The sequence below is a fragment of the Hermetia illucens genome, chromosome 4 (genome assembly GCF_905115235.1).
Source record: "Hermetia illucens chromosome 4, iHerIll2.2.curated.20191125, whole genome shotgun sequence".
In the NCBI taxonomy this organism is placed as follows: Eukaryota; Metazoa; Arthropoda; class Insecta; order Diptera; family Stratiomyidae; genus Hermetia; species Hermetia illucens.
This window is the reverse complement of record NC_051852.1, coordinates 148302923-148447101: the sequence shown is the minus strand read 5'-3', so window position 1 is coordinate 148447101 and position 144179 is coordinate 148302923. Positions and strand designations below refer to the sequence as shown.

Sequence of the window (144179 nt, the reverse complement as noted above, 5' to 3'; positions counted from 1 at the left end):
TTGGGTGAAGTTCAGAATGGTTTTCCGTGTGACACAATTTTGGTCACTCAAATAGAGAAAAGCTTGTCGGCAGAACACTAGTTACTTGTTCACAATCAAAATTAATTCTACCTATCAATATCATGCCACTTTGACACATTGCACAACTGTTTATGGCTTCCCACATCCCAACGGGAACCAAAGCCAGAGCTTCCTTAAAGATTCATTTTGGATTAATGGTGGTGGGTGTTAATGGAATCATTGAGTGAATGATGCATCAAAATGGTTACATATAATATGTTTCAATTTTCCTTTGCACGGTTGATTATCGGAGAATGAGCGCAATTTACGTTCCCAGAAATCCCGCACTCCACAAAATTATCAGAAGACACATGTGTCAAAAATGTGACCAAGATGCCCGGTTCCAATGAGCCAAATTGGCAAATGTTGAACCTGCAATTAATGTAGTCAGAAAAATTTCTCATGTTGCAATTGCAGCATTACATTCCCATGTTGTAAAGTGCAACTTTGCGTTTTTACATTCGGGAATCTCGCGAAGATATAAAGTAAATTAGTTAGTCTTAAGACCACTCCCGGACAATAAATAGATATTGAAATCAGTCCGTGTTTTATTCAGTTTATACTTTTTGAGTCGCGTTAGGTTCAGACAATTTAACTCGCGTGCTATAATCATAACAGAAAAGAAATGGATAGCCACAGTGACGAATTCGATGAAACCTTAGAAAGGAAAAAGCTAATGTAGTAACTCACGCACTGCGTATCACAAAAATATCATAAACTTTCGAAAACTATTATATTATATACTTGTTCTTTTTCTGTAGCCTTTGTCCCGTTCACAAGCGGGGTCGGCTCGTCGTTGTTTCGGCCTGCCTTTTGGTCGTTTACCATCGACTTCGATGTTCAGACCAATCTTGGTAAGTGAATTCTCGTTTGCACGAATTGCGTAGACATACCATCGAAGACGCCTCTCTCGCAACTTTTCCACGATCGGTGCAACCCCATAACGATCGCGGATATCCTCATTTCGGATGTGATCAAAACGTGTGACGCCACTAGTGCAACGTAACATCTTCGTCTCCATTACCGCAAGACATCGTTCATTGTCTCTTATTGGCTGTCAGACTGTGCGGACGTATTATTTGCGCGCTCCGGGCAACGTGAAATTATTGTCGAAGCTGTAACAGTAGAGAGTCTAGTACCGTTTAACCAGACTCCGATATCTAGTGGAAATTAGTAAAGTCAGTTAATACAGTGAAGTGGCAGCTGGTGAAAAACAATAAACAGTGTTTTATGCCGTTTAGTGAACGATCCGAATTGTAGTGATATCACTCCAAACGATAAATTTAATTCATTAGTAATACGAAACCCAAAAAGACAACTTACCCGACCTCACACAAATAACTTACCCGACCTCACACAAATATTCAAGTTACGTAAACAATAGCAATCAGTCATTAACTGACCTATATTTCCTCATAAGTCACTAGAGTTCACTTTGTATCTACCGCCGAACAAAACACATGAAATAAGACCCACTTGAGTCACAACATGCCATGCATACATCACCCATCTACATAGCTACATGACTATGCATAAGAAATGCATACAGGCATATGACCAGCACGACCCGTATGTTTATAGATTGATAAATTGAAAGAAAGAGAAAGTTATGACGTCACAATCATATATTGTTATGTACAGACCCAATTGGTCAAGAAAATTGCAAGTAAGTAATTAAAGGAATTTGATTGGTTAGTGCATAGAAAATAAGGAATTAACATATGTTAGAATGTAAGTATGAATCGTATAAAAGAACTAGAGCCCCGAGGCTCGACACACTTGATTAGTTGCTTTCCATAAGGATAGATAATTGCTATACAGCGATATCTTTCCTGAGCAATTCCTGTGTCATTTAGACCAACGGCAGACTGCTGCTGATTGTAGCTTCCGCAGATTGTTGCGGAGTTAGGAATCCAAAAAGAAGGTTTTAATTTTTAATAAAAGTTATAATTCTAAAGTAACTTATGTAGCTCTTCTTATTTCACTAATTATAAATTCACGATGTCGACTTCTCATCCCTACAATTGGAGGTTCATCGAGTGCACCGTCATGATAAATTCGCTTTTGCCGACGCATTGAACGCCCGCGGACTCAGCTGACGGCCTGACAGGAGGCTGGTGTAAAACAAGGAACAGAAACAGTCAGGTCACTCTCTATCTGACCGCTGACGCGGCAACATATATTACATTGTCGAAAACTCGATTAATCAAATAAAGTGATTCGGCGTCGAATTATTCCTTGCCTATAGTCCCCTCACCCAGGTCGGCTCGCAAATTTCGAGCCCGCGAGTTATGTATAATATTCCAAATTCCGAACAAATAGGAAATATTCTACAGCAAGTAAATGCAAACGTTGCTGAAATTTCATGAGAAAACTCCAACAATGGAAATCTGCCAGACGCTACGTTGCAGTTTTGCATTTAACGGGTGTATCATATATTTTGGCACTAACTTCAGGCGTTTATTTGATTGCATAAACAAACACACAAATGTAAACCAATGCACTAGTCATACTTAACTGTACTCCTACTGAACTGTCAAACTCAAATTGTGCAGTTAGATCCATTCAAAATGTCGTACAAGCTCGATTTACGGAAATCTGTCGCCAACATGTTTGGCGGACTAAGTTCTAGTGAAATTCTTGAAATGTTCAAAGACAAGCCAATCTCTCGCAGAACAATCTTCCGTGTTCTGAAGGATTGTCGCGATGGTAAAGAGCCCGAAAACAAAAAGCAATGCGGTGGTCCATCCAAATTAGGTGCCAGAACAGTCATAAGTCTGCTATCAAGTGCGAAAAACAAGGTTGGTCAATCAACACGCAAATTGGGACGAAAATTTGGTGTTTCGAAAGATACAGTCCATCGTATTTTGAAGAAAAACAACGTAATTTATCGTAAACGTTGTTCGAGAAGTCTCCTATTAGAGTGTGGTTCGCACCCAAGTCCAGCCAAGTATCCAACTTGGCGCGCTTATCCCTTGGGCGCGATGGAGTCCTGCTTCTTTTATCCCTCGCTGTCAAGTGAGGCTGTGGAGAGAACTAAATTAGGGTCTTACCAAATTGTTTCTGAAGTTCCAGCGAAACAAAGACACAAACACTCTTTTCGGGTTTCTTGAATATTTTATTTACTTTATCACTAACTTTCTACCTTAAACTTAAATAACCGAAAAATCTCCAAACAGAACTTCCGACCCGACCCGACTCCAACGCGTTTGACCTCCCCACGACTAGACTTCCACACGTATGACTCCAACCACGGCTCCACTCCAACACACCTGACTTCTCAACGTTTCCGCGTTGCTGCAGTTTTTTATATGGAAAGTCCATTAGTAGCAACCCGGAACTTAAGTTTGTTGGAAAAAGTCCAATCAAACAAAAACTGCACACACAACAGTCAACCGTTGGCCGAGGTCGTCAGAATATTTTCCATATGTTATGGTGCTGGTGACGACATCGCCCAGTAGCAAGCCGGAACACGGAATCGCTTGCATTTTGCACATTAGCACATGTGCATGTTGTATGTTAGCACATGGGCAAGGTTGCTGTTGTTTATTATGATATGGGATCAGTCAGCAACGTACGCTGACCTTGCAGCAATCACTACCGATGATTGCTGACGCTGTTGATGTTAACTTACAAGATCGATTGATTGTGGGAAATCGCTTAAACATTCTCCCACCCGAGAAAACTTCCTGCTGAGGCGGAGCATTTTGTTGACGGTCATAATAACTTCGGTTGGTCCTGATGATCTGCTTGTGCCAGATGAGTAATCTGTGGTCGTTGAACTTATTACCTATTATTACAAAAGATTTTCTTCTTACGAATTACATTACGAATTACAAGATGTGTACATTTTGCACTTATTTTCTAATGTTACAAAGTTATTTCTTACGGAATATAGTTTTATCTAGTTTACAAAAAAATCTTTACATGATGCTTATTAGTTACGGTAATGATTGCTTTAAAAATTTTTTGTTCATTAATAGCTTCCTTACAGTTTTTTTTTTTTAATGGAAGCTACTTTACAGCGTAACAACAGTTTCTATTTAACTTTCTGTTGATTAGTAACTTCCTTACAAGATTTAGATGGAAGTAACTTTACAAAATATTAATTTAATTGAACTTACTAGTAACTTCCTTACAAATATTTTTTTTTTAAATGGAAGTTACTTTACATTTTTTTCGTAGTTTTTCTTGATGTAAACATCTACATATAGAAAGAAGTTATACGTTTGTATTGAAAAGAGACTTTCATACTTGACAATGTTAGTTTAGTAAACTATTACTACTGTATTTTTTTTTTTTTTTTTTTTGGTTAATCACCCAACAACAATACTAAAATCATGCATGCAGTAAGGATCATGAATCTTAGGACGCGGCATGGGTTTTATTTACATTGCCGTGAAAGCTAATTCATGAACCTTAATTCGTAAATGGAATATATTTACATTGCCGTGAAAAAAAGCTAGATACTTACTTCAACTACCATATTTACAAATCCAATACTACTGCTATATTTACAAATCCAATAAATATATCCAATCCAATACATATATTTTTTTTTTTATACAATTGAAGTGGTGATTCCTTCGCCCCTGGTTTGCTCCCCTGACTCTCGCCTAAAGGAAGCCCGACTTCCTGTCTCTCCACCTCAAGCTCCACGCAACGGTGTTGATCAGTTTAGTCAACGACGAGAACCGGGTGCTAAAATTGATAAAGCCCTTCGATTCCCCATAATCTAAAGAGACGCAACTTATTATTGAATTTTTTATCACAAAGGGAGTGACAGGTAGATCCCCTTGCAAAAAAGGAGGACCTTCAAACCATAGCTTATGGTTTACAAATTTCCGGGGGAGCATTCCTCTTGATGCACAATCAGCCGGGTTTAACTTTGACTGTACATAATGAATTTCGGAAGGAGCGAGAACCTTTCTAATTGATGCGACCCTACGCTTTACAGCCTTATTTTCAATTTCCTTCTGACTTCGGATCCAAGCGAGGGCTACCTCAGAATCAGTGTAGGCTAAGCACTTTAGTGGAATTGCCCCTAAGCTTTTTTTGACATCCCTTAATAATTCGACTAATAATACCACGCTTTCCAGTTCGAGCTTGGGAATGGTACAAAGCCCTTCGGCTTGACCAACCCGGGCCTTCAGAGGGGTAACTCGCCCTCTTGATGCAATAAGACGGACGACGTAACCCCGATGTGTCTTGACTCTGCTATAAATAACGGCAGCGTATCCATCCCCCGAAGCATCACTGAAACCAACTAACTCAGTTACGTGGCTCTCATTACCGTACCCAATCCATCTAGGGATTTGGACCTGATTCAAATCTCCTAATGAAGCAAACACTTTTTCTATTTGTTCTTGGGCAACTCCTGAAATCTCTTCATCCCAGCCATAACCTTCTTGCCACAACTTCTGAATTTCGATTCGTAGCTTCATAATAACGGGCAATAGCCAGCCAATGGGATCAAACAGAGATGCACTCACACTCAGGATGTTTCTTTTAGTGAACATAGTAATTTTTCTTATCTTGATACTATACTGAAAGCAATCCTTTTGAGGATTGTAGTGCAACCCCAGGATCTTTAAGTCACTCTCGGCCTTTTGCAATTCTACAAAGGAATCAATTTGTCGCGATCTATCTATGTTTTCCAAAACTTCGCTATGGTTACTGGTCCACTTCGTTAGAGACATCTTCCCCTTCTCCAATGTTACCGAAATTTTTTTAATAATTTCCTTGGCAGCACCAATGCTTGTTGCCCCATACAACAAGTCATCCATGTAGAAGGCGTTTTTTACTACCCATTTTGTCTCCTCATCGGGTGCGTTGTCCTCGGCTACCTGATGAAGTGTCCTAATCGCCTGCCAAGGAGCGCAATCAATCCCATAGGTCACTGTTTTCAGAAAATACTCCTGAATAGGTTCCTTCGGGTTAGATCTCCATAAGATTCTCAGTCTTAACTGGTCCTCTGGTTTCAGCAAAATCTGGCGATACATTTTAGTAATATCACTGGAGAAGACAAACTCAAATTTCCGACTACGGGTAACAATATCAAAGATGTGGGTTTGTAACTTTGGCCCAGGAAGAATTGCTTGATTAAGACTAACGCCATTCGACGTTGGACTGGAGGCGTTAAAAACATTCCTGAGCTTCGATGTGGTAGCATCCTTGCGAATCACACTCAGGTATGGTATGTAATAAACGTCTCCACTAGTATCACCTCGGAGTTCAGTAGGGACCTCTTCCATATGACCCAAGTCCCGATATTCTGACATGAACTCGTCCGATTTCGTTTTGAGTTCGGCGTTCTTTAACCACCGTTTCTCCTGGCCGAGAAAATACTGAACTGCCTTGTTAAATGAGTTTCCCAACTGAATATCCTCCTGACGCCACGGGGTTGGTACAACATACCGACCGTCTTCAGTTCGATAGTGCTGTGATTGGAATAAATGTTCACATCGCTCTTCATCCAATTCAACCCTATCATTTTTGTCAATGGGCATGTCCCAAAAAGACCTTAGGTTTTGCTCAAGTTCCTCCAAGGAAACATATGAGGCCGTAACTTTAGAAGCAGGCAATGCTGCAGAACCAGATACTACCCACCCAAATCGAGTATTTTGAGCTAAAAATCCTTCCACAACTTCCACTCCTTCCAAAAATAATTGAGGAAGGACATTGGAACCTAGAAGAACCGGAACATGCGAAGCGTGATCTGTAACTGGATCTGCCAGCCTCTTGCCTGGGAACAATGAATTTATTCCCCTAGGTGGACGAGGAAGACCCCCTTTGGTAACTCGCTTGACTACCAGCGCCTTCGTTTCCACGTTTGAGCCATCCTCTAAACTAAGAGTCAACCCGACAATTGAAGACACTCTTCCTGCGGATACTCCTCCCACTCCGGATACTTCCACATTGGTTCTCTTCTTAGTTAGTCGCAGCCTTTGAACTAACTCCTCAGTGATATAACTGCTCTGGCTACCCTGGTCGACCAAGCACCGAACTGAAATTACACTTCCATCCTTTGCCTTTATCTTTATTACAGCTGTGGGCAATATAGTTTCGGAATGGGCAAGTTTTGTAGAGTTTTCTGCGTGATGAGAAATACTCCCTTGCATGTATGACCCGCTCGATCGATCTTTGCCGGGATGCAATACTGTTTCATGCTGCCCATGACAAAGCTCACATTTCAAAAACTTACGCCTTTGACATTCCGTACCATTTTTGTACTTATGGGAGGCACAGAAGACACAGATACCATAATGCCGGAGAAGATCCCCTTTGTCCTTGCTGTTTATTAACCGTGGACATTTTAATACCAGATGATCTTCCATACAAATGTAGCATGGAAACCGCTTTATTTTTCCCCCTTGTGCTTTTGCGGCAAGGGAAATTTCCCTATGCGGTTTTTTTCGACCACCTAAGGTCTCTGCCTTCTTAGCAACGGAATGTTCTTCTGCTTGAACCTTCGCGAGTCCGCCCAACCCCTCCCAATTGGGAGACATAACTATGTATCTATTTTCCAGGAATAGATCAATATCATCAATTGTTACGGGAAGTTTTGGCTGTTTTAGCAATGAGTCAAATTCCCGTCGGGTGGAGACATCCATTTTACGGGTAAGGATAAAAGGTATGAAAGGTACACCTTGATCACAATTGAACCCAGCCTTCCTCAGGTTTTGAACCACTGAGCGCATTGTATCAAGTGCCCTTCCAATGGTACTGGGGTCTTGTAATACTATCTGGGGAAGATCTATGAGGGCCTGGATCTCCTTTTCAACCAGCGCCCGAGGATTACTGTAGCGTCGTTCCAGAAGTTCCCAGGCCTTAGCGTAGTTTTCCCCATGCACTCCTAAGTGCTCTACGACTCTCCTCGCATCACCTTTTAATTTGCTCTGCAGCATCATTAGCCTTTCAGCTCGCCCAATATCAGATCCTTCATAGACTGATTGAAAAATACTACGGAAAGACTCAAAGTGACGAAGATCCCCATCAAACGAAGGAATATCAGGGACTGGTGGACAAGGACGAGGTCTATGACCGCGATTCCAATAAGGAATGCCTTCGGTCTCGGAGCTTCTTAGCCCGAAGCCTCTTGACGGCAACGGTATGTCACCAAAAGGTATGTTCAAGTCATCGCGAACCCTGGGAAACCATTCTCTAGAGAACAAGTTTTCCGGTTGTTTTGTCGCGTCCTCCGACTCCCCTTGAGCTTCATTAAGCTCGACTGAAGGTCCGGGGCGTGGACTTGATGTTACCCTTCCACCTGTGATTTCTATATCGACGGGAGAGCCTTCGGGAATGAGATCGCGATGAACACGCCCAATCAGCTCCTTAGTAGCATTGTAAATACCGATCATAACGGATAGTTTATTTTCTCGGAAATAGACTATGTCCTTAGAAGCGTTTTGGCGAAGAAGTTGGCTGTGGCCGGCGAGGAAATCCCAATAAAGCTGTTGCACTTCTTCCCATGCCGCAGCAAAACGCTCTCGCGTCCTTTTTTCTTGCCGGAGTTTGACTAGGGACTCCCGCACACTTTCAAGTTTTGCGACCCTTTCTTGCTGGGCATCAATAATTGCCTGAATCTCCATTCTGGCTAAATTTAAATATCGCGATAATACCAAGCTCCGCGGCGATAGTAACTTTGCGCCTTTAATCTGGGCGCCGCAACGACAATAATTTTGCGCCCTAAGATTTAGGCGCCGCAACAATAATAATTTTGCGCTCTAAATTTGAGCGCCTCAACGATAATAATTTTGCGCCCTAAGATTTAAGCACCGAATCAATAATTTTGCGCTCTTAAGTTTGAGCGCCGCAACGATAATAATTTTGCACTCTTAATTTGAGTGCCGCAACAACAATAATTTTGCGCCCTTAATTTAGGCGCCGCAACAACAATAATTTTGCGCTCTAAATTTGAGCGCCGCAACAACAACTTTGCGCCCTTAATTTAGGCGCCGCAACAACAACAACTTTGCGCCCTAAAATTTAGGCGCCGCAACAACAATAATTTTGCGCTCCTAATTTGAGCGCCGCAGCAACAATAATTTTGCGCTCTTAATTTGAGCGCCGCAACAACAATAATTTTGCGCCCTTAATTTAGGCGCCGCAACAACAATAATTTTGCGCCCTAAAATTTAGGCGCCGCAACGACAATAATTTTGCGCCCTAAGATTTAGGCGCCGCAACAATAATAATAATTTTGCGCTCCTAATTTGAGCGCCGCAGCAACAATAATTTTGCGCTCTTAATTTGAGCGCCGCAACAACAATAATTTTGCGCTCCTAATTTGAGCGCCGCAGCAACAATAATTTTGCGCTCTTAATTTGAGCGCCGCAACAACAATAACTTTGCGCCCTAAAATTTAGGCGCCGCAACAACAATAATTAGTGATTTCCACTCCGCAATGGCAATACTCTGAACGGGGCACTGAATACGTGGGAAGCGCAACACTGTAAGGATCTATCCTTTGGTCTGAACGCGCCCACGTAACAACAAAATAGTGCACTGAAAACGTAGGAGACGCAACACTACAAGGATCTTTCCTTTGGTCTGAACGTTCCTATGTTGTTCCAGCACAAACAAAGCACCGATAACTTTACCGATGTACTATATGAACCGTTCAGTATTGTCGCGGCGGAACACTAACACGTTTGTAAACTACGCACTTATTAACAACAATTTGCACAAGAAACTTTATAAAAATTCACTGTTTTATAAATTTTAATTTACAAATACTTACTTGAAGGATCCTAATCCGGCTCGACGGACCAATTGTTCGAGAAGTCTCCTATTAGAGTGTGGTTCGCACCCAAGTCCAGCCAAGTATCCAACTTGGCGCGCTTATCCCTTGGGCGCGATGGAGTCCTGCTTCTTTTATCCCTCGCTGTCAAGTGAGGCTGTGGAGAGAACTAAATTAGGGTCTTACCAAATTGTTTCTGAAGTTCCAGCGAAACAAAGACACAAACACTCTTTTCGGGTTTCTTGAATATTTTATTTACTTTATCACTAACTTTCTACCTTAAACTTAAATAACCGAAAAATCTCCAAACAGAACTTCCGACCCGACCCGACTCCAACGCGTTTGACCTCCCCACGACTAGACTTCCACACGTATGACTCCAACCACGGCTCCACTCCAACACACCTGACTTCTCAACGTTTCCGCGTTGCTGCAGTTTTTTATATGGAAAGTCCATTAGTAGCAACCCGGAACTTAAGTTTGTTGGAAAAAGTCCAATCAAACAAAAACTGCACACACAACAGTCAACCGTTGGCCGAGGTCGTCAGAATATTTTCCATATGTTATGGTGCTGGTGACGACATCGCCCAGTAGCAAGCCGGAACACGGAATCGCTTGCATTTTGCACATTAGCACATGTGCATGTTGTATGTTAGCACATGGGCAAGGTTGCTGTTGTTTATTATGATATGGGATCAGTCAGCAACGTACGCTGACCTTGCAGCAATCACTACCGATGATTGCTGACGCTGTTGATGTTAACTTACAAGATCGATTGATTGTGGGAAATCGCTTAAACAACGTCGACGAGCACCAAAATATACACAACAACAACTCGAAAAAATACCAAAATGCTGACGTGCACTTCGTGACAAACACTTTGCGAATGGAAAATCTAAAATTTTGGATGATGAATCGTACTTCACATTCTCGCATCATGAATTGAGGGGCAACGACGGCTTTTATACTGACAACATTGAAGCAACAGCAGATGATGTTAAATATGCCGGCAAATCAAAATCTGAACCAAAGGTGTTGGTGTGGGCAACCATTTCATCCAAGGGTGTTTCAGAGCCTTTGATTCGATCAAACAAATCAGAAGCGATCAATGCTGACATTTATATCGGCCAATGCTTGCCGAAATTGAAGCAATTCATCGAAAAACATCATGGTCGTGACGAAATAATGTTTTGGCCGGACCTTGCAAGCTGTCATTATGCAAAAAAAAACATTGAATTGGCTGACTGAGCAAAATATACCATTTGTGCCGAAAAAAGGACAATTCCCCAAACGTACCTCAGGCACGTCCAATCGAAAAGTTTTGAGCAGTTCTCAAGCGTATGGTCTACGTCGGTGGCTGGGAGGCTCGAAACGAGCAACATTTGATTGGTCGAATCAAGAGAAAGTTGAAGGAAATCGATCCATCGGTCTGCCAAAACCTGATTCGGAACATTCGCTCCACACTACGAAAAATCGAGAACCATGGTCCATTAAGTGTACTGTAAATGTATTTTTCGACGAATCATGAACAGAATAAAGTACGATTAAAAGGATTTTTCAAATCGATTGTTTGTTTTCGAATGACATGCTTTTGAAGTTAGTGCCAAAATACATGATACACCCGTTACCCACCCGCGGAAATTCTTAAAGGCTTAGATTACAAAATGTGCAATTTCAAAATGTATAAAAGTGAACTGATTACATAGATTGCCCCCCAGTCAGTATACTATCAGCGCTCGATCGTGACGGTCGTGCAGTGTGAGAGTTTACAAGTGTGTGAGATTACGGAGCCGAATCGCGATTAGTGCGCGACATCTGGACTGTGAACATTTCAAGTGGAAGAAACTAATAATAAACAAAATCAATTAAATAGAATCTGAAAGTGAAAGTGAGTCAGAAAGACAATGAGTGAGACTGACGCGACCGGGTTCACGAAGGTGACCCGGAAGAAGCGTAGGAAGGCTACGGACAGCCCGACTAGTGAGAATCAGCCGCTAAACTCCGACTCCGACGACGCGTCGGAAGTTACACTCTTCAGCGACTGCGAGTCCGACTCGCAGTCGAGCTCAAACGGGACGATCCGAAGTTCCGTATCCGTCGGCGAGATCCGCGAGTCAGTTGCTCTGCGCAAGCAGAACAAGCTGCTACTGAGGCAACTCAAGAAGCCCGCGAGGAGAACCGGCATCTGGCGACCGTCATCAAGTCGCTGGAAGCTACCATCACCCGAACCTTCGGGACTCCCAGCGCCCTTCCGGCGCCTGCATATATGTGGAATTCCAAGCAATTGCTTGATCTCGTGTTTTCTCAAAACTGAGGATCTAGAATAGCTACATTAACAGCTTCTTTGCACTAAGTCTCGTTTAACTGATTAATCATTTTCTATCTATAAAATAAAGCAAGCAACTGTGATAATGATCCAAGGTAACAATTGAAGTCTGTGAGTCCAGTGAAAGCGGGGTAATCACCGAAAAAGTGTGCATTAAAATTACTAGATGGGCCTTTAGCATATCAGACTATTCGCTTTAATGTGATACTGACATTGTACAATGTCTTGGGATGCAGTAAATTCACACGAAAAAGATAACTTTGATCTACTATAACTTTGTTAATATTGGCAAAATTTCAGAATTTCCATCAAACTAGCCAGTATCATGCCCTTTATCATATCTTATATTAGAGTCTTTTGTATTTTTAGGATAAATTGAAGGCGGGTTTTCAAGTATTTTTTTAAATATAGTAAAATACAATAATTAATTTTTTTTGGAAAGATATCGGAATGGAACGCGTTTTCAGGTCTAGATTTCATGCAGTCCATGGCCATGAGCATACTTTATCTTAAGAGCAAGATGTTTTTCGCATTAAATAGTGTTTGCGTACAAAGTGCACTTTTTTATAAAACAGGGTATTGATTAGCTCATAGCATTATATTTCTTACATGTGCAATCCGATATCATAATTGCTGCAATCCATATGTGTGTAAAAGGTAAATAACTTTTATAATGGAAATCCCACAATATGGTTCAAAATTATGTCAGCACTTTTGTAACATTTCAAGACCCCTTTTCACACATTTCTAGAACTCGCCAGAGGAGTGGAGAGCAGACGGTGAAAGTGTGCCTTGAGTTGGGGGTAGAATGACAGAAGAAAAACAATTGCTGTCATTCTGCGTCCAAGGTTTGCCAAGAAGACCCGTGTGATTTTAGTCGAGCTAATTTTTAATATTTTCTATTTTCATTATTGTGAAGTTTTCTGAAATAAGAAATTAGGTTCAATTACTTTTTTAAGTGATTAAAGATTGTTCAATTAAAGAGGTAGCGTTTGTTGATTGACCGTGATTTTCAAACGAGAATTAATAGAAGTTAGATTAAAACTTCTAAATGGTCATTTCATCTACTTTTGTTGTGGTTAAAATTTTTCTTATTCCCAATTACTAGTGCCGAGGGAAATAGATTCGATGAAGCATAGCTGGAGGATGGAGAATTTCAATGTTCTAGGGAAAACTTCTAAAAGTACAAAACGTGAACTTAACAACACTTTGCAGAATCCGAGAACACAACCTACCGTTGACGATGTCGATTGGTTTCTAGAAAATCGATACATAGTAATGAGCCCAACTGTTAATTATAAAGCGAGTTATGTATCAGATAACGTCTGGCATGGAACAGTATGACGCAAAGAAATGCGACACCATACTCGCAGACGTGAGAAATTATTTGCAGCATTCCACAATTCAATCAGACGCAAACGTGTAGATATACCGGAAAAAAAATCCTTTGAGCGCTTTGATCCCTCACGCTTCATTACTCGAAACAACGTGTCTATTCCGATGCGTGGGTCCGCACCGAAATCGAGTGCCGCGATCAAAGAGGGGAAGATTGACGACGGTTCACTGTCTCAACGATCGTCTCTTCAGCCTCAGATCTGGTATGAGGCACGGCCTCTGAGGTTCCCACCCTACCCCGACATCCTCAGGCCGGTTATTCACTTTGAGGATGTCCCTTAAAAAAAAACAGTTCCGCGGGAGGGAAAAAGGAGGATTTGAAAGGGAGGAAGTCCTCAAACCACCATCACTCTATTCACATTTCATTGTTTATCAAATTTCATAACATTAATCATAACAAAAAAAAAATGAAAATAAAAATAAACAATTGGTAAAATTCAAAGAAGAAAATAATAAAAAAAAAGAATAAATAAAAATAAAAAGAAATTAAAAACAATGACTAACCCAGGTCGTCACTCCGAGCTCGGTTGGCGGCTGGTGTACCAAGTTCTAAAAAAAACCAAAATTTTATCAGGAATATGATTATACTATTTATATGCATATATCAATAACACCTAGTGCAAGTTATGCAGGTAGTAGCTCTCGCCGTTGCGCATGCTCTGTGTCCTTTGATGTTACTAGTGATAATATACACGAAATATTGAATGCATAAAAATCTGATCGCTATTTATGTCACAGGACATCATCAATATCTAACGCCGTAATTTTTACTCTTGTGTAATGTGCTTGTGTACTTTTAGATTTATTCTAATTTATATTTCAAATATTTCCCGTTAGAGCACTAACGAAAGAGTAAAATCCACATCAATATTATTTCTATTAGTTTTCTACTTTCACCTTAATGCAACTTCAAATTAAGCATAAACCTATATTTCTTTCACTCACTTTCTCCTTTCTTTCTTTCTCTTTATAATTTAATCAATTTTTAATATATTATATTTTTTTGTATCGAAACAAAGCACTCCACTTTTCGTGTACAAAGCTACACTTCCTTTGTTTTCCGCTTCGTCTCCTACACTCTAAAAGAAAAGATTCCCTTCTTGCTCTTCCTCCGTTGCTCCTCCAACCTTTCCACTTCCTCTTTTTCTTTTATCCAACTTCTCCAAGTCTTTCACCTTCTTGCTCCTTCAACCTGTCCACTTATTCCCACGCCAAATCGAAATCTCCTTCGTTCTTTGTTCGCGCACTGTTTCCACGCTCACAAAGCAACACTCTCAACGTTCTTTGTTCGCGCACCGCTTCTATTCCCACTACATAGCCTTTCTCGCTCGCTAGGCAATGTTGCGGCAACATGCGCATGCGCCTGCGGATGCGGCAAATCATTCGCCTCTTGTCAAGATCAATTCGCCCGAATGCATTCAATAATGTGCAACCTGCGCGAACAATAAGGCAATTGCGTCGCGCAGCCGCGGTCACTACAGAGTGAAGAGGAAGAAAGGAAAATTATAATACGGAGTCGTTTCAATTTTGCAAGACATTTTGAACCAGTTGAAGTGATGGAGGAAAGGATTGATGCCTTGCAACAATAACTACGAGAACAAGAAGGAGAAGTAGCACAACTATCTGCAGCAGTGCAGCAACTTATGGCAAATAATCAAAATAACCAGAATCGAGATATTCCGACCAACCAGATGGCAGCGGCATTGAAACAAATTTCAGTTCGCAACTCATCATTCGATCCGAGAGAAAACGTCCTGAAAGAATATGAGTAATTTTACTGGCTTAGGCGACGTATCAATAAATGCATTTGTGAGCAGTATCGAATATTATCTAAATACGATCCAAGCTCCAAAATTGCAGAGAATTGCAGCCCGAACTATTTTCTTTGAGAAAATACAGGGTGGAGTCAAGGATGTGATTATAAACTTACCCGAGCCCGACAATTGGGAATTGATAAAATCAACATTGAAGCTGCGATATAAACCGGACATGGAGCCGTCCGAAATCTACAGGAGGATAAGCGGTCTTAAAGTGACCTCCGTAAGTGAATTAGCTGTAGAATTACAAAAAATATAAGGCGGATGAGCTCGCCCTTTATTACAAAAATCATGTATATATTGATCTTCCTAATGTTGAGTCTTTGCTGGCAAATGCAGCAAAAGAAATGACGCAAGACGTCTTATTAGATAAAATAATCGAACTATCGAAATTAGCAGATATAATTACCACGACAAAATTACAGTGATAGACGACGTGGCCAGAACGACAATAGACAGACAAATTACAAATAAAATTACCATTCAGGAAATTACGACAACAACTATAACAATAATCAATATAATAACAAATCTGGGCAATACAATCGAGGAATAACTACAGGAATTTCAAACAAAATTCTGATTCACGTAGACAGCATATTACTACCCCCATTGGAGGTGGATAATGTGGAACAGAGTGACCAAAATGAACCAAAAAAACCTGAAAAAGATTTAAGACAACACCGCTCTAATAAAGAGTCGAGGCAAAATGAACCTGCCGAATCAAACCTGGTGGATATGTGGCGCAGCAGGGTTAACAACATTCGAAATTTATTAATGCGAGCGGATAGATGACGCAGCCCGCGCTCTCCGTGGCTGTTTAGAACTCGCCACGAGAGGGACAAGCCAGCGATGAAAAAGTTCCGTTGATTGGAGACAGAGGAACCGCATGGAAAACAATCGGTCTCTTCTGCTCCATAAATTGAATAAAATTAAATATTCCGCACTAATAGATACAGGCTCTTCGTTTAACATTATAAACGAACAATTGAATAATTTTGAAAAAGTAAAAATCAAATCTCGGTATTTCACTAATGTCACAGACAAGGATTACATTAATTACGAAGTGCATACTTGAGCCCCGGCGGAATTTCAATTACTACCAGGTGCAACTATTAATGTAATGTACTTTTGTCGGTACACTTAATTTGTATATTATTTATTTGTACGATTACGTGATGCTTTAAGAGGTTATATACAGTTAGAATTTTCAAAAAAATTCTCGTTCGTTAAAATTCTATTTGTAATTTGAAAATGAAGGCTTCTAGAGAAATGAGAAAATCTCTTAACATACGTAAGTCGAGACCAAAAAAGCGAAAAAAATGTTTTTAATCCAAAAACAGCCCAAACGGATGAAAGTAGTTTCAGTGCCTCAGCAAAAAAATTTAAAGAACAAGAGGAAATCTCAGTTCCGCGTGATCCGTCTGTTGAGTATCGCATTTTAAATTTTATAACAGTGTTTGCAGCAATTTCTGAATATGTGAAATGTAAGACCTGTGACGGAAATGTGAAGTTTCAAACTGCTTCTAAACGAGGACTTGGTTTTAAAATTGTTTTGCTGTGTGATAAGTGTGCAGATCGTAACATAAATTCGAGTCCTTTTGTCGCGCACTCTTATGAAATAAATCGACGATTTTTATTTGTCATGAGAGTCCTCGGATTAGGGTTAAAAGATGCAGCAAAATTTTGTGGATTAATGAATATGCGGGCTTTTATATCACAGTCCACTTACGATTTAATAATTAATAATATTCACTCTAGTGTACAGCAACCGAAAAACTTTTTCAACATGCGTGTACTGAGGAAAAAAATTTGACTTCCGAACATCAAGGTGATGAACATTCGACAGAATTAACTGTATCTGGCGATGGCACATGGAAAAAACGAGGGTTTACTTCCTTGTACGCTGTGACATCACTGATCGGATACTATTCTGGTAAAATCATTGATATTGTTGTAAAAAGTGCCTACTGCAAACTGTGTGAAACTTGGAAGAAGAAACTCAATTCTGAAGAATACAATGAATGGTATGAAGAACATAGAAATACTTGCACTGCAAATCATTCTGGTTCTTCTGGCAAAATGGAAGTAGATTCAGTCGTTGAAATGTTCCAACGTTCATTGGAGTCATGTACAAAAACTACATCGGAGACGGTGATTCTAAAATGTACTCAGGAATTTTAAAAGATACGGTAATCAAGAAGTTGTGAAAAAAGAATGTATTGGACATGTACAGAAACGAATGGGCACGCGACTCCGAGATTGTGTCAAAAAAAATGTTGAAACAGCTGAAAACAAAATAGGAAAAAAAAAAAATACAAAAAAAACTCTCGGTGGAAAAGGCAAACTTACTGGAAAGATGATCGATAAGTTGACAGTTTATTATGGCTTAGCGATAAGGAGAAATTGTGATTCCATTGAAAAAATGTATAATGCTATATGGGCCACATATTATCATTATTGTTCAACTGACGAAAAACCTCAACACGATAAGTGCCCGGACGGACCAGACTCATGGTGCAGCTGGCAGAGGGCTGCAGCTTCCGATGAATTATCCACTTTCAAATATGATTATCAGCCATTACCAGAAGATGTTGCTGTGGCTATATTACCGATTTTCACAGATCTCAGCAGTAAGAATTTATTAGAAAGATGTGTAGGTTTTAACCAAAAGAACAACGAGAGCTACAATCAAAATTGTTCCGGCTGGTTCGACAACTGTGGAAATCGCTGCATACATAGCTGCCGGCATATTTAATGAAGGAAGGGCATCACTATTATATTATATGAAGGTGTGGCGCGGCAGGATTCGCAGCATTCGAAATTTATTTCGAATGTTGCGAATGCGAACGAATAGATGGCGCGGATCTATCCACTTTGCGGAGCTCGCCACGGGAGTGGAGGACCGGCGAGAAAAGTGTGCCATGAGTTAGGGGCAGAAAAGAAACACATGAAGCGAGACTCTCTTCTGCCTCTAACGAGCAAACAGTCATAGTCACACAAATTATTTAATAAAGTCTAATGGTTAAATCTATCGAGTATTGATTGTATGAATGTAGAATTTGCGAAACGAGAGACTTCGCACAAATAAACACTTCATGCGGCATCCCAATGAAGTCTTGCAAATAGACACCGTATTCGGCAAGACGGCTAATCTCAGGACTTTGCATCGAGTAACTTTTACCCAAATGCATCTCGAGATGATTGCAGACGAGCGCCAATGCTAATGTCGAGGGTACAGCCAAGGTCGTTCGAACGTCACATAGCAAGATTTCAATGGCCATTTCGAGTTCTTCCAGCTTAATGACTTTCTCGAATTGATCAAAGAACAGTCCACCCATTTCCATAGCCAAACGCCTGAATAGGATGTAGATCAAACGTACAAAGTTGAGTGCTGTTACTGGCGGATGACCAAATTGGACACCAAGTTTATTCTCGATGACCCCGGCCATACGTTCCAAATCGCGAGCAGTACAACCAACTTGTGATATTGTTGCTAGATCATCTAAATTGAACGGCTCCAATTGTAGTTGTTTAATGGCCAGATGGAATGATGCAACACTAATGCAGGCCATATGTTTTGGTTTAACTGTCATTCGATTGAGGAATCGATCAACCAAATTGATCGCAGCAAACAATACATCCGACGGCAATTCATACCAAACTTTTAGGCATCGTAGAACATACGCCGAACCGTCTCGTGCTCCAGCTGTTATTTCACGCGGTGATTCTTGCGGTAATATCAAGCAAGTATGATACTTGGATTCCAAAGTGTAAAACTCCTTCAATTTTCCATACAAAACATCGTTAGAGAGTGCGTCAAATTCTGCAGTTTGAGAATTATTCCGTTGTAAGAGTTGTAAACTTGATTGCGGTTGTTGTTGTTGATTTTTCTCCTGATGTTCTTCTTGATATCCACCAGCAGTAGCACCCGGTATCCCAAGCCGACACCCCCCATCGCCGCCTGAAGACGACGACGTTGGACGCTCAGCGTTCGGGCGCCAGATCGCGAGCACGCTCGCGGTCTGCCACCCGAAAAGGGCGATCAGGTAGCAGGTCGTCGGGACAGTCCGCGGACCGAGGGATTTGCTGGTACCACCGCAGACTCGGGGATAAAGCGACAAGATGTACGCTATCGTGTAGATTCGCTCCTACCGCAAAAAACTAGGTCCGCGGGGGGTCTTGGCGACGGCCACCCAGAACGCAGCGCCACGTCGCCTAACTATTTTCGACCCCCTCAGCAGGCGCAGCTACCTCATCGATACTGGTGCGGAGGTTTCGGTTCTTCCCGTACCTCGGCAACATCAACTTTTCCCACAACCGCTCAAACTTGCGGCAGCAAATTCCTCCCGCATAAACACGTACGGGTATAGGCAAGTGGACGTGAGTCTTGGCTTGCGTAGGACGTTTTCGTGGCGTTTCATCCTGGCGGATGTCAGCTTCCCCATACTAGGCGCAGACTTCCTGTGTCACTATGGATTGCTGGTGGACTTGCAAAACAAGTCTCTTATAGATTCTACGACCAACCTTAATTCGTCGGGACAAATGGTATCTCACCCAGGCAATAATCTTTCCGTTCTTTTAGAAGACATTACCGACTCTCGTGTTCGGGCACTTCTCCAAAAGTTCAGCCAGATTACTACCAAGTGTAGTCTCTCCAAACCAGTGAAGCACAATGTGCAGCACCACATTATCACTACTGGTTCTCCGATCTTCTCGAAGGTGCGTCCTCTACCATCCCAGAAACTGGCTATTGCACGGAAAGAGTTTGAACAACTCGTTCAACAGGGTATCTGCAGGCCCTCAAATAGCTGTTGGTCTTCCCCATTGCATATGGTCCCTAAGCCAAACGGCGAATGGCGCCCATGTGGGGATTACAGAAGGCTAAATGCACAGACTGTTCCTGACCGATATCCAATTCCACTCATCCACGACTTTGCGCATCACCTCGCGAATTGCCGCATCTTTTCGACCTTGGACTTAACCAAATCCCAGTAGCTCCTGAAGACATTCCAATTGAGCGGAATTCAAAGGCAATAGGAATCACACTTGGACCCAATGCGCATTCATATGCTGAAAAAGAAGATGAGCAGCGCGTGACTATTTCCGATATCAGAGCGCGTGAGAGCACCCGAGATGGAAGAATGGCTCGCAGACAACATCTGCTCGAGTTATTAGAAGCTGCCGAAGCGACGGAGGGTTTATTATATGGTCCTGGAATAGATGACTCCATGTAATTGTTTAGGATCTGTGGGATCCTAAGTCCCCATCCACTTGATGGTGGACCGGACTAAATGAGGAGCAACTTACTCCCTCGTTTTTTAGTCCATGGATCCCTAGTTTGGAGCGTAGTACCCCAAGCATTAAGAATCGAAAAAATCAAAAATTTGACTGACAGTTTCGTCCAGGGAAGAGGCAACTCATCAGACGCTGCCTCACCTCTTGGACTTGATCCTAAACAACAACCTAGCTTTAGTCTAGCTTAGACTACAACGACTGGCGTTTCCAATATAACTCGCGTTTCGTCCAATATAACTCGCAACCTTGTCGTGTTTTTGCGATGATAAAAGGGAGCGTCTTTCCACCTGTTGGCACTTTCGGTCACGCTGCTCCCAGGGCAGAGGTGAGGCAGCGTCTGATGAGTTGCCTCTGCCCTGGACGAAACCGCCAGTCAAATTTTTGATTTTTTCGACTCCATGTAAGTTGAAAAAAAAATTTTTTCATCTTATGTAAAGTGCTTTTCAAACTTTAAACGCGTTTTTCTCAAAATGGTGTTTTCAAAGTCGGTGACCAACATTATTCAAAAACGGCTAAACCGATTGATCTCAAATTTTGACACAAGCTTCTTAAATATATTTTTTAGTAATTGATCGAAGATTATAACTTACTGATTAAAGCTTTTTTTTTATAAACAATTTAAGGCCGAAATTTTGGCCGAAAATCAATTTTTTTTCTAGAAACCACCATTTTGTCAAAAAAATTTATTTTGCTTATTCCTTCGATTAATTACTAGATTTAGCATTACTTTAACGAAATCTGTTTGATTTTTTAATTTCAGAGATTCCAGTTCAGTGATATAGTGGTCACCGCAAAATGTCTTTTTTGAAAGGAACTCCCGGAGATCAGCTATAGCTCCTGTCCAAATAAATATTTTTACTAGTTTTAAGTCTGAAAATATTGTTAAAAGATACCATAATATATGTTCAAATATTTAGATCAATAAATTTAAAAGGTTTCTCAAAAAACATTCTGGAAAATTCGCTTTTTTTCGGCCTGTTGTTTTCATAACCAATTTGTAATATTACGGTCATATATTGCATATTTAACTTGTGCATTGTTTAGGAATCTGCGTACTCAATTGTACATAATTGTGCCAGGTCAGAAATATTTCCATATTGATTTGTTTACGTTACACTTATAAGTTCCGGGCTCACCTAGAACGGTGTAGAGTTGTATATAAGCATTTGTGATATTAAATAAAGTACACAGTTCAGTTTTACGGTCACGAGGTTGTAATGTTACGAGTGTTCGGGCGCTAAGGATGATCGACTTGATCTCCTATTTCCACTCATAACATTACAAATGGCGCCCAACATTTCCTGGATTCAAGCCTAATTTATTATTTGCAGGTTTCCTGAATCAAGTGGAAGATAGCCTATTCCGGCTCACAACTTCGTTTGGTGGTGTCGGATAGAGAATCAATAGATTCTCAGTATTGTTCCCGGCTAGGCTCCACGTACACTTGCCTTCAGATTTCTAATTTTAGGTTTCACGCCTTTTCCCCGGAAGCAAGTGTTCCTAAACCTCAGTTTCCTTTCCCACCTTGTAACGTAGAGTTTCCTGCCCTATCCTTGGTAGAATACCATAAGAGCTAGTCGTTTGTTGTGTTTGTCTTGAGACTTAACGTCTCGTAGGTGATTGCCTTCCAGAAGCCTCTGGATCTACAGGCCTTTGCGGCTATAAGCTGAAAGATATTGCCGTCCGAGCTTCTGAGAAGTGTCCTTCCCTACCTTTATGTGAAACGGCTATCTCTTCGTTTAAGAATTTGAAGAAAATTAAATATTCTTTCTTCTTCGTAGGGATGAAGTGACGGGTGAGATGGATCCTTGATGGAATACGGAGGTAGTCGGCTATATGCTGTGCCGTTCCGTCCTCAATGATTCATCTTCACTTTGTTCTCTGACTCCAGACGAGGAAGATTGAATTCTCGCGATCCCTTTTTGCTTGTTCTTTTTGATTTAATATTCTGCGACGGGGAGCAGCTCGATTGTTGTCTCTTCCTGGAAAAACACTGTGTGTGGAAGTTTTCTGCACACAGATGAAAAAAATTTATGAGGTTGGGATGGCTTTTTGGTCATCCGTGAGTTCTGCGGGAGTTGAATATAGAGTGATAGTGGTTTGAGGACTTCCTCCCTTTCTAATCCTCTTTTCTTCCCCCCCCCCCCCCCCCCCCCGTTTTATAAGGGACATCCTCAAAGTAATAACTGGCCTGAGGATGTCGAGGTAGGGTGGAAACCTCAGAGGCCGTGCCTCATACCAGATCTGAGGCGGAAGAGACGATCAGTCAGACAGTGAACCGTCGTGGATCTTCCCCTCCTTGATCGCGGCACTCGGGTCCGGAGACTTACGGCTCCACGCGCGCGGTCGAGCCGTTTTTTTTCTTTCCCCTTTTAATTTCCAACTTTAGTTCGCGTTCTGTTTGTCCTTCGATAGGCCGTCGCGAAATTCGTAGTAATGTCGAATTTAAAATCCGGTGCGGACCCACGCATCGGAAAAGGCATGTTGTTTTGAGTAATGAAGCGTGAGGGATCAAAGCGCTCAACCGAGCACTTTGATGGAGCTTCAATCTTTGTGGGCGAACCTTCACGGTCAATTTAGCCAATTTGTTTAGATTTTTGGGATAGCTCTGCCCTCTAGGTCGTTATCGGCCACTAAGGATGATCGACTTGATCTCCTATTTCCACTCATAACATTACAAGGTTTCATTTAGCATCTCATCAGGTCTTCGTGGCACTGAAGTCAGTTTTGTTACCGAAGATATATGTAACAAACAGCTTTATTAGCTCTCACCCCATTTTTCGACTCCCCAATTTTAATAAACCCTTTTCGTTAACCACAGATGTGTTCAACAGAGATTTGGGAAATTTCTGGAAATTGATGAAAGAGATGAAAATGAAGTGGAGTTGTCTGATGAGAAATATGTACTATCAGAACATTAGCTTAGCAACTCAAAATCTTAATAGAAGAAGGAATAGTGATATTAGAGTTTCACCTCTGCGATTTCATTCGACGACAATGGAGTCAAATGCAAGAGGGGAAAGAAGTATTACATTACCTAAGATTTCGTTGCCAGAATTTGATGATGACTTTTCAAAATGGCCATCATTTAGAGATAGTTATGAGTCACTTGTGCATTAAAACGAATTATGGAATCCAGTAGATAAATTTGCTTATCTTCATAGTGTACTGAAGCATTGAAATCAATTAATAATATCAGTGTGACGAACAATAATTATGTTTTGGTCTTGAATACATCACTGGAGAGATTCAACTGTTGTAAAAAATTAATTAACAGAAACTTTACGTCATTATTTGCGTTTCCACGAGTTTATCGAGAGGATTATGCTGAACTGCAAATGTTTGCACATATTTGAATTTGAACCAGACTCGCGCTTCCTTGTGGCGCGATGATCGCCGGAAGGCGCTCGCTACGCCGTGAGTTTACTTAACGCTATGCCAGCTCTCCGAAGCAAAAGGCACTTTTCCTCTCCGTCATACCACCGGCCTAAAGCATTTTTCCGTAGCTGTTAATTTTGTTTTAATAAATTAAGTTTTTTAAGTTTATACCGGTATCTTCCTTGCCTCCAAGCCAACATACATACAGTCCACTATTCCTACCTAACATTTGGTCCTTCGAGCCGGATATTTTGCTTGGAAAATACCGACCGCGAGTGCTCGGAAAGAAAAGTGAAGCGCGCTGCCACGAGACGCGCGTTCCGAGTCACCCGCAGCAGCAGATATCACCATCCCTGCCTACCAAACTGCGCCAAAGGTACCTCCGCAACCGCAGATCTCCATTTCCGACTCCCTAGTGGACGGATTCCTCAAGGTAGTGGCAGCGCACGTCACTCGCACGTTCCTGCAACGGCGATCAGCAGCCACGGAACCATTTTGAAGTCCACGGCACCGCACTGCAAGCCGCCCATTGGCACGACCTGCCAAACCTGACGCACGAGCATCAGCGAGCGCACGCCAGCGTCATCGGGGACCATTCTGAGGCAGCCAAACCAAAATCCCGAGCCACTGGAGAATGGCAGCCGAGCCCAGGGGACGACGTGTCCGGCCAAGCAACCTCAAGTAACACGCCACGCCACGCGTAGGGCCCGCAGCGCCCGCCATCTTATCTATCCGAGCGGCCTCAAGCAACCCGTCGCACCACTCGCAAGGCCCGCAGTCGTCAGCCCCGCAGAACCCGCCATCCTTTCCAGCCGCAGCGAGCGAGACGACACTGGAGGCAACGAGACAGAGAGTGAGAGAGAGCGCGAGCAGCGCAGCCAGGTCAGTCGGATTTCGGTTGATCGGGTGCATTCCGTGTTTTCCATTACCTCTTTTCCCTTTCGCTGTTTTGTGCCAGCATTTATGCTTTGTTTCTTTTTAAGGTTTTGTGTAAACACAAAACCTTATTAAAATCGGTTTACCGTCTGTCTGTCTGTCTGTCCGTCTGTCTGTCTGTCTGTCCGTCACACCCATTTTTCTCGGAAACGGTTACAGCGATTGACACCAAATTTGGTAGAAAGGTGGGAACTGTGAACGCTCACGCATACAGTGAGTTACATCCTCTAACGTCGAATTTAAGGGGGGGTCCCCATACATGCAAAAGGGGGGTGTAATTTTTTTTTTCATCAAATATAGTCATGTGGGGTATCAAATTAAAGGTCTCGGTTAGTACTTTTCAAAAACGGTCTTAGCTTTGACATTTGTCGGAAAGGTGGGGAGTGCGGGGGGTTGAAAGTGACCATTCCTTTACGGGGGCCATTCTCAGAAACTACCAAACCGAAAAATCTGAAAAAAATCAAGAAGCTGCTACTATATGGTGCCTGGGCTCCGAAATACCTTTCACACTGATATCTGCACAAATAAAGTTAATAATAGTATATTACTATAATTTTTAGTAATTAGCTGCAAAACCCCCCTTAAGTTCATGCTAGGACCACGAAATTTCGCAACAATATAGGGTGTAACATAAGGCATGATGCTACCAAGTTTGGTGGAAATCGCACTATTGCTAACAAAGTTATAATACGTCAAAGTTGTCGCTTCTGTGCAAATTCAAGGCTATAAATGTCAATATCATCCGAAAGTGGATATTCTCACATAATATTGTATATGCATATATTACGTGCTACGTACTAAGAAATGCACAAAACCTTTCGTACCTGAAGCGTCCAGCTTCCGGTCTCCCGACTTGTTTTCGTGATATTTTCAGTTTCTTCGTTTGTTGCTAGCCTCTTCATATGTGAAGTGCGCGTTTGCCCGACGTTATTAATACCGACAGTCGATTTATATCCCAACCTTACTCGCGAAAAGGCCTTGCAACCCTGCCGTAAAATACAGTTGTTGTGTTTTGCTTCTGTTTACATCGGGAACGCGCCTTTTATTGAAATTCGAATTCCTTAATTCGATTTTCACCTATTTTTCGCCTCCTACACGCCACTGAACGTGTATTATTGTGAAATTTGCACATTTATTGGTGACATGAATTGCAATGCGCTATCCGCTTTGATATAATTTTAGAAAGTAAGCCATTTTGTGCTAATTTGTACATTTTTGGCATTTTGCGCATTTTTTATCCAGTCCAACCCATCCTGGTATAAATTTCCAATAGTCAGTCTCTTATTGTGCAAACTCATTGACCAGTTTTTTTTTGTGTTTGTTTTTCACCTTAATACTTTTTAATATTTTTTTTGTCTTTCAAAAATGGAACAGCTCAACCGTAAACGTGGTTCAGCGCAGAGAAGAGTCACGCAATTCCGAACATATTTGAGTACGTTCCAACAAAATGTTGATAATAATGTAGAAATTACAGAACAACAAATTATTGAATTAGAGCAGCGTTTTGACAAGATTGGTATCGCTCGTAATGAATTTGAGATTTGTCAGGATGAGATCGAAGATCTTGTTGCTGATGAACTTGTCGAAGAAACCAGCCAAAAACGCGATGAGTTTGAAGCAGTGGGTAAGACTCTTTCGTTAAATTGATTTAACAATTATTAACAGGTTTTCTAACTTTATTTCAGATTCAGATAAAACCAATAATAAAATAGAGAAACAGTACCGTTGGCTTATTAGCTAAGGTATTTGAATGATAATGAGCTTTTCAGCTCTTTCAAAATAAAAAAAAAAATATAAAATATTTATTTATATAGATGAGTCTCCAAGAAGCACTCAAGGATAAAACTGCGGGTCCCAGGCCAATTTGTATTGAGGAGTACCGGGCAAGGAACCTGCAAAAGCCTCCAACGCAACCAGCTGCTTTTGCAGAGGCTAAGGAGAAGCCCCTTCGAGCCGGTCTTCACCATAGAATAAGGCGTGAGCTGGCTGATTTGTACAGAGTCGCAGCCATTGCCGAAAAGGGAAATAAAGTAGAAATTCTAAAGAAAATAAACAAGCTAAAAGAAGAGAGACGATTACATCGATCCCTCCAAAAAAAAAAAAAAAAATGCCCAGCTTGAAAAAAAAAAAGAAATTAATATAGCTTGTTTTATTGCTCTGGATTGTATAGATTATTGTATAGATTAGGAGAAAACAGAAACAAAAATAAAAGAAGCATACAGTAAAATAAAATTTTCTAAAAATGTCTTTCACTTTTAATTTAATTCAGCTTTTACAAAATTCTGTTGCTTTGGGTAAAGAGTTTTGCTTTGAGGTGATGAACACTGTTATTAGTTACTTGGAGAAACAAAAAGTTTCAATAACAGTGCAAGAAAAGAATTCATTTTTCAAGATTCTTCTTGAATGTTCCAAGGAGTTTAAAATAAATCAGGATGACGTAGTTTTCCTTAAATTTTTCAAAATTATAGATGAGTGTGTAAAATTGTCAGATTGTTCAACTATAAGCAATAGTACAAATACACCAGCAGTTTCCACTTCATCGATATCTGTAGCTACTACTGTTACGAATGCGCGTAGTAATAGTGTGGCGCGGCAGGATCTGCAGCATTCGAAATTTATTTCGAATGTTGCGGATGCGGACGGGTAGATGGCGCGGAACTCTCCACTCACGCATTTTAGAACGCACCAAGGGAGTGGAGAATTAGCGGTGGAAAAATGCCGTTGGTTGGGACAGTAAGGACCGCATGGAAATAAGCCGGTCTCTTCTGTTTCCAACCGCGGCGGTGAACACATTAATTTTCTTACCATCTGTTTTGTATCGCCCTTCATAATTAAAGTAAAATTTAAATATTCAGTATACGTTAAAAAAATAAAAATACTTTAAGGAGAAGAAAGTTTTTGAGAAACATCATATCATCGTGTTAAAATAGCAATAATCAAAATTATCAAGTCGGTTCAGGATTAAAAGAAAAACAACACACAAATTTCAAGTAATTTAATGTGATGGGAGTAAAAATGGTTTTCCGACTGAATGAGTTTAAAGATCCCGAGGAAAATATTTTGGAAGGTCTTAGAAATACCTTTAACGAAGTTATAAATGAAATCGTGAAAAATTCTAAGGAGGGTAGTAAAATTTCAATGTATATTTCATTGCCAAACTCGCCGTACGAGAAACCTATATGGTCTAGTTTAAGACCTGTAAGCGAGCTAAATGGCGAACACATTCTATCATTAATATCAAGCATTAATCAGTCAAATTCAACATTTCTTTCCGACGATATTATACAGATTGATGCAAATATCGTCAATTTTCCATTCGGGAAGGATAGAATTAATCCAAAAATGCTAAGTGAAGCTGACGCCCTATTGAAAAAAACTAGCGTTGTAGATGTTGGCAAAGAAGGGGATGTCCATTGTCTTCCGAGAAGTATTTGCTATGTTTTGGATAGTGAAATAGCAAAAAATAGTTTAAGCAAGGCAGCTAAAAAACTTTGTAAACTTGCAAATGTAAATGTGAGTGAAATAAATGGCTGTAGCTTACTAGATCTGTACAAATTTCAAAAGTATCTCAACAATTATTAGATTGTTGTGTTCAATGATATCACTGATCCAAATTCTATACTATTTAAAATTCCATATAATTTTTTTATGACCGAAATAAAAAAAATTTACCTGTATTATTCCGCATTACAAATACTGAAGAATAAAAACCTTCCTGATATGAATAAGTGCTATAGCTATAGAAATGAGCTAATAAAATTTTTAAACACCAAACGACGAGGTAGACATGTTCCAGAGCTAAAAGGCGATTTTCCAGTAGCTAGTAGAGTTTTGAGCAAAAAGGAAAGTCTTCGAGACAATCAGACGCAGACAAGATTGATTTTTAGATTTATCAGTTCGCTTCGAGATCTCGTAGTGAACGGACGTGTTGCGGAGCAATTCAAGTGTTCTAGGAACGGAAAATTAAAAAGTGACAAAAGTGACGGAAGTGTTAAGTGGAGTGCTCTGTAGAGCAATTAAACAATATTATTGAGACACCGTATATTAAAGTATAATTTACATGCGATTGTTTTTTTCTGTTTTCTTTTTGTGAACCGAATTCCTGACATCCACGCAGGACGGGCTTGGGGACAAAATGTCCGCCAAGAGGGCGAAGACAGGGGGCCCGAGCCCCGGAGACGAGAATCGAGCAAATCTGCTCGAGATAATAAAAATGCTGAAGGAGGAGATCGCAGAGCTCCGGGCAGAGCTCAGACCAGAACGTGAAAAACAGCAGGAGAAGGAAAACCTGCAAGCCCATTGAAGTGGACGACATCGTGGGATGTGCGTCTGCTTTCGCCGGAGATGTCTCGGGAGAGCCGACCAACTTAGAAGCCAGCAACATCGTAGCCGGCAACATTGAAGCCAACAACGTTGGAGCCAACAAAACCGTAACGAGCAACATCACCGTTGCAACATCGGAGGATGAAGACCCATTCAACTTCGTCACAAGACGTAAGTCAAAAAGGAGTAAGGTTAGTGCCAAAAGTGTTAAGATTAGTGAAAGTACTCCCCAGGCAAATATTACCCCAACCCCCGCTCAGAAGCCAAAGAAGCAAAAGACACCGGTGATTACCGGATATTCATTAAATGTTCCTGTTCTGCTAAAGTCCCTTAAGACAAAAGGGATAAAGGCAACGTTCAAGAACACGAGGGCGGATAAGACCCTCATTTTCGCCGAATCCATCGAGGATCACGGCATTCGCTCTCATCAAAGAGCAAGGCTTAAACGCCACAACTAGCACCCCTCAATCCCTGAGGACGCAGTCCCTCATTATTCGAGGATTACATCGGGAAACCGATGCTGTAGAAATTCTGGCGGAGCTCAAAGCTGAGCATCCGCAGCTTAAAATCCGGTCTGTAGCCAACTTCCTGACAAATCAGGACAAAGCTCTACATGAGGAGAATCCTTCTCTCCCAATGAAGTCTCAATCGGGACTTTTTATAGTGACCTTCGAGCCCTCTCAAGAGCTCAACGACGCCTTCAAGGTGAAATACATTCTTCACCAGAAGGTTACCTTAGAAAAAATAAGACCGTTGGAACAGATTCAATGTTTCAATTGTCAAAATTTTGGGCACGTTGCTCAACATTGTACAATTGTACATCGGTGTGTTAAATGCACCACAAAACATCCGCGTGGCGACTGCCCACGCCCCTCAACGGAGGTGCCGCAATGCTGCAACTGTGGCAAAGTCGGACATCCCGCCAGCTTCCGCGGTTGCTTAGCATATAAAGATATGCTGGCCCGAAAAGAAGCTGCCAAAGTCCGCAAATCTAAAGAAGCACAGCAGACCAAACAGGCAGTAGCACAACTGTCGCAAAGTTTGGCCAAACCAGGCATATCTTACGCTGAAGCCATGAAACAATCATTGCCCCGCGTGGAACCCTGCACCTCCACCTCCAACAAAGTCTCTCCCAAACCAGCCGGCTGCATTCCGTGAATTGGTTGGAGCCCTCACCTCAGTCAGCACGAATGAACAACGGCAATTCGCTGCCATTAAACTTATTCTTAATGTATGGAGTTAAGTATCGTTACTTTTAACTCCGCGTCCCTTGTATCTCACGCCAAACTTGCCACTGCCCAGGTGTTGATCGACTCTCTGAAAGCAGACATTTATTGCGTTTCGGAGACCCATCTTAAAAGCAGGCATAACGTGAACTTCACCGGATATAATACCATCCGGGACGATAACAACACCGGCTCTGCCCTATTAATCAAAAAAGATTATGAATTCGAGGAAGTCGCCATAGACAACCTGCTAACCTGTTCCGCCGCGGCGGCTTTCATTAAAACGGCTGGCAATAAACGAATTCTCATTGTCTCCGTTTATATTAGGTGCCAATCTAGAAATGAAGAACTGGGCCATGACTTAAAAGTCTTGAGCGATCTCTAGTTGAAATCTAATTACCTTGTCTTTGGAGGCGACTTCAACTCCAGGCACACTCACTGGGGCGACACGGCCATTAACTGTAATGGGAAAACCCTGCTCAAATGGATCCACGACCCTTTCTCGCCTACCAATCTCGTGATGGTCTTGCCGAATTCTCCGTCAAGGCCCAGTAGTCAATCTATATTAGACTACTTCCTTCTATCTATGGAAATGAAGCAAAGCTATCAGGTAATATCATGTGATACCTTACCAGGCATGTCCGACCATTTCGCGGTCAATCTCAAACTGTCCTCACCTCTTTCTCTGAAAAAGAGAGTAATGACCACAATTAGGTCTTTCGCCCACACTCACTGGGATAAATTCAGGGCTGAGTTAGCACCAAAACTCAACTTGAAAGAGCTCTCAAATAATCGCAATCTGTCGGACAAAGAAATCGACGAGGCTATTAACTTGGCGTCTGACGCTATTGACACTGCTACACGCAGAAACTCTAAGCTGATAAAAGTCGATGAGTTTGAATTCAATTCTCTTCCACATGAGATAATGCTCCACTTGAAAGTTAGGCAGATTTGGAGGCGTAATCTTAAGCGCAAATTTCACGAGTACGGGAATAAAATAAATGCGGAATATAAAGCATTACTCTCCCGGATTAACTGTCTCAGTACGCTAATCCGCGGTATGGTGGCGACCTTCCGTAGCAAGGAATTGACCCGCAAACTTGCAGACATTAAGCCTGGAGCTAATATGTTTCAAAATATCAACAGGCTAACGGGGAAATACAAAGCCCGCAACTTTGTTCTAACCCAAAATAAAGTGCGAGTCTGCAGTGATGCTGAGAAAGCAAAAACACTTGGGGAATTCTTCGAGCGACAGCTCAACGCAACACCTCCGAGCAACAGAACGGCTCTCACTAAGACTGTTGATTCAACAGTCAGAGATTTCACTTCTGGGAACTGCTACAGAATCACGTCTTTTTCTGCCCAGAACCCTTCCAACAAGCCTACTGATTCGAGCAAATTTCTGAGTTTATCACAACTCACTGCTATTACTCATAACCTTAACGGTAAAAAGTCAGCAGGCCCAGATGGAATTACGAATTTTGTCTTAAAAAATCTTCCAGTAGCCTCCATTAAGTTCCTGCTTGCGGTTTTTAATAACTGCATTAATAATGGCTACTTCCCATCCACCTGGAAAATAGCCAAAATTATAGCCATTCGCAAAGGAGGTGTCTCTTGTGAACCTGGTAACTTCAGACCCGTTTCACTTCTCTCTAACCTGAGGAAGCTTTTTGAGAGAGCATGGACCGTAGGGCTGGTCCAACACTGCAATCTTAACAACATTATTCCAGACCATCAGTTCGGTTTCCGTGCTAAACACGGAACACAGCACGCCCTGAGCTACCTCCACGATACTGTGGCCAGCAGACTTAACGTCAATAACAAACTCAAGGTAGCTTGCGCTCTGGATTTAGAAAAGGCCCTTGATTCCGTCTGGATAAACGGGCTAATCTATAAACTGATCAAATACGAATTCCCAATCCCGACTATCAGACTTGCCATCAGTTTCTTCGAGGATAGACATTTTTACGTCAGTGTCGGAAATGAAATTTCCAATCTCTTGCCGGTTACTTCTGGGGTGCCACAGGGATCCATTTCTGGTCCTACTTTATACAATATTTTCACTGCTGATGTTCTCTCCCCTGAGGTCGGTACAGAGCTTATTCAGTATGCCGACGACACACTCGTCTACTCCTCTAATTTTCGCCCAGACAAGGCAGTTAGCGATATAGAGGATTACTTGGTTGACCTCTGCTACTACTACCAGAGCTGGGGTATTAAAATTAACTCAACCAAGCCACAAGTCTGTATCTTCAGGAGGAAATCTACATACTCGGGATCTAGATCTATCTACAGGAAGGCTAAACGCCTGAAACTGGAAATCGGGAATACAATAGTAAGAGGGTCGAAATCGATCAAATATCTAGGAATCAATTTCAACGAATTCCTAAGATTTAACGACCATGTTAAACTCGCCATTGGAAAAGCAAATGGTGCATTGCGCAAGATCTACTTTCTTCTTCGCAAAAAAGTGGGTCTAAGCACCAAAACTAAGCTGATCCTATATAAGACTCTCATCAGGCCCATCATATGCTACGGAGCCCCTTCGTGGATCACTTGCTCTTCGAAAGCCATGGATAAATGCATGTCTTTCGAACGCCGTGTATTAAGACATTGCACTGGATTGTCTTACAATTGGTAGACTAAGAAGTGCGGCAGGAACGCCATAGTATACCGGCGAGCAAATATAGACCCCATTAGAGAATATATTCTCAACATTACGGAGCGGTTTTTCAATAAACTTGAAAACCATCCAAACCCAAAAATTAGAAGACTGCATGAGCAGGGCAAAACAATGCCACTAGCGACTTTCCTTAGGCAGTGCCAGATACTGAACTCTGACCTAAAATCAATAATCCTGTCCCTCTTCGATACGCCTTGCCTGGTAGGAGTGCAAAGAGGCTAAGCACTATATGAATATTAAGTGCTATTGTATATAGTAGAATTAAGTATTTATATAAGTAAATTTAAGTAGTAATAAGGTAGATGTAAGTAAAACAAAACCTTCTCGCGTCATTAGTGCGGACGCAGTTTTGAAAATAGGTTAAGTAATGTTTTAATTAAATACAAAGCCAAGGAACGTTGTAAATTACAGTTTGTTTTTACACAATAAAGTTAATTACAGAGAAGGTCGGGTAGGCCAAACAATGTATAGCCACCCATTGTAATAATTCTAAGCTAGCTAAGCTAATTCTAAGCTACTTTTAAGCAAAATGTATCAGATTTAAGACACTAATTAGAAATAAATAAAATGAAATGAAAAAAAAAAACCTTCACGTCTAGATCCTGGTCAATATGAAATATCTTTTCTAGTGAAAAAAACTGCAAGGCAAAGTGAACGTTTGAAAGGTAGAAGGGAGCGAGCCGCTAGTGTATCGGATTTTGATTGGGAAAGGATATAAAGTAATAAAGATGCCCGTCGATATAAAAAGCAATGACTTTTATATTTCCCTCCTAAGTAATAGTTCGTTGCTCTTTTACCCTGATAACACACACGCACGTTTTCGAAATATATTACCAAGATTGTGTAAACTAAACGATACCTGGTGTGTGGGAATCACAGAAGTAGCATTGCCAGTGCAAAAGGTGAGCACAAAAAGATTTCCCGGCGAGTCAATTGAGGAAAGTGGTAAGAAGAGAACAAAACGTGATTTACCAGAAATAACTAAAGCTGATCCTATAGCTTTGCGAATTGTACTGGACTTTGATGACTTTCATGGTTCACTTAACTGGACGCAAAAGCAGCTCAAAGAGATAAGCAATAAAGATGGATCAATTGATTTTACAGCGTTGCTTTATTCTTTTCTAACCAGAATAGATCCTCCTGATCCAAGTAATCGGGGGGTCACCAGAGTAAAAGAGAAAATGTGGAAACGTGTAGAGACTGATTTAACAGATAAAGTCATAGCTGAAGCTTCTTACGAGGCTCTTCTGACTGAATTTACACTAAACATAAAACAATCCGACACTGCTGTATAGAAAGTTATTTTGAAAAGCTATACATATCCCTCTATTGAACACTTCATTGATGTGATTATAGGTCAAATCCAAAGGAAACGAAGAATGTATGACAGTTTAGAATCCATTATTGTTTTAGGTGCAACTTTGCCGCCACCATCCGCTGAATTTCTTAGCAAGATTCCAACTACTGACAGTGCAATATTATTAGAGAAGGTTAAAACAATGGAAAGCGATATTCATCGTATAATGGAAAGGCTCCCGGATGAAAAAACCGCATCATCTGAAAAGATTCATGAAGAATACACCTTAATAATGAATAAAATTAGCAGTCTTAATGAATTAATTGGTGAAGTTAGTGGAAAGCTTGATAAGAAAACCTCTGATTCTGGTAGAGGCTTTAGCAAAGAACTTTCAATGATACTAGATGAAATTCGATATTTGGATAAAAAAGTTGGGGGAATATCGAAGAGTACTTCAAAAAACTGTTTGACAGTGCATTCTTCGCGGCCACGTCACAGGCCCAATATCTTATTAATAAGTTCCGAAAACCGCCTGCCACTACCGTTGCAAATGATTTACTGCCGTCAGCATCACTTTCAAATTCTCCAGCTGTATCAAATTTAACTTCCGATTTCAATGTCCGGCTTCCTATCTTGAGTCTCCCGGAGTTCGATGGTTCCTATGAAAAATGGTCTGCCTTCCATGACACATTTAAAACAATCATACACGAACACAGACAAATTACCGCAATTCAGAAGTTCCAATACCTGCGCAGTGCGCTCACTGGTGACGCGGCACAAGTTGTGCAGGGATTGGAAATTTCTGCAGCAAATTATGATGCAGCCTGGGAGTTGCTGACTAAGCGCTACCAAAACAAGACACTGAACATTCATAATCACATTAAGGGAATTGTGGAACATCCGAAACTAAACAAAGCAAATTTCCAATTGTTGCGTAACCTTTTAAATTCCATCCAGGGCCATTTACGATCTTTGAAGTCTTTGGAGGAAGATTATGAACAATGGGGTAGCTTGCTGATTTATATTATCGCCGACAAATTTGATACGCGAACGCGAACCGAGTGGGAGAAGAAAATTGACTGGAAAAAAATGCCAGCAGTATTTGAGCTTGTCGATTTCATTGAAGAACAGTGGCTTTTTCTAGAGAAGACAGATAAATCACCCAAAGATTCAATTGATCAAAGTCGTTTTCGTCCTTCCAAGCCATTAGCAAGCAAGCCTTATAACACCTTTTCTCATGCCGCCACTGACCAGCCCACTTGTCCAGTGTGTGATGGGAGCCATCCCATATACACTTGCCAGCGCCTGCCAGATATGCCTGTTGAATCTAGAATTGCGGAAATAAAGAAACACAAACGCTGTCTTAATTGTTTCCGTACCGGCCATTTCAGCCCTAATTGCCAGTCTCGACCTTGCCTCAAATGCAAAGAACTCCACCATACCCTTTTACACCGTGAGAAATCTAAGAATCTGCAAATGAGTCAAAGAACCTCCAATAACGTACCATCCTCTTCGGGAAGCCTCTCATCTCCATCGACGGTCACGAATTTTGCAGGGAGTGGCCAAAATACCTCTCATGTATTACCCACCGCTGTCGTGAAAATCTTCGATTGTGGTTTACACATGATTGTGTGGCCTTACTAGACTCAGGTTCACAGTCAAACTTTATGTCCCAAAGAATCTTTCAAAAACTTGACCTTCCTTCCTCTAAAATCGATCTCCGTGTAATCGGTGTGACTGGTTGTAAATCGAATATTTCTGCTTTAGCTCACGCCACAATTGCCTCCAAGCACTCCGATCTCAAGTTCTATTTAGAGTTCCTTGTATCTGAACGTGTCACCTCAATTTTGCCCACTGAGCCTCTTGATCTTAACAAGTTAAACCTGCCCGCCAACATCATCCTCGCTGACCCCCAATTTTATAAGCCTAAAAACATCGACCTCCTGTTCGGTGTTGATATTTTTTTGGGATTTGCTGTGTCCTGAACCTTCCTCATTGCCGTTCTTACACAAAACGAAATTAGGGCATGTAATTTCTGGCCGTGTGCCTAGATATGGGCAACTACATACAGTCCACTATTCTTACCTAACAGCAAAGGTTAGTAACATCTTTGAGTAAAATAGTTCATTCTTTGGCTGTTTTAGATATACCTGTGAATTCTTGGAATGTAATTTTTGTGCACGTAGGAGTCGATAAACTGGATTTGGCGACGAAGAAACATTGGAAAACTCAAACCAAATATGTTGAAGCTCCATCCATCCTCTAGACAATCAATTTTCTGCTGGGACAGTGTCAAATTTTAGAGAATGTTGAACCAACCAATGCGTTCTTTTACCAGTGAAGGCAGTATCAAGAAGTCGTTTAAAAAACCAAATGTGATGATTGTTCAAAATAAGTTTACTATAAAATGCATCAAATGCAATGAATCGGATCATTTAAGTTATAAGTGTCCAGAATTCGTAAAGTATAAAATATAGTATCAAGAATTTAAAAACACGCATTTCATCTTTCAACAGTTGTAAGTGTCAAGTAATAAAATTCGTTTTGAAGGTAATATTTCAGAAACGCTAGGTAATATCCTGTCTTCATCCGGCATACAAAAATAAACTACTCAGAGTTCGAATCTAACAAAAACTTAAAGAGAGTACTGCAGTATTCATGGTTTCGCAGCATGGAGACTATTTCGTTTCGCCTTTGTCTTGCCACCAGCTAACAAAAAGATCAATTGGTTTGTACACAGCATGGCTCCTTTTCCCCTTATCTAGTATCCTCCCTCTCACCGTTAAATTTTCCGAAACCCTCTATTCAAATATTATTATTCAATTATAATACAAAAATTCTCATATATCAAAATAGGTCACTAACTTTTTTTGTTGTTCTTTTACCCATAAATTCAATGACCTAGCCATATACATGCCTAGGCTGTGTATTAGCAAATGCATTTTTGTATCGGTACGTATCGGGCATTAGAAAAAAATTGAAATTTTTTGGGACTTGTTTAAGGATAGAGCCACAGGATTTTCCCTTTTATCTTTGGTAATCATTCTTGTTTTGTGGTGAAGTGTTTAGTAGAAGAGAATTTGGGAGGCAATAATAGCTATAATGAATGAATTCGACATCAATGATCTCAATATTAAAGTAATGCCAATATTCTGAGAACTGCTGCAAACACAGGCGACTCTAAGCAGGCAAGAGTCAGGCGATGACGAGGGACCGTATTAGAAAACATACGTGCATTTGCTAAACGCTCTTGCTCTTGCATCATCACTGGTTTCAGAAGGGACTTAGTACTTATATAATTTGAATCAAATTGAAACGGACTCACCGATTTTGTGATACTAATTCATTCTATGCACGGTTCATGGAAGGGCAAGCTCGTCGAATCTAGTGGGAATATACCGCTCACAGTGACGTCCATAAGAAGCTTCCACTTCGTGTCGTGTCTTTTTGTATCTAAGAATCTGTGGGGAGAGAAGTGCTTGATACAATCTTATTTATAATAGGCGAGAAAATACTCACTTAAAATTCTATGCAAAATAATTTTGCTGTTCTTGTAAGGTGTTCACACAGGTTTTCTTCAATCAATCAATTTTAGTCAAGTACTACGGGTGATGCCAATTAAGAAAGGACCTTAGAAACGCAAAGAGAATATAAATTAAAGAATATTTTAGTATAAATTTGCATAATTCTTCCACGTATATTTGTTTTTAATACTTGAATTTAGTTTATATCTGTACCTTTGTAAAAGAAATGTCAATATCCTAATAAATATACTAATTTTCTGATTATGTTATGTGTTGATTCAAAAATAAAGGTCAATGTCCTAATCTTCCTAAATTTCTAGTTCGCCATTTTTTCCAAGGGACAATGACAAATCACAATAACATAGCAAATCGTGAAACCGGAAGCTGGACGCTTCAGATATGAAAGATTTTATGTTTCCCTAAATGCATAACGATTGCGCTTTAAAAAATTAGATCCCTCTTTTGCAACTGCCTATTTCCGAATACTGTACATATATATACACGTATATAAATTGATCGTACCCGTATTTCCGATTTACTTCGTGCGCAAAAGCATACATATGTACATATATAGTACGCATATTAATTACGGCTGGTTTCATGTACGAATATATCTATCTGAATTAGACACTATCCGCAAACTTCATTAGCATTTAGGTTTACATAAGACCTTAAAAATTCTCATGCTAATGTGTCTTTGGTGTGCAACATAAGTACGTCTGCCGCTCGTCCTTATGTGTCACTGCCATTTCACCGGAAAATGTTCAATTTAGTACACAAATTGTTTTACTCAGGTGTGGGGTGCGCAGTCAAAATGATAACTCAGCGTTATGTTTGGTCGTCTGCTAGGAGAGATTGCAAAACTTGGGTTCAGAGCTACTTGGAGTGTCAAACGAATAAAATCGCATTTCATATGATTTTAGAACCAGAAACTTTTCACCTTCCCTCGAAAAGGTGTGAACTTGTTCACCTGGACATAACAATCATGTCAAGTGCTAAAGGATGCAGATATTTCCTCACTAGTGTGGACTGATTTTCTCGTTGGCCAGAAGCTGTGCCGATGGAAGATCTCTCACACTTTGGAACTCCGCTAAAAACAGACCTGTTTAAGGAATTAAATCAACTGAATGGTACACCCCACCTAGCAGCGACAGCGATGTAGATGTTGCATCGACACCTGAAAGCAGCAATTAAGTGTCAGTCATACTGCCGATGGACAGAAGTGTTACCAACCGTGATGTTGGGGATCCGTTCAGCGTGGAAGGATGATTTACAATCAACCGCAGCTGAAATGGCGTATTGACAACAATCTCGCCCTTTACGAGAATTTTTATCTTGTTCTTCTAGTACATGAAATGCTAAAATGCTAAGACGTTTGTTCTTATCATCAACGTTAAGAACATCGTGGTAGCTATCAACCGACTAAAATCGGCGTATGTTATGCCTGACGTTGACAGTTGGAATGATAGTGAGAAAAAGCCAATTACGATTTTACTAAGTCCAGAACCAGTAGCACAACGAGTTCTAGAGTACAGTATTCGTGCTCGTTCAGCCAGACGAGTAAGGTTTCCAGATTGGCTTCAAGCGGATTTATAGTAACAAAACCACTACAAGAGGGGCGACTGTATCATATGGCGCCAAATATATAACATTGCGGAAAAGCGTAAAATATCTCCTCCATATTTTGGCGAATATTTCTCTTGAATAATCTAATATTACTTATTCGCTTATCACGTGATTTCTTAAAGACGGCAAAAATGTCGAGTCTTTCAGCAGCGACGCGAATACGTTAAAAAAGATGTCAGTTGGGATCCTACTATCGTCCATATTAATGTTAGCAAATTAAGTTTTAATTCATCATGCCAACAAAACCAAAAAATTTACAAAATTTACATCAACCGAAAAGCAAAGAGCAATGGAACCGATGCAAACGGAACAGAAAGCAAAGGCATAGACTCGTCAAACTCCGGACTCTTTGCCAAGGAGAATTGATATGACAAAAAATTTTCACGCTATTGACGTTTTTCTTCCTTTTTTTGCTGACTAACTTCTCACAATGCAATTGTACCGAAGCGAGAACCTTCATCTACGAACCCCTGCCATTCCCATGAAATTGAATCAATCCTGACGCTGCGATCACGATACAACCAGCAGTCATAAAAACACTCCACTCACAAAACCGGATTCCAGACAACGAACCTTCCCCTTCTGTGACGAACGAATTCTTCGGTCAAGTGTTCTGCTGTCCATCGATCAACCGATCTCGGCCCCGTTCATTTTTGATCCCTAGACATGGCCTTGAACTTAGGAGTTCTTGGCGGCTCAGCGACAATAACACCCCATGCCTCGCTCAGAAACAAGAGAACGGCTAGGGCATGCACCCAACAATACGGTGATCCCTTCGCTATGTTGGAACGTTGCGTGCCAAAAATAACAATAAAGTTCCACAATTAGGTACAAACCAATGAGGACAATGTACATTTCCATCGTTCAATATTGGCTTGCACTATTTGAAAATAAAATTTGGAATTGTTCTTGGGGTTAGGGGAACAACCAGTTATTCGGATTTTGTAAAATAAATAAAATTACTAAATTTAAAAGTTACATGTTGAAGTTTGAAGGAAAAATTGGAATGTAGGGATGGGAATTAGGAGAAAACGAAGGAATATTATATAATATTAAAGGCATTCTCCCGTTAGATTGTCGCTGGACAAGGCAAAGAAAATGGTGTCAATGTCGCAAAGCCGCGGCCACTACATATCATTGAAGTTTATTATATTCACAAAGGAAAACGGCTACATTGAGTTTCTTACGCGCTTAAAACACTAAAGTTCCATTGAAAAATCAATCAGAGGGGGTCTACCATCGAATGGACTTAAGAGGTGCATTAATCCCGAAGAGGAGTTCTGCCGGCAAACCTCATGCCTTACAATCCCAGAAAGACCAATCTTTGTCATTGAATGAATTAAAACTACAAGATTGGATGAGTCAGTAATTTCTACTCTCAGCTAATTTCTTATTCTGTAGATATTATAGATTGTAAATGGGTCAGTGTCCGTTACATTGACTACCGGAAAAACTGATGGAAAATGGATTGAAAACTGGAAACACGATAACACTAAATTGCAATATTTAATAATGTTGACTGATTGAACTTAACTTATTACACTAATCTGGAAAAATATTCAAACCTTTCTTTTTCCAAACAAGTTGGACGTTGACCCTCTTTCTACCAAGGTATAGATTTTAAATTTTAGTTAAGCAGCAATTGTACACACCTGCATTTCGTCGATTCTAACTTTTCCATTTTGATTCTTCGATGAATGCTTGCCTTTATTTTGTTAACCGCGAATTGTAGTCGACTTTATAGATCCATCTTCTTTCACTGTATCCTGTTTCACTTTCTTACTGGTTTGAACAAAGAAAAATGCTTAATAATTCTTTAGCCTGCATTGGCATGCTGCGAAGGGCTGATCTGTTCAGTTCAATGAACAAAGGTATCAAACGATATTGGAAAGTTTCGAGGCTCATCAATAAAAGCCGAACACGACAGCTGCTCCCGCACTAAATAGTAATGCTCACTCATTTTTTGCAAGCAAGAACCACTAATGGCGAACAATCTGCACTTGTTTGTTAAGACTGAAGATAATGGATTAAAATTCATATTCTACCAGAGCCAAATAAATAAATCTGTTTGAAAATAATTGTTGATTTATAGGTTTAGAAGAATTTCAAGAGTTAACTATTGTCAACCAAGAGGGCAGAGCTATTCTTTAAATCAAAGAAAATGGCGAAAATTGAATAGATTCACAGAAATAACATGACCCCACAATCATCTGTTGTTATTTCCTTGCAATATAGGTAAGACTTACATTTATTGGCATTTTATGAGTTAGAAGCGGGTCGGCATTACTTCGTAACTGTCTTTCCTGCGTTTAGAACAATGAGGCCTGTTATGAACCTGAGCATGGTTCTCTGAAAAGAACAACTCAACACCACATCATTTTTGCTGCAAACCATATAAGTATATAAAAAGAGCCGATACATCTGACGACTGACTTGTACATATTTCTTCGCACAATAGATAGCCAGCCCTGTCAATGCGCTGCGCTGTGCTGTTCGTAGAAGCTGCTCGTTCCTAAGTGCTTGAATCCTCATTAAAAATTATTAGTTTCTGACTCAACAAATTCAACTTCAAGAGCTAATGTTTGATATTTCTAGATGTTTTCCTATTCATACTCTTTCAACGCAGCATGACGACAAACTTTTTCTTATGGAAGTCCATTATTAACCCCAAAATATAACCACGATCCTTTTGCATAAATCATTCATATAAAAAAAATAATTTACTTAATACTAATAGAAGTCAAAACTGATAAAAACTATAAATACGAATTTCGGTATGAATAAACTAATAACCGAATCAATCATATTTTCCTGAACGCTTAAATCGAATATAACTTATCTTATAACGCATGATATGCATAGTTTAGACGGACTTATACAATCATCATGACAAAAAGCACCGCATTGTACACAAATAACCATTGGATTAAGTGAACAAGCACAACTAGATGATGTATTTTCACTGGCACTAACTATATAATTTTGGTTGTTGGGTTCTATACTTGTGTCGCCGTATGATTGCCCTGTTTGAAGAGAAAATGATAGAAAATTACATAAATTATGAATTTTAACAAAAAATTTTAGTCAACCATAACATTTGAAAAATATTGAGTGTGTGCATAAGTTTTTTTCGGTTTAAGGAGGATCCTTTACACCTTACTAGGCCCGTCGGGTCAAGGGTAGACTATTGAAAGAGACCGCTAAGGTATGAGTTGATCCCTAGCGTCAGTCCTGAATGAACTGTGACATCTTTAACATGGAAGTAGATAATATTCATTTAACGAGTTGTTTTCTGTATAAGTTCAATGCGACGGATGCTTATCGAAATTTGTATACAATTTACGGCGACAATGCTCTTACCGAACGTACGTGAGAGCAGTAATTACAAAGTTTTCGTGATGAATAACGACGGATCTAAAATCAACCGCGTTCCGGAAAGATAATTGAATGGTCGTTATTGGCATTGAAGAAGGGAGTAGATTAACTGTTGCTAAGCTTTCAGAGAATTTTAACGAATACCGGTCAAACACTGGCCTACAAGACAAGACTGATGCGCAATATAGCTCCCTGGGAGCCAATCTATATCTCTGTGGGGTTGATATGCGCCTCTCTAGGGGCCAAGCCTCTGGTTTACCAAGACCGTTAGTGGGTGGTGATAGCCGAGGTAGCCTTATCATGTATTAACCAAACGTTACGGATCTAAACTGAGAAGTTGAAAACACCTCCACCACTCCAGGGTGTTATGCAACTCATGCTCGTTGGATAGTTTGCAGTCGGTGGTAACTAAATGGATTCTTAGTCAGTGATTAAGCTTGACCTTATCGTACTACGGGGACCATGGTAGGACGGACCTTCTAACCCCTATACTCGTGGGAACCAAATAAGTACACAAACTTAAAACACAAAAAAAAAAAAAACAAACAAGCGGAAACACATACCGCACAGAAACTGGTCCATCAGGCAGACGCACACCTCCGCAATACAGAGTACCAGGTGATTACATCAAAGAAGGGAGAAGAATATTGAGCGTCAGGAAGGAGGCAGGCCACAGTACGCTATCTGAAGAGCGATTGGAACGCACCGTCCTTTAAGAAGGATAGACTAAACTCCGATTTCATCGAAAATGATGAGGAAATGATTATCAATGAAGGAGAAGACTATACTTCGTTCAACGTCGGAAGTGCCTCCATAGATTTCACAACCCAGTCCAAATAAGTTGAATTATTAATATTAACATTAGTGTCTGGATAGTTGAGTGGTTAGAGCACAAGGCTGTCGTACGGAAGGTTGCGGTTTAAATTTCACTGGTGGTGGCGAATGAAGTGTTCTAACTCACTTCAAGGCCCTGATCCAATTGGATTGTTGCACCAACGATTTTTGTTATTAATAATAACGTACCCAAAGTATCCTTAAAACACGAGGGCAGATCCTTGTGGAATCAGTCAATGATCACGCTCGTTAGAGAAGACAGGGAAACGTATTCTGCAGATATCATGTTTGAGCTAGAGAGCTGAGATGTACAGTATTACAACTGCTAAAACTGCAAGCCCATTGCCCATAGTATCGCTGTGCTAAAACCAACAAAAGGGAGCTCCGAAAGTGAGGCGGCAGATGGACTGGTAGTTTCCAAATACCGATGATTCAAGAATACAGTAACAAACTCCTGAGAAACCCGCAAAAGACGAAACCTATCGTCTCCAAGCGCAATTGATTTCAAGGGTTCGAATAGAAAAACAAGAATAGATTGTGCAAGGGCTCGGACCTCAAGCAACCTCTGTAAACAGGTAAACAGAAATGGAGTACGAACTGCAGAACCCTTGAGCGCCAGTAGTCACTTACATGTGGCGCAGGCGGATGGTAGTTCCACCAGCATCAAATTGGCGTCGAAGATGTGGATCAAAGTTGAAGTCGGAGATGGTCATCGAACATCTTCTGGACGGTAAAGGGGAACAAGTGGGATTCATCCTCCGCTTTGATTCCTCCCAGGTGGTCTCTGGGTTCCATGTCATAGCATAGTCATTTCATGCGACGAGCTTCCCAGGAAACCGCTCGCTTGCAACTGGTTGCCAAAGGTGCGAATGGATTATGACTAGCTCGACTAATCCTTGTGCCTTCAAAATCCCAGGACTCCAATGGACGACAAGGAGGGAGAACCACAAGTGAACAGCCAACCTTTCCTCCTTCACATAGCTGGAAAAGGCGGATTTTGAAGTACGGCTAGGAGTCAGGAACGCAAAGGTGAAAGCATTCCGACTCGCGAACTCGGACGACGATCTGGATCGAAGCGTCGCCGCTAACGAACTGTTGAAAGAGATGAAGATCGACGGCCCAACGGAACTGACGAACGAACCCCCTACGCAAGCAGATTATGCTAAGAGGAGCGCAGATAAATCTGTAGCACTACAAGTGCGCCTCAACGTCAACGTCGCATTAATCAAGGGGCCCTGGATCGAAGGAGGCCGTATCATCACCAACTTTCTGTTTTCTCAGCTCGAAGAACTATGACGGTTGTGATCCTTGATATCACCCTACTAACCGATAATGGGACTTTCAGCGTGCAGAACTGAAGAGTCTCTGACCAGAGATTTTTCTCAGATCACAGTTAGATAATTTTCAGTCTTTACAATCTCGTTGAAGAGGTCTCGAACCTTTTCAGAGAACTCAGGGGAATCGACGAGAGGAAGTTTGATAAGATTATGAAGAACAAACTCTCCCATGCACAAATTGGCAATTGAAACTACAGATGAACTGGAGCCAGAGCTCGGGATCCTGAAAAAGGCATCTGAAATCGGGCACGAAACTTTCGCCCTGCTAAATACAACAAGAAGGCATTGTCATCGTGGTGGAATGAAGATCTGTCCAGCCCCAGAGAACTGACCAAGGAGGTCAGCCATACAAGAACTGCCTGAAGAGGTACAAATCGGTCATAATAATTGCCAAAAGGCGGATCTAATTGAACTATTGTCAGAACATTGAAAGTTCCAGCAGAGCTGTGAGAATCAGTGAGATTCTGACCAAGGAATATAGGAGTCCATCCTTTCTTAAAATATCGGAACGAATCTTGTAATGAAACCCTGGAGCTACTAATTCAAACGCACTTCTCCATCAGCGAAGAAGATTGTGTATCAGAGCTTTGTTTGGAGGATATGAAGTCCCAGTTGCGTAAGATTATCCAATCCAGTCGGTAATTACTGAGTATAAAATCGGCTGGACAATAAACAGTTTCTCCGCATATAAGTCTTCGGGTCCAGATGATAAAATGCCAGGTATGTTACTCAAACAACATGAAAGAGTTGTGCTCTGGTTTGTCGAGATTTACCGAAGTTGGATTTCTTTCGGGTATGCACCATACTCTTGGAAATGTGCATGCATGGTTTTCATGCCAAAAGCGGGCAGATGCGCCCATGAGTTAAGATCCTAGAGCACGTCCTGGATATTCACTTAAAGACGATTATAGAGAGAACGCCCTTCTCCATATCTCGCACGTGTATCTCAAAGGCAAATCCACAGAAATCGGCCTTTGCAAGGTAATTAGCACGGTTGATCGGTCGATACAATGCAAACAATAGTTGCCTTCCTGGATATAGAGGGGGCATTCAACAACGTTGTTGCCAACGCCATCAAGGAAGCGCTAACCAGAATAAGACTGCAGGGGTATCTTTCGTATTGGATAATATTCACGCTAACAACTAAAATAATTCAATCTCATTTGGGAGCAGGGGTACGCCATCTTTCCGGCGCTGTGGTTCATAATGATGAACAAAATTCTACGCAGATTGGATGTGAGCGGACTGAAGGTGGTGGCGTATGTCGAAGATTTGATGATCCCAAGCGACCATTAAGGCACTTTTACTCAATGGCGACAGTCTGGACGACATGTTCAAAGCCACTCTCCCCTGGGTTTCCGGCCATAGAAAGAAGGGAATGAGCGGGTTGATGCATTGGTAGGGCAGATTTCTTTTCTTGGTAGTTCCTTCGTGGGCGAAATTTACGTTCTACCTGCGACTATCAGGAGGATAATCAACTCCCACAACTTAGCGTCGCTGACTTCAGATGGCGATGGCTCACTACCTGCGCTAAATCAAGGAGGTTTTAGTCCGTCTATAACAAGACCCGATCGCCAAAGGTTTTGTATCAGATGCGTGCAAATGCGGTGGTCTGCACCGAGGCAATGGCCAAAAGGGGATCATGCCGCCAGACTCAGCATACGGGCTGGCTTTGAAGACTGAACTGACTGGGCTGTGCACCCGTTACTAATATCAAAGTAGTCATGCTCTTAGGAGCTTGTGGGACCAGAATATTGCAGCAAATTGTGCTCCTCGGAGCGGCCACTGATACCTACTTACTCACGCGAGACAGTTAGTAGCATCTACTCTATTCTTCGCAAAGGAACCATCACCAGAAATAAGATGACTGATGTCTTGAAAATAAAATTTGACCAAAAGGGAATTTCGTTGATTTAAAGAAACTGAAAAGCCGTATGCACACACTCGCTACATCACAAGCACATACCTTGATTACTCACTGTCCTCCTAACCATACCTGCACCGCCAATCGTTTGTGCTTCTTGCAACGAATTGTGAGAATCAACATCCACTGAAGCAGGTCGACCTCGACCACTTATAGGTACGCCATTCACACCATGGATTTGCTATTGAAACATCAAATGATTAAGTATCATTTTGTCATTATTAATTCGTAACAGTCTTACCTGATTTTGGGCAGGAGGAGCGCTTGAAGCTCTCGGGGCCTGATTATCAGCCGCTCCGACATTTGCTCGATGAATTAGAACATACTGTCCCTGAATAAGCTGCTGCTGTTGTTGGGGTGGGTAAGGCTGATGATGGGTTTGTGATTGACCGGGAATCGCCTGCAATTGTCCGGCATGCTGTTGCATTGTCATTTGAACACCCGAACTATTTCCTACACCTGGTGCACCCGGGGCAGTAGGACTCGATGTGTACACTTGGCGAATGATTGACGTCGGTGAAGGTTGTCTTTGAACGAATTTTCTTTTTGGATAACCTAACCGAGGTCCAACCATCTTATAGGCGGTTCGATTTGGTGGCGGTACAGGGGGTGCCTCCTTTTTCGTGACGCCTTGAACGTTTGTAGTGGTGGTCGTCGAAGACGAATTGCTGGTGGCAGTCGCTAGCATTGAAGGTGGTGGTCGCAATTGTGCCGTGAGTTGATGTCGATTGGGACTGCTTTCAATCACTGCCTGACAAATCTGATAGCTTCGCTCTAAATTTACAGCACCAGGCGGCAATTTGTTCGACGATCTACGCCCTTTACCACTTGGTTGAAGCTTAGGCCTTTGTTGTGCTATCGTGGTAGGAATAATTGATTTGTTTGCTACATTTGGAATAACTTTAAGTGGATGCGTAGATGACAGAGACATATACGCTGCAGGATTCCCTTGGAGTTGTTGCTGCGGCTGCTGAACGTTATTCGTTCCCGGTTTATGAACACTTTTTCCGTGTGGTATTGACTGATGTGGTGGTTCCCTTTGATGGGGAGGCCCTGAAGTTACTTGTACATTATTGTGCTGGGGTTGTTGAAATTGATTACGCAATTGTTGATTATCCAAATATTGCTGCTGAAGTTGCGATTGTTGTTGTTGTAATTGAAAGCTAAACTGTTGTGGGTGATCTGGATTTTGTAGGAACTGTGGATGTTGTTGGTTAATGAAGTGGTGATGATGACTGCCAACTTTATTGTTAGCCATTGCACTTCTCGGATCCTGTAAGGCATGGATTCGATGCGACGGACCTGCATTTGGTAATGGCGGTCGTTGCACCATGAAACTGTTGTGCTGAGTTGTAGTTTTCGAACTGTTCACAACTTCGTTGCTTGAGCTATGATCACTGCTGCTATCATTCGAATTACTTGTTACGGTACTGGTAACCTCCATTTCACTAGCTGCTGATGGCATCTCACCTTCACTTTTTATCTAAAAGAAACCACATTTACAATTTTATCATTGAAAATTGGGAAAAGGAAAATCAGGAACTAAGCTTTGGATAAAGTATCTAAGTAAGTTTTTCAATTGACGACAACAGGTTTGTCGCATTCGCAATAGATCTAATTAGAATACTTACTTCTTGAGTCGATGTTTCATAAATGGTATTATGATAGATCCCGTCCGCATTTCGCATCACATCGTTGTTATCCAACATATTTACGCCTCCACCGTTATTAAAACTGTCCATTTGTAGCTGCTGTTCGTCGCCTGCATTCATTTCTCCACTTACTTCTTCACTTTGTTGATTTGAAAGTTCCATTTTCACTCCGAAATTCCAATCGTGCTGAGAATGTTGAAATATATCTTTCTTGGACATCTGAATATCTGAAGATCCCGATGCCAACGGAACCGAAGTTGCTGATGACGAGGAATTGCTTGTCGATATTGAAACTGACACTGCTGATGAAGCATACGATGAGATGCTGCCCGAGCCGGTTAACTGTTGATGTTGACTTGTGTCCACGTGCTGTAAATTTTCATAACCAGGAGGGATCGCCATATCCATGTTGCTGTTGTTACCCAGTGCCGCTGTGGCTGTCGTTGATGCTGATGTAATCATCGCAGCTAATGAAGGAAAAGGGAAAACTATAAGTTTCACTTTCATTTAATCGTTCTAAGGAAACCCATTAATTTCATTCTTCGTTTATCATTTAGAATTCAAAGAATTAATCATCACTTGTGCAAATATTCACAAGACCCAATTAAAAAGTCATCGTCGTCGTAAAATACTTTGAAATAAACAAAACGTAAACTAACTTTTCTCAATACGCTGAAGAAGGGCTACTAAAACGTAATAAATCGGAGAAATGTTATTCGCAAACGAAAGCAATATTGGATTTCAAAATAAACAATTTAATAAGACATTCAGAACTCTTTAAGTCAGACGGCGCGAGTGAACATGGAAGTTGGTTTGCAAAAAGTAGCAAATGAAGGTGTTGAATTACAAACACACAGAGTTCTTGATAAACGGCCAATTACCCCGGCCCGGATTGGACGGGTCACTAGTTCAAGGAATCTCCTTGAAGACTTATCGTATAACCAGGACATACTTCGGTGCAGCGAGCAGGTAGAAAATTCGTGGACGATCAAGAATAAATTTAGACGTGAAGTGATCGTGTCAGGTAGAGTAATTAAAGAGTTGATTTTTTATAAGCGGTGATATTTGTGGTGAATTTAAAGTAAACACTATAAACTCAAAAATTGATGGTTAGCCCTTGTTATATTGGGGACAAAATAAACAGAGAGTGTTGTAAACTATTTTGTGTTAGCTCTGAATCCGTTTTGACTTATAATAAATGTCTAATAATTATATTGTAGGAGGATAACTGTTTTCACCACGGTAACTTAGATTTTAATTTATAATCATCCAATTCTTTCGATACTAGCATTCCATGAAATTCTTTCGATCTTCTGAGTCTGATACTGTAGGTTGAACTATCTATTCGGACAGCAGCAGGCTGGGTTTTCTGCTACTGATTACGACTCGTAGACAAATGCATTGTCATCTTGTAGGCGTTATTCTTCCCATCGCTTGCACATTGAAAAAAGGTTTCAGGACATCACAACACTGCCTAGACCCATCCGAGTGCATCTTAAGAGTGCAGTTTTGATCGCTAGTATGGTAAACTCTAATTTGTAGGGAGTGGGATAATAGCCATATCTTAATCCTTTGACCTTTCCTAGGATGAAACAATTAAGATGTGTCTCCTTCAACTCTGGTTCAAATAGAAGGGGTATTGAGGTAAGGTTTGCTGGGTCGAAACATAGTCATTAGATGTAGCTACCTCAGTAGTGTTGTGCTTTTAGGTGCCTGGTTTGTTTCATTTGATGGAAGGTTGAGTAGGATAAGAGCGTAGGCTCTAACAATAAAGTCTTAGGAGGAGAGGGTTTTATACAGTGCAGCTAGTACTCTTGTGTGATCAATGAAGATAACATGTTTTAAGTTTACTCACTTGTATAGAATGAATGTTTGATTTTGGGTTCTCTGCGGATAGTTACTTTCTGAATTGGAAATAAGCGCTTTGTGTTTCTTTTGATATTGGAAAAGACTTCAATGTATGGAACCAACAAGCGTACATTTACAGTTGAATCATTGCGCTTTGTTAAGTGTTGTAGGTATTTTTTCGGCTTTTGGAATAAGGAGAAATTCTTACTAGAAGAAGAGGCAATCAAATCATTGACAAATGTGCCTTTTTCGAAAAGAGAACAATCTAGAATAGATGCTTTGTCCATTTCAGTAGGTACTCATTATCGTGGGTGGACGTGGATTACGCTCATCATATATTTGGATCATTGAATAGTTTGGGATCCCTTTTTAGTTTAGTTCAGTTAATTCGGGGGAGCCGCAGCTCCGAGCACAGGCCATTATTAGGCCCATTGTACTATCTCCGTAATTTGCCTATTCAATGGCTTCCCGCCTACGGTGTTCGCAGGCTTTAGCGAATCTGAGAACATCCTCAAGAGGCAGAGAGTGTGCAGATTCTTCATAGAAGAAAACCTTGCCAAGGTGTCTTCGTCTGAGATCTGAGGATGCCGGGCAGCTGCATAAAAAGTGCAGGGCTGTCTCCTCCTCCTCCTCACATTGGCTGCACACAGCCGAAACCACTACAACAATCTTTTCCATATGGTAATTTAAGGGGCAGTGTCCCGTCAAAAGCCCTACTAGGGTTTTCATGTCCCCCTTCTTAAGGGACAACAAAAATGCCGCTCTAGTGGCCCTAGGCTCCTTCACAAGGATTTTCGTTTGCGTTGCGTGAATCCTTGCAATTTCACCCTTCAGAGTAGACTTGACAGTAGATGGTCGGATTCCAAGAGCTGGTTCTGGCCCCACCATTGTGGATCCAGACCCTTGGAGGGCCAGTCTATCAGCCCCCTTATTACCGGCGATGTTAGAGTGCCCCGACACCCACATCAGGAATGTTTCGTTCAGTCGGCCAAGTTTCAGCAGCACCTGATGACAACTCCACACTAACTAGCTTGATATGTTGTTGCCGTTTAGTGCTGATAATGCCGCCCGACTGTCGGAACAGATTCGAATGGTGCGACCCCTCCATTTTTGTCGCAGACATTCTTCTGCCGCCAATGAAATGGAATATATCTCCGCCTGGAATATGGTCGTCATTTTTCCGAGGGGTCGGGCCAGTTCTATAATCGGATTCTCCGAGAACACACCTGCACCCGATCCATCCTCCGTGATTGACCCGTCGGTGAAGCTTAGGTCTGTAATCTGAAAAGATTCATGACCACTTGTCGACCATTCTTCTCTTTCGGTGATTACGACAGCGTATGTCTTTTCAAAGACGAATCTGGAAACCATATGATCGGTCGGCACCAGGGCTACCGGATGTTTTTCAAGGAATTTCCAGATAGACGCATGCCCGTTGGATTGGCCACCTTTCCACGCCCCAATGGTATCGAGCCTATATGCGTCGTTGGCTGCTTTCCGTTTCACCTCCAAGTGAATGGGGGGTAAATTTAGGATAGCTTCAAGTGCCGCAGTCGGCGTAGTACTCATTGCTCCAGTAATACTTAGGCAACCAAGTCTCTGAATCTGCGTTAGCAGCTTCCTGCTGTTAGCAAAGTTCAGTCTTGGCCACCAGACGATGCATGCATACATCAAAATGTCCCCAGGTCTTACCTATCACATTCCTACAGCACCAGAGCAATCTGCAGGATTTCTGGTATTGTTCCTGGATATGATGCTTCCACGTTAACTTGGAGTCGAAATGTACTCCTAAGTATTTGACTGCCAGCTGGATTTCCGCCCCTGCTAAGGTGGGTAGCGTATAGCTGCCCCACCTGACGTTCTTAGTGAATATAACTAGTCCAGTCTTCCTAGCGTTCACCGTGAGTCCATTGCGGAGACACCAGCTGTGGATCCCTTGCTTCCCAGCTCTTCTCGTTTTCTTATTGCTGAGAATTTGGTGCGAACTGTCCAGTTTTCATTTTATGGTATAACGTAGCGTTCGAACTGACATGTCATCCGTGACGCATTCTGATGACAGACCCTAAGTTGCACTTTGGATACACCAACGTACGTTTCGTTTTTAGATTCTATTCAGCCATCGGCGGCAGAAACTTACTGGCCGAGATGCTTGATGATGAGAGTCTACACGTGGAAGAGCTGTGATAAATTAGGTAATGACGTTGAGTGTGGCTCTTAAGCTTGAGGTACAAACGGAAATTTTTCCACGACAGAAGCTCAAACTTATTCTTCTCTATGGCGATGATTTACCTAATTCGCCGGAATTTAAAAATATGTTTATGACATTTCGTGCCTGAGCAGGCTTAGGATATTAATGAGGAAACTGGGCCCCTTGCTGGTGGTCTTTAGTCCAAGGGTGCCAGGAGGTCTGACTCATCTTCAACAACGGTAAAACAGCCCGAAGAAGTTAATTAAAACTGATGTCGCACAGTTTCTCATATATGAGTGGCAACTGAGGAATCATCCGAGACGTTACTGGCTGTGGTTGACAATATTCAGAAGTCCCTCCGCACCTGCGAATGTGTTGAACCTTCCAATCGGCCAATGGGGCATGATGGGCGTACCAATTATGGTAGCGAAGTTGTGGAATACGACATAGAGTTGTTGATGAACTTGGTTACAGTAAAACTACCACAATCTTCCGAGCCAACCAAACAACATCGTCCATAAAAGCACGCAGGAGCACAGAACAGTAGATCTGGACAGGGCTTGGTGGGATCTACCTAGATGAATGTTTTTGGACATATTTAGTGATATATATTGTATACAGAATATATGCATTCGAAATAACCGTCTTTGGCCTTCACGCACGCCTGAAGTCAGACTGACCAATCATCAATAGTTCCACGTACTTCGTCCATTGGAAAGTAGGCCACAGCACGACTCAAAACTGTCTTAAAAGAATCAATGTTAAGGTGTCTTTTGTAGCAAATCATGTTCTCTAAAATTATTCACAATTTGTAATCGAGCAGGTACAAAACAGTATGGCCAGAGGAAATGAATGCTGATAACTGGCTTTGCTGCCAGGTTTGGGTCATTTTAGCTTTATGAGCCGGTACAGAGTCTTGCTGGAAATTCCACGACCGATAAATTTGTATGATGATCTATGAATACGAATATATTCGTATCCGAAAAAGTGAATATTTTGGTATTTACACAAGTGAATACGAATACGGCTGTATTCTCACGTCCGTACGTTCTCCGTACAAACGTATTCGTATTTACGAGTACGAATACGAATTCTGTTGGATAATAGGTTGGAGAAAAAGTAATGTCGTATTTTGTCAATAGATGGCAACATATCTTGTGTTGTACTTATCGCATCGGTTCATACTATACGACGATTTGAGGATGACAATCTGGGCTACAGGTGTCTCTTTGACAGTTTTATGATCGTACGTTTCAGTCTCAAGTTATAGCGCGTCAAAGATGGAGTCAACCAAGGAAGAAATTCGTCATATTTTACATTTTTACTACCTGAGAGGTAAAAATGCAACGAAGGCGGCCAAAAATTTGTAAAGTTTATGGGTCCGATACTGTAACGATCCGCACAGCACAGCGTTCATTCGATCGATTTCGTTCTGGTGTAGTGGATGTCGAAGATACACCCCGTACTGGTAGGCCAATTGTCGTAGAAACCGATAAAATCGTCGAAATCATCCAAGTAGACCGGCATGTGAGCATTCGCTCGATTGGCCAGGAACTGGGTAAGGACCATAAAACCGTTTGGAACCATTTGCAGAAGATTGGATTCCAGAAAAAGCTGGATGTTTGGGTACCACACGAGTTGATGGAAAAAAATTTCTTGGACCGAACCAACGCCTGCGATGCACTGCTGAAACGAAACGAATTCGACCCATTTTTGAAGCGGATAGTGACTGGTGATGAAAAGTATATGGATTGGCGAGCCGGCTTAAACCATCGCCAAGCTCGGATTGACGGCCAGGAAGGTTTTGCTGTGTGTTTGGTGGGATTGGAAGTGGACCTGGCACCAAGTGATTACCATCTCTTCTGGTCCATGCAAAACGCTCTTGGTGCTACTAAGTTGGCCTCAAAAGAGGCTTGCGAAAAGTGGCTGTCTGAGTTTTTTTGCAAATAAGAGGTGGGGGGGGGGGGGGGGGGGGTGGTGGTGGAGATAATGAAGTTACCTTCTAAATGGCAACAAGTTTGCAAACAAAACGGCGCATATTTCACTTAAATTGGATAATTCTAAGTATGTTAAATAAAGCGTTAAAATTCGATCACAAATACGACATTACTTTTTCTCCAACCCAATATTTAGACAATTGGAATCCCTTACTTCCCCGTTCTTTTCGTTTTCTTTTTGTTGCTTGCGAAATATCCAGTTTCTTTCAATCATACCAGGAAACATGGTGTAGATTAAGTTTGCGTTATTCAACCACAGAATTACGATAAATTTAGGAGCGGATGACCTCGTTTCTCCTGGGGAACGCTTGCGTGTGACCTAATGCCTCCGATAAATAATTTAGACGAATTACGAAGATAATTTAGACGAAATCACTGGCTTAACGTCGGCGCCGATTTGCATCCCGATAAAACCAATGATTGATGAATTTTGCGATTGATTTTATAGTTTAACGCGATGTTCGGACTGACATTAAACTCACAGCTCCCCGGGGGGTACTCCATTTTTCGATACGACAGGGACCGGAATGCATCACGTAATTTCACTGATTTCCTAATTGCGATAAAATATATCCTCCGCATCGAACCCGTCTTGTCCTCCTCTGGCCCTCCTTATGACTATCTCGCCGTCCAACTCCATGCCATTCACTCTATCTTGTATATAAGTCCCCTGTGTTTGCCTTTCTCACCTGTACGAAGAATTGTATGACAATTTGTCGGAACTCCTTACTGTCAAACTTCCCTTCTTCCTTTGTGAAGATTTTGAAGTCCCCATGCTCAATGGCCTAGTTGTCCTAACCTTCCCCACTCTCTTCTTTTATCAACCCTTCTTATCCACCGAATTTCAACACCACCCAAAACTCAAAACTGCTTGGGCTGCACTCACGATCTCTTCCTTTCCAACCTCGCCGAACGCCACCTCTCTTTATTTCATTGCATATCCATGCATATGTCAAAATTGATGCGTTCCATTTTAACGTCTATAATTAAAAAAGCGCGTAAGAGATACTTATTGAGCGTAGAGACCGCCCGCGGTAACTTGAAATGGGTTTGGTCCCACACTCGCTATTCCCATAACCTCACCCAATCTCTTCCTTCTTCCACCAATTTCCCTGACACCCACAACCAGCCGGCGACCTTTTCCGTTCTTACTTCTCTTCCGCATTTACTGCCTCGACCACTGAGCCCTCTACGCCTGTTCTATATGCAGACTGCTCCAAATCTTTTAACACCAATGTTGGGCTTGGTTCTTAACCTCTTCCTTTTTAACTGTAAACAACACATTTCCCTCCCTCTGTGAATGATCTTCAACAAAAATCTCGAAGAATGCAACTTTCCCTATATCTTGAAAGAGGCCTTTATCATCACTCTCCTCAAGAGCGGAAACCTTCCTCTAGCTGTGAACTACCGTTCCATTCCTTTTCTCTCCTCCTGCTCCGAAATCCTCGAGAAATATTTCAACGACTGGTTGACCACGTATTCAGTTACCTCACTGTCAAAGAACAGCATGGTTTCCTGAAAAAACGATCTATTGCTTCAGATCTTCCGGTCTACTTTGTTGTTAACTGCTTTAATCCATTATAGGAGGTACACGCTATTTATACTGATATCCCGAAAGCTTTTTGTACCGCTGACCACAATGTCATTATCATCATCAACGGCGCAACAACCGGTATCCGGTCTAGGCCTGCCTTAATAAGGAACTCCAGACATCCCGGTTTTGCGTCCACCAATTCGATATCCCAAAAAGCTGTTTGGCGTCCTGACCCATGCCATCGTTCCATCTCAGGCAGGGTCTGCCTCATCTTCTTTTTCTACCATAGATATTGCCCTTATAGACTTTCCGGGTGGGATCATCCTCATCCATACGGATTAAGTGACCCGCCCAACGAATTGAGCCGGATTTTATCCACATGTTATGGTATCGCTCATAGATTTTGTCGTTATGTAGGCTACGGAATCATCCATTCTCATGTAGGGGACCAAAAATTCTTCGGAGGATTCTTCCCTCGAACACGGCCAAGAGTTCGCAATTCTTCTTGCTAAGAACCCAAGTCTCCGAGGAATACATGAGGACCGGCAAGATCACTGTCTTGTACAGTAAGAGCATTGACCCTATGATAAGTTGTTTCGAGCGGAATATTTTTTGTAAGCTGAAATAGGCTCTGTTGGCAGCCAACAACCGTGCGCGGATTTCATCATCGTAGCTGTTATCGGTTGTGACTTTCGACCCTAGATAGGAGAAATTATCAAGGGTCTCAAAATTGTAGTCTCCTATCCTTATTCTTCCCGTTTAACCAGTGCGGTTTGATGTTGTTGGTTGGTTGGTATTCGGTGCTGACGTTGCCACCATATATTTTGTCTTGCCTTCATTGATGTTCAGCCCAAGATCTCGCGCCGCCTACTCGATCTGGATGAAGGCAGTTTGTACGTCTCGGGTCGTTCTCCCCATGATGTCGACATCGTCAACATAGACCAGTAGTTGGGTGGACTTAAAGAGGATCGTACCCTTCGCATTTACCTCAGCATCACGGATTACTTTCTCGAGAGCCAGGCTAAAGAGGACGCATGTTAGGACATCCGCTTGTCGTAGACCGTTGTTGATATTGAATGGTCTTGAGAGTGATCCTGCTGCTTTTATCTGGCCTCGCACATTGGTCAGGGTCAGCCTGGTCAGTCTTATCAATTTCATTGGGATACCGAATTCTCTCATGGCCGTGTACAGTCTTACCCTGGCTATGCTATCATAGGCGGTTTTAAAGTCGATGGAGAGATGATGCAACTAATGTCCATATTCCAACAGTTTTTCCATCGCTTGCCGCAGAGAGAAAATCTGATCTGTAGCTGATTTGCCTGGAGTGAAGCCTCTTTGATATGGGCTAATGATGTTCTATACGTATGAAGTGCGTATGCGTACGACCTAGCAAGATAGCGGAGAATATCTTATAGATGGTACTCAGCAACGTGATACTTCTATAATTGCTGCACTGTGTGATATCTCCGTTTTTATGTATGAGACAGATAATGTATCGTTGCCAGTCGTCAGGCATTGATTCGCTGTCCCATACGTTGAGCATTAGTTGATGAACCACTTGGTGTAATTGGTCGCTCCCATATTTAACCAATTCGGCTGTAATTCCATCGACTCCTGGCAACTTATGGTTTTTAAGCCGACGAATTGCACGGACCATTTCTTCTATACTTGGTGTTGGCAGTATTTGTCCGTCGTCTTTAGTTGGCGGGACCTCCAACTCGCGTTGTTCTGGTTGTTCAGTAGCTCACCAAAGTATTCAACCCATCGCTCCAATATGCCCATTCTGTCGGAAATCAGATTTCCCTCTTGGTCTCGGCAGGATGAACATCGAGGTGTATAAGGTTTCATCCTGCTGACTTGTTGGTAAAACTTGCGTGCCTGGCGCGGTTGCCCGAGTTCACAGACTAGTTGGTTCTCACAGGCTTCCCATTTCCGTCTGTGAAGTCGCTTCTCTGCTCGACAGAGTTCGTGATAAGTCTCTGCGCGTGACCACGTTCTTTGAGAATGCAACATTACTCGATATGCGGCATTCTTCCGTTCCGTAGCTAGCTTACATTCATCGTCAAACCAGCCGTTCCGACTTTTTTTGCGGCTACGGCCGTATTTATGATAACGTTCTTCAGGTGGTTGTCAAGATTATTTGTTGACGCTTCATCTCCAGGATCTCTGTTGACTGCTGTTATTGCACATGGTCAATTTGGTTGAAAGTGGTCCCGTCTAGAGAGGCCCACGTATGTTTGTGGACCGCTTTCCGCGCAAACCAGGTACTTCACAGAAGGAAATCAATCAAGCTGCAAAAACCACCCCTCCTAGCACCATGCACTGGCTACTCTTCATTTTTGCTTTCGACTGGCTACAATTACGAAAAAAGGAAGAAACCATTTTTGAACGAAACGATCCTAAACGACTCTCAGGTGACAGCCTTCAGAAGGAAAGATTTGAACTATAACTTGGAGAGGAAAATCCGTTTGAAGCCTAGAGCTATTGGCATAATTCTGAAGGTCAATTTACAGCGACTATCATCGCAGCTTTCCCCAATTATGTTACGTACATAGGAACTGATGGTAATCCTACGTCATTGTTTAATTAGCTGAGCTGAAATAGGGCTTTAAGTTAACGTAGAGTTCTCAATTCCTGGTCTACAAAGATCATAGAGCCATATCTTTACAGTGATGGGTCCATGACCTTCTACTTGTGTGTTAACTTATTTTAATTGCTGATGTTTGAACGACGAACTTTGAAAAGAAACTAGCTTCTCTAGGTCATGCTAACAAAAGGCAGATACAACTGAGTTAGATTGAGAAAAAAAAAGAGGATTAGAAAAAATCAATCTTGTCTCACCTTGTTCTGATGACTCCGTATAAATGCCTTCTTCGCTTTTGACAGGTTGTGACGTTGCTTCTATAAAATAAAGGTATCTTAAAAGCTCAACTCGATCATATCAATTGAACAAAAAACCAACCTCCGCTATCTGTGCTGATTTCACCGCCCGATTCCATCACATACTGTTCAGCGTCTTCAAACTTCAAATCGATCGGATCTTCAATGTTTTGCATATTCTGTCCATCATCTATTGCATTATCGTCGGCACTATTATCTCCACTACAATCCACCAACCCTGATGTACTACTATTCGTTTCCTCAGAGCATGTTAACATGTTATTTCCCATTCCTCCAGTTCCGCTACTATTGGTCAAATCGGATACAGTAAAGTTCTCAATATTCTCAGAAGAAGATGATGTAGGGATTTGATGAGATGGTCCTGCTGCAGGTTGAAAATCCATACATTGTGGATTGTTATGAGGGAAATTTGCATGAATATTGAATGCATTTTGTAAAAGGCCGTTGAAATTCGGGAGTTTATACATGTCGGCAAATAGGTTTTCAGTTGCTGTAGGCTCAACAGCCACCTCGGAGAATGGTGCTGCACCAACTTGATTTGCATTGCTACCATTGTTGTGGGTATAATCACTGGGCAGTAGATCATGCGCATCGATTTTATCAATATCATTTGCGCTGTTGTAAAGCATTTGCTCTCCAAGTTCCAGTTTTACCCCTAAATCGCTGTTACTAGTTTTCTCGTCCATTGTATCAGCGTTATCTGTATCAGAATACCGCATGTCTATGAGAAGTTTTTCGTCCTTATAATCGTCACTAGTTGTTGTCGAATTATCATTCACTTGAGGCTGTTGAGCTTCTACACATTCGTTATATTTCAACTGCTTCCTGTCGTTATATTCGGAACTAGTAGAACGCTTTGAGGCTCGCTTATGAAGGCCGGTGAATTCTCCATTCGTCTCCGTTTCCAAAAGATAGTTTTCTGCATCAGCGAACTTCTGTTCAATTGGGTCATCTTCAACAGGAAGATTTTGTATGCTTGGCTCTATTTCATCAATAGCAGTGTTGTCCCCACTACAATCCACCAGTCCAGATGTACTGCTTGTCGTTTCTTCGGAACTCGTCAACATCGAACCAATGCCAACATTATTTGCTCTCAAACTGGATACTATGAAATTATCTACAATGTTTTGCGAAGACACTGGAATTGGGTGAATTTGGTGTTGACTTGAGTTTGGTGGTTCTCCAAGCAACGATGCATCGTGAATATTAAATGCACTTTGCAGAAGGCCGTTGAAGTTATGTAATTTATACATATCCGCAAACAATTGATCGTTGGTCGTTTCCGCTTGCATCTCAGAAGAATATGTCTGAATTTCTGATCCTGGTTGACAAAAGCTGTTTGACACGGATGTCATGACTTCACTCTCCTCCATACTCTGCGAATCTACTTTGCTGTCAATCTCATCACAGAGTTGATCAGCATCCGTAGGAGCTAAATTTCTGGACTTCTCTTCGTTGAAATTCATTTGGTTTGTTTCATGAGTTGCGGATACCGAATCCTGTTCTTTCTTAATTGCGTCAGTTGCGCACGGTTTGACATCACCGATTTGATCCGCATTGCTAGACGGTTCTTCTGAAGCAACATTATGAACTTCGTCCAAAGCCGAATTCTGTACTTTGACCATGTTCGCTTCTTTGTCTAATATCTCTTTCGCTTCTTCACGGCTTACAGGCTGAGGTTCCTCCAGGGTGGTCTCTGACTCCATTTCATGCTCGTTCTTCGTTGCATCCTCCCCGAAACTACATTTTTTGATTTCAATCTTATCTGATTTTTCCTTTTTCATAGTCGGAATTTCCAAAACTTCGCTCTGTTCCGTTGAAGAAACTAAACTTTGCTGGGCACGCGTAACAGCCCCTACAGTTCGGATACGTTTAGGAGAATTAGACGTACTGGGCTGTGAAGATACACTCGTGTCTCCGCATACTGATTTCGCGGGGCTGCTTGAAAGGCTACTCGTAGATGTAGATGGACCAGTCAAGCTAGCTGCTAATGAGGTTGACGCATTTTTATCGGGAAGATTTTCTGACGAGTTGAGTTTCATTGCAGTTTTAATAGAAGGCTTATCCTGTTTGCTACCCCAAATTGGTTCAAAGTGCTTTAGTTTCCATGGATCGAGTTTGCTTTTTTCCTTCTCCGCTTCAGTTTTCAGACGAACTTGATTCTCAGGTGTAAATTCACCTTCAGCCAGTCGTTCCCGCCATTCCAAGCAAGCTCGTGCAAAAAATTCATTGTTCAAACTAGATGGGCTTAACCTTATACACGTCGGATCCGTGGTAGGCGGTGGTCTGTCCACACTAGGCAATAATTGCACTAAATTTTGTTGAAACAAAGGCAGAAGCATGGAGAATGTGTGCTTATTTAATAATGCTCTCAGATTAGTTCCAACTAAAATAGAGTCAGGAGTTTGCAAATCAATTTTTCCGTCTTTTGTCTGTTCAATTTGAGCGGCGGTGGACATTTTCTTATTCGACCGGCGACGAGGTTTCGAACTGAACCCGGGAATAGATGCAAGGACTTCACGCATAGTAGACGCTTGAGCCGCTGAAGAACTGGTTGCTTTCACATGTTTTTCTGGCGATGGCGAGCCTTTGTCACTATTTGATTTTCCTAAAAGACGCGGTGCTTGGCGACGAAGGCAATGTGTATGTTTTACTAATTTTGGAGGGCTCTCCAGTAATCTGGATGAATTTATTGTTAATTCATCCAGTGCCAAAGGGTCATCTTCTATTTCTTCATGTTGAATACTAGGCGGAAACGCTATTGGGTGTTGATCGACGTGATAATGTGACTTTGAAGTTTGGTTTCCTAGTGGATTTTGAGATAATGAATGTTTCTCATTGTTTGTAATACGATCAGAACTTGAAGAGCGATCTTTGAGGGACACATCGCATTCCATGTTTTCTGCACTTCCTGTAAAAAACCAAACATATAGGGTTTTACTTTATTTAAGAGAAAGAAAAGAAAAGAAAGAATAGAAATAGGAAAATGATATCCCTGGAAGTAAATATTATAAATCAGTTTCAAGGAGTGAGAAAAAGCAATTACAATGATTTTTGTCTTGCTGATGTTTCTTAGCATACTCTTTCCCAGATTGCCGTAGATTTATGCAACTAACTATAGCAAAGACGCCTGAAATGGCGATATTTTTTTGCCTGCGTTTGCTACGAGGGTACAAATATTAAGACCGCATTATACGAGTCTTAATCCCCAGACATCCTGTACGGGTGGATGTCAATAGCGTGGAAAGCGTCGAGGATTGTCCCCTTTTCACAATGAGAGAGCTCGAAGAAGCGGTTCTCACTATGAAAAACCAGAAACCGCCAAGTCCTGATGGAAATCCGATGGAAATTTACAAACTAGTGTTCCGCCAACGACCAGACTTGCGCTGATTAGCAAGGGAAAAGGAAACCCAGAGCTGCCATCTGCATACCGACCGCTGTCTATGCTTGACACGGCCGGGAGTGCCCGAGAAGCCCATCACGAGTAGACTCGCTAAAGCGATCCGTGCTGCCGGCGACTTATACGCAAGGGTTCAGATCAGGGAGATCCACTGTGGATGCTGTTATGGAGGTCGTGGATACGGTTAATCGGATAGTGCTCCTCATAGCGCTTGATGTCAGAAATGCATTCAATTCCGCAGGATGGACCATTCCACGTGCCAAGCTGTCTCTTGAAAGAGAATCCTGACCTTGCGTCCCATATCGATCGGAAACTTGACTATAGAGTCAAAATCAGCGGTTAAATACCTTGATTTAATGCACAACTCGAAGGTGAGCTTCTTCGAGTTAATCAAAGCAGCAGCGGACAGGGCTGCAGCTGGAGTATCGGCCTTGAGTTGGCTAATGGCGAATGTTAGGGGTCCTATATTTACTAGGAGACGTCTCCTTATGGGAGCATCGCGGTCGGTTCTGCTCTATGGTGCAGAGGCTGATGCCCTTGACAAATAGGTGCATTGTAAGTGCCTTGCTCAAGTGCAGAGACGGAGAGTTTTGCTAGTGACGTCTGCTTATCGCATTTTTACTTCCATATCCAACGTCTAAGCGGCCATGGAGGTTTTCAGTCTTACCTGTACAGGATTGGGAAGGCGCGATCTCCTGAGTGTGTGTTCTACAATGGAGTGGCGGGCGATGCTGAACACACTTTTTTCTCTTCCCAAAGGCGGGACGGCTTTCGTTGGCAGCTTTATGCAGACCCTGGAGTGAGTTCCAACCAGACAAAATTTTCAGAGAGTTGCAGAAGAGCGCTGACAACTGGAGTCGTGTTGTGCGTTATGTTCGGGTTCTTCTTATTGCGAAGAAGATTGAACTCAACCGGCGGATGGACCGGATGGCAAGGGGTTTCCTGAACTAACAACTCCCTTCCTCCCCTCCCCTCCTGTTGGTGAAAGGGATTTCCTGAGTTGAAGGCTCCCAAAGCCGGGAGAGCGGGAGGGCTAACCCGAAGTAATGTGTCAAACGGTTCCCGGCTTGTTTTCTGATGGCAGGCAGCTGTTTAGTTGGTAGTCCGACAGCGTACTGTTGCGGGAGTCCAACACTCTGTGCGTAAACGCATTAACCTAACCTACTCCCAAAAGCATAACACATGAAAAATGCCTACTGAAACAACACTAAAAAATCTACCAAACCCTATCGCCACCTCCACGTGGTGATTGTTGGAAGTTCTTTCTTAATGAAAAACTGCGGACGGGGAAGGATGAAGGCGAGTCTTCCGCGGCTAAAAACGGGGCAAATTGTACCCACTTGTCCTCCAGATTGGGTGCTGGAAAGGGCTGACAACCCATATAAGAAGCTTCGTATTGAACGGATTCTACAACGACGGCCAATCTGGCAACAGAAACGAACGGTTTACGTATTTTCTCCTGGAACGTGCACTCCCTGTTAACTAGCCGATAACCTGTACAAATATAAGGCTGATATCACAGCGCTACAAGAGATGCACTGGGCAGAGACCACTACGGCATGTATTATAAAGATCATTCAATAAACCATGCTGTTATTTGCTTTGAAAATATTTTGACTAAGCACTCCGCGCTTGGGAGGCAAATTTCGTGACATGAGCTTCATTAACGTTCACGTGCGTTCAGAAGGGACTTAGATTCGCAGTCTGAGAGGAATACCTTCCACGAAGCTTGGGAGAAACCCTTGAAGCCTGCCCAGGTATGATATCAAAATCATACTGGGAGACTTTAACAACCGAGTAGGGACGCAACCCTATTCAGGCGATACGGCGGCCCCCAATTTGGAGGAACGCGGGCACGCGCGAAGACTTATCACGAACTCCAGCGAGCGGAGAAGGGACTTCACATACGGAAAAAGGAAGCCTGGGAGAACCAACAAGTATAGGAGAAACAGTCCATGCAATTCATCGGCTTAAAAATCACAAGTCGTCAGGAGCGGATGGAATTACAGCCGAATTAGTTAAATATGGAGGCGACCAATTACACCAAGTGGTTCATCAACTTGTGCTCAAGATATGGGACAGCAAATCAATGGCTGACGACTGGCAAAGAGGTACGTTGCTCAGAACCATCTATAAAATATTCTCCGCTATATTGCTAGGCGGGATAGCCCCATACGCCCACCACATCATTGGCCCATACCAAAGAGGCTTCACTCCAGGTAAATCAGCGGCAAATCAAATTTTCTCTCTGCAGCAAGCGATGGAAAAACTGTTGGAATATGGACATCAGTTGCACTATCTACTCATCGACTTTAAAGCCGCCTATGATAGCATAGCCAGGGTAAAACTGTACACGGCCACGAGAGAATTAGGTATCCCGACGAAATTGATAAGACTGACTAGGCCTAACCTGACCAATGTGTGAGGCCAGATAAAAGCAGCAGGATCACTCTTAAGACCATTCGACATTAACAACGGTCTACGATAAAGGAATGCCCTATCATGCGTCCTCTTTGACCTGGCCCTCGAGATAGGTATCCGTGATGCTGAGGTAAATGTGTCAAGGATGTGTGGACATGGGATTTTTGGTATAATAAATCACAACACGAGGATTTAAATAAACGGACACGCTTTATTCGAACTTATCGCTCTCGTTCCTCTCACTCGACTGACTTCACGGCAGGGTTGTACTTTCGGTGTCAGGGCTTGACAGCTCGGCCTCTCCTGACATTGAAATCGACCCGATTTCAGGTTCATCGTTTTCATCGGACTCCTCGTAGCAGTCAATCTCCGGACTCAAGTAACACCACGGCTTGAGCTTGTCACTCGTGTAGACAGAACTATAGCGTCGTCGACCTCGAATATCGGCAAGGTCCTCTATTACGTACCGGTCGTGTCGTAAAACCTTCGAAATTATATAGGGACCTTTATATTTTGGCTCCAACTTGTGCGATTCGCACAATAAAAAAAAGGGTTTTTAAAACACAAGCGAACAAGGCGGCACTTCGTTTGTTTCCGTGAGTACGACGAAGAGACACACGGCGGTTTCGCGATGGTTGTTTCGAAAGCTAAACGAATATACAACGGCTTAGCAATATCTGTCGTTTGCTAAGCAGCGGCGTCGGCGTACGGTGGATTGTGACGATATTCGAATCGCCAAGTTTGTTTCGGTGAATAGAACGACAAACGGCACAGATAGTCGGTGGCTGAGCGAATGTTGTCGATGACTAAACAATGGCGGCGGCGGCGGTTGATCACGTCGAAAACGAAAATGTTACTTTTTTTTTACTTTTCAATTTTACGATTACGATATTACGGCGATTGTGTATTTAACCAAAAGATCCCACTTCTGATCTGTCAAGGATGTGTGGACATGGGATTTTTGGTATAATAAATCACAACACGAGAATTTAAATAAACGGACACGCTTTATTCGAACTTATCGCTCTCGTTCCTCTCACTCGACTGACTTCACGGCAGGGTTGTACTTTCGGTGTCAGGGCTTGACAAATGCAAGAGGTACGATCCTCTTTAAGTGAGCCCAACTACTGGCCTATGCTGACGATATCGACATCAAGGGAAGAACGACCCGAGACGTATAAACAGCTTTCATCTAGATCGAGCAGGCGGCAATCGGCGCGAGATCTTGGGCTGCACATCAATGAAAGCAAAACAAACGGGAAGAATAAAGATAGGAGACTACAACTTGGAGACCGTTGATAATTTCTCATATCTAGGGTCGAAAATCACAACCGATAACAGCTACGATGATGAAATCTACGCACGGTTGTTGGCAGCCAAAAGACCCTATTCCCGCTTTCAACAAATTTTCCGTTCGAAACGTCTCACCATAGAGTCAAAGCTCTTATGGTACAAGATAATGATCTTGCCTGTCCTCATGTATTCTTCGGAAATTTGGGTTCTTAGCAAGAAAAATTGCGACCTTTTGGCCGCGTTCGAGAAAAGAATCGTCCGAAGAATTTTTGGCCCCCTACATGAGATGGAGCGATGGCGTAGGCCAGGACACCAGTTTTTAAGGATATCGAATTGGTGGACCTCGGCGCAAAACCGGGATGTCTGGAGTTCCTTATTAAGGCAGGCCTAGACCGGATACCGGTTGTTGCACCGTTGATGATGAAGCACGTACAGAAAGAGGTAGGATTCATTCAAGCTTTTTCACACGATCCACATCGACATTATTGGCCCTTTGCGAGATTGGCATGGCTTCACACTAATGGATAGGTTCACGCGGTGGTCTGAAGCAATATCTCTGGCCGACATTTCGTGAACGTGAATGGATCCCACGCTTTGGAGTTCCGGTCGAAGTCATTACTGACGCGGGAATGCAGTTCGAGTCTACACTGGTCTCGGAATTGGCCAAACCCCTGGGTTTCAAACGCCATCGGAAAATTGTGACAACTCAAACGTAATAAAGTCGCTGGGCTTGACGGTCTCCCCGCATAGTTATCTATTGCTGGACCTACAGTTACTGCAGATCTGCTGTTTCTACTCGTAGGGAAGTTCTTGAGAATTCGAGACCTTTCACAGAGAGTAGACGACGAGGACCAGTCTTGAGTGTGACAATTGGAGGGGTATTTGCGTGCTTCGCCGTTGCAAAGATAATAGCTAAAATAATCCTGAAACGTAACATCTCGAAAGCTTTCGCTGCCCTGTCTAAAATCTCTGGAATTTCAGTTATCTCAACATCAAGATTAGGTTGAGACTGCTTTGTGCTAGTGTTCTTTCTGTGTTGCTATATGGGAGTCGCACATGGAAAGTGAACTCCACTGTTATTCAAAAGCTCCAAACTTTCGTCAACACCTCTCTCGTGTCGTATCATAAGAGTACCCTGGCCTAGCACAATCTCAAAGGAAGAGCATTATCGACGCACGGGCCTGGCATTCATACCCACTGTGAACGGAAGACGGATAGGTCACACATTAAGAAGGGGCGACAATTTCATTGCGGACTATGCCATGCAATGGAATCCACTCTCCCAAGATGACCGAGGCGCGGATCGACCCCAAAGACACTTGGTACAAAACAGTACAGGAGAAGTGCGAGCGCCTCGAAAAGTTGTGAGGGGAGCTGAAGGGCATTTCAGATAACCGCGAACGATGGCACGAAGTTTTGGTTGATGCGCTATACTCCACCAAGTGGTGAATGAAAACCATATACACGTCCCACAGTTAGAGAACTCTAGTTACGACTTTCAGGGGATTGATACCGCGTAACTGTTATTTTTACCGAAATTATTCAAAACAAAATCTCAACGATTGTGCGGAATATGACTAGGATAATGTACAAATTTGTTGGAATTCCAATTGGTTCTTCCCACTCAAAAAAGCCCCCGAAAAATGCGTGAAATTAAACCTTCTAATGTGGACTCCCCTTCAAAACGCTGCCCAATGAGGTTCCAATAAGTTTATTAAAAATATCTTAGTCTTAATTTTGGGCACCATTACTTTTTAAGGGAGAGTGGTTGTCGGCGCGCAATTCAAAAGATTTTCAACAATAATACATAAAAGTTATATTTGATTCTGTCTCAATTCTTTCCGCAAGCAGCAACTGAATTTGCGTCTGACCGACAATCATCGGAATATCAACCGTGCTTCCTGTTAGTAGCCAGTGATAAGGAAGACACTCGTAAGCGGAAATGACCGGAAATTGATTGGACTCCACCATGTTAAGTTTTAGATTTGCTCTCCCAATTTAATGTTTCTACGACTATTTCTCAATTATCGAATTTCCTACCTTCCAGGAGTAAAAAGCAAATCGTCTCGGCGATTACAAATAAGTCCATTACCTGCTCTTCCAAATAACGAAATTCTGGTTATATCTCCCGCGCTTTTGACTCAAATTCGAAATGCAGATGCATTCACTTCCGCTCGCTGATATCAATGCGAGCCAACATATGATTTCGAATTTCGAAGCTCAGTCGATTTGTTTTCACTCTCTATTCACTCTCTTCGAACTTTTGACAGCACTTTTTATGTGTTGAAATTTCTACTCGCCACCCATACGGCTACATGTGGCTTGAGATTTTTCAATTGATGCACTTTTCCACCTTCTTCGCAGACTCACTCGCCATAAATTCACTTGACTGCTGGAGTCTCACTGTAAATTCTCTACTCAGCACCCAGGAAACACTTAGCACTACCGCTGGCTCTAATTTGACCGCAGAGGGTGCGATCTCGAAGGAGGTTGTTGCGTTGCTACGGAAAACTAATCACCACTTCACCCTCTTACAACACCGCATTTCAGCCTTGCTACGGTCGCGATTCTGATCTATGCCTACTTTTCTTTAGTCGGTTTGCAAATTAACTTGCCCGGGGCACCCATTTTGTCCAGTATTTATTCCTTTTTAGTAGCGTTCCCGATGAAAATAAACAGAACCGTGCACAATGCAATTTGACGACTTTTGAGAGAGTACACAATTGCTCATATCCGAAAACAAGCGTCAGTTAGGTGATTTGAGGACAGCGTGGCGCTATATTCGCTGAGGGTACTCCGAAAGTTTTAATTTTGATTCCCAATTCGGTCTGTTTATTCAGATGGGTGACTATTAAAACATAAAATAAAGGCTGTCTACTTCCTTCAAATTGTACAAATAGTTCGGTAAAGTTACATTTGCCAATAGTAAATGTTTACATTTTCGAATATGTCCCATTTCCAATCAGACACCCCAACAAGGACCACCAAATACCGGGACAACAAATCGGTCTCATTCAAGTTGTCATAAGTGACAAGTAGCTCGTCGGACTGTCATCGGTTCGATACAAACTTTCTGTCATGCGTGCGTTTCACATCTCGGATGATCGCCTGCTCTAAGTGAATATAGTGCTGTGTGTGAGCCTTATCTACCGGAAAATGAATCTATAATTGAGAAAAATCGTGTCGCGAACGACAATCTCACTACGGAACCATATAACTCGCTAACGCGTGTATTAGAACCGCAAGAATTCGTCGTCCGCATACCCGTTTCGCAGTCAATTACGAGCCGTGTCAGACAGGCGGATCTCTGCAAATCCTTGAGTGGTGCCGCGCCAATTAAATTCGCGAAAGTGAAAAGAAAATATGGACGAACCGATCATAAATCGACTCCCTGATCATATACTTGAAAGCATCTTTTCGTACCTGGACCTCCGCGATTTGCGTAACTGCTCGCTGGTGTCGAAAAGATGGTATTGGTTTTTGAACGATGAAAACAATGATGTTTGGCGGATGCACTGCGTGCGGAAACTGGCCGAGGAAGCGCTCAAGTCGGACCTCCTGTCTTCGGTGCCCACATACAAGGCGAAGTTGAGGGCATTCTACCATGCCTGGAACCCGAACGATTGCTCGAGGAATGTCTACATAAAACCAAATGGATTCACTCTGCACAGGTGAGATTGATTTTGGAATTCACTGCACTTGGAAACATTGGAAGCATATGTGGTCCTGCAAAGGTAGACGAGTTATTATAATTTTTGGATCCTGAGATCTTGCTGTAAATGCTAGAGGCATTTTAGCAACTTCATTCTTCTACTGCCTTGAATTGTCTTTATTTGTCTATGTTATACGATATCGCTGCATTGGCTGGTCTCTGTAACCAAAATCATTGTTATATTGCTCAGGAAGCTACCGACGAATCTCCTTACTAACCCAGGAGGCAACCCTTATATGACTTAAATATTCATTTGAAGCGTTCACTTGCTCTATTAGTCCAGCAAAATGCCGATTATCTGACCTGCAGCTTCGTGGGGAATTACGCCGCTCTGGTGTGGACCTCAGACGAATCTCCGTTAATCGACTCCACACTGCAGCGCCTCCGTACTACCCCAGCTGATACTGGACTCCTGGGTGGCCAACTTTAGAGGCGCAGATCGAATCTCACGCGCCGTGCACTCTTTCCTCGAAACCTCAGCCGGAGACAAAAGTCTTTAGCCTGGATACGGAGACAAAAGTCTTTAGCCTGGATACGGAGACGCCCTTGGGCCTGCTCCCCTCTGTTCAACATTTGACCCTCATCTGGTGGCTGCAAGGACTTCCGGGAAGCATCCAATCGAACCAAGACGTCTGTGCAAACATCCAGATCCTCGGGGATGTTAACCCTCGTCGAAGAATAACGGGAAGACGGGGGCGATTTTAATCTTGCCACAAAAAAGCCCAGCAGTGGAAAAGGCTGACCTAGTATCGAACACAGGATCACTGGGGAGTCTCAAATTCTCCCCATATACTAGCTCGGCGAAGCAAGCGGCAAACTCTTCACGATGGGCTGTAATCAGGCCGAGTAAAGCGAAAGGCACAACTTATGACCACGAAGAGCTATCGTGTGCCATTGTAACGGCCTTCAGTGTCGTATGCCAGAGTTCCAGCAGTCGGCAGTAGGCAGTCGGTCCGCTGGCGTTTGAAGCCTAAGAGTTTGCTCAACTCCGAGATCAGGGTAAACTCGAACTGCATTCACTGGTCAGTATTGACTTCGGCCGGAAACTCCAAAGCGTGGGATACATTCCCGACAAAGTGCCTCAGTGCACGATTGTGCGGAAATATCGACCAGAGGTACTGCTTCAGGCCACCGCGTGAACCTATCGATGATTGTCAGGCAATACTTGAAGCCATGCGAATTTCGCAAGGGGCCACTAATTTCGATGTGGATCGTGTGAATGAACCCCCTTCTTTCTGCACGTTTTTGGTGACTACATTTCTGGCACGCGATACGCTGCTTGGCCCAGGAGTTCACATTTTCATTCATTGAGGGCCAAAAATATTTGTTAGTGACAAGCCAATTCGTTGTCCGAATGCGTGGGAGCGCAAAATCATGTACTGCATGGAATGTCTCCTTGCGAAAAGCGACCGGAATATATGGCCTAGGTCCTTTTTCAGAGGTCTCGCAGAGTATTTCGGAAGTTGAGTCGAAAAGGGGAAACTTCCGAAATTTTTCTGGAGTTGTCCCTGAGGCTCTGAAGCACCGCTTCATCATTCTGTGCCGCGGTGATTGCCGAAAAATCAACCGTGGCAAGGGTTTTAACTTCTGAAACGCGTGACATTATCCTTGCTGAACACGTGCTGGATGTCCGAAGTAAACTGGCTTATGAAGCTCAGGTGTCGGAGTTGGCGAGGGGACGCTTTGTCGGGCTTCTGCTTAAAAGCGAAGGTAAGAGGCGTGTGGTCCGTGAACACTGTGAACGGCCTGCTTTCTAGGGAGTATTAAAAGTACTTTATCGCCATGTACGCGGCTAATAGCTCACGATCATAAGTACTGTAGTTCTGTTGAGCTGGCAGATTTGGTTCACCTTTTACAGCACCTACTGCGATGTCTGAGGCATCGACGAATACGGCAAGTAGTGTATCAGTTCGAGGACATGCCAGGAGTGTAGTGTCCGCCAGCTGTCGTTTGGCTAACTCAAAAGTCTGGACGACCTCTATAGACCATGCAATCACGCGTGAGTGTTTGGCCTTGGGTTCAGACAAGTAGGTATTGAGGATCGCTTGATGTTGTGCGGCTTTGGGCAAGGAACGATGATAGAAGTTTAACATGCCCAAAAACTTTCGCAGATCCTTGATCGTTTTAGGTTGTGGGAAGTCTGTGATGGTCAACACTTTGTCTGGATCCGGTTGAATTCCCTCAGGGGAAATCGTGTCGTCTAAACACTTCAACCGTCGAACATTTTTCAACGTTAAGTACAAGACCGGCCCCAAGGGAACGTTGAAAAATGCATTCAAAATGTTCCAAATGCTCAGACTCAAGAAGCGAACAAAACGTCATGCAAGTACACAAAATAAAAGTTAAGATTTCGCAGGACAGAGTGAATGAACCTCTGAAGAGTTTGCGCGGCATTGCACAGACCAAACGGTATTCTTGTGAACTCGAAGTGTCCGAAGGGTGTGCATCTCGGAATGTCTTCTGGAGTTACAGGGATTTGAAGGTACGCCTTGGTTAAGTCCAAGGTCGTGCAAACACGGCAGGTAGCGAGGTTGTGCGTAAAGTCGTGGATGAATGGTATGGGATAGCGGTCTGGAATGGTCTGAGCATTCAGACATCTGTCCTCACATGGTCTTCAGTCTCCATTGAAATTTGGAATCAAGTGTAGTGGAGAAAATGAACAGCTATTTGATGGTCTGTAAATACCCTGCTTTAAAGTGTGTCGCATCCTTTTTTAACAACAGCAAGCCTCTGGCGTGGTAATGAACGATCTTTAGAAAAGAGCGGGGAACCAGTTGTGCTTAGCTGGCTGTGAGAGACTACTTTCAATATTTATGTTGCTGAATTTTTGAAGAAGCGCGCGAATACAAGGATCGGCTACTTCCACAAAAATGATAGAAAGACTGACAGTAGCGCAGGTGGCAAGATTTCCTCAAGACCTGAGCCAAGTTACGGGGTCTATAAGAGACTTATTCTGCAGATCCACTAGCAATCTATAGTGACTTAGGAAGTCTATGCTTAATATGGGGCTGATACATTTATTTGCTTTGTCGGCAAAGATGCGGTGGTAACAAATTGTATTGTGGGGACCTACCACCCAAATACAAAGCTCCTAAGGTGAGCTCCGCCAGTAAGTGATTCAACTTTGCTGACTCACTTACCGACAGTCACTTGATGAGGATGCCCTTTAATGTTGTGTAGGAATACTTCTCCAGAGCGTCGACTCCTCGTCAAGGCCAACGAATGCGTGATTAAATCGTGTGGCATCAGCAGCGATGGCCGCGAGCGCGAACTGGGCCTTCAGTTGTTGGAACCAGGCCTCCTGGTTACGTTGCCAAAATGGTGGCACTCGTATCGCCACTGTGGCCAGGGAGAGTGGGGAGGCGCCGAAGGCGTTTGTAGCGGTGTCATCATACAATATTTACGATAATAGACAGAATACTTGGAGAAAACGAAGAGTCGTCCGATCCCCACAACGAGCGGGAAACGCAAAAAAAAAACTCGATAAGGACCGAAGTGAAACTCACCCCCGGAGCAGAAACACTTGAGCACCACCGTCGACAGCAGAATGAGAATCAAGAGAACCAACGGAGCAACAGGGGGCCCAGTCTGCCCAACTTTGTTTGATTTAATAATTTAATAAAAATTTCATATAAGAAAAATAAAGTTGAAGTGTTTTATCATCCGATCGTTGCAGTGCTGTTTAGCAGTGGTACTGGAAAACGAACCGCGTCCAATTGATGGACGCCTTGAATACCCTGTAGCTTCGGGTGAGCTTGGCTTCGATTGGGGGAAAGTGGCAAATTTAGGTCGTCGTTTAGTGCTCCCAAACACCTGCTGTGAAGTTGAGTTGATGTTGTAGAAAAGCCGATGCAAGCGGTGTCGTGAATCTTCGTCGGTTTCTCTTCAATTGTAAGAAAGTTTCGCAATGTCAAGGTAAACGATGTTTAAACGATATGTGAGGTTGAAAATTGCGCATCCAAATAAGGTGCTGTGGCCTAACAAAGTCGAATTACATAAAGTACAGATGCAGCACCTGGTACGGTGCGTTCAAGTCTGCAGTACAAATTTTCCTTGGATTACACTTACCTTTTGATCGTCTGCTGCTTTTTCACGGAATTAAGGGCTCAGCTTACATTGCTAGCAGCTGTTCGTTTGCATCCTAATGCCCTTTGCACGATAGCTATATCACCTACGGATTGTCTTAGCGGCCAACTCGTCGGCCATCTTCCGGGAGTGGATTCCACTGCCTTGCGTAGCTAGCAATGCGATTAATATGGAGGCATTTGATTCTGGGCAGAGATCGGTTAGGCATTCTCAATCCGGCTGCTTTCTTAATAATGGGTTTGCATTCAGCCAGAGCCTTTTCCACTCTTTTAACGGAGTCTTACAGAGGGTCCTTCCGGGACGTGTCCCTTACCTTCTTTTAATTTTTTCCGTACCAAGTCACCGTATGCTCCCTTGTCCATGATGACCATTGCGTTTCCTTTGTCCGGTGGTAAGTAGAAAACGGGTTTCTCTTTCAATTCTTTAATGGTTTTTGGTAGTTGGACGATGTTCTTTTCCTTGTGGCCATTCACTTGGGGCGGAGAAGGGGGGGGGGGGGGGGGGGTCTGGTCACTAGTCGCCTAATTTCTTCCTGGGTGCTGACTTTTTCTTCTTGTGATGTAATTTTGTCAATTATGATGTCCTCTTTGGCGAAAGTGGGGTCCCTTATGGCGAGGTTCAAGCCTTTATTGAGAAGTGAAAGCTGCTCCTGGGTAAAGTGTTCTTTGGATCTGTTGATCACATAGTTGGGTATGAATTGTTCCTTCGGTTTCTCTATTGCACCCTGGCCCGCTTGTGTTGTCGTGAGTGCCTTCAATTTCTTTTCCAGTATGCTCGTCTTTCTGGCCCTTTCGCAGGTGTGGGCCCTATTTATTTTCTCCCATATGTCGTTCATGTCGCCCTTTCTTCCATGGATGTTCTTGCTGATTTTTAAGTGTGCGGAGTAAGCATGAAGTATGCTATATTCTAGCCTGGTGTAAAGTGACTTAATGCTTTGTGTTATGGCCATCCTTTCCATCTTCTTTCTTTGGAATTTGGCGTTGGGTAGAGCTGATCAAATATGGATTGGATGGCGTTTTGCTGTGCTGTTTTTTGCTACACCGTTTGAGGAACCTTTTTCCACCGTGGTGGAACTTTTAGGAAGGACTAGGAGAGAAGCCTTATTAAGATATTATAATCATAGGAATAGCTATAAAAACCCAAATTATGAAAGTTAAAATACTGAAGAAGGGGGACAGTTGGTCCCTGAAAAACGTATTTGTCTAGCTACGTTAACACCAGCGGTATCCAACTTTGTACTTATATATGTGCACACATATGCACACATATGCTTTGGTGCATGCAGTAAAGTGGAAATATTCAATGTAGGTGCATACATATATGTACAGCTTCCGGTATACCGACTGGTTTATGTATCATCATCATCAACGCCGCAACAACTGGTATTCGGTCTAGGCCTGCCTTAATAAGGAACTACAGAAATGCCGGTTTTGCGCTGAGGTCCGCCAATTCGATATCCCTAAAAGTTGTCTGGCGTCCTGACCCACGCCATCGCTCCATCTTAGGCAGGGTCTGCCTCGTCTTCTTTTTCTACCATAGATATTGCCGTTATAGACTTTCCGGGTGGGATCATCCTTATCCATAGGGATTAAGTGATCCGCCCACCTTACCATATTGAGCCAGATTTTATTCACAACTTGACGGTCATAGTATCGCTAATAGATTTCGTCATTATGTAGGCTGCGGAATCGTCCATCCTCATGTAGGGGGCCAAAAGTTCTTCGGAGGATTCTTCTCTAGAACGCGGCCAAGAGTTCGCAGTTCTTTTTGCTAAGAACCCAAGTTTCCGAGGAATACATAAGGACTGGGATGATCATAATTTTATACAGTAAGAGCTTTGATCCTATGGTGAGACTTTTTAGAGCAAAATCATACCAGCTCAAAATCCGTTTTTATGGTGTAAATTTACTGCAACCCAAAGTACTAAATATCAATGTCACACTAAAGTGAGTAGTCTGAGAAATTACGGGCTACATACAAATGGGATAGTTCTGCACTCGAATATACTCACACAAGAAACAAACAAAACCTTTCATACCTGAAATGGTGAGCTTCCTGTTTCCCGACTTGCAAAATTATAGCAAAACTTCCCGCAAATGCTGCTTCGTAGGGATAGAATATTCCATTTCCCGATGATAAAAAGTCAAGGAGAATTTGGCCTGCTTATAACATAGCCCGATCACGAGAGCTCCTGTGGCAGACGCGTGCAAATGCATTCAAGATTACGGCGGTCTGCACGGGGCACTGGCCCATAAGGGACCATGCCGCTAGGCTCGGCATACCCTATAATTCGCATTGCCAAAGTTGCAGAGAAGGAAGGGAAACCCTCATGCACTTTCTCTGCGATTGCCCAGCTCTGGCTAGAGTCAGGCTGCGGGCATTGGGTAACCCATTCTTTGGGGACCTCAGAGACATTTGTAGCTGTAGGGTGGAAGAGCTGCTTTATTTCGTGAATGCTACGGGCTGGCTCTGAAGATCCGAGCTGGCTGGACTCTGCGTCCCTGCTCCCATAACAACAGTCACGGTCTTAGGAGTTTGTGGCATCAAAACGGTGCACAAAAGCGCTAATTGGGCTCCACGGAGCGGCCACTGATACCTACCAACCCTACTCTGTCTTTTTATTATTGAAATGTATCATCGGGCCATCCACACTTTTTTATTAGAACTGAAGCAAATCTAAATTAATTCTCTTAAAACATCTAGATATTTTAGATATTTGGGCTTCCCCTTCCCCTTCCCAATTACTGAAGGAATCTTAAATCATGTAATCCGTTCTTTAGAAATTTTTTCGCTTTAACACGGTTCCCCTTTCAATGACATAGTTTTGTCGGTTGTGGCTCTAAAAAATAATGCCATCTCGTGTGTTTGTGATTTTCTTTTCTTTTCATGATCCTGTACGGTAATATGACACGTGAGGAATCGAAGTGTTCGAAGGACTGACTCTCCCCACCACATTTCCAAGCCTGGCTAGCACAGAGGCATGTAAGCACGTGCCGACGGAGCACTTCGATGGAGTTTCAATATTTGTTGGCGGACCTTCACGTTCAATTTCGCCATCTTTTTAGGTTCTTGGGATAGCTCTCCCCTCGTCTCCGGCCACTTAGGATGGCCTTTTGATTATCGACAATCGCATTTAAATCATGGCAATGTTTTTCGTTTATGGGAGGCTTTATAGCCGGAAAGAGAATCAATTGTATCCGCATCGATTCAATAGAATGCCCGCGCCGGAAAGTTTAAATTCAACTGTTTTATTTGCAAACTCGTTTTGCCCTATTCAGTAATGCTTATCACTTGTCCTGTTGGTAGGTAGTAATGCATGTGCCTATTCTCGATATAGGGTCTTGGAAACAACTGAATTCTTAGCTACATACAAATAGCACCGTTATAACTCCTCCATTCAAAAAATACGCAAAACCTTTCAATCCTAGAGCGACCAACAGCTCCCCTACTTGTTTATTTACTTATGTTTGATGCATTTACAAAATGTTCGCTTAGAAAGGTCTAAATATTCGAACTTGGATTGTTTATCTAATACAAACTCATATTACCACTTGCAGAAACCCAGTCGCCCAAAGTACAGACGGTACCCGTGGCAAAATTGGATTCCGGCAAGGACGACATTCATGGGAGGTGATATGGGAAGGACCATTAGGAACAGTGGCTGTGATTGGAATTTCAACAAAAGAAGCCGCACTACAGTGTCACGGTTACGTGGCGCTACTTGGCTCCGACGATCAAAGTTGGGGCTGGAATCTAGTCGATAATCATTTATTACATAATGGGGACGCGCAAGGAAATTATCCACTGTTAAATAATGCCCCGAAATATCAAGTAAGAGCAGTTTTAAAATGCTTTTTTTTCTATTGTTTTTCATTGTGATTTACGTTAGTTGATTGGGTTATAATTTGCATTTGTAAAAACTAACAATGGGACATTTTCTTCCTTCACAGGTAGGCGAAAGAATTAGAGTTATTTTAGATTGCGATGACAATACGTTGTCATTTGAGAAAAATTACGAGTTTCTAGGAGTGGCGTTTCGAGGTATGTATTCAATATTATCACGTCAAGATTCTGCTTTTAATTCTTCCACCATTGTCAAGTTCGCAATTCACTGTCAAATCATTAATTGTCTTATTTCAGGTTTACCTGACAAGAAGCTTTATCCAACTGTATCAGCGGTTTATGGCAATACAGAAGTGTCAATGGTTTACTTAGGTCCACCTTTGGACGGCTAATTGTTTTCATTTAGTCGAGTTTACTCGAGAAATTCGACTATCATCACTCTATTCACTCATTCACCAAAGCGATAGGAAAACATATAACAAAAAAGGCAACTATTTTATCGATAATATTGAAGAGTAAAAAAAGTATTAGTTTGTCAGTCTCAAAAACTCTTTCACATTTCTTCGTTAAAAGTGAAAATGACTCGCTACATTATTAGGTTATAGACGTCACATTTATATATATATACTGACACAGAAGACACTTAGGATTATTATTTATTAAACTTAAATAAAAAACCAAAAACTGATAGGAAAAACTTGTATAAGCGTAAGTTTAAAATGATATAATGTGGTTAAATTCTACTCAAAGAAAGACATAGGTGAGAATTACCCTCCATATATAATTCGATTGATTCGATTTAAGAATTTGAATATAAAGACGATTTTTGATATAAAATCAAAGCGAAAAACCCAAAAAATTATAATAAACTTTGATAATTATAGAAAAGAAAACATACAAAAAAGCTATTATTGCGACAAGTGCGAAAAATCATTTTTCTAAAAATTTAAGTCGTTAGAATTAAGAAGTTGATCATTCGTCGCCATCCCTTCTTCTCTTCATAAAATTTCGTCAATAGGTAAGTTGATTTTACATTTGTTTTCTACCCACGAAATTGTCAGCAATAATCATGTTCTATAATTTTTGTTGTAGTATAATTTAATGCGCTTCTAATGCTCCCACTAAATCACTTCCAGTAAAGTATATCGTATCGGATTGACCCGGCAATTATTGCAATGCGAGAGGAAAGAAAGCATTTATGTAATCCAAGCTAGAACTTATATTTCTCGTTTTGTACGAGTAAAGGCTAAGCAGGAAAAATCCGATCATTTGGTTTATTAGCTTTGCTAACAATAACTTTTCATGGATAGTTTTAAATTTTCTAGTATAAAGAGTGTGGTTCGTCTTGGATGTTGTCCTTCTGAATCCACCACCACTACCAATATCCTTCAATCGCGTCATCTAATTCCTGAAACCGATGAGATGTGTTATCTTTATCTATTAATTCGACTAGCGCTTTTCCCACTAATCTTTGTCCTGCGGGTGCTTCCTTCCTATCTAAAAAGGCATTCGAACGTTGTCCATGTGTTGGACGTGGCCAGCCCATTGTAACTTTTGCCCCTTAATGATTCTAGGAACGTCTGGTTCCATACACATTTTGTACATCATCTGCATCTGATTTGGAATGGATCTCCATCGCGCTCCCGCCCAATAATGATTCTCAAAACTCTCCTTTAAAATGCATTCAGCATGTTATCAGATGTTTGCATGATGGTCTTCGCACTCCTGTGTATGCAGTTGTCCTTTAAAGTTGTCAGTACGGAATAGAACGCTTTATTTGCAAAATAAGTCCACCCTCTAATCTGGTCGGATTTCTGGTACCCTCACGTGCGCCTAATTAAATAAAGCTGTCTACATTTTCTATAGTATATTCGTCGATTGTGTTGTCTTGTCTCACGTGCGTCATTTTTCTGACTTACCGGAAGCTTCAAGACGACGTGCTCTAACGCCAGATTGATTAAAAGTGCGACCAGTTCATCTATATGGTTGCCATTTACCCTTTTTTTGCGAGTAGGGTAGGTGAATGCGTTTACGCACAGAGTATTGGACTCTCGTAACAGCATATTGTCGGACCAGCAACTAAACACCTCCCTGTCATCAGAGAAATAGTATGGAACCGTTTGACACATTACTTCGGGCTAGCCCTCCTGCTCTCCCGGCTTTGGGAGCTTTCAAGTCAGGCAATCCCTTTCACCAACGGGAGGGGAGGTGAGGAAGGTAGTTGGTAGTTCAGGTAACCTCTTGCCATCCGGCCCCTCTGCCGCTTGAGTTCAATCTTGTTCACAATAAGAAGTCGTCCGCCACTCCATTACAGAACACACAATCAGGAGATCGCGCCTTCTCCATCCTGTGTGCAGGTAAGACTGAAAACCTCCATGTCCACTTAGAAGTTGGGTAAGGAAGTAATCAATCTCACCGTGCGTTCGGTTCAACCACGGGTCTAATTTATCGATGAGCTGCACAGTTCATCTGCCCCTTGGCTCATTTTGCCAAGAAAGCCACTCGGTAAGGGTGCGTTGACGTTCTTCACGGGCAACCACCTCCCTTAACTTCTTGCCCTTACGACGGTAGATAGCTTTGCGCTCCTTGGCAAAGAGGGCAACGGGGATCACTCCCGCGATCACCATCACAGCCGGTTCGGAGACGGTGCGATAAGCGGACGCCACTCGCAAAGCTCCACGCCTCTGCATTTGAACAAGGCGTTTACGATTTACCTCCTTGTAAAAGGCATCAGCCCATACCTCCGCACCATAGAGCAGAACCGACTGCATTGCTCCCATAAAGAGACGTTTCCTAGTTGATATAGAGCCCCCGTCATTCGCCACTAGCCGACTCAAGGTCGCGATTCCAGCTGCAGCCCTGTACGCTGCTGCTTTGATTTGCTCGAAGAAGCTCATCTTCGAGTCGAGCATTAAACCAAAGTATTTGACCGCTGGTTTTGACTCTAAAGTCAACTCGCCGATCGATATGGCAGGGTTGGGATTCTCCTTCTGGTCAAGATGACTACTTCGGTCTTTTTCAGCGCACGGCTGAAACCGTGAGCAGTCATCGATCCGTTTACTCGTCGCATCAATATGCCAAGTCTGCTTTGCACCTGTTCAACAGTGCGTCCGGCAGCCAGTGCCGCAACGTCGTCTGCATAACCGACCAGACGCGACTCTTCGGGCATATCGAGTCTCAGGACATTATCGTAGGAAGCGTTCCAGATGTCCGGCCCTGGGATGGATCCCTGTGCTACTCCCAACGTGATTTCCATCCTCCTTTGGCGCTTTAGCGTCTCATAGAGCAGGGAGCGGTCTTTCAGATTATCCCTCAATATCCGCAAGAGATAGCTTGGTATATCTGTTCATCTTACGGAATTGAAGGCATTTCTGACATTAAGCGTTATGAGGAGCACTATCCGTCGATATCGGCGGCTGTGTGCCTCAGCTCGATAAACCGCATCTACTACCTCCATAACTGTATCCACTGTAGATCTCCCTGTTCTGAGCCCGAACTGCCTTGCGGATAAGTCCCCGGCAGGGCGGATCGCTTCAGCGAGTCCACTCCTGATGAGCTTCCCGAGCACTTTTCCGGCCGTGTCAAGCATACACAGCGATCGGTATGCTCCGGGTCTCCTTTACCCAAGCAAGCGTTGAACACTTCAAGCAGCAATTCTGGGCGTTGACGGAACACCAGTTTGAAAACTTCCGGCGGGATGGAATCAGGGCCTGGCGCCTTCTAGTTTTTCATAGGAGAACCGCTTCTTCGAGCTCTCTCATTGTGAAAAGAGGGTAATCCTCGACCCTTTCCGCGCTATTTACATCAACCTGTTCAGGGTCTGAGTTCCCTAGACACAATGCCCGCACAATGCGGTCCATCTGGTCGGTACTTAGTATGCAGGGTCTCCGCAATTTCTTCCGTCCACCTGTACATAGAAAGCTTGTCGCGCCTAGGGCTCCTCTGGGACATGGAAGCCTCACACGCCGTCATTATCAGGTTCATCATTGAGTTTACGATGGTGTCAGCTGAGACACTACCACCCCCCGGAGCGCCGCCCAGCCTGCTCCAAAAGCTTCGACGAGCTTTCCGATGTTCACCCTCGCGAAATTCCACAGGCAGGGGGGCGTCGCGTTTGCGCTCGGTGGTAAGTAGCGTCAACCACTTCGAACGCGATGTACTGGTGATCACTTGCTGAGAAGTCTTCTAGGACTCGCCACCCGTCCACCGATGATGCCAGAGATTCTGACACAAAAGTGATGTCAGGAATGCTTCCTTCACAGCCCAGGCGCCGAAATAAAATATTTATTTGGGTTTACAACTTAACTAAATTTATTATTGAACATTCAAATTTAGTAGACAAATTTTTTGGTATATTTTTAAAAATCGAATTAAATCCCCAAAAGATATTTTACAAAATTCAATGTAAATTTAAGATAAAATTATGAAACGGTAATTTGAAGTTTTAAATTCAATTTTCTACAAATATTGTATTTAATGTGTATCTTTGCTTAGCCAATGCATGTGTTCAGTACTATTGAAAAAAAATGTTAATTTTCGTAGGATTTATTAATTGAAACGCAATTGATAGCTTGCCATTATTTACATAATTTCAGTAAGATATGCGAGCATACTTGTGAACATTACTTAGTTTTATTTTAAACTTCAAGATCCCAATAAAAAAAAATTTTATTTTATTGAACTTCAAGTTTATGTGCAAATCAGTTGACTTGACCTCAGAAAAGTGTTTTTGAAATTATCTTAAAAGAGTCGGAATGTTGATACCTGGAAAATTAATTTCTTCAAAATGTGAAGAAAAATATTATAATATAAACCCTGATCTCCCTCTGATTATAATTTCACATCAGTCACTAGTCATTGTTGCATCCACATTCCCAATCTCGTCTATTAGCTTTATAAGGACTGATAATTTTGCCAACAGATGCTCATAGTAATTAGTTTTATTGTAATTTATTGCTTTTCCATTAGCTTAGTCGTAAGTTTTATCGCTTAAGCCTTAGTTTTTTTTTGTTAAATAAATTAATAAATTATAATCTTCATTCCAAAAAAGGAAACGGAAATTATCCTTTTCCTAGACGATATTCCTTCAAATTTTGTATTTTAATTTGATTCGTTTTCAGTTGTTTTCAAGATAAGGCTAAGAATATTTTGTTGAATGTTGTGTAAGTTTTAAATGATTTTTTTGATAAATATTATTTATTGAAAAGTAACTAGTATATCTTTTTTTAATATTCGATGGCGTTTAGACATGTATATAAGTCAATATCGTGGTGGCTGTAAGAATTTAGTTTGGCCTGGTAAGTTTTCCATTGACCCATTTTAGTGCCGTTTTAAAAAAGCTGCCATCCATTTATTACCGTCAAACATTTTTATATATGTCAAAATTTGGAAAACCACGTTAAGATAAAATATTCCAAACAATTGAAGAAATATTCACCATTTTCTTTAAAAATAAAGTTAAAAGCGTTAGTAACTATTTAAGGACAGTAACGAATCTGTACTCGACTTAAATGCGATCCAAGTTGAAATCCAAATCTTCCAGATATAGTTACAAATCCTACATTTCTCAATATAGGTAGAACTCATTCGTTTGAGGTATTTAATAAACAATTAAATCAGTGACTTTGTCCCTCTGCCTCCGAATAATTCATGCTTCACGGAAAAGTTGCGATTTCCGAATCAAGAGCAATCAGTCTTCGAAATTTTTCTTAATTCTGGGTATCTTGCCACTTTATATGTTTACCAAACCATTAGTAAAAAGGGGAGGGGCTATCGGCGGTATCTCGTCAGGATGTATTCAAATTCCTCTTCTTTAAGACGCTGTATACCGACTTTAATGTCTGTTAATGCTGCACAAAAGAGTGAACAGGAGACGTCTACATATATATTTCAAAGGTCGTCTGGGAATTCGCGGTTTGTTCACACATTTGAAGTCATATATGGCATGCAACTCGACGTTGTATCTTATTCTCTATTTGGTATCTGCACTGGGTTCAATTTTCGCCTGAGGACTGATCGCTCGAAGGTGTTTACCGCCTTCGATCAGGTCTGCTTTATATTGTAATTCACGTCTCGCTGTAATAAGGCAGAAAAAGTCGAGTGTTATATTTTGTAAACCGGTTATTTTACTTTCCATAGTTCTCTTCTTCAGAGTAGACAATACAAAACAGTAAACTCTGTCCGCATTTGATTTCATTATTGTCGTTCACTTTCAGTAACCCCAAGTATAGACGACTGTCTCATTGTTCAAAGCTGTAGTTATGTCCTGTCTGCCTTTTGGACTGTATCATTTTCTCTTTTATTCTTAGGCTGGCTGTTTGCGCCGCCTTTTCTAGTTTCAGCAAGGTTGGGTAGTTTCTGAGAATGGGTCCGTTAAAGAAGTGAGCACTTTCAACCACCCGTACTCCCCACCATTCTAACAAATGTCAAAACTAACACGGACTTTAGAAGCCGGTCTTAGTACTCACCGAGACCTTTCAGTTGATACCGCACATTACTATATTTGATGAAAGAAAATTAAAATTTAATTTACGATGATTATAAATAAAATATAGTTATTTTTATCGAAAGATCATTAATATTTTGTCCATCCACTTTTGTTTCAAATTATGCTTTCAATTCCTGCGCGGCATACTCTGAACACAAGATTCAATGCATTGAGAGAGATTCGCGAATATTTTCTGTTAAAATTTTCTTTGTGGAGTTTTGCATGTCATAAATCGTTCGTTATCATCACCAGCAACGGCGCAACAACCGGTATCCGCTGTAGGCCTACCTTAATAAGGAACTCCAGACATCCCGGTTTTGCGCCGAGGTCACAATTCGATATCCCTAAAAGCTGTCTGGAGTCCTGATCTACGCCATCGCTTCATCTCAGGCAGGCTCTGCATCGTCTTCTTTTTCTACCATAAATATTGCCCTTATAGACTTTCCGGGCTGGATCATCCTCATCCATACGGATTAAGTGACCCGCCCACCGTAACCTATTGAGCCGGATTTTATCCACAACCTGACGGTCATGGTAACGCTCATAGATTTCGTCGTTATGTAGGCTACGCAATCGTCCATCCTCACGTAGGGGGCCAAAAATTCTTCGGAGGATTTTTCTCTCGAACGCGGCCAAGAGTTTGTAAGCTGGAATAGGCTCTGTTGGCTGACAACAATCGTGCGCGAATTTCATCATCGTAGCTGATATCGGTTGTGATTTTCGACCCTAGATAAGAGAAATTATTAACGGTCTCAAAGTTGTAGTCTCCTATCTTTATTCTTCCCGTTTGACCAATGCGATTTGATGTTGCAGGCTGGTTGGTTTTCGGTGCTAACGTTGCTACCATATATTTTGTTTTGCCTTCATTGATGTGCAGCCCAAGATCTCGCGCCGCCTGCTCGATCTGTATGAAGGCAGTTTGTACCTCTCGGGCCGTTCTTCTCATTATGTCGATATCGCCAGCATAGGCCAGTAATTGGGTGGACTTAAAGAGGATCATACTTCTTGCATTTATCTCAGCATCACGGATCACTTTCTCGAGGGCCAGGTTAAAGAGGACGCATTACGCAATGATTTTTTGATCTCCTTAATATGATTTCTCTTTCTTTCGTTTTCTCTGACAATCAGAATACCGCTCCAGCGCAGTTGGTCAACTACGAAATATAACCTACACGGGACGATTTGGAAGATTGACTACCTACTTCTTTCCAAAAGAAAATATTATATATGAGTCAACTGTTCTTATCAGTAAGGTATTGGAAACTGATGGAACAAACAAATAAAATTCGAGCCCGGCTTGAAAATTATGCAGAAAAACAGGTCCCGCTTGAAATTCTGATTTGGATTAGTTTGAAAGTTATGCTGGCCCACCTATTATCCCTTTTCAAGGTTTTGAAGGTTGAATACAAAACCTTATTAAAATCGGTTCACTGTCTGTCTGTCACACACACCTTTCTCAGAAACGGTTCTATTGACATGAAATTGGATAGAAAGGCTGAAACTGTGAACCTCCACACATATGGTGAATAACATTGCTCCACGTTGAACTCAAGAGAATAGAGCCAGAGGGATATCAAATAAAAGGCTTGGATTAGTACTTTTTGAAGCAAATATTAGTTTTGATATTTGCTGCAAACGGGAGGAGTGCAGGGGTCCGAAAAGAGGCAACTAATTTAAGGACCTGTTCTCAACATCTAAAAAAAAATGTGAAAAAAACGCGGAAAACTCCAGCCTCAGGGGGAGTCACGCCCTTTCCACCTCTTCTCGTCAGGTTCGTTTCGTTAATTCATAATTTCCCTCTCCTCTTTGACTTTCCCCGCCTATAAGTAAGTACAGGGTGCGGCAGCATAACTTCCTTTTTTCAAAACTCAATAAAAACTATTGTATGCATCGGAAAATATTTATCTATTTTTTATAATGTAGGTACATGTCTAAAGCTTTTATTTACATTGTTTTGAAGATCAAATCTGTGAGATGACGTCCCCCATTCTCCTTACATTGCGTAAACCGATTTCTGGCGTTTGTCATGACTCTTGTTAGCATGGCAAGTGTTATGTTGGCAATTTCTTCTTGGATGCTGGTCTTCAAATCTTGTAGGGTTCTTGGACGGTTCACATAAACACGGGATTTCAAAAAACCCCATAGAAAAAAATCACAAGGGGACAGATCGGGAGAGTGTGCCGGCCATTCCAAATCGCCTCTAATTGAGATAAGGCGCTCTGGAAAGTGTTCCCTCAAAACAGCCATCGATGCTCTTGAAGTGTGTGCTGTTGCACCGTCCTGTTGGAACCAAGTGTCCCCCAAATCCAACGCCGTGGCGATCGCAACATTAACGCTCTCACTGCTTCAATGTTCTCAGGTGATCTAACGGGCCGAGGGACTCCAGTTCTTCCTTTTGTCGCACTTGCAGTTTGTCTGAATGTAGTGACCCATGTAACAATTGATTTGCGGTCTGGGACAGGAGCCAACGGGGCTAAATTAAAGCGATTCCGAAATACACGCTGTGTTGCAATAACCGAACATCCGCTTGAAAAGTAAACCTCAACGGCAAAGGCACGCTCCTCACTATTCCAACGCATGATGGCGACTGAACCGTGTCGGGACAAAACTTTACAGTATCCCCTCTTGAACGAGACCACTAGCGCTCCGCTATGACATCAACTAACTGAGTGGCGCGCATTTTGAGAAAGGAAGATATGCTGCCGCACCCTGTATAACAATAATTGTTGCAGTTTCTCTTGTTGATCGCTAGTCATAAAGTATTTTATGGTTTATTCTTTCTTTTAAAACTTTATTTCCGACTTTTTTTATTTCATTTGTTTTTAATTTAAAAAATCAATATATATTTGGAAATACTTTAATAAATGATGAAATGAAATAACTAATTTTCCTCAACTAGGACAATTGAAGGCATGACCGGATGAAGATATTTTATTACAAAGTCTTAATTAAAAAAGAAAACTAAAATACCATAAAACGTTTCTTTTCATTTTTTCCTTTTTGGCATAATTCTTCTCGCCTATAAATGAGTTTTCATTGAAACAACCCATGAACTTTCGCTGGCTAAAGATATCCCTAAAAATTAAGGAAAACATTTCCTTTTTTTGGCTACACTCTTTTTTATTTTAACAAATAAATTATTTTTGTGGAAATAAAATAAATTATTTTGGTGAAAATAAAATAAAAGATCAGTGTTTGATCTTGCACTAATGATGGAGAAACTGGTTTCCGAAATTAGGTGTCTGTTATTATTTTTAATTTATTTATTTATTTAAGTTTAAAGTATTGATTGATAGAATTTAGTACATTTATCAACTATGGAAAAAATTTAAAATAGTTTTTTTCCTTAAAATTAATAGTAACGAAAATCACGAAAAGAAGTAGGTTAATCTCAAAAACTGAAAATTGTATAAGTTTAGACTTTGTTTTCTGGTTAAATCCCCCAATTAGCATTCCCACACAGCCATTTGGAAAGCATCTTTTTTTCCATGAAGATTTTTATAACGTGATATACTGGAACTAAATCAGAAAGTGTTACGATCTAATGTAATTAATAGTTAACAGTAGTTAACGCCGCCCTATCCGTCTTGAGTATACTTTGGAATGCATTTACATAAAGTTACCATAAGATTATAGTTTTTCTTCAACATTTTAACTGTTTCAGTTTTTTTATAAACAAAACATGAACATTATAAAAATAAATTTTCACATGCGAGTATATTCTTTTTCATTCTGAACAGGTGTAACTATTCGGACGTAATATATTTCATATAAAAAACTCATTTAAAATTTTAATAAACATCAAGCCTTTAGGATATACATATCTTTTGAATTGTTTCTACCGAGTTTGTTTTTCAAATTATATAACAAGATCTATTAAACTTCTCCTAAGAATAAAGTTTATTTACTTGACTATCTACTATCTATAATAGTTCAAATTATTTTATTTACGTGTGTAAATAGAAATGAAAATAGTAAGCAATTTATGAATCTGGTATACATGAATTAATGAAAATTGTATATCATGGATTCGATTTCATACAAAACTTATTTAATTATTATTTGAAAATATTTGCTACTGAATGATGTATGAAGGGGCTGATGGAAATATTATGTTTTCATGTGTATGTAGAAATATTCTGTTTAAATGAAATAGATAAATAAAAATTTTCTTTGTATTGTATTCGGCTACTCACGACTATTTTATATTGTAAGGAAACCGCTTATAATATTGGTAAATATGTACTTTTGGTAATCGCTTTGTATTAGTATGAAATTGTTATTATTTAATTTAATAAACTACAATATAATTTAATTACTTTCGATTATAATTCGAAGTAAAAATTTACAGGTCAAGTTAGTGATTAAAATTGATTGCTGTTCCAGTTCCTGGTATATGGCATCCACCACGCCTCCGCGCCATCGTTCCTGGCTCGACCAAATGCGCGTTAAATTTTTCCAGGTCTTCTACTATTTTCCGGTTACTACGGCAAAGTGGGTTCCATTGTATATCATAACAAACAATGCATTCGTCGCCCTTTTTTAAAGTCGGACCTATCCACTGTATATGGGAACAGCACAAAGCTGGGTGTCGGAGAGAACCTAGCGAAGAACCTACAGGACCAGGCGATCTTACGAGACATGGGTTTGTTACTTTTGTCGCGCTTGTAGGATATATCTCTGAACCCCGGCCCTGAGAATAGCAAGTTTACCCTGAAGACAGACTTCCAGACTGGTATCGCGTATATTTCGCCACGTATTCTTCTGGGATTTCCCAGCTCTCTCTACGCTTCAGGGTAACATCATATCTTCTACCAAACAGATGTATGGGCACACGAGAATCGGAAGGCATTGTAAGAACTGGATTCAATCCTCCCAGTAATTCTTCCAATGCTCTATGGCCCCCACATTCGTTGTTTCTCCATAGATCTAATCGAATTAGTCTATGAGCCATATGTATATCTACATTACCACATGAGACCTGAGTCTCCATGTCGAGGTAAAGGTCCGTCTGCACAACCCATAAGCTGTGAGAGCTCGTTTCATCTCTACCTCTACATGTTTGTTCCAAAGAAGTTTTTTATCTAGAGTGACTCCCAGATATTTCATTTCTTCGGAGAGTTGATAGGTAGTACCCATCATCTCAAGGAGGCAAAGTCCATACAGTTTTCTCAATATTGTCAAAAATACCATTGTGGTTTTATTTGGATTAACTGACAGACCGTGTCTGAGGCACCAACTGTCTATCAAATCAATGGCACCTATACCTATACCCGATCAACAGCAAGCACAGCCACGTCATCAGCATAAGCTTGAGCGTTTATTGGCAAATTTTGCAGGTCGCATAGTAGTGAGTCGATCAGCATACTCCACAGAAGTGGCGAAAGCAGCCCTTCGTTGTTTCTGCAGCCAGATAGCGATCGACGCCCACCTCAGCGCACAGCAATCTCTGCGTTAGCATAGCATGGATCCACTTAATTAAAGCAGCATCAACACCATGCTCTCTGGCGGCATCACAAAGTTTTTGAAAAGGCGCACAGTCAAAAACCCCTTCAATGTCCACAAACACCCCCGTCGTGTACTCACCATTCAAAGTTGCATCGTCTATCTTTGTGACCAAAGAATAAAGAGCAGACTCACAGGACTTTCCACGCTGGTAAGCATGTTGGTTTTCACTAATTGGGTGTGACCTAAGTGCGTTTCCATGGATGTGACGCTCCACCGGTCTCTCCAAACCTTTCAGCAAGAATGAAGTCATGGTGATCTGAGCAACCGCATCAGGCGCGGAAGTTTTACCAACAAGTGAACACGATGAAGCCTTATACACCTCGATGCTCATCCTGCCGAGACAAAGAGGGAAATCTGATCTTCGACAGAATAGGCACTGGTTAGACGAGAACAATAAAGATAGGATACTACAACTTTGAGACAGCTGATAATTTCTTCTATCTAGGGTCGAAAATCACAACCGATAACAGCTATGATGATGAAATCCATGCAGGGTTGTTGGCTGCCAACAGAGCCTATTTCAACTTATAAAAACTGTTTCGCTCGAAACGTCTCACCATAGGGTCAAAGCTCTTACTGTACAAGACAATAATCTTGCCAGTCCTTACGTATTTCTCGGAGACTTGGGTTCTTAGCAAGAAAAGTTGCGAACTCCTGGAGCGTTCGAGAGAAGAATCCTCCGAAGAATTTTTGGCCCCTACATGAGGATGGATGATTCCGTAGCCTACATAACGACAAAATCAATGAGCGATACCATGGCCGTCGGATTATGGATAAGGTCCGACTCAATAGGTTACGGTGGGCGGGTCACATAATCCGTATGAATGAGGATGATCCCGTCCGGAAAGTCTATAAGGACAATATCTATGGTAGAGAAAGAAGAAGAGGCAGACCCCTCCTGAGATAGAGCGATTGCGTAGGTCAGGACGCCAGACAGCTTTTAGGGATATCAAATTGGGGGAGCTCGACGCAAAACCGCGATGTCTGGAGTTTCTTATTAAGGTAGGCCTAGACCTGATACCGGTTGTTGCGCCGTTGATGATGATGATGAAGGCCGAGAGCAAGACATCCTCGAAAATATTTCTTAGAGGTCGCTTTAAGTGCTCCATACCCTCCTTTAGCATAGCCAGATAGATGCCATCCGTGCCGGGTGGTTTGAAATGTTCAAAGGACAATATGACAGCTCTCACCTTTTTATGGGTAACAACCGCTTTCGTAGTGTCCCAGTTCTCCTTGCAGCACTTGCGTCTTGAAGGGATTGCAAGAACTGTCAAGTCTCCCTCTGCCACTTCTCTCACCAGTTCCCCCGGGTGGTGTACTTCCAGGAGGGTCTGTACTGAATCCAGTCTGGAGCTCGTGAAAGTACCGTCGGGTTTTCTAAGAGAGTCGAACTTGGCCTACTTATCCCTTTTGAGGACTCTGCACAGCCTTGAAGTCTCTCTTCCGCCTTCCAGTTCCTCACAGTACGCTCTAACGGAGTCTCGTTTCGAACACCTAATGAGCCGGTTCGGTCAGTTCTTTAAATTTAACCAGTCTTCGTTCCTATTACTTTTGCAAGCCCGGTAAAGAAGTCACCTGGTTGATTTCCTGAGTTTTTAGCAGTTTCCGGTTCAACCAAGGAACCAGACTGTTCGCCCGCAATAGTCAGGTAGGCAAAAATCCGACGATTCTCTGGCTATGAGCTAAAGGGAACGATTAGTACAAACAGAAAAGCGTCCAAATGGATTTAGTATAGTAAAATAGTATTGTGACCTGCGTGCTTGGAACTATAGTTCCCCATTTCTCTTACCTAGTCAGTTGCTGTTAAGCTTTCTTGTAAGCTAAGTTTCGCAGTCAGCTATTTATAAAGAAATTGTACATAAAATGTAAACGCCAGTAAGCGCTTTTCAGTTGCAAAATTATGCTCTATTAAACTTCCTGCAGGATATACCCCAGAACGAAATTTCACGTTGCCTATCCAGCTGCATCGACCGTTACCGCAAATCTCTCAGCTGTGAATTCACAGTGAAATCAAAATCCTTGCCACCCTAATGAAGGCAGATTATGTCTTTCTTCATATTTCAAGAAATACACGCCACGTAAATTGTGGATTTCTGGACGCCAAGGACCCCTCCTATTCACATTTTTATTAAAGTGTTCCACATTGTGCAGTCTCGTAGTCAGTATTCTGTGTGAGGGCAAACCTTGTAGTTGCTGTAAGCATTTAATCACGTTTGCTTCGGTCAGAGTTTCCGGGGTAAAATACCACAAGAGGCAAGAGGGAAAGGGGTACCTTTCATAGTCCCACCGTTTAACCTTGTTTAACTTCAGAAAAGCGAACGTGCTGTAGCTCAGCAAAACAAAACCAGGTTGATACGGCACAAGGGTTTTGTGCAGTTTGTTGCTGAAAGTCTCTATTAATCGGGAATATCGTCGTATAAACCACAGCTATATTTCAAATAATTTATTTCAAATACAAACACAACCCTCTAAAAAATATAATTTATTTAAATCGTATAATTATTTTGCAATATTTGGACAATTATATTTAATGTTGAGCTTCAAAATATCTGCATCACTTAACTTCAATCTTTGCCCAATGGCTGCATTTGGATCTTTTGGGACAATGGTCATTTCACCATTTTTACTAAAAGCAAGCGAACTATAGTGCATTACACTATCGTAGTCATAACGTACTCCAAAGTCGGTGACGGTAGTAGTCAGATACTTGTTGAAGTTATGTTGTTTACCATCTTGAATGTTCTCTTCAACAATGGTTACGAAATCATCACGATCATATGTGCTTTGTTGGTGATAGAAACCAAGAGCGTGGAGGAATTCGTGGACAATAGTTCCAATTCGGAAACATCCGGTATCCAATGGGTAGATTTGATAGTTCAGGGTTTGCCTTCCACCACGGCGTCCAACACTTGAATAACATCCTCCATCCTCACCCTGGAAATTAAAGTTGAATGAGGGTTTTCAATGAAGTGATGAAAATTGAGGTACTAACGGTGACTGAAACATAATCCACTGTGTCCTCAGTTTTTGGTAAGAATCTTAGACATGAGACAGACTCAAGATAATTGAGACCTTTGACAATTTGGTTTTTGTGCTCGTCATCTGAAAATTAAAGTTCATATAATATTACTCTTTAACATCTATATCTGGAGATAACATATATTTCCAATATGAATAGAAGGCGAGTAGGCAACCCAACTACTGGTGGAACAACGAAATCGCAAGTTTGCGAGCCGCATGTTTTCGGGCAAGGAGGCTTTGCCAGAGGCTCAGGGGAAAACCCCCAATTGCGTGGCCGCCTAAAGGAAGCCATTCGGAGGAGCAAAAAGAACTGCTTCAAACAGCTGTGCGACCGTGCCGACATAAACCCTTGGGGCGAGGCTTACAGAGTGGTGATGAAAAGGCTGCGGAAATCACCCCAGGTGACCTGTCCGCGCCTCCTGAAACAGATTGTTACCACTCTGTTCCCTCACCACGAAAATAGGGGAAATTTTTGTCCAGCTAAATGACGGCATAATACCGCCTGTAACTGTGGAGGAGCTGCGGGAAATATGTGGTAGGTTCGGTGACAACAAGGCCCCAGGTTTGGATGGCATCCCCAACCGAGCTTTGAAACTGGCAGTCAAGACTAGGCCCGACCTTTTCGCCAATACCTTCGAGGCGTGCCTAAAAGAAGGAATATTCCCTGCCCAGTGGAAAAAGCAAAAGTTGGTGTTGCTTCCGAAGCCTGGCAAGCCACCTGGAAACCCAGCGTCGTATCGTCCTATCTGCCTGTTGGATACAATGGGGAAGATGATGGAGAGAGTCATCTACAACAGACTCCTGCCCATCGTCGAAGCTAGCAATGGTTTGTCGGAACGCCAGCTTGGTTTCCGACGCGCCCACTCTACGGTGGACGTAATTAACATGGTGGTAAACCTGGCAAAAGGTGCACTCATTTCTGGCGGCTGCTGTGCCGTGGTGGCGTTGGATGTGAAAAACGTATTTAACTCGGTTAACTGGAATAGAATTAAAGGGGCGTTGTCTGACATAGGTGTCCCCGGATACTTAGCGAATTTGGTGGAAAACTACCTCTCAGAGAGGACTCTCTGGTACGGGTCGGATGAGGGCCCCAAAGAGTACATTGTCACAGCCGGGGTACCACAGGGATCGGTACTTGGTCCCCTGTCGTGGAATATCATGTATAATGGGGTGCTTGCTCTTCCCGTCCCAGAGGAAACTACGATTGTCGGCTTTGCTGATGACCTAGCTGTGGTTGTTGCAGCAAAACACCCAGAAGATGTGGAGGTTTACGCAACGGAAACAGTGAGATCGGTAAAGTCCTGGTTAGAAAAGGCCGGGCTGACCTTGGCGGACGTGAAAACGGAAGCGGTCTTAATAACGAAACGCAGGAAAAATAACACTGTAAAAGTGGAGGTCGGTGGACATACGGTCGTATCAAAGCCGGCTATCAAATACCTTGGGGTGATAATTGACACCAAATTGAGTTTTAGGGAACACCTAGAGTATGCATGCCAAAAGGCAGCCAGTGCCACCACGGCACTTACAAAAATGTTGCCAAATATTGGTGAACCGAAACATTGCCGGAGGTTGGTGCTAGCCGGAATGGTGCGCTCCATCCTGCTCTACTCGTCGCCTGTGTGGGCAGAGGCGCTTGCAAACTCTCAGAGATGGAAGCAAGTTAACTCGGTTTACCGGCGGATGGCTTTGAGGGTTTGCAGTGCTTTTAGAACCACATCAGATGAGGCAGTATTGGTGGTGGCAGGCATGATCCCGGTCATTCTGGCCAAAGAAATGAGTGTCCTGTACAATGCAAGACAAATGGAGGGGCATGCACAGCGTAGAAATGCGGCAAGGTCAGAGTCGCTTGATCTCTGGCAACGCAGATGGGACGAGTCTACGAAAGGTCGGTGGACGCACAGGCTCATTCCCAACATTAGGGCGTGGCTTGAGCAAAAACATGGGGAGACTAACTACCACATTACCCAGTTCCTCACGGGACACGGTGGTTGCTACAGGCAGTATCTGCACCGCTTTGGGCTGGATGATTCTCCGAACTGTCCCAGATGCGTTGGCATACCGGAGGATCCAGAACATGTGATGTTTCACTGCCCACGATTTGCGATGGAGACAAGGACTTTAAACCAGGTGCTGGGCAGGAGCGGAACCCGGAGAGCTTGGTTACTGAGATGCTGGAGTCCGAGGAGAAGTGGCTTGCGGTTGGCTCCGCAATCATCCAAATGCAGGAGGAGTTGCTGAAGGAACAAAGAAGGAGGAAAGCTGCAAATAGGAGAAGGATGAGTGCCTAAGAGCAAACCTACCCCGCGAAGTAACACCTCAATGGTGGTCCCGTGGGACTGAGGCTGGAGAGACCGGGGGGTGGTTTTTAGTGGGTGTGAATCCCACACGCGCCCGCTGTAGTTTCGCCGTTCGGGCGGCGGACGTGTCTTTCTAAGATTTCCCACCTCCATGTACGCACAAAAAAAAAATATTTCCAATATAAAGGCTAAATTTTGAATGACCAATAGTTTTGTATCCTTTTATGAAAGCCGCGAATTATGCCATTTTTTAGTGATCTCTATGCACAGTAGTCATTCTCTCCAGGAGCTTCCTCGGGGGCCGAAGGGGAGACTTTAACAAGATTAAATAGATTTATTAGATATTGGTAATGTAGCTCTCTACACAGAAAGAACAGACCCATATTCACTTTAGGTCCTGATTTTTCTCTAAGGTCCTGCTGAAGTATGAAGATTCGGCGGAGGCATGTAAATCCATATTATACAAATGAAAGGAAATTTTGTATAATTGCTACCAACCCCAAATATCTAGAACTGCAATAAGTGTCAACTAGAGTAGAAACATCAAATTAATTCGATATCAGCCATTGAAGCACCTCTCAGTGGACCACTTCCGATGGGAACCCGACAGGAATCTTGGCAATGATGTGTGAATCGGGAATTTGACTAATGGAGCAGAAAAATGGGTGTCCAGTGGACAAACCAAACGAAATTGTATAAACCAGATTTTTAGTAGCTTTTAATGCGCCCGCGTTTAGGTACGCTCATCTAGGCATTATTTTGAGCCTACTCTCCGATACCCGTGATTACTAATGACTAGCGAAAACCCAAGGGTAAAACTGTACACGGCCATGAGAGAATTCGGTATTCCGACGAAATTGATAAGACCCTGACCAATGTGCGAGGCCAGATAAAAGCAGCAGGATCAGTCTCAAGACCATTCGACATCAACAACGGTCTACGACAAGGGGATGCCCTATCATGCGTCCTCTTTAACCTGGCCCTGGAGAAAGTGATCCGTGATGCTGAGGTAAATGCAAGAGGTATGATCCTCTTTAAGACATTATGGGAAGAACGACCCGAAACGTACAAACTGCCTTCATCCAGATCGAGCAGGCGGCTATTGGTGTGAGATCTTGGGCTGCACATCAATGAAGGCAAGACAAAATATATGGTGGCAACGTCAGCACCGAAGACGAATCAACCAACAACATCAAACCGCACTGGTCAAACGGGAAGAATAAGGATAGGAGAATACAACTTTGAGACCATTGATAATTTCTCCTATCTAGGGTCGAAAATCACAACCGATAACAGCTACGATGATGATATGCGCGCACGGTTGTTGTCAGCCAACCGAGCCTATTTCAGCTTACAAAAACTGTTCCACTCGAAACGTCTCACCATAGGGTCAAAGCTCTTACTGTACAAGACAATGATCTTTCCAGTCCTCATGTATTCCTCGGAGATGTGTGTCCTTAGCAAGAAAAATTGCGAACCCTTGGCCGCGTTCGAGAGAAGATCCTCCGAAGAATTTTTGGCTCCTTACATGCGGATGGACGATTCCGTAGCCTACATAACGACGAAATCTTTGAGCGATACCATGACCGTCTGGTTGTGGATAAAATACGGCTCAATAGGTTACGGTGGGCGGGTCACTTAATCCGTATGGATGAGGATGATCCACCCCGGAAAGTCTATAAGGGCAGTATCTATGGTAGAAAAAGAAGACGGGGCAGACTCTGCCTGAGATAGAGCGATGGCGTAGGTCAGGACATCAGATAGCTTTTAGGGATATCGAATTGGTGGACCTCGGCGCAAAACCGGGATGTCTGGAGTTCTTTATTAAGGCAGGCCTATACCTGACCCCGGTTGTTGCGCCGTTGATGATGATGATGAAAACCCAAAAAAGTGTAGTTTGTTCTTAAGCTTTGCAAGCGTTGTGGGCGCGACAGTCTCAAGCTGTTCAGCAAATGCGATGCACCAAGAAACTTCTGTATAAGTGTGATTTAATCAAGCTCCCTCATAAAAGGAGCTAACTATGGAACAAAATGTCACTCAATGTTGATGCACATTTCTTAGTAGGAAACCTGGCTATTGTTGGAATATTTAACTATTTATCTTTCGCTCGGAAGACCATCGAACTGAGCAATTATTCAAGAGGAAGCAGGTGAGACTAACTCAGAAAGAGCAGAATGCTCCCTTCTTAGACACATTCTGCACAAATAGCAGTTCTTGAGAGCACTCTATTGAGGAATACATTTTTTGTGGTGAGTCTCGAGAGAATTATGATTGTGTTACTCAAAAACGGTGGTAGAAAAAGCAGCCAAAGGATGGACTCATACGTGCCAGGATAAGAGATTTATTTATCTGTAGCTACTACCCAGCGCCGAATCATCGAATGAGCTCTGGTCCATGGCGCTTATAGGTCGGTGATATCATCACAGAAAAGCAAATGATTACTTGCCTTAAGTTGTTGCAAAATATAGTGAACGGTAGTGACCATTGAATATTAGGAAAACCCTCAGAAGTTGTGAACTATACGTGTCTGCAGTACATGCAAACCTCAAGTTCCTGTAGTGGCAGTTGAAGAATTCCTGGTTGCCGCAAAGAAACTCTTTGAAAATGCCCAGAAGGTGGCAACCAAGATAGCACCAGGTATGTTCGCTGAAGTTTTTACGGCATGCCTTAGGGAACTAGAGATCCCCGAGTAATGGAAGCTAAAAAAGTTTCTCATATAGACCGATATGTCTGGTTAAAGCCATTACCAAACTATTTGAACGAGTAATATACAATATGTTGCTCTCTATTGCGGAAAAGGAAGGAGACCTTCCTGACAAGCAATTCGGATTTCGTAGGGTGACTGTCGGCGCAATCAATATAGTGACTGGTCTGGCTCAGGCTATAGTTGAAGAAGACAGATGCTGTGCGATGGCAATCCTAGGTGTTAAGAATGCATTCAATTCTGCAAAATCGAAGAGAGTCATCAAGGTCTAAGTCAAAATTCAGGGCGGTAATTACATTGTATTCATTTTTGTTTAATTTCTCTTGGGAAAAATACTCTAATGCGACTCAGAGGATGGTTGAAAAATATTCCCAAAAACTTGCGATGTGCCACAGGGTTCCTAGGTTCTTAGGTCCCCTGTCTTAGGTTAAATCAAGTTCCCAGGTAAAGGAGGAGGGTTTGAGCAACGTACTTTGTAAAACAACAATAAAATACTGAGATCAGGGAAAGAGATAAATAAAGTACAGTTGGAGTTATTCTACTATGCTAAGTCCTACCTGATCTCTCTTGGTTACAGGTTCCGCGACAGACCGACCAACCAAATGCATCCAATATCGTTAGAAACAAGACGATCGGATCGAGTAACCAGCCTCGGAAAAATGCTAGCGCGTCCATCTCAGTCGACGCGGCAGGACGGGTCCCGGTCCTGTCGAGAAATAGGCAAGGGTTCTTGACGAATGGACGGCGTCAGGCTGTAAGTAAGTTAGTACGAACGAACAAAACAAATACGTGTCTGCACGCTAAATGTTGCAACCCTAACTGGAAAAACCGAGGAACTCGTCAGGCAGATTGATATCTACGCTCTGCAAGAAACCCGATGGTCTGGCGCCAAAAGCTACGACATTGAACACGGACGCGATAAAAATGGCTATAAACTTCTTTATTTTGGTAGCGCTACTCAATATGGTTTTGGCATTGCCATCTCAGAGGGTTTCCATGATGCCATTAAAGAAGTCAAACGATTTGACTATTCACTTCTTCATCGCGTATATACCCCAGACAGGTCGACCTGATGCCGAGAAAGATGCTTTCTGGCAACTTTTCGATGAAAAGGCTTGTCACCTGCCTGCTGACCACTGTATCATCATTGCCAACGATAATGGTCATGCGGATGCTATGGGGGAAACGGGTTTGGAGCGCGAAATGATGGTGGCGAGCGTATAATCGATTTTGCGGACACCCATGACCTTTTACTTATGAATACGATTGTCTCATCTTCCTACATTTTATAGTGGGGACAATAAAACGCAAATCGACTGATATTCTCATGAGACGCCGATATTTTACCACCGTCACTGATTGCAAAGCCATTCCCTATGAGATCATCGCACCTCAACATCGATCGCTGATTGCTGTCATGCGAATTAAGCTACGCATCTGATCTCTGGAAAGCGAATAGCTGGGACCCAACACTGTGGCTCAGTGAATGTTTTAATCGGGTTATTCAGGAAGGAAGAATACCATCAGACTGGCAAGAAAGTATTATAGTTCCAATATGGACAAAGAAACGTAGTCCAGCAGAATGTTCAAATGACCGTCTGGTCCGGTTATTGTCCCATACCATGAATATTTTTGAAACCATTTTTGACAACCGTACTGACGAAATCTTTGAAATAACCGTGAATCAAGCCGGATTTGTCAAAACCTGCGAAACTACTGATGCAATACACGCTTCGCGGTTACTCATGGAGAAACACGGTGAGAAGCATCGCCCTCTTTACATGGCATTTCTGGATCTAGAAAAAGCGTTTAACCGGGTTGCCGAACTCATCTGGTATACTCTACGACAACACTTGGTGTCAGAAGAACTCGTGCGCTGGGTTCAATTGCTTTACCATGATCCGAAAAGTAAAGTTCGAAGTGTGGCGGTTGTATCAAAACCGTTTCGTGTCTCTGTTGGTATTCACCAAGGAAGCGCCCTCTCACCAGCCCTTAAATACTTGGGAGTAATGATCGACAGAAAGAGGACAGAAAGGTCAACTTTAAAAACACATTGATTGTGGAATAATTAAGGCATTTTCCATCAGTTTAACGATTTTGCGAATACTACCCGCCTAAGCAAAGCCGACGTCTTCTAACTTCGAGGGTAGTTAACTCCGTGCTACTCTATGTAGCTTTAGTCTGGGAAACAATTCAAACAATTGGAAAACAATTAAATTGCAGAAAAGTAGGATTGGCATACCGGCCAAGTGTATTCCGGACATACAGTGCTTATCGGACAACAACAGGAGAAGCAGCATGCGTATTAGCAGAAGTGGTTCGCATAGACATCCTGGGGAACGGACACTAGCGTCTTTACGACAAAACGTATACAATCGTGGATTCTAGCGTATTTCAGCGGAAGCACGGTGGGAATCTATTACAGAATGGCAAAAAAGAGGGGTGAACCACAAACTTCTGGTTACACATATGGTGCATGTTGTATTCCATTGCCCTGGGTTCACTGTACACCGAACAGGATTGTCTGAGGTTATCGCAGACAAGTTTTCAACACCTCAACAACGTAGGCTTGGAACTAAGTTGGAAAAGTGTTGTTTGGCAAAAACAATTCCAAGGAGATCCAGTTTAGAGCTAATCCTGCTACATGACGCAATGCTTTAGAGCAGCCCTGTGGGGAAAGTGAAAAGAGAAGGACTGTCATAAGAGACTTGGAAGTTAATACTAGCACCCACAATACTCACAGAAGCTACTGGAAATTGAATACAGCAGGACGTAGCCTTAACGGGAAGTTACACGGAACATGCAGGAAATCTCCATAGCATGATGTAAGTTGCAGAAGCTTATGCATGCTTAAAGTCAGTACACCTTTAGGCAGGTTATCCTCTTACTATGCAATGGTTTTTTTTTGGGCTATGGAGAATGATAGGAGTTACCTCGTTGCTTTGGACGGCAGCTACTTAAGGAAATACGGCTGGGGTACAACACTGATGATGGACTCAAGGAGTATATTTTCTCTACGGGTATCCAACAGGACTTTATATTTTGCCCGTTAATGCAGAAAATCATGTACAAGTACCCAACCTTCAGCAAAACATCCTAGTGGAGATGAAAGATAGAATTGGTTACAGTTACGAAACATATTGAGAAGGTCATGTTGTATTCATGTAAAGACAAACTCGCGGAGCAGGAAAACAGTTTGCGCTGTAAAAAAAATTATATGCTTACTAGCACTAGGAATCACATCGTAATTTTTGAGCTAACCAATATGAGGGGGTGGTGATAAACGCAACTTTAAATTTTTAGCAGCTCTAGAGAAGATGGGAGAAGTTGGTGCTTTTTACAAATTCGAAATTTTCTGAGGGGTCTAAAATATATACGCCTATGAAATAGTTAAATCTGAAGGAATATTTGAAGAGCTCGCATCATTTTCACCCCGGGCCAGATTTTTCTCACTGGAGTCCTGCTTAGTCAAGGAAGTTTTATACTTCAATGAGATAGGGTAGGTAGCCAAAGGGTAGTATAGGTCCCAGGGCGAAACGTGGATTGGTACCCGCGATGGAGCATCAAACCTGGGAAATGCCTGCTGAACCAACACCAACAGCTCTACTACCAAACCCTATCTCCACCTCCACGTGGTGACCGCTGGGAGCTCTTTCTTAACGAAAAGCTGCAGACGGAGAAGGATGAAGCGAGTCTCCCGCGCCTAAAAACAGAACAAATTATACCAACTGGTCCTCCTGGGGTTGGGTAGGGCTGACAACCCTACACGGAAAACAACTTGTTACGAAGCCACAACAGGAGCCTCGGACTGGACGGATTACACAACGACGAACCCGGCAACGACAACGGAGTAACGATTTGCGCATTTTATCATGGAACGTGCACTCCCTGTACAGATATGAAGCTGATGAGCAGCTAGCCGAGACCCTGTCTCAATATAGGACTGATGTAACAGCGTTAGAGAAGATGCATTGGACAGGGACCGGTTTCCTGGAGAAGAGTCACTACACCATATATTAAAGTGGCCATCCAGTAAACCATGTACTCGGAGTAGGTTTCTTAGTTAGCCAAAAAATGAAACCTGCTGTTATCGGCTTTGAAAACATAAGTGAACGGCTATGTACTCTACGTTTGCGAAGCAAATTTAGAAATATAAACCTCATAAACGTTCACGTCCCTACAGAGGAGACTGCAGAGTCAGAGAAGCATATCTTCGAAGATGCAGTAGAACGAACCCTCGAAGCCTCTCTCAAGTATGATGTCAAAATCATACTTGGGGATTTTAATAGTTAAGTAGGGGCGGAGCCCGTATTCAGACGATATGTTGGCTCCCATAACTTATACCTGATTTGCTCGGAGATGAAATATCAACAAATGATCTTTTCAACCACCTGAAGAGCGTTATCATAAATATGGCCACAAAACATACTTGGCCCCAGACGCAAAAAGAGTCGGAACGGCTGGTTTGAAGATGAATGTAAGCTAACAAAGGAACGGAAGAATGCTGCATACAGTAATTTTGCATTCTCAAAGGACGTAGGCACGCGTAGAGACTTACCACGAACTCCGGCGAGCCGAGAAACGATTTCGTAGACAGAGAAAGGAATCCTGGTAGAACCAACAGGTCTGTGGACTCGAAGAAGCAATCGCACCAGGCACGCAAGCTTCACCACCAAGTCAGCAGGATGAAGCCTTATACCACCTCGATGCTCATCCTGCCGAGACAAAGAGGGAAATCTGATTTCCTACAGAATGGGCATATTGTAGCGATGGGTTGAATACTTTGATGAGCTACTTAACAACCAGAACATCGGCGAGTTGGAGGTTCCGCCAACTGAAGACGACGGACAAATATTGCCATCACTAAGTATAGAAGAAACAGTCCGTGCAATTCATCGTCTTAAAAACCATAAGTTACCAGGAGCTGTTGGAATTACAGCCGAATTGGTTAAATATGCGGTCCATCAACTTATGCTCAAGGTGTGAGAGAGCGAATCAATGCCTAACGACTAGCATACATAAATAGGGAGATATCACACAGTGCAGGAATTATAGAGGTATCACGTTGCTGAATACCATCTATAAGATATTCTCCGCTATCTTACTAGGTCGGATAGCCCCATACACCCAGAACATCATCGATCCATACCAAAGAGGCTTCACTTCAGGCAAATCAGCAACAGATCAGATTTTGTCTTCGTGGCAAACGATGGGAAAACTGTTGGAATATGACCATCAGTTGCACCATCTTTTCACTTTAGTATAGCCAGGGTAAAACTGCACACAGCCATGAGAGACCATTCGACATCAACAACGGTTTAAGGCAAGGAGATGCCCTGTCATGCGTCTTCTTTAGCCTCGCCCTAGAAAAAGTGATCCGTAATGCTGAGGTGAATGCAAGAGGCACGATCCTCTTGAGGTCCACCCAACTACTAGCCTACACTGACAATATCGGCATCATGGGAATGGTTGGCAACAGAGCCTTACAGCTTACAAAAACTGTTTCGCTCGAAACGTCTCACCATAAGGTCAAAGCTCTTACTGTACAAGCCAATGACCTTGCCAGTCCTCATACACTCCTCGGAGACTTGGGTTCTTATCAAAAAAATTGCAAGCTCTTGACCGCGTCCGAGAGAAGAATCCTCCGAAGAATCTTTGACCCCCTACTTGAAGATAAACAATTCTGGAGGCTACATAACGATGAAAACTATGAGCGATATCATGGCCGTCTAGTTGTGGATAAAATCCGGCTCAATAGGTTACGGTGGACGGGTCATTTAATCTATATGGACGCGGGTGATCCAGCCCGAAAAGTCTGTAAGGGCAATATCTCTGGTAGAAAAGAAGACGAGGCAGACCCTGCCTGAGATGGAATGATGGGGTAGGTCAGGACGCCAGGCAGCTTTTAGGGGTATCAAATTGGTGGACCTCGGCGCAAAACCGGCATGTCTGGAGTTCCTTATTAATGCAGGCCTAAACCGGATATAGGTCGTTGCGCCGTTAATGGTGATGATGAGAGTCTTACATAACTGCATGACAAAAGTCGGCAGTAGGTTTTGAACCTTTCCAGACCTTCGCACGATAAAAAAGGGTAGTCAAATTGTCATAAGAGACTTGGAAGTTAGTAGTAGTAACCACAGTAATCACGGAAGCTACTGGAAATTTACAGCAGGACATGGCCTTAAGGGGAAGTTATATGTAACATGGGACAGCATGATGTAATTTTCAAAAGCTTATACATGCTTAAGGCCAGTATACCTTTAGGTAGGTTATCCTCTTATTGTGCAATGTTTTTTTTTGCACTATGGAGAATGATCGGAGTTAACTCGTTGCTTTTGACAGCAGCTACCTCAAGCAACATCATGTACAGCAAACAAAACATCCTAGTGGGCATCATTCGCTATAGTTACAAAATATCTTGAGGATGTCGGGTTGTATTCATGTAAAGACAAACTCGCGGAGCAAGAAACGGAATCAATATGCGCTGTAAGAAAAATGATGTGTTCACTAACATTGGCAAACAGATCGTCATCTTTCAGCTGACCGATATGAGGGAGTGATGATAAATGCAACGTTAAATTTTTAGCAGCTCCGGAGAAGAGGTTTTTTCAGTTTTGAAATTTTCTCAGGGGCCCCCGTACAACGAACTGGCTAAAACTCCGGGCCAGATTTTTCTTTCTAGGAAAAGCATTTTTAATAGTAGAGGAACTCGGAAGCATAGGTCCATTAAGGAGCTTAATCGTTGATTTTAAATCCGAACTTCGCAATAAACAAGAGCAAAGCTCGCTGCTGGCAGTATCTGGTGGACGAGGTGAATGGGGACCCGTGGAGACTCGGTTACAAACTGGCAACCCAAAAAATCGGGGCTCTGCGGAAACCCTGTTCACTCAAAGACGAGCAGATGGACTGCATTGTAAGGGCACTATTCCCTGCCCTGGGAAAGGTGACCCCGAGTTGCCATCTTCATACCGCCCACTATGTATGCTTGACACTGCTGATTTATCTCCCCGGCAATTTGGTTTTAGAGCAGGGAGATCCACAGTGGATGCCGTTCGGCTATCTGAGGAATCGCTCCCTGCTCTATGAAACTCCAGAGGGTCAGAGGAGGATGGAGGTAAGCGAATGAATGACTACTCATGGTTTCAATCTTTCAACCTACTTCAACCGAAGCAGTCATCCTGACTAAAAAAAGAGAATTCCGACCCTGCGTTACATATCGTTCCACGGGTTGATAATCGTGTTGTAAACAGCGGTAAAGTACCTCGGGCTGAGTCTTGACTCAAAGATAAGCTTTTTTGAGCAAATCAAAGCAGTAGCGAATAAGGCTGCAGCTGGAGTTTCGGCGTTAAGTAGATTAATGGCAAATATTGGGGGTCCTACGTCTAGCAGGCGATGTCTCCTGATGAGTTCAACGTAGTCTGTCCTGCTCTACGACGCAGAGGTATGGGCTCACGCTCTTGGCAAGGAGGTATATCGGTCGAGGTATATATAAGCTTCTCGCGCAAGTACAGAGACGTGGAGCTTTGAAGGTGGCGTCTGCGTACCGCACTGTCTCTGAACCGGCGGTGATGGTGATCGCGGGAGTGATCCCCGTTGCCCTTCTTGCTAAAGAGCATCAAGCCATATACAAGCGCAAAGGAAATGAGCCAATGGAAGTGGTCGGTCGCGAAGAACAGCAACGCACTCTAGACGAGTGGCAGCTCTCGTGGCAAAATGAAACTAGAGGCAGATGGACTGCGCGGCTCATCGGCAACTTAGGCGCGTGGTTGAATCGGAAGCATAGTGAGACTGACTATTTCCTTTGCCAAATTTTAAGTGGGCATGGAGGTTGGAGTCCTACCTGCACAAGATTGGAGAGATGCGATCTCCGGATTGTGTGTTTTGCAATGGAGTTGTGAACGACGTCCATCACACTTTTTTTCTTGTGGAAGGTTGGATGGGATTCGTCAGCAGCTTTATTTAGATACAGGGGATCTCTCCTCAGACAACGTTGTCCAAGAGATGCTGAGGAGTACTGACAGGTGGAGCCGTGTTGCTCATTTCGTTCGCGTCCTTTTCGTTGCTTAAAAGATAGAGCTGGAACGGTGGAGGAGCGGGATGGCAGGCGGCTCCTTGAACTGACAGTTCTCGTCCTCCTCCCCACCCCCGTTGGTGAAAGAATTCCCTGATTTGAAGACTTCGCAAGGCGGGAGAGTTCGGGGAAGTAATGTGACAAACAGTTCCAGACTAGTTCTCTGACGATGGGAGGTGTTTAGTTGGTAGTCTGACGACGTACCGAAACGGGAGTCCAACATTCTGCGCGTAAATGCATCCATCTACCCTACCGTCCCCCCCCCCAAAAAAACCTGAACTTTTTCTGCCCCCTTCACTTTTTTAACACATATATCACCAAACTGCAACCTCACTTACCGAAAACATCACTGAGTTCATAATAAACAATATTATTTGGCCAATTGTAAACTTTATCCAGTAATCCATTTCGACTTTTCGGATTTTCAATAGCTGCTCGTTGCATATTATCTAAATCCATATCACCCTCAAAGTATCCACCAATCTCCTCGGGATCGCGCTCAAACTTTTTAACAGACCCTAAAGGATATGCCAGAGACAGGCCCAATAGGGCAAGTATGAAAACAACACTATTGAACTCCATGTTGATGGAAGTGAAACGAGCTGACCTGCGTGAAGTACTGGTGTTGAAAGGTTTTTCAGCCCCTGCTTAAATAGCCTTTTCCATTATCTTATCAATTTTCTCATTTATTGCAGGTCTATGATGGGATCAACCTTTTAATTAGAAATTTAAATGGAATGAAAGTACTAACTATTTTGGAAAGATAAGTCAAAATTTGAGATTGATTTACAGCTTTTTATTTTGAATGAGTTTCTTGGGATTTCTATTGATGTAGAAGTCAAGGAACAACTTAATGTTCAAATAGTTACCGCCTAACGGACTTTATCACGTGGAGTTAGTAATCGCCTGGAAGTGCATAGAATCGATCCAAAGCTGGAAATAATCGACGTTAGATTACTGATCACTCTTGCGACACTACACTTTTGTATTCTGATAAGTATAGCAGCGGTAGATGCTGACAGTTTCTGGACTGCTGAACATGTGTATCGGTTTCAGACAGGATTTCGACTGCAAGATACCGAGCGAAGTTAAGGAACATCATAGCACTGAAGCGTAACACTATCTGCATCTCTGAAACTTGGCTGGATGATAATATATTAAATTCGGAACTCCCCGAAGGGCACCCCATTTTCCGCTGCAATAGGGACCGAGATGCATCATGTAAGTCCATTGGTGGTGGAGTCTTAATTGTGATAAAAGATACACTTTGAGCCGAACCCATTTTCTCTTTCCCTGGCTCTCCTTATGATTGTGTTGCATTAGGTTTCCCCCCGCTCAACTCCCTCTCGTTCGTTGTATCTTGAATTTGCATTCCCTGTGCCCTTCTCATCTGCACGAAGAATTGTTTGACAGTTTATCGGAACTCCTACTATCAAATTCCCTTCTCTTCCTTTCTTTCGTTCCAGGCTCAACAGACCTAATCATCCTAGCCTTCCAGTTCCTTTCAACAACCTCTCCCACTTTTCCCTTCTTTTGTGAACACTGTCACCAGTGCTCTAACCGCTGAGCTGATCACATACATGAATACATAACCAGAGAATATTGATGAGTATGGGCCGTCATCAGGAGCGCGGGTCACGTCCCAAGACGATAAGATTTAGCTGATGAAAACGTAGAGGTGGATCGACGAACACAAGCAATTGAGAGCGGTCGAGTGTGGAAAAGCACTATGTGAACGCTGCTGTCAGAAAGGTATTAGATAAAATGGCCTTTGAGAGGCTGATTGATAAAAGACAGTCTAGATCCCCTTAACCCCTGCTTATGAAGGGGCACCATTCTGATGGTGAAATTGACACGGTATGTCTCAGCTACTTTCCTATTGAAACCACAACTTTGGCCTACTCGTATTCACCAAATTCATAAATTCATAAATTCTCCCCCCTTCTTACTCAATTTCCTTACAGTCAGCCCTCCTTGTACAGGTTACTCAAGAGTTTCTGTCATATATCATCATTGAGTCGATGTACTACCTTTTATGCAAATCCCGCTGTAGTATATATATCCACGTTTTTCAAAATTTGAGATAGAAAGTCTCAGATTGCAGTAAATTTGTACAAGAGCGACAACTTTGATCTATTATATCTTTTTTAGTAATATTGGGCTTTCCACTAAACTTTCCAGTATCATTCTCTATATCACAGCTTATATTACTGTAGAATTTTATAATTCTAGGATGAACTTCCACTCAATTTATAAAAAATATAGCAGTGTACTATTATTACCAAATTTATTTTAACAGATATCGGTCTGGAGGGTATTTTGAGCCGTAGTTACTGCATAGTGCCAGCTTCGTGATGTTTTTCACATTTTTCGGTTGGGTAGTTTCTGAAACTGTGAAGTGCCCACTTTCCATTCTATAATACCGACTCCGGAAAGTACTAATCGAGACCTTTCATTTGATATTCCACAGGACTATATTCGGTGAAGGAAAATTTTACACTCTTCCTTCTGCATGTATAGAGACCTCCCCCATCCTATAAACTTAACGTAGAACAATGTAACTACACTGCATGAGTGAACGTTCACAGCTTCAAATGTTTGTCAAATTTTGCGACAATTGGGACAGCCGTTTCTGAATAAAGTGCGTGCGACAGATAGACAAACAGACAGAAAATGAATCGATTTTACTAAGTTTTTGCTTTACACAAACCCTTAAAAATGGGACTCGTTAAGGTAGTCAACCGTCAGAAGCATTTATTTATTTAATTAAGACAATATACTGAACACAAATTCCTCGTTATATATTGTCCTCAGAGGGAGGAGCAAGTAAATGGCTCACCTTACGCTTAAAGCTAAAGAAGGAGACAAAGTCAAAGGACCCAAGCTGTAGAGCATTGTAGGACCAGCATAGCCTCGGGAAGGGGGAAAAAGTAGATGGAGGACTCCTCGGAGAGTACTTAAAAAAATGTCCGCATTAGGTGTATTTTGACAGGCGATGCGGAAAATAATATCCAAGTTGGCAGAGCAGTCCATCACGTAATTACCGAGTTTAAAAAAGGTACACATATCAAGGAATATGTGACGTTGCTGCAGGGAAGGGAGATTGATGGTGCGGAGCCGTGGCGGGTCCAGGTGAATTTACGTTATACAACTTCAAGAGCGCGACAGTCACGGATGCGGAAGGCCGACCAGACTACACAGCAATATTCAAGGATGTTTCTAACAAGGGATTTGAAGAGTGTTAAGGAGAACTGAATTGAAGTAAAATCAGAGGAAGAATGGAGGATATAAGCATTTATTTTGGAAGCTCTATTGATGATGTCATCAATCAAAAACTGCCCCGTTCGAAACGTCTCACCATAGGGTCAAAGCTCTTACTGTACAAAACAATGATCTTGCCAGTCCTTATGTATTCCTTGGAGACTTGGGGCCTTAACAAGAAAAATTTGCGAAATCTTAGCCGCGTTCGAGAGAAGAATTCTCCGAAGAATTTTTGGATCCTACATGAGGAAGGAGGATTTCGCAGCGCACATAACAATGAAACCTATGAGCGATACCATGACTTTCTAGTTGTGGATAAAATCCGGCTCAATGGGCTGCGGTGGGTGGGTCACTTAAAAAGTATGAATCAGGATGATCTAGCCCGAAAAGTCTATAAAGGCAATATTTATGGTAGAAAAAAGACGAGGCAGACCCTGCCTGAGATTGAGCGATTGCGTAGTTCAGCATACCAGGCAGCTTCTAAGGATATCGAAGCGGAGGATCTTGACACAAAACCGGGATGTCTAGATTTTCATATTAAGGTAGACCTAGACCGAATAGCGTTTGTTGCACCGTTGATTTGATGATGATTGACGATGTCAACGAAATGCGAACTGAAAGTTTGTCATCGAATATCACACCCAGGTTTTGGAAGGAGGTCAATAGTGAAAGGGAATGTCCATTAAGAGAATAGGAAAAGGATGGGAAGAAAACACAGAAGAGAAGTAGGAGCAAAGAAGGACGCAAAAAAGGGTCAGCAAAACTGATAGAAGAAGGGAGATATTGGGTGGGATTATGGGAAAAGCAAGTGTGGGACCAAAACGGTTTCAAATTACCGCGGGCAAGGGCGACCTCGACGCTCAACAAGTATCTTTTATGCGCTTTTTTAATCATCGACTTCATAAAGGAGCGCATAGCTTTAAAGTGAGCAAGATCGGCATCATTCTTAGAAGTCCGAAATTTCTTCCGCAGTGCATCATTCAGGTAAATTTGATTAAGAATCTTCGTTGTGAACCAAGTTGGGTACGAACGCAGGGAAACAGTAGGAGAGGAGATCGTAAAAAGTCTTGAGAACTTGATCACACGTTGGGTTGCATAATATGTGAACTCAGTTGATAGACGGTAAAGCTAAGTTAAGACTGTCAAAGTTCGCTTTACCGAAATTGAACTTAGTAGATCTAGAAGGGAGGTTAGAATCTCCGCAAAAGAAGAAAGAGAGGGAAGGGAATCTGACAGCAAGAAGTTCAGACAAACTGTCAAACAATTCGTCACACAGGTGAAAAGGGCAAACACAGGCAACGTATTATATATTCAAGATAGAATGAACACCAGTGAGTTGGGTGGGGAGACACGAAGGGCAATACAATCATAAGCCAGAGGAGGAGAGAGAGTTCGGCTCGGAGTATATCTTTTGTTACAATTAAGACCTCACTGCCGGTGAACTTATGAGAAGCATCCCAGGCCCTGTTATAGCGGAAATTGAAGTAATCTCTGGGAGCTCGATGTTTAATATGGCATCGTATAGCCAGTTTTCGGAGATACAAATGGCATGGTGTTGCTGAGCCAGTGCGGATAAATTGAAGTCCCCTGCCCCTGGTTCTTAAACCCCTAACATTCTGATATAACAGACGATCAAACCTTCAGGCAATTGCCGATGACGTTAAATTCGTGAGGATAAGTGACCTTGGAAGACTGTCACTCGGTCGGTGTTGCTGTCTTTTGTTAATTTGACACAAGACAGAGGAGAATGTAAGCCAATTGTGCTCTTTTTGTACTCCAATACATCGTCCGTAGAACTTTAGTCTGGAGATAAATAGCTGTTTAGGTTGGGAGGCCACCTTTAACCTGGGGCCACAGGCACGGGTGGATGAGGCGCCAAGATAGAACAGCGGCGGGAAGTGGAGCTTCGTCGGTGATGGAAACGATTTCAAAAAAGGGGAGGTGGATCGTGACCAGTTGGGGAGGCTGCGGATATTGCCCCTTTGAAGCCGCAATGGAGCGAGACAGGATCGGAGGCTCGGTGGACCGTAACTCGTCGCATAGGGCCGCTGAATCAGAGGTCCATAGCCCAGTGAAGCGACCCTTATATAGAAACATGCAATTGAAATTATCTTAGATTGAGAGGCCTGCTGCATAGACTCCTGAGAAGATCTTGAGGCTAAACTGTTAGGCACAGTAGGAAGTGCATTTTTAGAAGCCAAAGTATCGTCAGGTAGATAGCGACGACTTAGTAGATGGTGGTATTTTTGGCACTACACCAGTGTTGCGATTCACGTTCACGATTGATCCTAGACGATCCTCGACTCCTGGAGTCGGTTGCGATTGTCCACACAAGGGAGGTTCTTTCTAAAGAAGAGGAGTCGGATAATATTATATTGGACCGTCTTTATGACAAAACAATCATAGTCGCATGGTGGGGGCCATTTGACATAGCAATACTCAAGGATGTTACTTCCAATGGAGTGGAAAAGGGTTGACGGGGGTTAGCCCAAATCAAAGTCAGAGCAAGAACGAAATCAGACATTCTGCAAGCGGGATTACAGATACCCACACAATGTCTGCCGCCGCGGAGTTTATCGTCGAAATTTACACCAAAGCGTTGGATGAAATTTCGATATGATAAAGGGTGACCTCCAAGAAATTAGGAAAACAGAATGGGAGAGAATTTGAGAGTGTAGTATATAGAATGGCACTTGCTAACATTTATTGCTAACTTATTTATGAAATATCGGCATACCAGGGTGTCTAAGTTCGACTGAAAAGACACGCAATATACAGGAGAAACCAAAGCTTAAAAAGCTTAAAATCATCAGAATAAAGCTAATAACGGACTGTAAGGGGGGAAAGAAGGTCGTTAATGAAAAATAGAAAAATTAGTGGACCCAAAATATCCGGAACATTAGGAACGGGATACAAAACCATCAAAAGTAACTCGACAGGTCGTTCGTTTGTTTGAAACGAAACTATATTAGAGCATACTGTGTGGAACAGGAAGGTGAAAGGGAGGCTTCCAGTCTGTGCAGAGTCCTTAATAAGGATGAGTCGGCCAAGTTGGACTCTCTTAGAAAAATGGATGCTATTTTCATGAACTCCAGAGTTGAGTCCATACAGACTCTCTCCATACAGACGGTTTCTGTAAACGCTTCAACACGAAAGTGTTGCAAGGAGAATTGGGACACTGCGAGAGCGGTTGTTACTAATGAAAAGGCGAAAGCTGCTATACTATCATTTGATCGCTTCAAAGGACCTGGCATGGATGGCATCTGCCCAGCGATGCTAAAGGAGAGTATAGAGCACTTTGAGCGACTTCTAAGAAATATTTTTCGTGAATGCCTTGTTCTGGGTGACGTGCCTTCCTCTTGGCAGAAGGCTAAGATGGTCTTCATACGTAAGCCTGGAAAAGATGACTATTCAAATCAAACGAACTTCAAGCAAATCAGATTAACATCATTTTCACTGAAATGTCTGGAAAGACTGTTTAAGCATCATATTCGAAGGCGAATGGCTAATGTCGCACCCACTAAATACACGTTCAAGCTTATGCGGATGACGTGCCAGTGCTAGCTGTTGGTCGAGATCTCGGAATGGTGTGATGAAACACACGACGTGCCGTTGATTTGATTGACAGTTGGTGCCTCGGGCATGGGCTTTCAGTAAATCCAAATAAAACCACAATGGCATTATTTACGAAAAAGAGGAAACTGAATGGTCTTTGTCTTCCAGAGATAAGGGGCACAACCCTTCAACTCTCCGAAGAAGTGAAACATCTGGGAGTTATTCTATACAGGAAGTTACTTTGGAATACACATGTAGAGGTAAAGATGAAGCCAGCTCTCGCAGCTTATGGTCTGTGCAGGCGGACCTTTGCCTGGCCATGTGGATTTAGACTTCAGATAGTAATATGGATATATGTTGCTGTCATTAGGCCGATATTCGCTTATATATCCGTAGGGTGGTGGGTTAAGGTGAAACATAGAAATTTTCGCTGTCAACTAGCCACACTGCAAAGATATTCGGCGCAGCTCTAAATGTATTACTTAATTTTTAGCCCTTAGGTTTGCTTATTCAAAGCGCTGCAATGAGAGCAGCTCATAAACTAATTCCATTAGATCTATGGGAAAATAATGGAGATGGGGGCACAGAGCGGAGCATTGGTGGAATTATTGGGAGAACTGAATTCAGTTTTCACAATGCCTTCTGATTAGGGTCGAACCAGAAGAATGCGTGTCAGGATATATTGACGTCTTCTACACCGATCGTTCAAATGCATAACAGGGTTCTAGAGCAGGAGTCTACTTCTCGAATAAAACGAGACAATACAATGGGACAATATACAACGGTCCTTCAGGCTGAAGTGTATACGATCCTAAGGGCTGCAACTTGGATGATTGGCGAGCGGTTGAAGGGCAGGCACATCGTAATTTGTAGCGATAGTCAAGCTGCATTGAGGGCATTGAGCAGTCCTTTGATCACTTCAAAAATCGTTCAGGAATGTAGAAATCGATTGTACTCTATTTCTAGATTCAATACGGTGAAACTACTCTGGGTACCCGCTTATTGTGATGTAGAAGGAAATGAAATCTCGAATGCTTTAGCAAACGGGGTTTTCAGTTTCCCGCATGCTCGGATCAGAACCAGCAATTGGGGTCTCAGTATCATTGGCTAATGCTGCTACTAAAAACTGGGAACAAGCTTCCCATAATGGCAGGTGGCTAAGCCTTAATGCTGCTAAACACCCCAAACTTTTCCTGTCAGAACCAAACAAAACACACTGGAAAGTTTATTCTGTCGAAAAGCAGGACGACTTGCGCAAGTATTGTGGGCCTTCTGACAGAGTACAATTCCCCAGCTGGGCATATGTTCAGAGTAGGAATTGTTCAAGATGATAAAAGTCCATCCTGTAATGGGTAAGCGGAAACCACGGAACATTTTCTATGTGAGTCCCCGCCTGCAGACGCATCACACATCAGATTTCTGGTGCTAACGTACTATAACTGCAGCGGGTAGCACCACATCTATCTATCTATCATATCACCCTCAAAGTATCCACCAATTTCCTCGGGGTCACGCTCAAACTTTCCCATTAGGGCAACTATGAAAATAGTACTAAGGAACATCATTTTGAAGGAATAGAGGCCAGTTAGGTTACCAAAAGCACTGATCTTCTTAATTTTGTTGGTTCCTACTTAAATAGACTCTAACCATACCTATCTAATCTTATCGATTTCCTAATTTGTCGGCCGAGATTTTTATTAATGTTGGGGCAATAAAAATTTCAATCGGGAATTAATCTTTTGAAAAGATAAGTCAAGCTCAGGAGATTGATTTATGCCTACTTGAATGGGTTTTTTGGAATTTCTGATTTAGGTGGAAACTGGGCAATTGATTATAAAAGCACATGTTTCCTTTTAGGTTCAAGGTCTTCTTTATTTCCAGCTGGAGTTCATCATGAAAAATTAAAAAAAAATCGTGCTATCTAAACATTGTGTTAAAGACCTAGATTCCAGCGATTTGGTTATCAAACTGAAATCGGTAAGAGGAGAGGAATTGCATCTTTCTTCGGCCTACATAGGTAACAAAGCTACGGAAGAAGTGCCATAAGCTCCGCCGTTTGGCACAAGGTTTACACGCCAACGAGAAGGCATGCACCATAAGGACACAGTATAGATCAGCAAAAAGGAAACTCCGCAGCGCGATAAATAAAAGCAAAGCTCGCGGCTGGCAGAACCTGGTCAACGAGGTGAATGAGGACCCGTGGGAACTTGGCTATTAGCTTGTTACCCGGAAAATCGGGGTTCTGTGAAAGCCCTGCATACTAAATACCAACCAGATGGACCGCATTGTACGGGCATTATTCCCCAGACATCCTGTACGAGTTGAAGACAATAGCGTGGAAAGCGTCGGGGATTGCCCCCTTTTCACAATGAGAGAGATCGAAGAAGCAGTTCTCACTATGAAAAGCAAGAAGGTGCCAGGTCCTGTTGTATGGGCGAAAGTTTACAAGTTCCGCCAACGGCCAGACTTGCTGCTAGAAGCGTTCAACGCTTGCTTGAAGGAGACTCGCGCTGATCAGCAAGGAAAAAGGAGACCTAGAGCTCCCGTCTGCATACCGACCGCTGTGTATGCTTGACACGGCCGGGAAAGTGCTCGAGAAGCTCATCAGGGGTAGACACACTAAAGCGATCCACGCTGCCGGGACATATCCCCAAGGCATTTCGGGTTCAGAACAGGGAGATCCACAGTGGATGCCATTATGGAGCTCGTAGATGCGGTTCATCTAGCCGAGGCACACAGCCGCCGGTCTCGGCGGATAGTCCTCCTCATTACGTTTGATGTCAAAAATGCCTTCAATTTCGTAAGATGGACAAATATGTTAGGCACATTACAAAATTCATTCCACGTGCCAAGCTACCTCTTGCGAATATTGAGAGATTATCTAAAATGACGCTCCCTGCTCTATGAGACGCTAGAGGGCCAGAGGAGGATGGAAATCACGTCGGGGTAGCACAGGGATTCACCCTAGGGCCGGACCTTTGGAATGCTTCCTACGATATTCTGCTGAGACTCGATATGCCCGAAGAGTCGCGTCTGGTCGGCACTTGTTGCCGGACGCAGTGTTGAACAGGCGCAGATTGATGCGACGAGTAAGGGGATGGATGACTGGTCATGGTTTCAGCCTTGCGCTGGAAAAAACCAAAGTAGTCATCTTGACGAGGAGGAGAATCTCGACCCTGCGTCCCATATCGATTGGTGAGTTGACTATAGAGTCAAAACCAGTGATTAAATACCTTGGTTTAATGCTCGACTCGAAGGTGAGCTTCTTCGAACAAATCAAAGCAGCAGCCGGCAGCTGGTGTCTAGGCCTTGAGTCGGCTAATGGCGAATGTTGAAGGCTCTATATCTACTAGGAGACATCGCCTTATGGGAACAAAGCGGGCGGTTCTGCTCTATAGCGCAGAGGTATGGGCTGATGCCCTTGACAAAGAGATGCATCGTAAACGCCTTGCTCAAGTGCAGAGACGGGGAACTTTGCGAGTGGTGTCTGCTTATCCAGGAGCGCAAAGCTATCTACCGCCGCAAGTGCGAAAACTTAAGAGAGGTGGTTTCCCGTGGAGAACGTCAACGTACCCTTACCGAGTGGCAACTCTCTTGGCAAAATGAGCCAAGAGGCAGATGAACTGCACGGTTCATCGACAATTTAGACCCATGGCTGAACCGAATGCACGGTGAATTTGATTATTTCCTTACCCAACTTCTAGCGGGCATGGTGTTTTCAGTCTTACCTGCACAGGATTGGGAATGTGCGATCTGCTGATTGTGTGTTCTGCAATAGAGTGGTGAACGTCGCTGAACACACATTTTTCTCTTTCAAAAGATGGAATGGCTTTCGTTAGCAGTTTTATGCAGACACCGGAAGGAGCTCTCTCCAGACAACATTGTCAGAGAGATGCTGAAGGGCGTTTGCAGCTGAAGTCGTGCTGGGCATTATGTTGGGGCTCTTCTTATTGCGAAGAAGATTGAACTCGACCGGTAGAGGGACCGGATGGCAAGGGTTTCCCTAAACTAACAACCCCCTTCCTCCCCTCCCCTCCCGTTGGTGAAAGGAATTCACTGACTTGAAGGCTCCCAAAGCCGGGAGAGCGGGAGGGCTAGCCCAAAGTAATGTCTCAAACGGTTCCAGGCTAGTTCTCTGTTGAACGAGAGGTGTTTAGTTGGTGGTCCGACAGCGTACTGCTGCGGGAGTCCAACACTCTGTGTGTAAACGCATCCCTATTGGTAGCATTTCTATTATAGATGATTTGGAGTGAGATATTGAGACTTTAGATTAGGCAGTGGAAGCCCCTTTTAAAGCACTCAAGGTTCCGTCGGACCCTGCCGGCCCTTCTCCTCTTTAAGATCGGAGTTAGTTTTCAATTTTCTCAGTATATCTACGTAAGACATACTGCCTATAATAATCCTCTCAACTTTGGTCCAACCTTTCACATTTTTGTCGATTGGTTCCTGTCTGGCGATAGTGTTTTCTGCATTGTTTACCTTCTATTGAAGTTTTAGCCTCTTCTTCAAAATATACGGCACCTGTTGGTTGCCTGGGTGCCCCCCCCCACCTTTTTTCGTGTGTTGACTAGGTTGCCGTTAACGTATTTTTAGGGTTTTTATTTAATTCTTGGTACATGTTACGCTTGGCTTTAATAGATTCGGATGGCTCAGTCACTTTAACTCCAATCAAAATGAAAGATAACTTTTCTAGATCAGACTTCTGTTCAGCAGGCCTTTTCTGTGCCAGAGTGATATCCAATCCCACCTCTCTTCGCCCTAGACTATGGAAGAGATCTGATTATCGCTAAACTTTTCCTCAGAGGCATCCAGTTTCCTATCCTAAGAGGCCTCCAGTAACCCTCTTCACTTAAGTTGTAAGGTCCAATGTTCTTCCCTAAGCGCATTCTTCTGCGCTTTTGTTATGAGTATTCTAGGAAACGACGTACTGGGTTATCTGAGCTGTTTGTAGCATCAGATACAGGGAAGGCATTGTAGTGGACGCATTTTGACAATCGGGAACTTGCTTGTAACTCCCAACATCCGTTGGTATTGAGGTTCTGGGCCTGTGCACCGTAAGTTTGCACCTTCTTTCTTCATCTATATAAGTTTATTGTTCTAGGTGACCTATGCATAGCCATTTTTGTCCACAGGTGGGCGTTTGCCATCCACTTACTCGACATAAACAAAAACACTCCCATATACGCCTACCTCCAGATGGGGACATGTGTGTATATTCATAAGTGAAGGGATGAAGCTGATGGAAGAGTTAACACCTCCTCGTAGGTCTTTTTTGTTGTTTTTTTTTGTTTGAGGAGGTGGAAATCTTCAAAAGACATTGATCTGGACACACCAGCGTGTGGGATTTTTACCCACTAAAACCACCCCCGTTTCCCTCCCTGCCCCGCGGAACCAGCGGAGTCAGCTCATTCTAGCTTAATCCCGTTTCTTCTATACGCGGCGCACGTGACCGCGCTTTTTTCCTTTCCTCTGCCTTTCGCAATTTATTTTGAATAGATGCGATCATGGAGTTGACCGCATCCCAATTCTCTTGATGTCCTAGCATTTTCGGTACCAGATTTTCTGGTACCAGCACCTCTCCTAGAGTCTCTTCTAGATTCCTCCTTTCTTCCACAAATCTCGGACAGTGGAAGAATACATGCTCTGGTTCCTCTGGTACTCCATCGCAATTTGGACAGTCGGGTGAAGTCTCCAATTTAAACCTATGAAGGTATTGGAGATAGCCTCCATGTCCCGTGAGAAACTGGGTGAGACAATAATTAATCTCACCGTGTCGTCTCTCCAACCAACCCTTGATGGCAGGAATGAGCCTGTAAGTACACTGACCCTTTCCCGAGCATTCCCACCGCTCTTGCCATCTATTTATGGATCTCTCCCTCTCAGCGTTCTTCGTCTGCAATAAGGGAGAGATTGCTTCGCATGGTATATATTCGCCATCTCATCTGCCAAGATATCAATTGGCATCATTCCAGAGATGACGAATGCTGCATCATCTGAGACAATCCTGAAGACAGAGTATACCCTCAGAGCTGTCCTGGATGATTTATCGCAAACATACTGTACGTGTTGCTTATAGCTGAGCTTTCTGTCTATCACCACCCCCAAGTATTAGATGGTCGGCTTGGAAGTGATGATATGATTCCCGTTTCTAACACAGGCGTAATTTCTCTTCCGGCGCTTCGTGATGAGGACTGCTTCTGTTTTTTCCTCCGCAAGCGTCAGACCAGAGCTCTCTAACCAGCATTTGACAGCACTGATTGCCTCGCTTGAGTATAACTCAGCATCTTCGAGATGCTTTGCGACAACAACCAGTGCTATTTCGTCAACGTAACCCACCACTTTGACTTCCTCCGGAAGGGGAAGATTAAGTACATCATTGTACATGATGTTCCACAGTAGTGGGCCCAATACGGAGCCCTGTGGGACACGCGCGGAAACAACGTACTCATGGGGTCCGTCATCGGTGTCTTACCAGAGCCTCCTTTCAGTTAAGTAACTATCGACGATAGCAGCGAGATAGGCGGGGATAAGGAACCTTCGCTAGGGATTGGTACTACCCTTTCCGTGGGTTGCATCTTCGGCCAAGCCAGTAACCAATTTGATGGCATCAATGGTTCATCTGGCTTTTCGGAACCCATACTGCCGATCTGACAGGCCACCTTGACTCTCAACAACCGGGAGTAATCTGTTATAGATTACTCGCTCTAACATTTTCCCCACCATGTCCAAAAGACATATGGGTCGGTATGACGATGGTTCACCTGGAGGTTTACCAGGCTTAGGCAGAAGTACCAACTTCTGTCGTTTCCATGCCGCTGGAAATATTCCTTCGGACATGCACGCTTCGAACCACTCAGCGAACATGTCCGGCCTGGATTTCACTGCAAGCTTAAGGGCCTTATTCGGTACTCCGTCCAGGCCCGGCGCTTTATTATCTCCTATTCTACCGCAGATCTCCAGCAGCTCGTCCTTGGTGACTCGCGGGATTGCCGTCACATTCAGAGATGGTTGGAATGTGTCGGTGCTCTCCTCTTGCTGAGGAAATAACCCCTGGATGATTTTCAGCAAGAGGGTGGGACACGCGATCTGCGGAGATGAATGGCCCCTGAATGGTCTCATCACGATTCCATAAGCTCTCCCCCACGGGTTTACGTCCGCTTCTGAGCAGAGCTTCTTAAAGCATTTCCTCTTGCTTCGCTGGATGGCGAGCTTGAGGGTTTTGCGGGCTGCCTTATAGGCGCACTCTTTCTGCCCCTGATCGACTACCGCCCTCTGAGCCGCTTTTCTGGCTCGGTGGCAGGCTGATCGAAGACCGGTCAGTTCATCATTCCACCAGCAGTTTCGTCTTCTACGGGGGAATAAGCACCTCCTAGGCATGGACGCGTCACATGCTTTGACGCTGCGTTGAGCCAGATGGACGGCTCTTTCCGTAGAGGCGCCGGCTTTATCAGGTTGATGTAACCACACCTCTATGAAGGTCTGCTCATCCAAGGATTTTGCAGACCAGCCTGAAATATTTTTCGATTTCGGGCATGGTAGCTCTTTGCCCTGAGACTCGACACATGTCTCAAAGGAGATTGTCTGGTGATCGCTGTGGGTGTAGCGTTCGCTGATGCACCAGAACACACCACGCGCCAGAGCAGGGCTGACAAAGGTCAGGTCTACAACTGAGCCTGACCCCCCTTTCTGGAAGGTGTTTACAGCACTTTCGTTAGCCAAAACTATATCCATCTGCGCGAAAGCTTCTATTAAACTGCGCCCCCTAGCATTTGATTCTCTACTACCCCACTCTAGGGCCCAAGCATTGAAATCACCAGCAATCACCTTTGGACTTCGTCCCCTTGCGTCGAGAACAAGATTATCAAGCATTTGCTCGAATTCAGACAGTGTCAAACTTGGTGGGGCGTAGCAGCTGTATCCATATCCACCACTTATTTTCACCCACACAAAGCCACTGTCTGCTTCACTTGCAATACATTGTATCACCTGTCGACCACAAGTCCATATCGCCGCTCCACCAGTCGAATCTGTGACCCATATGTCACCGTGACGGTTTCTATATGGTTCACTTATGATGGCAATTTCCATTTCAGATTTGATCGTGACCTGCTCAAGTAAATCCTGAGCGAGCCTGCAATGATTCAGGTTTATTTGAATAAACCTCATTTTCTCATTGCAGTGAGCGCCTTCCTAAATTCCGGACATTAACCATTATCCTGTGCCTGTTTTACTTCGCACAGTAGGCATTTGGGGTCTCTATTGCACTGCCTGGCAATATGGCCTTTCTCCTCACATCTTCTGCATCGATCGGATCGATCAATGCTGCTGGTGCATGCCTTCGCGAACTGCCCAAACATGAGGCATTTAAAACACCTCTTCAGTCAAATTTGTTCTCTTAAACGGCAGACAACCCATCCAATCCGAACCCTTCCGGCAGCCAACAACATCTGCGCTGCCTCCGCTGGCACTCGTATTGTGGCCGTTTGAGTACCACCATAGGCTTTTCGTAAGCCCACAACAGACTCCTCGGTAAGTTCTTTCAACTTGAATTGCTCCTTCAGAGCAGTACAAATTTCTCCTTTCGATGTCACTTCATCGAGATCCTTACATTGTATATAGATCTCATGTTTTTGGGTCCGTACTGTGACATTCTCCCCAAGTGAGCTCTTAACCTGAGTTCGGAAGCCATCAGTTTTCCCCAAGCTGATTTTTTTCAGCTCAAACATGAGGTCACCCTTTTGAGTCCTTCGAATCTTGCTGACATTTCCACCTAGGTCTTTTAGGTCGTGGTCAGCTTTGACCTTTTTCAGTATCTCCGCGTAAGACAAACTTCCATTGCTGGAGATTACAATCGCTTCTGGGCGAATTCGCACGTTTGCCTTTTTCTTCGCCTTTTTCCTAACTACCTTGGTCCAATCACCTTTTTCATTCCCCTTGGATTTTGTCGAGTCGATTGTCGGAGCTCGCAGTTGGGGGACCTACTTTCTCTCTTCGGTGCCTTTAGTTCCGTTTTTCGGAACTATTTGTATGGCTTTTTTCCTCTTAGGCGCCTGTTGACTTCCCAGAGGATCCACATCTCCTTCCCCCACTCTCTTGTTTGGTGGCAGGCCGATTGCAACACGATTAGGTGTTACTTGGGTCGCTTGTGACACCGTTGGGGCAACAGATTTCGACTTGTCCTTGGAATTTTGTTCCTCCTGCTGCGATTTGTTGTAGAGCACTCTAATTGCTCTGACCATATTTTTTATGGCTTGGTGGACGTTGTCCTTGTCCTTGATGAACTCAGACAGCTCCACTATTTTTGCACCAAGCTGTGTGAAGGGTAATTCCTCTGCTTCAGGGCTCTGCTCTCCATGATCATTCCTAACCAGATTACTACTTTGACCTTCCCTCTGTTTTATTTTTTTTGATGTTTGGCATTGGCGGAGATCTCAAAGTTGACGAACTTCTTCTGAATGGGTCCTTTTCCTGGTCCTGGAGTACCTCCTATTGCTGCTCCTCTTGAATATGTGCGGTCGATGTTGTTGCTGTTTTTATTGTCCAACGATCTGCTTTCAATTCACCCTTCTTCGGTTTTGTTACTGGTGTCCTTGATAGAGTGGTAACTACTTCGCTTGAACACTTCCTTTTCCAAATCTAAAACACTTGTAGCATTAGATGCCACGGTTGCCAAGTTGTCCACCACCGAGGCACTGCGGTCGAGGGATATCGACGGCCGGGAGCCCGCTTGCTCACTCCCAAAAGCCGCCGGTACTGGGGTTCCGAGCTCCTGCACCGTAACTTTACTCCTTCTTAATTCGTCCATGTTGGTTTTATTTTCTGGGTGTCCTTCCCATAGCCATTTTGGTCCGCGCACCAGAGATGAGCAAACATTAGCCCATGCACAGTCAGAAAAGAAAAGTGCATGAGCACATATTTACACATCAATAGGTATGCCCCAATCCGCCAGCTGGGGTCGCGCCTGATGGGAGATCTGGCCACTCCTCACAGGCCCCATCGTAGGTCTGTCTATCGATCTGCCCGTCACTCAGTTCCAAGCGGCTTGAAAATGAATAGAAATAATTCCTACTAGAAGCCTGTCTGACATAAATTCACGTTTTCTTATCGAAGATTTACTGGAATACTTTAGTACAGCTTGCTTGGATTCACATTATAAATTCGATATCCTTGGAATTATTGGTTTTCTACCAACTTAGCATGTATACAAGGCTCAAGGTGCCGTTTATCGACACTTATCTTTTGCGTAATGCATCATCTCATGGCCGGTTGATAGCATTGATCTACAATCCCGAAATAGAGTGCATTGAAGATACCAAACCCAAGGTTTATCTTTATCAATAGAATATTGAATAAAATCCCTTTTGTCTAGATAAGAAAATCTGGAGTTACAAACTTTTTACGAGTTTTAGATTTCAACATAAAAGATTTGCAACACTGTAAACAAAAGTAAAAAAAAGTATATATTGTTAATTCAGGTTCGATTAAATGCGATAAGCAAGTTACTATTTATTATAAATAGAATCCGAAGGAAATTTTAATCAGTATTACTTCAAACGCCAAGATACATCTTACACTGAATACTATAGTCATGGTTTCCCAATCTTTTATTATTGTCCTTACACTACTGGGACAAATATTAACGTGTAATTCTCACCCAGTCGATAGTTTTGAATCAGATCCTGAGGAATTTGGAGATTATTTTGAAGGCGACATGGATTTAGATGATATTCAAAGGATTGCTCTCGAAAATCAGGATCATCGGAATGGCGTAGTGAATGAATCTTACAATTGGCCAAATAATACGGTTTATTATGAAATCAGTGATGTTTTCGGTGAGTGAAAGGAATTGGCTGCATAATAATGATTATACAAGGTTTGATTAGAAATTGATGTGATTATAAATTTCTTCGGTTTCCGGTTTCCGTTGCGCTACAGTCCGTTTCGAGTCTTGGTTTTTCTAATATCATTGCTGTGCTGGTTGTTCTCAAGTGGTCTATCCGAAGTGGAGTGTCTAGAAGTAGTTGCCTTCCTTTAATAAATATTTGGCTATTTGGGGGGGTGAGAGAAAGAAAGGATTTGTCTCATCTCCTTCCTGATTTATGAATCTTGAAGAGTTCTTTAATTTTAGGAAGTTCTGGGTTATATTTTATGAATTGTGTTAGACGATGAACTCCGCCGTAGCCTGTCACAAGAAGGAGGGAGGGATAGCTGTAGCCTGAATGGCTTAGTTACACCGAAGCGTCTCAGGTGAGTAGGATGTCATAAATTACGTAGCCAGACCTGCAACATAGTTCTGTGAACTCTCGAAATTTACAAATTGAGTATGATTGGAGTCCAGGAAACAAAGTGGATTTGTAACAAAATAAGCGATATGAATTCGCTCCCAATTTTGAAAAGTGGCAAACCATCGAGTTGCAAGGATTTTGGAGTTGCATTTATAGTTAGGCAAACAGCTCAAGCCACACGTCATCGACTTCAAACCTATCAATGAAAGGTTGTGTGCGAAACGCATCAAGACACTTTTTCAACCTTTGGTTCACCAACGTGCACGCCCTAACTGAAATCAAGGTAGATGCAGTGAGAGACGAATTTTATGCACGCCTGGAGACTCTGTTTGACTAACTTCCAAAAAACGATGTCCAAATATTATTGGTGGATTTTAATGCGAAAATCGGAAACGAAAGCTGGCATGGGAGAAGCACTTGAGGACACAGACTCCATGAGCAATGCATTCATAACGGTGAACGAATAATTGACTTCACCAGCAGTAGAAATCTTGTCTTAAGCTCCACATACTTCCCGCACCGGTGCATTCACAAACAGACCTGGAAATCACCCGATGCTGTCAACCAACTTGACCATATCCTCACGGGTAAAAGATGGAGCAAACTGCGATTCAGATCATCACTTGGTGAGGGCAACATATCGGTGCAGAATTTCCTCAGTGCACCAATCGGAAATCAGTCCTACCAAAACCTTCGCGGCTGATAAACTCCTGAGCGATGTTACGGTGCAGGTATATACAGCCGCCCAGGAGGAAAAACTATCATCTATGCCACAAGACATCAGCAACACGGGTTCAGGAGAAAACTTAAAGGCACCGTCAAGGAAGTCGCAGTGAAGGTCGTGGGATACGAATCCCGGCGACCGCGAATTGACTGATTTGACGATGAATGCAGAATATCACACAAAGAACGTAAAGAACGAAGCCTACAGACAATATATCCAACGTGCAACCAGATCCAAAAAGATAAGGAATTTTTCTTAGACTAGTAGATGTTGGACGGAAATGCATTTCTGCCATAGCAGTTTGAAAAAAATCATAATTTTATTTGCTGTTATTGATCCAAGACTGACTGTACTCATAAATTAGATAAATTGTGTGTTAAATCTCAAAAAACCTGTTTACTTCCCACGTTTTTCTGAGTTGTCCCAATCTTTGCAGATGCCAGATTTTATCTAATACAAGCATTTAGGCCCGGATGTTCCTACCTACTTAAAAGATAAACGGGCTCTAGTGGTGGCAGCTCAATGGGAAAGTTAATCGAGAACTCCCCGCAACATCGAGCACGTTTGCAGAATGGTGGATTTCAGCATGGTTTGAACCAGACTGTATAAGAGTTCCAGAACATCAAGGGAAGCTGTGAGGAATTTAGGTACAATACTTGTAGCTGACAATATTATGACAACTACAACCACTTTCTCGCGACGCTAAATTGTCGTCTTACCAATTAACAGCACGTCAGACTCGTTGTGTGGTATGTGGCGATCAGAACTTGCGGGTACAATACATGGTGTAAACAGAACTATCAAGTACTGCTTCCGGCTCATATCAGCAAACCGGGCATGTTCCCGTGATCAGCCCATGCTTGTATGCAAGATTTTAATGAATCACCTTACATACAGTATTATGCCTGTTGGTGTATTGCACCATTGCCATTACAATACAGCCAGAAATGAGATGGTCGAACCACATATTCTGCACTGGTCGTTCTCCGTCCGCTCTTTCATTATGAGCTTTTTCTAAGCTCAGGTGACAACCACATCGTCCTAAATGGCAACCATGAATCCCTCCGTCTCAGCAAAGAGCTCCCCAGCATACCCATCCATCTGTTCGACAAATGCAGATCGAAAAATGGCTACCAAAAACAATTCACGTGTTTACCGTGCATTGCCTTCGACTTCATCGATCCGCTCTTGGTCTGACTTCACATCACTCAGATAACTGAAAGATCGATCCTTGAAGTTAAGTTACCTCACAGACTGCCGTACAAACAACCGCATGCAAAGGAGTCGTCTGCACTTTGCTATAAAAACAAGCGTGCAGCGCCAGTTCCTCCGATGGTTTGGATGGTGCATTCGGAATTTGGGAATAGTATTCCGCCGCTGGACGCTGTCCAAATCAGTTTTCGTCCACGCCAATACGAATGTATGAGCCAGTGAAAGGATAGTAAATACATTTAATGCGCTTATTTTGTTCATTCCCAAGAGATGCGATTTCAGCACCAGCTGTACACATCGCAAGAATTCGAACCAAGAGGTCTGTGAACTCGAAAAGTACAGGGAGCAACCGCACCAGGCGTAGGATGAAACCTTATACACCTCGATGTTCATCCTGCCGAGACAAAGAGGAAAATATGAATTCCGACAGAATGGGCATATTGGAACGATGGGTTGAGTACTTTGATGAACTACTGAACAACCAGAACATCGGCGAGTTGGAGGTCCCGCCAACTCAAGACGACGAACAAATACTGCCACCACCAAGTTTAGGAGAAACAGTCCGTGCAATTCATCGGCTAAAAAATCATAAGTCGCCTGGGGCCGATAGAATTACAGCGGAATTGGTTAAATATGGAGGCGACCAATTACACCAAGTGGTTTATCAACTTGTGCTCAAGATGTGGGATAGCGAATCAATGCCTGACGACTGGCAAAGAGGCATTATTTGTCTCATACATAAAAAGGAGATATCACACAGTGCAGCAATTATAGAGGTATCACGTTGCTGAGTACCATCTATAAGATATTCGCCGCTATCTTGCTAGACCGGATAGCCACATATGCTCAGAACATCATTGGCCCATACCAAAGAGGCTTCACTCCAGGCAAATCAGCAACAGATCAGATTTTCTGAAGGAAAGCGATGGAAAAACTGTTTGAATATGGACATTAGTTGCACCATCTTTTCATCGACTTTAAAGCCGCCTATGATAGCATAGCCAGGGTAAAACTGTACACGGCCATGAGAGAATTCGGTATCCCAACGAAATTGTTAAGACTGACTAGGCTGGCCCTGACCAATGTGGTAGGCCTCATAAAAGCAGCAGACTCACTTTCAAAACAATTCGACATTAACAACGGTCTAAGACAAGGGGATGCCCTATCATGCGTGCTCTTTAACCTGGCCCTCGAGAAAGTGATAAGTGATGCTGAGGTAAATGCAAGGAGTACGATCATCTTTAAGTCCACCCAACTACTTACTGGCCTATGTTGACGATATCGACATCATAGGAAGAACGACCCGAGATGTACAAACTGCCTTCATCCAGATCGAGCAGGCGTTGATTGGCGCAAGATCTTGGACTGCACATCAATGAAGGCAAGACAAAATATATGGTGGCAATGTCAGCACCGAAAACCAACCAACCAACAACATCAAACCGCATTGGTCAAACGGGAAGAATAAAAATAGGAGACTACAACTTTGAGATCGCTGATAATTTTTCCTACCTAGGGTCGAAAATCACAACCGATAACAGTTACGACGATGAAATCCACGCACGGTTGTTGGCAGCCAACAGAGCCTATTTCAGCTTACAAAAACTATTCCGCTTGAAACGTCTCACCATACGGTCAAAGCTCTTACTGTACAAGACAATGATCTTGCCAGTCCTCATGTATTCCTCTGAGACTTGGGTTCTTACCAAGAAAAATTGCGAACTCTTGGCCGCGTTCGAGAAAAGAATCCTCCGAAGAATTTTTGTCCCCAACATGAGGATGAACGATTCCGTAGCCTATACAATGAAGAAATCTATGAGTGATACCATGGCCGTCCGGTTGTGGTTAAAATCCGGCTCGATAGGTTATGGTGGGCGGGTCACTTAATCCGTATAGATGAGGATGATCCAGCGGGGAAAGTCTATAAGGGCAATATCTATGGTAGAAACAGAAGACGAGGCAGACCCTGCCTGAGATGGAGCGATGGCGTAGGTAAGCACTCCAGACAGCTTTTAGGGATGTCGAATTGTGACCTCGGCGCAAAACGGGGATGTCTGGAGTTCCTTATTAAGGCAGGCTTAGACCGGATATCGGCTGTTGCGCCGTTGAAGATGATGAATAGTATATTACCATATTTTAGAGATTTACCCGGAAACTCCCTTAAGCTCATTCTAGGAGACCGAGTTATAGATAATAATAAAATGCATAGTTTTAGAAAGTTTCATAAAAATCCAACTATTATCAACAAAGTTATAGAAGGTCAAAATTGTGTATTTCACGTGACTTTATCACACTCTAAGACGTGTATGACGTCATCATCATGTAAAGTAAACTCATATGAAGGGCAGGGTTTGGAGTTTGGAAGTACATATGTCATTGTCAAATTGTTGGAGTTTGGAAATGTCATATATCAAGGAATATTTTGAATTGGAGGTATATGCAAATGGCAAAACGTGAATCGGAAATTTCTTACACAAGATGAATACAAAACCTTTATACCCGAAGTGTCCAGCTTCCGGTATTCCGACTTGTTATTTATCTATCTAGATTAGGATTAACTTACCTACCCTCTACATCCTTTGTTTTAAGCCACCTTTCAGACCGCATTCATGATTATTAGTAATTATCCTCCATATTATTTTATAGATGACGAACATCGTAACTACATCCTCAAAGGCATCAGCCATATAGAAGCAGCTTCATGTTTGAGGTTTTATCCGAAGGACGAATCAACGCCAGACTATATTTTCATCATCGTACGTATGCAAGCTTTCCTTGTAGGAAATTTTTTTAAAAATGAAATTTTCAGGGCGAAAACACCGGATGCCATACAAAGGTCGGATATCGTGGAGGTGAACAGACATTGAACTTACAAATTTACCAACTCGAGGCCGGTTGTTTCCGCATTGGAACAATTATGCATGAGATTCTCCACGCTTTGGGTTTTCATCATCAACACAACACTCCGGATCGCGATGTCTATATAACGATTGTTCCTGAAAACATTAGAACGGGGAAGGAGCGTAACTTCAAAAAGAATCTGGCAACTGATGTCACTGACTATGGAGTTCAATACGATTACGCAAGTGTCATGCATTACAGGCCAACAGCCTACAGTAGAAATCATAATCCAACTATTATCCCGAAAGATCCAGATGCAACAATCGGACAGAGGTTGGAATTGAGTGAAGGCGACATTTGGAAGTTGAATAGGAAGTATAATTGTACGGATGAAATTTTAGATTGACTAGTTTGTAATAAATTTTAATTAAAACGTTGATTTTCTTATCAATTTTGCCTTTTTATTAGAGCTTGTCACGGCAAGGTGAGAGCTAGTCTATTGATCTGCACAATCCAATGTAAATCTTAGTTAACTATGGATATTTCTGCAATTGGCTCCTTTTCCTGTTTGCAATTTCCGCCGGTTATAGGCCTGATTCGGAGGGAGTCGAGAGGCTCTCGAATCACCTTCTAATGTATCAGGCCTCCAACTGTTCTGGTTAAACATTGGATGGTTTCCACTGACCCATTTAAATATTGAAGTCAATCGTAACTTGCGTGTAACCATCGCCTATTTACATATGAATGCAGACGAAGGAAGTGATCTATAAAATTTCTGGGGGTAATGCCAGACCAGGATAGATTTTTATGGGTAATAGTGGAAATCTTCGAAAGATGACAGATTATACCAGAGTATGGGATTTACACGCATTAAAACCAACCCAACTCTTCCACCCATATCCTCATGGGACCAGTGTGAAGTATTACTGGTTTTATCCTACGTTCCTCCTCCGGCTTTACCTCAATCCAGCCCTCCTTAACACTCTTCAATTCCCTTGTCAGAAACATCCTTGAATATTGCTGTGTAGTCTGCTCCCCCTACTGCATCCGTGACTGCCGCGCTCTTGAAGCTGTACAAAGCAAATTCACCCGGACCCTCTTTTACAAAAAGAACCTTCCACGGGTTGATTATCCGTCCCGACTCCGTGCCCTCAATCTCCCCACCATACAGCAACGCTGTATCTTCATTGATATGTGTACTCTTTTCAAACTCTGCAATTGTCTGATGGACTGCTCCGCCAACTCGGATATTACTTCCCGTATCGCCTCGTCTCATAACACACGTACTGCGGACATTTTTGATGTACCTTTCGCGGAGCTCAAGATTTCCTTTACTCTCCGATCCCGAGGCTTTGCCGGCCCTACAATGCCCTACAGCTTGGGTCCTTTGACTCTATTTCCCCTCTCTAGCTTTAAGCGTAAAATAAGCCATTCATTTGTTCCTCCCTCTGAGGACAATATGTAATAAGGCATTTGCTTTCTGTGTATTGTCCTCATTAAATAAATAAATAATTGCTTTAGTTTCTGGAGCTTCTGTTCTGCTCAATTGTTGCATTTGCCGCGCTACAATTTGCTAGTAGTAAAAAGGCCCACTTCCCCAACAGTGAAGGCGACTGGAAATGAAAGAGGGGGTGACACCGTAGAGGCTAAGAATCCTGGCGACCAAAAAGGACAAACGCCATCCAACTCAAGCTTGGAAAAGGGGCCACGAGAAAATATGGCAACCTTGAATTACGTGACACCGCTTTATCGGGAAAAAGGGATGACAGAATCCCCAATCAGGCAGAAATGCAAGTCATCTCACCGGAGAGAACGAACCTGATTCGAAAGGTAAGAGTAGAGGTTGAAGGTTGATATCAACAGACAGAAGCATGCTGCTGGCAGGAGCTAATCAACGACGTAAAGCCAAGGGGCCTCGGGTATGAGCTGGTTTCCAAAAAACTCGGTGGCCTTCGGTCGGCATGTTCTATGGAAACAGCGAAGATGGAAGTAATCGTGCAGGCCATTTTTCTGTTCACCCCACCCGAGCTGACGCTATCGTTGAAGGAGTGAGTACTGAAGAATGCCCATTTTTCAGTGCAAAGGAACTAGAGGAGGTCCATGAAGGAGAAAAAAACACTAAGACCGGACTGTATTCCTAGCGAAGTGTTGAAACTCGTATGTAAATACAAGCCGGATTTGCTACCCGGCGCAGTCAACGCATATCTGACAAGGGTGTTTTTCCCCCCGCTGGAAGGTTGCGAGACTTGTGCTGATAAGCAAGGGCAAAGGCAACCCAGAGGCGTCGTAATCGTATCGTCAGCTCAGTATGTTGGACGCAGTGGGGAAGCTGCTTGAGAAGTTCATCAAGCCACAACTGACTGATGTAATATGCGCTGCGGGAGACCACTCATCAACACAATATGGTTTTAGACCAGGGCGATCCACGAGTGATGCCATTGAGGAGGTGGTCCAAGCGGTAAAACTGGCTGAGACACTCAGCTACCACTGTCGGCGAGTGGTGCTCTTTGTGACCCTCGACATAAGAAACGCCTTTTATTCTGCAAGGTGGTGCAACATGCTCGAGGCACTGGAAAATCGTTTCCATACTCCAGGCTACCTATTGCGGATGATGCGGAAGTGTTTAAAGGACCGTGCCCTACTGTACTAGACTTGGGACTCTTGGTAAATAGAACCGAGTGGTAGATGGCCCGCGCATGTCATAAAAGACAAGCGGCCGTGGTTCAATCGAAAGCACGATGAGGTTGACTATTTTCTAACCTCTGCTGCTCAGAGGACACAAGTATTTTACCTGTGTGTATCTTACCTGAACACACTAGGGAAATCACGGTCGCCCGTCCGATTGTCGCACTCGAAACCGGTGCCCTTCTTTGGAATTTTAAGGATCATCCTCCTCTTACATTCTCTGGGAAAGGTCTTGGGTCCCCAAGATTTTTTACTAGTTAAAGCAGCAGATCTGCAGTAACTGCAGGTGCAGCGATAAAGAACTCTACGGGGAGATCGTCAAGCCCAACAACTTAACTCCGTTTGAGTGCATTGATGGCCGAAATGATTTCTCTTCTGCCATTTCATCGACAAGAGGAAGAACCTCATCGGCTGTGGCACGCTTAATAACCGTGGTGAAGTGTTTTTTCTACCTCTTCAGTTGCTCGGCATGATGGAAGAGAAGTCGTCGGTTCTTCACAGGACCATTTAAAAATTGGCGACCACATGGAAGTTATTTTGTGGTGCGATATACACTTCTAGAAATAATTGCTTTCTGCGGCATTTTCCGCTTCCCTGACCAGCGAAATAGCAAATTTTCTCTTGCCACGGGGTACACCACGCTGAACTCGGGATTTTGGTCGGTATCACAGTCTGTGCGCGTCACGCCTGCCAACACTTGTAGCGATCAATGGAACCTCCAAGTCCTTCCGTTTATCGATCCGCTTCCACAATTTTCAAGTCAGCCTGATCTTATGACGCGCCTTCGGAACTTGGCTAACGCCTTGTGTAGCACTCGATAATGGAGCATTTTTGATGGCGGCCTAGTGCTCATCGATATTCTCAGGCGGATTACTCAGTATATCTACCGTGCGGTCAGCAAAATAGCTCTTTCACTGTCGAGCGACAGTTGGGTCATACAAGTGGTAGAATTTGAACATTGAACCTTATGACAAGCTCTGTGCTTGCCACCAATGACGAGGTGGTTTAATTTGCAGAAATCCACCATTATCGTCACGATCGTCAAGATCGTGTTTCCCCATTACATGTTCGAGCAAGGCGTTGTCAGATCCCACCTTGGCATTCAAATCACCCACACACAAAGTCACCTTTGGGAAACCTCTTTTGAACTACGTGTGACTGCTCGTAGAAAGCATCCTTCTCCACTATATCGGAAGTTTCCGTTGGTGCATAGCATTGCATAATTGTGATGATCCTTAACCTGGAACGAAATCCTGTAGTTAGAAGTTTGCCAGAAACCGGCTCCCAGGTCAAGAGAATGCGTCTTGCGATAGACGTTAGAGCAATCCAACATCGAATTTGCGTGTGCCACCAGTTAACTTCCAGAGTACAAAAGCATATTGCCGAAGATGTGGCTTAGACCCAAAATTTCCAGCTTATATCATTGGAATTCCCGTACAAAAATACATTGTCGCAGGAGGGAGAAGAATACTCTCCTGAGTCCCACTTCTTATTTCGCTTAGGCCCAGAATGTCCAGTTTATATCGCTGGAATTGGAGAAAACGAGCGTACATTCCAGAAATCAATTATACTCCGATCTCGATAGCCAAAGGTCTTCTGTATGAGGTCAGTTCCTATCCGAGGCGTTGTTGGCGTTTCAGTAACAATGAAGTTTCAGAATTTGCAGGTTGCTAAGTCCACTAATTTTTATCCCTTTTAGTCTCGTCACCACGTATTCAGGGAAGGCGATCAGACCCGAATCTGAAAGGGATTTATCTGAAGTGGCACCTGCCGCGAAGCGTCACCGGAAGTTATCTGGTACTATGGGAACCGAAATGACGCTCTGAAAGCATATGTTCCAGGAAAATTCCTGGAGAATGTACTCTTAGCACGGTTATTTGCAGTTGGCCCCCTTGCGGGAGTTTCATGGTGGCTGTGCCCATATCGTGGGCAAAATCGTGGAGTTACGATGTACAACTCGGGCGCTCTAAGTTGCGGCAGAGGTGCTAGATAGACTTCGCATCCAACGGTTTGAATGCAAAGCCTGCACTGATTATAAACCTGTACCGCCGTGCCAATCACGACGGAGACCTGATTGTGGTCTACAAATCAATCCATATTCGAAGAGGACCGTGAGATTATACCTACACGGCAGGTACTCACATTAAACCCCAGGACCTCATCCCCTTTAGTCGCCTCTTACGACAAGCAGAGAAGACTATGAAGCGCCGGCTCACAGAGCCATTCGCATCCTCCTCCAAAATCTTCTCCTCTCAGCGCTCAGCGAAATTTGCACTGGAAAATATCCAACTGTAATCTGGGAAGAATGTCTGGTCAGATAGCTTCTAGTTCTTCACCATGAAAGTCGCTCTGTCGGTTAGTAGAGTCACAGTTTTCCAAGCTGGGGAAATGGAGGATTGGTGTACTGCCCCCATTATACACTGATATGTCTATGTTGATAATAAAGTCAACGAGAGACTCACCTTTTCGCCTTGCATTGGTGTTATAGTCTATCAAAGGTTAGCCTTCTTTGTTGCGATGATAGTCGTCAAACTTCGTAGTTTTACTGATGGAGCCAATCGGACGTGAACCAAATAAGAGGAGATGTAAACGTTCTCCGCTCCCACTTGTTCCAGTTTGCCCACGGTTAGGTCATTAGAATTCAAGCCCAGACACAGGTTTTTCCTCTCAAAGATAAATGTTCTAGGTCCGTTCATTGTCCCTTGTAATATTGGAAATTGTAATATTTATTTTGGAGCCCTTTGATGGTGTGACCTCCTCCCAACCATGGCTCCTGTATTAGTACGACATCAATGCATTAGTACGACCAACCGATTAGCTAAGGCGTACTTCGAACGATGCGTTACCCTCAGCATGATCTGGATTGTCAATCCCCGTCGGACAGGCAATGTTCATCTCGTATGTCATGAAATCGCCGGGTGTTTTACGAGGTCTATGTAGGTATATAAGTTACCATTTTGTTGCCTTGAAATCTCATATTATTGTGGCGCAGCAGGGTTAGCAACATTCGAAAATTCATTTCGTGGAGCGTCGCCGTCGTGGTCGCGGCCACCACGTAGGTGAATTTTGCAGAGGACGTCTCGTATCAGCGCCGTCTGGAGGACGCGAAAAATTCCATTGGTTCTTTTGTGCCCCCGATGTCTAGTGATGAAATGCGTCGCATGCCAGAAGTGTAAGGTCACCAGGCATGTAAGAAAAGAAGTGGGCTCATTCCCCCGCACTACCAAGCGGTTCCACACCATACACATAGTAGGACCTTTGCGTGACTCGCACGGTTTCAAGTATTGCATTACGATCATCGACAGGTTTACATGGTGGCCTGAGGCAATACCTCTGAAGGACATTACGGCGCAATCTTGTGCCGAAGCCCTCTGTCGAGAGTGGATCACTCGCTTTGGCGTCCCTGCAGTGATCATCACTGACCAGGGAATGCAATTTGAGTTCACCCTTTTCTCGGAGTTAGGCAAATTCCTGGGTTTCAAACTCCAGCGAACTACGGCATACCACCCGCAATCCAATGGGATGCTAGAGCGTTGGCACCGAACGCTAAAAGCCGCCATTATGGCTCACGACGATCCGTCCTGGACTCAGGTCTTGCCTCTCTTCCTACTTGGCCTCCGAACAACCCGCCGAGAGGAATTTGCTGCCAGCCCCGCAGTGCTGGTATAGGGGAGAACCCCCTTATCCAGGCTGAAGCTCCATTACGCCCCAAATCAAAGTCGCGTTCGATTCGCCGAATGATGGGGAACGCAGTTCCGACTTCGGTCGCTGAAACCCCTAGGTTTTATCTGGGTGCGAAGTGATGTGGCGCAGCAGGGATAATTCGACTGACAAATGCCATCAGCAGTGTTCTCTGTGGCGTAGTAGGCCTTGCTAATTTTGAATTATAAATAAAGTAATTGAACATGAAAAAGAAATAATTGAAAAATATTAAGTTGCCAGTTTAACTAAAATATTAATTGTAAGTGCAAATTGTAAAATAAAATGTTTTAATTAAAGTAATTGTAAATGCAAGTGGTAAAATAAAATGTATTACTAAATTATATTTACTGTGATTGGTAGACAGCTGTTAGAATGATATCATCGCTCATAATATAGTTTTCTGACATAAAACACTAGTTTACTTCCATCTTTTCGTTCTTAAGTTGTTCTTCGAAATAAAAAGTAAAAGGCAATCAATATTTATTTTTCAATTTTTATTTTTATTTATATATCGTTTTTATATAATATAATGTTTAGCTTTTTTGTGTTTTTTCTTTCTTTTTATTTTATACTTTATTTGTTTTTATATATAATTTAAATTACTACTATTTGGAATTTTGTTATTTGTGTTTTCTTCCTTGTTTTGTTTTTTTTAGATTGATTTTTCCCATTGTTAATTATCCTTACAATATATTCTATGTAGTATGTATTCTTTTTTATTATTCTTCCATTTTTTTCCCATAATTGAATGATGAAGTGTTGTGTGCCATTTTTTTTCTAATATTCTATATTCGTCCACATTTGTTCACATTTTTAAGTATGTTATCGGTGAATTCGTAACCGGTTTAAAAAACGACATTTATATTTCTTTGCTTTGCTTCAAAGTTAATTTGATTTTGGAAATTAAACGGTTTTCTGTTCTAGTTTTCATGAAATTTTTTGTTGGTTTTATATTATTTAATATTTGTCCAATTATTTTATAATCAGATTTTGAGACGCCAGTGGTTGTTACTTTGGGGCTGATTTTCCACCTGTGAGAACTATTTTAGTGGAAATATGTTTTCCTTTCATCCGAAAATGAATTTACTTAGAAATAGACCAATGACCATTCACTGAATATGAAAAAGGTTTCATTTTATTTAAATTTCAGTATTTTCTGATGAAGTTTTATATTGTTTCATTTACTGGTTTAGAATTGATAGTTCCCGCCGCAAGTGTATTTAATTAGATTTTTTTTTTTACAGAATGATACATTTTTGATGAGTAGGAAGCTCGCATGAGAAATATTGTAACCGGAAAGTGAACGGAAGGCATGATAGAAAGCTTTCTGAATGTGCTCATTCCATAAACTCAAATAAAACCATACAAAAAATCTATCTTAAAACATGATTTCATCTTTTATTGCGCACATGGTGTCTAAAAAAATTAAATTTGATTAGAAAAATTTATTGTTTTTCTTTTGCTTCCAAGAGCTCTTACTATTTTACTCGCAATACGTTTTTCATCACTTCACTTTGCATTCTTAGCTCAATTAAAAATTCGTATCTAATACAAATACTAAGTTCATATACATTAATAGATATCAAGTATAAAACACAATGTTTATTTAAAATATACAACACAACAAGAGATCATCATTTTGTTGATGAATGTTTAGTTCAATGCGTTTGCCTTTGTTCCTATCAATTGGTTAATATGTGACCAATACAAAAATATTTTACTCCAGATTTCCAACTGAAGTAGGAAAAGTTATGAAAAACAGGCAATACAAAAGACCAGTGGATGAGTAATGTATATTTCGATTACCTACTATATCGTAGTATTTGCTAATGTTATTTCAGATCACTTTGTTCACATCAAAATCATCTACATCCTTTATTTTCACGTGTTTGAATATTGTTTTCTTAGCATATGTATACTTCCCCTCTGCCCTCAATCAATTGGTTAAAAGTATCTTCGGTGTTCAAATTAATAACTCCATCTTTCAGAATTAGAATTACCCGAATCAGAATTAGTAATGAAAAGATCAGGCTTCAAAATTTCTCTTTGTATAATTTATCTTTTTACTTCTTCTCACAAGAAAATAATTTTCAAAAAATGTTCCTCATAAATTTTATATAACAAACAGAAAACACAGATAGATCCGTGAAATAATATACTTTCCTTTGATGTGAAAAAATAAATTATATTTCAAGGAAGAATTCATTTTGTTTTAGTTATAAAAATATATTGACCCCTTGGTTGCTCCATTCTATTATCAATTCAGATTTTTAATCTTTCTGCTCTACTTTCTCACTAAAGATCATCTACTTTTTCTCATGCATCTTTTTATCAGTAAATATATAGTTTTCTTAATTTCTTTCTACTCTTGTGAATAATTTTGTTATTTTTGAGCGTGTGATTGATATTTATGTGATATATTCATTATTGGATGGTTTGGTAATAATATTTGCGTAAAAATTAAAGATACCGGTTTGAAAAAAAAATTAATGGTCTTTTAGAAAATAGTTTCTAATTTTTTGTTCAAAATCAAAGTTCTCATTCTCGAAAGAAATTTGAAGGTAGGAGAAAGGGTTATACAAAAGAATCTGAAGTAGAATCTATAGTAATTTTGTGCTAAATTGGATTTTATTACAAAAAAGATCAATGCAAGAGCATGACCAGGAGCTCTATTCTCTTCTACTCCTTACAGTGTTTGGGTGCGCGTTGATACTGAAATTTTTAGTAACCTCCTTGTCGATATCGATGGGGTGATGTGACCTAGTTCTACCAAGGTAGTAATTATGACGTGTATCAAGAGCCAACCCCTTCAGGACCCTGGTCGGGTAGTGTGCATTGAATGGGTATTAGTAGACCGCGTTGCCCCAAGCGAGCGCTGATCCGTCCGTGAATTCCGGGATCAACTAATCGTAGGTCAGCCCTCAGATAACTGTCGCTCGCTCCAGCACCCAGCGAAGAACACAGCAAGGGTTGAAATACCCGACGAGGACATCGGGACTCACAAAGTGTTGCGGCACCTGCAAAGGAGACGGCAACCCAGACAGTACCACGCAGTCCTATAATTGGGGAAAGAGGCGTGTGGAACCTGCTGAAACTAACCAGATGGTTTCGAATATAAGCCGAGTAGGAGCGCTGTCGTCTACTCTGGCAAAAGCTGAAGAGGAAAGGCTTATTAAGAAATGTGCGGCAGTTACGAAGCACATGCGATCTGCGATGTTCTTCCAAAAAAAGCCAGCAAAGGAATGAAAAACGCGCCGATGGAGCTGGAGGAGCAGAATTGGAAAGAGCAAGGACGCCATCAACATGATTCGCATCCTGCAGATAAATAAAATGTCAGAGAGACAATTCACCATCCTCCGGGAATGCCTGTGGGGAAAAATGATGGAGCCTGGGACGAAGCCAAGATTTAAAAATCCAGGTTTTCGCGATGGGCTTCTCCATTTGGAGTGCACAGATGAGGCTTTGAGTTCTGGCGGTCGGCCCAAGTTGAACACTGAGCTGTGCAGGACAGCACATGTAGGATGTTAGTTACCGGGTCCTCGAAAGAAGGCAGAGGATATTATCCGCCTGTTAGGGGAACAGAATCCGGGCATGGACTTCGAACACTGGAGGGTAAAGTTCTTGAATGCCAGGAAGGACAAATCTATGAACGTGGAATGAATCCTACCTGGTAGTAACTTCTCCTACACCTTCCAAAGAACAGGTGAAAGAAAGGGCAGCCAGAGACGTGAACGAAACTGACTTGATGCCAGTTCGAGTGGTCGAATCTAGGCAAACCGGACACCGCAAACTTGTGAAGGTGTTAAGTGGAAAAAAGACAAATGCACTGTGGGATGAAATGAGACCTTTCTTGAATGAGGACATGGGATATGCTGTACCATCAAATGTGGTTTTCTCAGAGAAATCAAACACGACGGAATCGAGTCGCTGGCGGTACGGTGTGAGGGAAACGCCGTCACACACGGTTTGCGGCATATGCTCCTAACTATCTTCCCTTACATATTAGACTAAGTTTATGTCGAAACAACTAAAGATAGGTCAAATTAACTTGCAGCACGCCAAAGCCTCCTCGTATCTGTTGGCAACGAGGCTGACAAAACTCCAGGAGTTCCCTTACATTTTTCTGGTGCAAGAACCACAGGTTTGATTTAATAGAATCTGTGGCATTGGACCAGTAAATGGGACTAGGATCTTCTACGACGAAAGATCCATAACACCGAGAGCTTGTGTCCTGATATCAAGACGGTTAGAGGCAACCATGCTAAGAAGGTTCTGTTTTCAGGACTTAGCTACGGTCATCATACAATACCAGTTGATGCCTCAGGCATGGTCTTTCAGTTAATCCAAATAAAACCACAATGGTATTATTCACAAAAAGAAGGAAACTGGATGGACTTTAGCTTCCAGAAATGAGGGGTACAACTCTTCTACTCCCCGAAGAAATGAAATATCTGGGAGTCACTCTAGATAAAAAACTTCTTTGGAACAAACATCTAGAGGTAAAATTGAAACGAGCTCACTCAACTTGAGCTATGCCTCGGCATGGGGACTTGAGCCTCATGTGGTACGTTGCTATCATTAGGCGGATGTTCGCCTATGCATCCGTAGTGTGGTTGGTTAAGGGGAGACAAAAACTAGCCGCAATGCAAAGAACTGTGTGTCTGGGTATTACCAGTACCATGAGCAATCCCTGGATATATTTATTCAAAGCACTGTAATGAGAGGAGCTCATAGATTAATTCGGTTTTTCAAGCCGAAGTATTTTAAGGGCGGCAAACTAGGCGACTGACGAGCGTTGTTTAACCCAAAAAAAGAGGAGGAGGAAGTTGCTTCCCAAGTGGTCCGATCTGTCATCAAGTGGGTGCGTACTCAGGACTCCCACCAACCTCAACAAAAAAATTCATTTCGGCCTGGTTTAAGTCTGAGCTTATGGCGGTCACGCTGCTCCCAGGGTAGAGGTCAGTCAAACTTTTTGCACAACAAGTCAACAAGAGCATTGATGAAAGGAACAAGTGTTTTCCGAAATATCGGTGTTTGCAAGCCAAATAAATATCACTACCGAATAGAAAAAAGCAAGCCTTAATTATTTCAAATAATTTAATCGCTAGAAATACCGCGAAATTACAGTTAGATACGGAATTTTGTTCACTCTGAGTGCCACATACTCCGATTGGTACTAATAAATGCTGAGCATGTTTATCAAGGGACAATTTCAGTATGTAAACAACATGGGGACAGGTCAAGAGGTTTGCCTGTACTATAAAGATATGTCGACTAAAGCTCAAAAAAAAGTTTTAGGCTTTAATGGTGATGATATCCTTGTGCCTATTCGAATATCAAATCGGATTGTATAGGGTGTCAGTCTGGGCACACACAAGCCTCTCACAGCTAAAAGGAGCGCTGAACAGTGTCCGCTTAAACTCATATCGTCTATGAAAAACCTACGGCCAAAGTCAAAAATTGGCACATGGTATCTCCACCATTAGAACGCTACAGGTCCAAAAATTTAACAACTACTGGACTGGAATTTCTTGATCATCCTCTTTGGTACTCAGAGGTGGTGGGGAGGAAGACGAGACGGCAACCTTGTCGACTGAACCAAAACCAAGTGGCCGAGGAGAACCTCCATAGTGGTGGCACCGGGAGATGCTGTATTACATTGGCTTGCCGGCCGTGATGCAGTAGGCAAATGCTCCAAAGGCCTAATTAGGGCGGTCTGACCCGAGTCTGCCTGGGGACTCATCTGAAGTGGCAATAGTTACGAAGCCTTACCAGGGGTATACTGGTACCATGGGAACTGGGATAGCCCCAGAATTTACATATTTCAGGGGAACTCCTGTTACATATGCGTTCAGCTCGATTGTTTGCCGTTGGCCCCCTAGTGGAAGTTTCATGGGGGTTGTGGTTGCGTTCAAGCGAAACAGAGACCTTCTGGTCCCGGCGTGGTGTTGCGTTTCAACACGGGTGCCGTACTCCTTAGTTCGGTAGAAGTTTTAGTAGGTCTTGCATTCATCAGTATGAATGCTGAGCCATTCACTCGGTATAGACTGGTACCGTCGTAGCTTGCTGCAGCGGGGCTCTGATTATGGTCACAAAATCAATGCGTGTCTTAAAAAGACCGTGGGATTAAGTCGTCCAGATAAGTGCTCACATTAAACCCTCATGGACTTAACTGACCATTCATCCAACCCAGACGTCTAGACTTTACTGCCTATGACTCTACGTGTAAATGTTGCTGAAACGTCTAGTAAGGAGGGCCTTCTGAAGTTTTGATACAAGGAGTGTGCCTAACTCCTAAATAACCCCTAGCAGAGGTTATTTGAAAATTTATTGGGTAGCAATGTGTGTTCCATGAGAGACGTTACATTTACTAGTATAAGAGTAACTGCCGAGCCGACTTGCGAAATATGTAAATCTACATGTTTACCTGGTTCACACAGATCGCAACAAATGCTGTTCAAAAAATCTTTTTTCTTGCATTTCTGATTCCTTTGAGAATTTCCATCTGAAGAATATAATGAAAACATATTAAAAACGTACTAAACCAGGTATTTCGCTCCAGTTGTAACTGGTAAAAAAAATATCGAAATTACAAAACACTAGCTCCAGACCTCTTTAACCCTTCTCCATCTGAAAATAAAAAAAAAAATAAATAAATAAATAAAAAAGGATTATCTTAATATTTTAGTTAATTATGTAAGATTAAAAATAAATTTAAAATATTTATATCCATCGTGCCTAAAACTTTCGACCATACTAAATTTTTTTTACAACTTTTCAGGAGTATTCATTTAAAATATTCAGAAACTGTACTAAATTTTCGACACCCATGAAAAGCAATTGATTTTGGTCCTTCTTTCAATCAGATACATTCTCTCTTTCGAATAAATTAAATTAATACATTTTACTCTGACTTTTCTGTGTTATTTTATATTTGTTAACGTATATATTCCTTTGAATTGTATTTATCATTTCATATTACCCTGCACAACATGCTCCATAGCTCATTTAATGATGTGTCTATTGTATTTTCGTCAGTTTTTCTTTTTAACTTTATCGGACTCGGACAGCTTTTATTATTATCATTGAAAGGGGGTTTACAATTTATTTCTTCTTTCAGATATTTTCAAGTCACAGCATTCAAATAAAACAATGGGAAAAATTTAATGACTATTATCTACTATTAATTATTTGTTATGATACAAAGTGTGTGAATTGATGATTGGAAAAATGATGCGTGGAAAATTTGCATCAGGTGGGAAATGCTCACATGTATGGTTTTCTTCAATATCCTGGCAACGTAAATATATATATATATATATTGTGGCACCCCCAGTATTTGATTTGGGAATAGTCGATGTATAAATTTTAAATGTGGTCTATCCCTTTAATATATAAAATTATTGCAAACACCTATGGAAAACATAATGTAGTCAATAAAAGGCTGGCCATCATTTTTTTATGGCTGTCCTGCCCCAGTAAATTTTTTCCACATCTCCTTTGAATTCATCATTTGAAAAGGCGAGAACAATGTGGCAGAGGAAGCACCAAGCGATTAGGAAAAGCTCCCCATTGTCATTGATTCCTAACCGTCGAAAATTATCGGATAAAACCGGCTTAAAAGGCTTCGGTTGGATTAGCCGTAGGGGTGAAGACGATGCAGCCCGAAAAAGAACACCTAGCAGAAAGGGGAGCGATGGTGTAGATCAGGGCACCAGACAGTTGTTAGGGATATCGAATTGATGGACTTCGGCTCAAAACCGGTATGTCTCAAGTTCCAAACTAAGGCAGGCCTAGACCAGACACCGATTGTTGCATCGTTAATGATGATGGTACAAGCGAAGCTACGATAAAGTGGTTTTGACAAATCTTCATCATCATCAACGGCGCAACAACCGGTATCCGGTCTAGGCCTGCCTTAATAAGGAACTCCAGATATCCCGGTTTTTTGCCGAGGTCCACCAATTCGATATCCCTAAAAGCTGTCTGGCGTCCTGGCCCACGCCATCGCTTCATCTTAGGCAGGGTCTGCCTCGTCTTCTTTTTCTACCATAGATATTGCCCTTATAGACTTTCCGGGTGGGATCATACTCATCCATACGGATTAAGCGACCCGCCCACCGTAACCTATTGAGCCGGATTTTATCCACAACCGGACGGTCATGGTATCGCTCATAGATTTCGTCATTGTGTAGGCTACGGAATCATCCATCCTCATCTAGGGTGCCAAAAATTCAGCGAAGGATTCTTCTCTCGAACGCGGCCAAGAGTTCGCAATTTTTCCTGCTAAGAACCCAACTTTCCGAGGAATACATGAGGACTGGCAAGATCATAGTCTTGTACAGTAAGAGCTTTCACCCTATGGTGAGACGTTTCGAGCGGAACAGTTTTTGTAAGCTGAAATAGGCTCTGGTGACTGACAACAACCGTGCGCGGATTTCATCATCGTAGCTGTTATCGGTTGTGATTTTCGACCCTAAATAGGAGAAATTGTCAACGGTCTCAAAGTTGTATTCTCCTATCCTTATTCTTCCTGTTTGACCAGTGCGGTTTGATGTTGTTGTTTGGTTCGTCATCGGTGCTGACGTTGCCACCATATATTTTGTCTTGCCTTCATTGATGGGCAGCCCAAGATCTCGCCTCAATTGCCGCCTGCTCGATCTGGATGAAGGCAGTTTGGACGTCTCGGATGGTTTTTCCCATGATGTCGATATCGTCAGCATAGGCGAGTAGTTGGGTGGACTTAAAGAGGACCGTACCTCTTGTATTTACATCAGTATCACGGATCACTTTCTCGAGGGCCAGGTTAAAGAGGACGCATGATAGGGCATCCCCTTGTTGATGTCG

General features: G+C 42.6%; 6 protein-coding genes across 6 annotated transcripts; 3 read left to right on the top strand and 3 right to left on the bottom strand.

The window, feature by feature from the left end:
• Positions 1 to 18368: 18368 nt before the first annotated feature.
• On the bottom strand, positions 18369 to 24248 carry LOC119654118 (cyclin G-like). Its single transcript, XM_038059281.1, has 3 exons — positions 24242 to 24248; positions 18439 to 19169; positions 18369 to 18374 (listed from the first exon to the last, which is right to left on the bottom strand). Exons 1-3 carry the CDS (start codon positions 24246 to 24248, stop codon positions 18369 to 18371), a joined length of 744 nt encoding a protein of 247 aa, XP_037915209.1.
• A 2072-nt stretch (positions 24249 to 26320) lies between these two features.
• LOC119654117 lies at positions 26321 to 27270 on the top strand. Its single transcript, XM_038059280.1, has 3 exons — positions 26321 to 26575; positions 26668 to 26697; positions 26770 to 27270. Exons 1-3 carry the CDS (start codon positions 26321 to 26323, stop codon positions 27073 to 27075), a joined length of 591 nt encoding a protein of 196 aa, XP_037915208.1. The 3' UTR covers positions 27076 to 27270.
• Positions 27271 to 41918: 14648 nt separating this feature from the next.
• LOC119655532 (polycomb protein Asx-like) lies at positions 41919 to 69034 on the bottom strand. Its single transcript, XM_038061446.1, has 7 exons — positions 68431 to 69034; positions 59286 to 62135; positions 59165 to 59224; positions 48736 to 49223; positions 47346 to 48587; positions 47147 to 47285; positions 41919 to 42657 (listed from the first exon to the last, which is right to left on the bottom strand). Exons 2-7 carry the CDS (start codon positions 62119 to 62121, stop codon positions 42470 to 42472), a joined length of 4953 nt encoding a protein of 1650 aa, XP_037917374.1. The 5' UTR covers positions 62122 to 62135; positions 68431 to 69034; the 3' UTR covers positions 41919 to 42469.
• A 375-nt stretch (positions 69035 to 69409) lies between these two features.
• On the top strand, positions 69410 to 80244 carry LOC119655533 (F-box/SPRY domain-containing protein 1). The gene is made up of 4 exons (XM_038061447.1): positions 69410 to 70009; positions 77694 to 77967; positions 78087 to 78177; positions 78277 to 80244. The coding sequence occupies exons 1-4, from the start codon at positions 69702 to 69704 to the stop codon at positions 78369 to 78371; spliced, it is 768 nt and encodes a 255-aa protein (XP_037917375.1). The 5' UTR covers positions 69410 to 69701; the 3' UTR covers positions 78372 to 80244.
• A 12197-nt stretch (positions 80245 to 92441) lies between these two features.
• LOC119654566 (seminal metalloprotease 1-like) lies at positions 92442 to 106681 on the bottom strand. Its single transcript, XM_038060016.1, has 3 exons — positions 106406 to 106681; positions 92967 to 93076; positions 92442 to 92908 (listed from the first exon to the last, which is right to left on the bottom strand). The coding sequence occupies exons 1-3, from the start codon at positions 106647 to 106649 to the stop codon at positions 92474 to 92476; spliced, it is 789 nt and encodes a 262-aa protein (XP_037915944.1). The 5' UTR covers positions 106650 to 106681; the 3' UTR covers positions 92442 to 92473.
• A 16755-nt stretch (positions 106682 to 123436) lies between these two features.
• LOC119654846 (seminal metalloprotease 1-like) lies at positions 123437 to 129396 on the top strand. Its single transcript, XM_038060426.1, has 3 exons — positions 123437 to 123715; positions 128751 to 128860; positions 128914 to 129396. The coding sequence occupies exons 1-3, from the start codon at positions 123472 to 123474 to the stop codon at positions 129349 to 129351; spliced, it is 792 nt and encodes a 263-aa protein (XP_037916354.1). The 5' UTR covers positions 123437 to 123471; the 3' UTR covers positions 129352 to 129396.
• Positions 129397 to 144179: the final 14783 nt, after the last annotated feature.

What these genes read in the sequence shown, in the direction of transcription:
- LOC119655532 (XM_038061446.1), bottom strand. Translation starts at nt 62,121, where the DNA reads ATGGAATGCGATGTGTCCCTCAAAGATCGCTCTTCAAGTTCTGATCGT. An exon ending in TACGGAGTCATCAGAACAAG is followed by an intron (nt 49,224 to 59,164) that starts GTGAGACAAGAT and finishes TTCCTTCATTAG; the next exon opens with CTGCGATGATTACATCAGCA. An exon ending in ATGAAACATCGACTCAAGAA is followed by an intron (nt 48,588 to 48,735) that starts GTAAGTATTCTA and finishes GGTTTCTTTTAG; the next exon opens with ATAAAAAGTGAAGGTGAGAT.
- LOC119655533 (XM_038061447.1), top strand. Translation starts at nt 69,702, where the DNA reads ATGGACGAACCGATCATAAATCGACTCCCTGATCATATACTTGAAAGC. An exon ending in AATGGATTCACTCTGCACAG is followed by an intron (nt 70,010 to 77,693) that starts GTGAGATTGATT and finishes TACCACTTGCAG; the next exon opens with AAACCCAGTCGCCCAAAGTA. An exon ending in ATAATGCCCCGAAATATCAA is followed by an intron (nt 77,968 to 78,086) that starts GTAAGAGCAGTT and finishes CTTCCTTCACAG; the next exon opens with GTAGGCGAAAGAATTAGAGT.
- LOC119654117 (XM_038059280.1), top strand. Translation starts at nt 26,321, where the DNA reads ATGGAACAGCTCAACCGTAAACGTGGTTCAGCGCAGAGAAGAGTCACG. An exon ending in AACGCGATGAGTTTGAAGCA is followed by an intron (nt 26,576 to 26,667) that starts GTGGGTAAGACT and finishes ATAATAAAATAG; the next exon opens with AGAAACAGTACCGTTGGCTT. An exon ending in CCGTTGGCTTATTAGCTAAG is followed by an intron (nt 26,698 to 26,769) that starts GTATTTGAATGA and finishes TTATTTATATAG; the next exon opens with ATGAGTCTCCAAGAAGCACT.
- LOC119654566 (XM_038060016.1), bottom strand. Translation starts at nt 106,649, where the DNA reads ATGGAGTTCAATAGTGTTGTTTTCATACTTGCCCTATTGGGCCTGTCT. An exon ending in TGAACTCAGTGATGTTTTCG is followed by an intron (nt 93,077 to 106,405) that starts GTAAGTGAGGTT and finishes TTTAATTTTCAG; the next exon opens with ATGACGAGCACAAAAACCAA. An exon ending in TGGATTATGTTTCAGTCACC is followed by an intron (nt 92,909 to 92,966) that starts GTTAGTACCTCA and finishes TTTAATTTCCAG; the next exon opens with GGTGAGGATGGAGGATGTTA.
- LOC119654846 (XM_038060426.1), top strand. Translation starts at nt 123,472, where the DNA reads ATGGTTTCCCAATCTTTTATTATTGTCCTTACACTACTGGGACAAATA. An exon ending in TGAAATCAGTGATGTTTTCG is followed by an intron (nt 123,716 to 128,750) that starts GTGAGTGAAAGG and finishes ATTATTTTATAG; the next exon opens with ATGACGAACATCGTAACTAC. An exon ending in CAGACTATATTTTCATCATC is followed by an intron (nt 128,861 to 128,913) that starts GTACGTATGCAA and finishes TGAAATTTTCAG; the next exon opens with GGCGAAAACACCGGATGCCA.